The 124,307-nt window shown below is 54.9% G+C and overlaps 2 protein-coding genes across 3 annotated transcripts; one reads left to right on the forward strand and one right to left on the reverse strand.

The window, feature by feature from the left end:
* The first annotated feature begins 22,466 nt into the window (after positions 1–22,466).
* EZR (ezrin) lies at positions 22,467–68,431 on the forward strand. 2 transcript variants are annotated; one of them, XM_080663326.1, is made up of 14 exons: positions 22,467–22,682; positions 23,807–23,909; positions 45,615–45,698; positions 49,274–49,369; positions 50,225–50,499; positions 51,111–51,194; positions 52,213–52,359; positions 59,649–59,745; positions 64,202–64,365; positions 64,649–64,779; positions 65,276–65,436; positions 65,730–65,822; positions 67,111–67,362; positions 67,513–68,431. In XM_080663326.1, the coding sequence occupies exons 2-14, from the start codon at positions 23,898–23,900 to the stop codon at positions 67,675–67,677; spliced, it is 1,761 nt and encodes a 586-aa protein (XP_080519452.1). In that variant the 5' UTR covers positions 22,467–22,682; positions 23,807–23,897; the 3' UTR covers positions 67,678–68,431. The 2 variants fall into 2 exon arrangements, with proteins under 2 accessions (XP_080519452.1, XP_080519451.1); XM_080663325.1 differs by lacking the exon at positions 22,467–22,682 and adding an exon at positions 22,916–23,092 and having other exon boundaries at positions 23,828–23,909.
* A 6,141-nt stretch (positions 68,432–74,572) lies between these two features.
* SYTL3 (synaptotagmin like 3) lies at positions 74,573–121,177 on the reverse strand. The gene is made up of 11 exons (XM_080663327.1): positions 120,767–121,177; positions 118,606–118,824; positions 111,218–111,282; positions 101,727–101,778; positions 100,548–100,620; positions 96,909–96,987; positions 91,973–92,097; positions 86,555–86,689; positions 81,626–81,804; positions 76,947–77,049; positions 74,573–75,050 (listed from the first exon to the last, which is right to left on the reverse strand). The coding sequence occupies exons 1-11, from the start codon at positions 120,925–120,927 to the stop codon at positions 74,877–74,879; spliced, it is 1,365 nt and encodes a 454-aa protein (XP_080519453.1). The 5' UTR covers positions 120,928–121,177; the 3' UTR covers positions 74,573–74,876.
* Positions 121,178–124,307: the final 3,130 nt, after the last annotated feature.

Raw genomic sequence — 124,307 nt, forward strand, 5'->3', positions numbered from 1 at the left:
TTCCCACTTTCCGAAGAGAAGTCCAGCTCCCCGCGGTGGCACATACCCTGGCCCGGGCCCCTGCGCCGGCCTCGGCCGCACTGGCCTCCCGCCTGACCAGGGCCTCGGCTTGCGGTTCCTCCTGCCGGAATCTCTCTTCCCTCCCTGCAACCCGGTCAGTCTGCCTCCCTCCCTCCACATCTTGTTTATTCACTGCTTCTGCTGACAGCTTTCCTCAAGGACCCAGATCAGGGCAGATGTCCCTAAATGCACAGCACTACCACCACGGACGTCTGTCTTCTTATGAGAGGCAACATTTCTCACTTATTTATGCCATCGTTTGATACCTCTAAGCCCTCCGAAGCATGTCTGTATCCTCACTAAAATACCCTCGGCGCTCGGCACACAGTCGGGGCTCAGGGACCACTGGGTGACAGAATCAGTGAATGAACGAGGGAGGGTCAGCGCTGACCGTTAGACTTTCCAGTCTGGGAGGCAAGCTATACTGTTTGAAAATAGTAAAATATTGGTGAATATGGGCAATGTCAGCACAAATTTGAGTATTAGCGTGAAAACAAACTTTGCAAAGTTGTTCAGTAACTCTTCTTACCTGTGAAAATTAATTTCTTCCCCTCACACTTTGAATCTATTTCCTGGATATTTACTTAACAGCCTATTCACTACAAAAATCTTTCATACACAGTGAGAGAATTTTTAAGTAAGTCTGAATTTCACTTTTTAAAATTGACAAGTGACTAGATTTCATGGTTAGGCTGGGGATTTTCTAGGCCTTTCTAACGTAGTTTACATTAATTGAATGAGTGTGAAGGACTACCGGGCAAAGCTGTGCCTGCTCCATCATTTATCTACCAGGGGTTTATTGGCTTGTGCTGGGGTACAGGGTTATGAGTCTAGGGGCCTGGCCCTGGTGGGGCTGCTGACCTACGGCCGGGCACATAAATGTACACAAACATTACTGCGCAGCCAGATGAGGGTCTCCAGAGGAAGGTGCAAACGTTGTCACCTTCGCAGCAAGTGGGAAGCCCGAGGCTTGCACAATGACCCCAACTCGCCCCATTTCAACAGGTGTCACGATTGGAGAAGGAAATATACCGAATAGGACAAGACTGTCCGCCCATTTAGCAAAACAAATAACTAGATATTCGTCCGTCCTGAGCTTTTAGGAAGAGCAAGCTGATGTTGTCAGCTTCCAGGAGAAAATCACCGCTGCTCCTTGTCATCTCTTTGTCCCCGCCCCCTTCCTCGGCGGCCAGGCCTTTCCCCAGGGCTTGGTTACGGCTTCACCGAGGGTTGGTCTTTTGGCACTGAGCGCCCTAAGGGAGGGGAATTGATAGTCCCGAAATCGCCTGACTTTTCGGCGATCCTCCTTGATTTCTGGCTTTCTTGAAAATACAACATAATTAATGTCCTGTTTAGATATTTAAGAATTTGGAGTGAACGGGGAAGCCAGAATCTTAAGACACAGATTCCGTCTTTCGGTTAGGTTGGGGATACATCCCGCACCCGTCGTGGAAAAGGGTAGGAAATAAAAATGGCCGAAACCTGTTTGGCTCAGTGGATAGAGCGTCGGCCTGCGGACTGAAGGGTCCCGGGTTCGATTCCGGTCAAGGACATGTACCTTGGTTGCGGGCACATCCCCAGTGGGAGGTGTGCAGGAGGCAGCTGATGGATGTTTCTCTCTCATCGGTGTTTCTAACTCTCTATCCCTCTCCCTTCCTCTCTGTAAAAAAATCAATAAAATATATTTAAAAAAAAAAAAAAAAAGTGGAAATTTCTTAAAAAAAAAAAAATGTAACCCATTCATTGCAAGCGCTCTTTCAGCGGCAAGCATGCGCTGTCCGAGCTGCTTCTGTCCTGACCCCATTGGGTGAAATGGCTCAGGTGAGCCAGAATGCTTCTCAGGAAGTTTTTGATCTGATAGGTTTTTAATCTGTCAGGTCCAGTGAAGTTCTGAGACTGTTACCAAGTGAAGCTCCTATAAGTGCCTGCATTCACAGTCAGCAGGAAGTGAGTGTCTTTGTTATGGGATTACTGAACAAAAGACGCCCCTTCCTGAGGGCAGAGGGGGCTGTGCAGGGGCCGTGTGTTCAGGGGCCGTGTGTGCAGGAGCCGTGTGTTCAGGAGCCGTGTGTGCAGGGGCCGTGTGTTCAGGAGCCGTGTGTTCAGGGGCCGTGTGTTCAGGGGCCGTGTGTGCAGGGGCCGTGTGTTCAGGAGCCGTGTATGCAGGGGCCGTGTGAGCAGGAGCCGTGTGTGCAGGGGCCGTGTGAGCAGGAGCCGTGTGAGCAGGGGCCGTGTGAGCAGGGGCCGTGTGAGCAGGGGCCGTGTGAGCAGGGGCCGTGTGTTCAGGAGCCGTGTGTTCAGGGGCCGTGTGTTCAGGGGCCGTGTGTGCAGGGGCCGTGTGTTCAGGAGCCGTGTATGCAGGGGCCGTGTGAGCAGGAGCCGTGTGTGCAGGGGCCGTGTGAGCAGGAGCCGTGTGAGCAGGGGCCGTGTGAGCAGGGGCCGTGTGAGCAGGGGCCGTGTGAGCAGGGGCCGTGTGTTCAGGGGCCGTGTGTTCAGGAGCCGTGTATGCAGGGGCCGTGTGTTCAGGGGCCGTGTGAGCAGGGGCCGTGTGTGCAGGAGCCGTGTGTGCAGGGGCCGTGTGAGCAGGGGCCGTGTGTGCAGGAGCCGTGTGAGCAGGAGCCGTGTGTTCAGGGGCCGTGTGTGCAGGGGCCGTGTGTGCAGGGGCCGTGTGTGCAGGGGCCGTGTGAGCAGGGGCCGTGTGAGCAGGGGCCGTGTGTGCAGGGGCCGTGTGTTCAGGGGCCGTGTGTGCAGGGGCCGTGTGTGCAGGGGCCGTGTGTTCAGGGGCCGTGTGTGCAGGGGCCGTGTGTTCAGGGGCCGTGTGTGCAGGGGCCGTGTGAGCAGGGGCCGTGTGAGCAGGGGCCGTGTGAGCAGGGGCCGTGTGTTCAGGGGCCGTGTGAGCAGGGGCCGTGTGTGCAGGGGCCGTGTGTGCAGGAGCCGTGTGTTCAGGGGCCGTGTGAGCAGGAGCCGTGTGAGCAGGTGCCTTGCTCGCATGGTCACTGTTTCCTGCACCCTAGCCGTGACCGCTTAGAGTCACTTGGACGATCACAGAGAGTTGTGTGATGAGCCAAATGGTCATTCAGTCCGTCCCTCATTCAGCTGGAATTTACCGAGTGCCCTCTGCATGCCAGGGACCGTTCGGGGCTGCGGGGAAACGCCAGCGAACCCAGCGGTCCTGGCATTCACAGTCCAGCAAACAGAACAGACCCACATAAACAAGCAGCATATGCTCCAGTGTCCGCTGGCAGTAAGTGTGAGGAAGGAATTAAAGCCGAGGAAGGCGTCTGAGCTGATGAGACCCGGTGTTTAAATGGGGTGAACAAGGAGGGCTCCAGGAAGTGACCGGGAGGAAGTGAGAGTCAGGTATCAAGAAGAGGGTCTCATGCAGGGGCCAGGAGTGTGCCCAGGAGCTGATGGGTAGAAACTTTTCTTTTTTTTAAAAAAAAGGAGCAACACCTTCTCAGTTCACGTCAGATGACCTCCAACATTGCTTAGCTTCGAGTTGCTCCGTGATTACAGTTCTGAGAGGAGCTCAGTATGGATGGTCACCCTGGAAAGATTTAAAAATTCTCCTTTTCTACTAATGTATACATTCCAGCAGCTGGTAGGTATTCCTGCGGGAGGGGAGGGGATTGGGAGAAATTCAGGCCCATGAGAGGGAACAGAACTTTCTGGGTGGAACTTCCGGGAAAACTCTTTCAAAAGGGCCATCTCACCTTTTGCCCTTCGCCCTCCCCTGACAGGATTCTAGAAGCTGAGCATTTATCTTGCAATCACCTGGCAACCAGCGTGGGGGACAAAAGCCACATGCAAAGGATCCTGCTAGTAAACGGAGGCTGCAAGGGGGCTGAGGGCCCAGCTGCCTTCACACACCTGAGCCCTCCATCCACGGGCCCCTCGTGTGGGGCACAGAAGCCAAGGCAACCGCGGTGCGCTGAGCCAGGCGGCCCGGTGTCACGTTACCTCAGCCAGTGGGACGCCGATGGTCCCACTGCGACAAGGATGCTTCTTCCAGATGTGAAGATGGACTTGGTTCTTAATAGGATGTGCGGGACGGTTGTTGAAAGACGCAGCCCCTGAATCAAAAGTCATTGTTGCACTTCGCCAGGAAGGAAGCTGGTTGGAAGAGAATCTAGTTCTTGCTCTTTCATTTCCACAAAGTCCAGGGACCAGTCACCCATGTGGGGCAGGGGACCTGGGGCCTACAGCACTGGCAGGGACTCCGTTTTACTTACCGTTGAGAGGGACATGACCCAGGCCCGGCTCTCCCACTGCTGTTCAGGTAGCTAATGTGATTCCTGTGGCTGTACCTCTGCAGCACTTACAGCACTTTTGTTAGGTTAATTCTTTATTTTTATGTTTTTACTGATTCCAGAGAGAGGAAGGGAGAGGAAGAGAGGGATAGAAACGTCAATAAGAGAGAATCATTGATTGGCTGCCTCCTGCACGTCTTCTCCTGGGGATCGAGCCTGCAACCCAGGCCTGTGCCCTGACCGGGAATCGAACCATGACCTCCTGTTTCATGTGTCAACGCTCAACCGCTGAGCCACACCGGCCGGGCTGTTAGGTTTAATTCTTCAAGGTGCCTTTATACAGCTTTCCACGTGTGACATGGTTAGGGATTAAAGCCTGTTCTCACAAGTGTGAGAGATGAAAGATTTGCTGTAAATGCCAGCACTTTGAGAAAATTCTGGATAATATTCTAGAAAAGTCTTGGAAATTCTAGATAATATCTAATCAATTCTCAATGAATTGTATCTTTTTTTTTTTTAATTTTCCTTCTGCTCAGTCATTGGCTGCTCAGAAAACCCAAACTAATTGAAATCTGAGCCCCGTTGTAGATGAGGAAGCTTGTTGCTAAGAAAAAAATAATAATCATGGGCATCACCTGTGATCTTAGGCTTGGGACCAGACACGCACTTAAGTAACACACGTGGAGGACATAAGATGGCCCAAGGTGCCGTGCTAATTTAGGGTTATCTTTAGCGTCAGTGTGACAGATGCTAGGTCTGCAGTACTTTGTAAAGGACTGGCTTATGTTATCTTTCAGATACCCTAGCAATGGGAGTATTGGCAAAACAGGATTTAAAAAAAAAATGAATAATGTATTTGTCTGAGCTTTCTTCTTCCAATAAAAGCACTGCTGTGCATTCTAAACGTCCTTTCACAGAACCGATTGGATGTGATGCTTACACATCATGGTGTAGGATTTATAGGGAGGTTACAGCCATGCTCTGTGGTCCTGATGTCTCAGTGATGGGGTGCTATGCACACCCACACCCGGGCTGAGATCAGTCACAATAACCTGCAGCTGCTCCATCTTAAAGGCCTTGTGTTACTGTGGAGTCTTAGTCGTGAGTGATGGAAAACACAACTCAAACAGCCGTAGGAAAGAAAGGGGACTTCCTTAGTTCACTTTACCTGAGAGACTCCGGGGGGTGGCCACGCTGGACTCAGGAGCCCCAACAATGTCATCTGGCCCCCACCTCTCTTTCTTCACTGGGTTGTACTTTCTTCTATTTTTACTTAATTTTCAGCTGGGCCACGCTAACATCCTAAAAGGTGGAAGTCCATTTTTAAGCTCCCCAAGAGTTAAAAAAAAAATAATAATAAAATGAGACAGAATCAAGTCCCACTGGGGGAACTGAGAATCACTGTTGAAACCAGTCCCTGTGGATTAGAGATTTGCCTACTCATTGGCCATGTCCGGGTCAGATGCCTGAACTTAGAGCTGGGGTTTGAGTCGGCTCACCAGCCACGTGGACCAGTGATGGGAACAAGTATTGGCTCTGTTCCTGGGAGAAGGGGAAAGAACGTTGGGTAAAGTTAAGATATAACTGTCCTAGGCTCAAATAGCACTTTGTGGCCGCAACACCTCTCATGGAACTGTTTGGTTATTTTTCTCTATTCCTTATGAAATTGTAAATGCCTTGAATTATGCTAAAGCATGCCTTAATTTTTCGAGGAACACGATTGCTTGTTATGGCCACCTCTTCCCTCCTCCTGACTCTCTGCTTTGGACAGTGACTAGTATTCAGCTGGCGCTCACCAAGTGATTTCTGAATGGATAATAGTATGATCGTGGCAAGAACTGCTGCGATTACTGCAAGCGACAGGGAGATGAGGGCTGGCGAAAGGCTTGCTGCTTTCAGTTCATACTACTTCCTGGTTCTCTTGGAGGCAGACGGCCTATCTTCAGTGTGATCTGAAATTAACTAACGTTCGTAAGTTGCAGAGTTCCTTTATAGGCTTGTGGGCAGTTGACATCCCCCAAACATGGATCAGAATGAAATAAACCCATAGTTGCACTTAATGACAAAACAAAAATAAACAAGAACTACCACCATTAATATCAGGAAATGACATTACAGATGATTTTATTTTTTGAGGTTTTTAAAACTGTGGTTAAAAGAGGATGTCAGGTTTACCATAACCATTTTAAGAGCACAGCACGGTCGTGTTAACTGTGCGGACACTACTGTGCAACAGGTCTCTAGAACTTTCCATCTTGCAAAACTGGAAGTGTGCTCATTGCACGGCAGCCCTCCCCTCCCCCCGCTCCAGCCCAGCAACCACACTTCCTTCCACTTTCTGTTTCTCAGAGTCTGACTCGTTAGGTACCTCAGACAAGAGGAATCACTTCCACGCCCTTGCCTTTCTGTGACTGGTTTATTTCACTGCGGGTGCACTCGATGTCCTCCGGGTTTGTCCATGCTGCCGCCCTTGGCAGGATCGCCTTCTTTCTCTTCAAGGCTGAATAACGTTCCACTGCATGTGCAGGCCACATTTCCTTTATCCGCTGACGGACACTGATTTGCTTCCACGTCCTGGCGGTGGGGAATAATGCCGCGTTAACACCAGCGTGCCCGTCTCTCTTCAGATCCCGTTTCCAGCTCTCCCGGGTGGGCACGCTGAGGGGGTGCTGAAGGGTGTGGCTCAGTTTCGGAGGGAGCACTGTCTTGTTTTCCAGAACATTCAGCGTTTACATTCCCCCCAGTTGTGCCTGGCCTTCACTGTCTCCACATCCTCGCCAACACCTGTTCGGTTTTTAGTTTAGTTTTGTTTGTTTTTTTTGATGGAGTCCGTTCCTAAGGGGTGTGAGGCAGTATCTCATTATGGTTTTGATTTGTTGAAAATGTATCAAAATGGTTTTCTGAAAGGAGTTGCCACGTTCACCTAAAATATCACTGTTATGGCCGAAACCAGTTTGGCTCAGCGGATAGAGCATCGACCTGCGGACTGAAGGGTCCCGGGTTCGATTCCGGTCAAGGGCATGTACCTTGGCTGCGGGCACATCCCCAGTGGGGGGTGTGCAGGAGGCAGCTGATCGATGTTTCTCTCTCATCGATGTTTCTAGCTTTCTATCCCTCTCCCTTCCTCTCTGTAAAAATATCAATAAAATATATTTTAAAAAAATATCACTGTTATGAATGCAACAGGTGTGAGGACCTGCCAACAGTGCTGTCCTCTTCCTGGCCGCCATGCCAGCTACAGGTGAAGTTTTAGGGACTTTTTACTGTAAGTGAAATGCTCTCCAACAGGCTCTATATTTACCGTATGGTTTATTGGTGAAACGATTGGTCAGCTTTTGCTAATCATTATCTAGGCTTCTGAGCGTGGCCTTCAGCACTTTTACAAAATCCTGTTAAGACAATATAATCGCATGCCCTGTATTGCAGAGTTACACTTGCCTGAGTAAATGCAAAAGCAATAAATAAGCCAGAATGGAAACAATGCAGTAATCGCTGTAGAATTCCGATCCAGGCCATGCCAGTCCGAGCTTGCCTTCCTGCCTCTCAGGTGGCCTGCTCACTGCAGTTTGCTGTCCCCTCTCCTCACCAGGCCCCGGTCTCTCCCACATGAGAAAAAGGACGTCGGCGCTCGTATTGTCCCCAAAGGACGTGAGCTCTTTATTCTTTGACCTCAGCACACCCCGCACACGCTCCCCCCCCGCCCCGCCCCCCCGCAGTCCCTCTGGTTATCTGTGCACATCTGTTCTTGCCCGCCCGGCTCTCCTGGAAGATACACATTGACGAGCAAAGCTGCTCACTTTTTGCAGCGTCAGTGTTGATCCACACACGTTCCCTGACGCAGTGATGTCTGACTCAGCCGTGTGGGTCCGGGCTGCAATTCCATCATGAACTTCTTTCCTGAAAATCCGCAGGTGCTTTTGTGTATCTCCTTGAAACTTAAAGGCGTTGCTGGCGAGCTTCTCCGTGGAGGGCCTGCTTTGTTTGAAGTCCAAGGAGGCCACTCGGGCCAGGCAGAGCTTGTTCTTAAGAAGAGGAACCCCCCGAAGGGAAGCACGTGGCGTGGGTGCGGAGGAAACACGGGCAGCGATGCAGGTGTGATCCTGTGGCCGGCGAGCACTGGCTGCAGACATCCTCCATTTCTAATAGTGATTTTTCACTTCCTGTTGTGAACATGAACATCGCCACACAGCAAAGCTGTGGCCGTGCCTGGTACGTTTTCACGTGCTGTGGAAACGTACCTTCAAGGACTAGCAGCAGCGGGACATACATACGAACAGCTGGCACCTGAACATGTTCTTTCTGATGAGGCCGATGGGATCAGCCCCCTGGGCAGAGGAGGAAACTGTGGTCACGAAGCCGCCCAGCTCCTCCGGGTGGAATTCCGTCTTGGACGTGGAGCTCTGGTGCCGTCTCCTTCGCTGTGCCCGCACCCGGCCTCTTCCTGGAGGAGAATCTGGATGTCACCGGACCTGGAGGGTCCCAGAACTTACCATGCTCTGGTTGTGCCCTTCGTTCCACCTGAATATGTTCCATCAGAAAGACGCCTGTCTCCTCGGGCCCTTGTGTCCCTGGCCCTCTGCACATGCACACCACACACACACACACACACACACACTCACACACACACACTCACACACACACACTCTCACACACACACACTCACACACACTCACACACACACTCACACGCACTCACACACACGCACACACACGCACACAGACACACACACTCTCACACACACTCTCACACACACACGCACACTCACACACACTCACACACACTCACACACACTCACACACACACTCACACGCACACACACACTCACACACACTCACACACACACTCACACACTCAGCCTAGAGAACAAGAACAGGGTGTGGAGTCCTTGTCTGCTCCAACGTCACATGCCCTCAGAGCCGGCCAGGATTCCATGCTTTGTGGGGGCCCTGTGTGCGCGCAGGCATGCCAGAACCTCCCTCCATCAGAGCAGGGACGGGCAGCTGCCCCAGGCCACCTCAGCAATTCCCACGATGCCCGGGAACTGCAGGGGCTCAGGCCCTTGGCCACGGCTTCCCTGCCCTGGGAAAGCTCAGCTCCGGTTCTGGGCCTGCCAGCCGGTAAATATTTATTAGAGGAAGCGGTGACTGCGTGTACTCATTGAGTATCTGCTCTGTTCCACACACTGTTAATAATCATGGTTACCATTTCCTGGACACTCGCCTTTGTGGGAACTGACTCTCATTAATATCACCATGACTCCGGGCGTGGTTATGTCACAGGTGAGACAAGGCGGGTGGCCTAGGATCTTTCTCAGGTTTATACGGAGGGTGAGTGACGAACCCGGGTCTGTTTCCCTGCAGAGCCACCGGCCATAGGCAAGGAGCTGGGGCCAGATACTCTCACACCAGGTGTGAGGGGTTGAACTGTGCCCTCCCCCCCCCACAAGATACGTTGAAGTCCTGGCCCCCAGTACCTCCGAATAAGGCCTTATTTGGAAATGGGATGGTTGCACGTGTGATTAGTTAAGGTAAAATGAGGTCAGATGGAAGCGACGTGACCCCTCAATCCAACATGGCTTGTTCTTACAAGAAGGAAAGAGAGAGAAGCAGCCGTGTGCTGACGAGGCAGAGGCGAGTGATGTGGCCACAAGCCAAGGACTGCCCGAGGCTACAGGAGCTGGGAGACTGGGAAGCACCCGACCCACAGGTTTCCCAGGAAGCACAGCCCTGCGACAGCTGCCTGGGCTCAGCCCCCGGCTCCGGAACTGCGAGACGGTACATTTCTGTTGTTTTAAGCCACCAACTTTATGACACGTAGTTACCGCAGCCCTGGGAACGCATGTACCGGGCGGTGCAGTGTTTAATAGAGGCAGACAGGAAGCCTCCTGGGAATCTCTGCTCTGCCGGAAAACGGCCTGGGGGCACCTGGACAAGGAGTAAGGAAAGCTTGCAGCCTGTGCACCTAGGCCTACAGCGTGAGGAGGTGGGTGGGCGGGGGGAAGGTACGATCCCGGCCTAGGGCGGGGGCCTCTGCGTGGCCTGGGAGAGCCCGATGCCCCTCGGGGTGAAGCCTGGTGGGGAGGGAGACAGATGGGGTGATTCTGGGGCTTGGTAGCCTGCGGGGACCCGGGGCCTGCCGGGCGGCGGCCTGGGAATGCAAGCCAGGATTCTTGACGGCTCCCGAGTGAGTGGGTGCGGAGAAGGCCAGGCTGCTCCCCCAGTTTTCTCCGGGCTGAGCGAGCCTGGCAGAGGCCTGGCCCGTGTGCCTGGGGCCCCTCCCGGACGGCACCGCCCGCTGCATTCGCTTTTCAGTTTACGCTAAAAACGTTCACCAACTTACACCTGCGTGGAAAGGAAATACCACTCTGAGTTCTATAATAAAAATTTTAACTTTGTGAAGGACCCTTCAGGGTTAATGATCAGACAGGGAGTGCGGGAGGAAGAGACAAGAGTTAAGGTAAAATGTCCAAGTGGCACAGCTCAGCCTGTCCTGGACGGGGCCCAGCAGGGATCTTTAGGAGAGCCGGTGTTCACGATGGGATTCCGTGAAGATCCGTGTTGAAAAACGGGAATCCCGAGGGGAAACTTGTCCTCCTGGTTATGAAGATCTGCACAGGGCCCCGCAGTAAGGTGCAGGGGGCACGGACTGGGAGCGGGACAGACCTGCAGACAGACCCAGGTCCACGTGGCAACTTCCTGCCCCATAAAGATTCCTACAGATCACTGGGGGGATGGGCCCTGAGGGATTCGGAAACCGCCCCCCTCCTGCATTCCACGAGGGGGGAGGGGCACTCTCCAGGGGAAAACTAAAAAGTCAACGGGAGCCTGGCTGGCGTGGCCCAGTGGACAGAGCGTCGGCCTGCGGACTGAAGGGTCCCGGGTTCAGTTTCGGTCAGGGGTATACGCCCAGGCTGTGGGCTTGATCCCCAGTGTGGGGTGTGTGGGAGGCAGCCAATCAATAATTCTCATCATTGATGTTTCAATCTCTCCCTCTCTCTTCCTCTCTGATATCAATTAAAATACATTAAAATTTAATTAATTTTTAAAAAGTCAGTGGGAGCCCGGCTGGCATGGCTCAGTGATTAAGCTTTGACCTATGAACCAGGAGGACACGGTTCGGTTCCTGGCCAGGGCACATGCCCGGGTTGCACGCTTGAACCCAGTGTGGGGCATCTAAGAGACAGTCAATGATTTTCTCTCATCACTGATGTTTCTCTCTCTCTCTCCCTTCCTCTCTGAAATCATTAAAAATATATTTTAAAAATAAATAAAATATATATTTAAAAATAATTTTAAAATAAAAAGTCAATGGGAGAAAATGAAGGAGAATGATTTTCTGAAATAGGGGAAGAAAATAATTCTAAAATTGAATGTTAAGCCGAAACCGGTTTGGCTCAGTGGATAGAGCGTCGGCCTGCGGACTGAAGGGTCCCAGGTTCGATTCCAGTCAAGGGCATGTGCAGTAGGGGATGTGCAGGAGGCGGCTGATGGATGTTTCTCTCTCGATGTTTCTAACTCTCTATCGCTCTCCCTTCCTCTCTGTAAAAAATCAATAAAATAAATTAAAAAAAATAAAATTGAATGTTAAGAACACAAAACTCTAAGGGGAAAACCCCGAATAACTGAGTAGAAAGATCAAATTCAACAGCGTGGACAAAATTAGTTTAGCTAACAGAGAACATATTTGCAATGTCTAAAACTGACGGGATTAACAGCTAGGAAACTTGCAAACAGCAGAAAACCCCAACAAAAATAGGCAAAGCAAAGGAATAATTTCCAAATAAGGAAATCCGAAAGGCCAGCCAGCAGCGTGGAGACACTCCAACATGTTAGAGATCAGAGGAATGCAGATTGGACAGTAATGAAGTGCTGTGTACTTAGTGCCACCACTAAGGGCAGTGGGGTGGGGGGTGGGGTGCAGCGATGGGCACCCCCCTGCCCGCCTGGGGGTGCGGTGGGAGCCATGCTAGTTCTTCCCCGTCGATATATATGTATTTGAACTCTTCAACGAGGTGACCAGACCCCTCGGTTTGCCTGGGACAGTCTTGGTTCCGCCTCTTGTCCTTTCGTGCTCTGAATTGTCCCTGCTTGGATGACAAATTACATGCAGCCTTCCCAGGATCCAACCACTTCACTCATGGCTGTTTGTCCCACTGAGATTCTCAGGCCCACAGGGACGTGTATGCAGTATTCGTGGCATCTGTGGAGGCAACTTGAATGTCCAGCGTCAGGGGGAGGACGGTTGAGATGTGTGGATACAGACAAGAAGGACTGCAGGTGCCAGGGCAGGGATTAGATGCCCCCTCCCCCCCGCAACATGGTGAATAAGAAAGCAGTGCCGAGACGGGGAGAGAATCAGAGGGAGATGCCCAACCTTATCTTAAAAGGATGCAAATACACATAAACACAGAGGTACTCATTAAACAGGATGACGAGGAAACAGAAGTGGAAAGAAAAAGGAGTAATTACAACAAAATTCCCCCATTGCTGCATCTGGGTCGGTACCGTTTGATTTCCGTTTGCTAAGAACTCTCCACTGTGGGAGCCGCAGAGGAAAGCGCCGGTTCCTCCCGGCGCACCGACCGCACCGACGGGGTAGCAGCTTTGAGCGCTGCCCTGGGCCCAAGCGGACCAGGGAGGACGGACACGCGTCCTCCAGGAGCCATAACCACGGTCCTGCCTTAAATGAAGACTTTTACTAATGAAAAATTCCCGTTCAGCCCTCGCTGGTGTGGCTCAGTGGACAGAGCGTCGGCCTGCGGACTGAAGGGTCCCGGGTTCAATTCCCATCAAGGGCACATGCCGGGGTTGCGGGCTCATTACCCAGTTGGGGGCGTGCAGGGGCAGCCGATCCATGATTCTCTCTCATCATTGATGTTTCTCTCTCTCTCCCTCTCCCTTCCTCTCTGAAATCAATAAAAACATATTTTTTACAAAAGATGCTTTAAAATAAAATTCCCTTTCAATACGTGGGCCGAGTAAGTCTAGTCTTACTAGTAAATGTTCTGAGAGTTGCTACAGTATTTGAGAGAATGGAGTCCAGTTTGTTATTTAGGGGAAGCTTGTTTCCCCAGTAGTGTTTGAAAAGAGGGAAAAGATGTCCTTGCTGAAGACGGGTATCCCCCATGGAGAAAGAGAAAGTCGGGAGGGACCCCCCTGGAGAAAGTGAGAGAAGTCAGGAGGGACCCCCCATGGAGAAAGTAAGAGAAGTCGGGAGGGACCCCCCCCCCCAGAAAGTGAGAGAAGTGGGGAGGGACCCCCCCCTGGAGGAAGTGAGAGAAGTGGGGAGGGACCCCCATGGAGAAAGTGAGAGAAGTGGGGAGGGACCCCCCCCATGGAGAAAGTGAGAGAAGTGGGGAGGGACCCCCCCCCCAGAAAGTGAGAGAAGTGGGGAGGGACCCCCCCCTGGAGGAAGTGAGAGAAGTGGGGAGGGACCCCCATGGAGAAAGTTAGAGAAGTGGGGAGGGACCCCCCCATGGAGAAAGTGAGAGAAGTGGGGAGGGACGGGGAGGTGCTCCGAGGGGCAGGGAGGTGGGAGGGAAGAGGCCTGCCTGGATGCACAGACAGCAGGCTCCCCCTCAGATTTCTTTTTTTTTAAATTTCTTTTTATTTTTAAATATATTTTATTGATTTTTACAGAGAGGAAGGGAGAGGGATAGAGAGTTAGAAACACCGATGAGAGGGAAACATCGATCAGCTGCCTCCTGCACACTCCCTACTGGGGATGTGCCCGCAACCAAGGTACATGCCCTTGACCGGAATCGAACCTGGGACCTTTCAGCTCTATCCACTGAGCCAAACCGGTTAGGGCTCCGCCTCAGATTTCACAGGGACTGAGACATGTAGATCAGAAGCCTTACTGGTTGAGAGGACCTTGAGGTCTCGAATAGGAAGAAATCTTCATTTGTTTCAGGAGACACAGAATGAGCAGCACATGTATGGCACTGAAATGATACTGGGGGGGGGGTCATTGTAAGCTGGCATGGAACAGCCTGGGAGAGAGAGATTAGAGGCACCTGAGGCAGTTGGAAGGCATCTAATAAATAATGTTCCCCCCCCCCCCCCCCCCCCCGCAAACAACACAGGAAACCCCTAAGGGCTGAATTGCTGATAAGGCCGCATGCAGCCTAGATCTGTGGGCAAGGGGCGTCCTGGAGCTGAACCGCAGAGCTAGAGAGACCTGCCACCTCACGGGGGGGTGGGGGTACGGGGGGGGGCAGTCCTGTGCTTCCCGGGCTCCCAGATGGCCAGGCCCTAGGACGTGCGTGGTGTGAAGGGCCAGAGAGTGCTCTTTGCCAGCAGACGGGGTCCCGAGAGAAAGAGGTAGGGCTGGCTCATGTGGCCAGGTTACCCCTCCGGACGCACCAGTCAGATCACATGAGACCTTCTCCACTGAGGGGACAGAAGGGCCAACATGTGCCCCTCGACCCTCAGAGGCGAGGACATGGCCTGTCTTCCGCGCGGAAGCCGTGTCCCCCTGAGATGGGATCTTCTCAGCGGTAAATTCTGGAAGGTGGGGCCTGGCATTGGGCTAAAGGGGAGAGAACAGATGACATCAGAAATTCGGAGCTTCAGGAAATTCACAAAACCCGGTTTGTCCACGTTCCTATCTGTTTCATCCCCCCCCCCCCGCCCCCCGCCCCCCGGGCAACCCAGCACACGCCCTAACATCGAGGAGAGAGAGGATGGTAAACCCCACTCTGAGGCTTAAAATAGCTCCTGGACTGTGGGTGGGCAGTTTTGCTTTTTTTTTGCGTAAAAATAACTTCGAAGTGAAAGCAAGTCTGCGGAAACACATGCCTCGCGTCCCGTGTCCTCAGGGGGTCAGGTGCCCTTACAAGAAAGCAGCCTGGAATGTCAGCGACTGGGTCCCGCACGTACACCGTGTTCAAGATCACGCACACGGTGTTCAAGATCACGCACACGGTGTTCAAGATCACCTGCGTGGACTTGCAGGTTTCGGCGAGGAGACCTGGGAGCTACTCTGTCTTGTTGAGCGGGTGTAGAGAGGGCGAGTGAGGAGCCGGGCAGACAGTCTGAGAAGTGTCACTCTGGATAAGTCAAGGACTTACACAAAAGGGGTCCCCTCGTCCCCTCGTTTGTGGCGGACACCACCCTGAGCGACTGGCCAGGCTTGCCCCCCGTGGCAGGCCCTCTCCACCCTGACAGCCCAGAACATTAACTGCTTCATCAAGTCAGCTTTTGACAATCCAAAAAAAGAGGAAAGGAAAGATGATGGTTTTTATTTTATTATTATTTTTTAAGATATGTTTTTATTGATTTCAGAGAGGAAGGGAGAGGGAGAGAGAGAGAGACATCAATGATGAGAATCATTGATCCTCTGCTTCCTGCACGCACCCTACTGGGGATGGAGCCCGCAACCCATGTATGTGCCTGTAGCTGACATCGAACCTGGGACCCCTCAGTCCACAAGCCGATGCTCTATCCACTGAGCCAAACCATCTGGGGCAAAGATGATGGTTTTTAAATGTTTCTTGTTTATATTCTGCAACCAAACAGCTAGTTAATAAATCTGATGTTTCGGGAGATCATTTGTTTCACGTACGTGGGTTTTTTCCATATGAAACATCAAACCCTGCTCAGAGGAGACAGCGACTTTAGGAGGAGGGCTAGGCAGGGTGGAGTGCTTGCTTTCTTTTTATCTTTCTATTAAAAATCATAAAGAAAACGTGATAAAATATCACCTTCTGTTAAATCTGGATAGAGGGTACATAGTTGTCTATTGAATTATTTCCTGAAGATTTAACACATTCTATAATTTTAGAAAGATCACAAAATAACATGTTCTGTGATGGTATGGGGCAGACAGAAAGAACTCATTTTCTGAGAAAACTACCGCATGATCACGTGTCCATGCCCCGGGCTCCTGCGGGGTCACACCTGGCGGTCTCTGGCTACGTGACCCCCGTCAGCGGGGCTTGAGCCTTGATCTGATCTGAGTAATGTTCTGCTCTTCGCTGTCCGGCATCGCATCCCCCTGGGTCCTGGTGTGTGCTGCACCTCACACCCTCCCTCCTATCTGCTGTGCCTGCAAAGGCCACCCAGACCTGTGAGACCCCACCTAAGACTGGAATTCATAAGCTTGGAGAGAAACCTAGAAGATTCTACACAGATGAGTTCCCTTTTTAAAAACATTTTTCCCGTCTCTGTTTTTTTATTTTTTTAATATATTTTATTGATTTTTTACAGAGAGGAAGGGAGAGGGATAGAGAGTTAGAAACATCGATGAGAGAGAAACATCGATCAGCTGCCTCCTGCATACCCCCTACTGGGTATGTGCCCGCAACCAAGGTACATGCCCTTGACCGGAATCGAACCTGGGACCCTTGAGTCTGCAGGCCGACGCTCTATCCACTGAGCCAAACCGGTTAGGGCCCGTCTCTGGTTTTTGATGTGGTTTGCCCAGCTGGGATGTAGGTAAGTAACAAGTTCCCCAGGTTCACGTTCCAGCAGACGGCAGGGCGGTGAGCTGGGAAGAAAGGAACCCGAGGGACTGGCTGGCACTGATTAGCAGGGCTCCTTCGTTTCTTTATCAACAAATGTTCCTGGCGCATCTGTGAGGCCCCAGGCGCAGCTTCAGCTGCTGAGGATGTAGCAGTGAACTCGACAGACAGGAGCTGCCTTGCGGGGGCGGGGGGGGGAGGGGTCTCAGAAAATAAAGAGGCAAACAAGCGGGTGCCCTCCACACAGTCCAGCAGGTAACGTGGCAGGAGGGACCTGGGAGCTGGCACTGCCCGTGGGGAGGTCGGAGGCGTCTCGGAGGAGCTGGTATTTGGGCAAAGACCTGGGAGAAGAGAAAGGCCAGGCTGGCGGGAGGGCAGTGCATTCAGGTAGAGGGGCACGGGGCAGGCAGGAGCAGGGGGTGGCGGGGAGGTGACCCGGGAGGAGCAGGAGCCGAGCAGCTGGCCAAGGAAGGGGTTTAAATTCCACTCTAAAACCCATCGGCGGCGGAAGGGGCGGGGGGAGGGGAGACACAATCTGGTAGATTCTGAAATGGGCTGGTAGGTCTGTTGGACGGGGTGCAAAGGGAGAGAGGAATTCGGGCTGACTTCCAGGTTGGGGGCTAGGGAACAGGGCCAGTGGTTACTTAGCCGTCTGGAGGCCTCCTGTACCTTCCCCGTGGCCGCCTCCCCCTGCCCTCCAGTCACTGCGCTGTTTGTCAGCAGGGGCTTGGCGGGGCCACAGTTTTCGAAAAACCATGATACTTGAGACACCGAGTCGACAGTTGCTGCTTGAGAGAGAGGTCAAGATGACCTCTGGGATCTGGGATCAGATCAGATGACTTAGGAAGAGAATGTGCATAGATAAGGGCCCTGTGGTGGGGGTGGGTGAGCTGGGGTGGGGGGACCTCAAAAGAGGAAGCAGGAGACGGGGGAAGAGGAGAAAACAAACCCGATGTGTCCACGGTGGCTTAGGCGAGCGGGAGCGGTAAGATGAGGCAGAGGAGTTTGGCCTCTGGATTTGGCAAGATGGAGGTCACGGGCAATCTTGAGAAATTGGGGTGTCGGAAGGTGGACAATTAATTTATTCTCTGTGGGCTGTTTCCTCCCTAAATTGAGGGTATCAAAATAGATGGTGTGTAGGGTCCCACCCATTACCTCCTCACATCATATGGAAAACTTTCTTTTAAGCTAGAAAATTTTTTTTCTAAAATATACCCTCATAAAACGGTCAAGAATAAAACAATATAATAAAAAGAGCTGTGCTATTTGAGAAGTTATCAGTCAAACAAGTTTTGCAGTCATCAGTACCCTTTTACATAAAAATGATTATGGCTATTTAGGCAAATCATTTAAAAACCAAGGAAACAATTAGAATACCTAGTGGCCAGAATTTCTCTTAGCAGACCCAAGTTACATAAGGTGTACCATCCAAGAGCATCTAGAGCCCGGCCGGTGTGGCTCAGCGGTCACCTATGAACAGGAGGCCGCAGTTCAATTCCCGGTCAGGGCACAAGCCCGGGTTGCGGGCTCGATGCCCAATGTGGGGCGTGCAGGAGGCAGCTGATCCATGATTCTCATCACTGCTGTTTGTCCCCCTCCCTCTCCCTTCCTCTCTGAAACCAATAAAAATAAATGTTTTTAAAAAGCTCCTTCTCATTCACTGTCCTGTGCAGAGTCCAGGCAGAGTGGCCACCTGTCGGGCCCCGTGAGTCCTTCTCCCCCCCCCGCCCCCACCGCCGTGCTCCCTCACCCACACTGGGGGCTGCTCCCCCTCCGAGGTCAGAGGGAACCGTCACATCGGGCCAGGGGTTTGCACAGTGAGCTCACGGAGCTTTATAAGACCACGTGAAATGCGTAGCTCCCTTTAACGGTCATCCCGGCCACTGTCAAGCTTACCCGATGTTACATTTCAAATACAGTAGATTTCAGGCCACAGAAAGGCACAAAGGGTGCTCTGAAGGGCACCGCGGGCCACCACGCCGCCGTTTAAAACAGCTTCATGCAGCCGGGCCCTCCTGTACCCCCTGCGGCCTCATGCTCCCTGCCTCGTCACTGCCCGGAATTCTCACCAAAGGTTATCGGGTCCTGAAAAACACCCCCAATCCTTGCTTTGCCAAGGGTGCTCTATAGCGCTCCCTCTGGCCTACGTACATTCCTTTGAAGTGACTGAGTCTAGACAGAGCTTGTCACGCTATTTGTGAACTTTTCTTTACAGGTGAGATTAACCTGGCTCCGGGGAGGAGACCTGATAGGGAAGCCTGCAGCAGGGGAAGGGGCTGTTCAGTGACGGCGTGTCCTTGCCCCTGGGCCTGACGGCGCCTGGAGGGCGGCCCTGCCTCCTTCAGTGTCCCCTGCCTGAAGAACTCCCAGCGCGCCCTCCGGGCTCAGGTGTGCACACCGTTTCCCTCCTCTGGCTGAGAAACTCAAGCCCAGAAAAGGGAGCAAAGAGTCGTTCAAGGTCAGAAGTCGGAAGGAGAGCTGGAAGGGTGACCGAGACTCCTGGCTCCGGACTTCCTCGCTTCCTTCTTGGCACTGATGATAACAAACGAACAGGACCATGACGGACAAGCCCAGGGGGATAATGCCGCAAAGGAAAGGTGGAGAGAGAGGCCAGATAAATCATTTGTGCCACACCCTAAATCAGGGGCTCTCAAATTTTGGTGTAGGGTTTGCCTGAGACTTAATGACTCCCAGTTCCTAAGGGGGAGCGACTCTAAAGCACACTGAGGTTTCAGTACCGCCACCGTAGCAATTCTCCTAGATTGCTTGGAGTTGTCTTCTGTGTGTGTTGGTGGGTGGGGGTGGGAGGGGCTGTGGGGGTTGGAGTGGGAGGGTATTAGGTTTTAAAGCAGTCGTGGGCAAACTACGGCCCGCGGGCTGGATCCGGCTGTTCTATCCGGTTCTCTTGCTCTCCCCTCTGCTCCTTTACTTTGAATTTATATTAGTTCACACAAACACTCCATCCATGCTTTTGTTCCGGCCCTCCGGTCCAGTTTAAGAACCCACTGTGGCCCTCGAGTCAAAAAGTTTGCCCACCCCTGTTCTAAAGTCATGTGGAAATAAATTACCATTGGAAAATCACCTGAAATCACTCAGAAGATCTATGTATGTAAAAGGCTAATACACTAAGTGCCCGACCGTCTGACCGGTTGCTATGATGCACACTGACCACCAGGGGACAGATGCTCAATGCAGGAGCTGCTGAGCTGCAGTGACTTGGCAGCGATGGTTCTCGGATGATGCACCCTGAAACCAGAGAGGAGGGAGCCCGATTCCGGGACCCCCTTGGGGGATGTTGGAGAACCGGTTTTGGCCCGATCCCCGCAGGCCAGGCCAAGGGACCCCGCCTACCAGAGGGACCCCGCTTACTCTGCAGACGCAGGGGAGGGACCGTAGGAGATGGGCTCCAGAGCGTGTCCAGCCCAGGTTGCCCAGTCCCGCCCCACCAGTCATTTTCTAATTAATTGCCTTTCATTGTGCACGAATCCATGCACCGGGTCACTAGTGCATGGATTCGTGGGAGGGGGCTGTATAGGAATGTCAACATAACGAGTAATGCTTACGTGATGTATGCTATATGGGGAATGCATATGCAAAACAGGATTCTACACCACGCATGTCAAACTCAAAGGCTAACCCGGGCCAAATAAACAGGGTTTACGTTGATGTGGGCCACAAAAAAACAAAAGCTTCAATTTTCATAGAAACGTAGGTTTATTTCGATAGAGACATGCTGAATACATAGGGCTGAAATAAATGAGTGATCATTAACATAAAATAATAGAACATTTTAATAAAAAGTAATATTTTTTTCTTGAACATTAACTTACCAGACACTGAATAACTGCACAAATTAATACGCGTAACGCAAATAAACCTATTTTTCTGGTTCTCCGAAAGTGAAATATTTCCTGGTGCGCACACCAAACAAGTCAGTCCAAGACTAATGACGTGGCCATCGGCTGCTAAAATATTCGCTGCTCGTATTAGTGGAGAGAAATGGTGTGCCTGTGCATAAGGCACGCAAGGGACATGAATGCAACACGATTATAGTCATCAGTCATTAGCGAACGTTGTAGTTCGTTATTAATAATTATGTATAACAGGATATTGTAAAAATCAAGTTACAAAATTTTTATTAAAACGTTTCTTACGTACCGTTATATTGGCTGGGCTGCAAAAATATTCATTGTGGGCCGCATGAGGCCGGCAGGCCGCGAGTTTGACATGCATGCTCTACACTATTTTAACTGACTCGGGAAAAGTGTCCCTCTAGTCAAATGTGAGTAAGTTAAAGGCTCCCGAATAAGATCATCGCCTTTCTACACATGAAGAGGGGGGGCTTAGTCAGTAAAGAGACTTGCCCAAGGTGACCCGCTTGTGAGTGCTGGGACTAGACCTGTGATCTTTGCGTTTTTCAGCATTTCCCTGAAGGGCGAAGTTCAGAAGTAAAGGTGGGGGCCACTGGGATTCCAAACATCTAGTTTGGAAGACAATACCCTGAGATAAAAGCTTGGCGTGGTGTACTATCAGCAGAGCAGGACCCAAAATGACTAACAAGGCTCGAGGCAACGTTATCAGGTGGAGATAGTGTCCCCGGAGTAGCAAGTCCCATCTGAACCATAATTACCAAGGTTACTTAAATCTCTCGTTTCCTTCCCACAGCAGTTACCTTTACATCTTCATTTTAATAATTTTTAATAAAAAAGAAAGTCAGTCTTTCAGAGGGAACAGACTTACCCAAATAGAGGGGAAAAAAATCTCAGGAAAGGCCTCCCTCCGCACCTGGAACTCTGAAACGCCCTGGACCGGCAGTGGGAGAGGGTCCCAGGTGCCCACTGACAAGGGTGCCCCCCCCCAAGCAGTCTGCCCCTGTGACAGGCTAGGCATCGCCCGGGGGCTGTGCCATGCATGCTGCAGGCCCGACCTCGCCCAGTGCCCCAGGCCGGTGGCGGAGGCTGCGGCTAGTGCCTCTGTTCCGTGAACTGGGAGTCTGGTGCTTTGCCCAGTCACTGGTTACTCTGTCCAGGGGTAGATCTGAGTGCCTACTATCTGTGCTGGGCACGTTTCTAGGCATCTTACCCGAATTAACTCCTTTAATCCTCCTAAAAACCCCATGAAATAGGTGCCATAACTAGGCCATTTTAGTAACTGGCTGGGTTCACACTGGGAGTTAGTGGTGAGCCCAGAGAAGGAATTCAGAAGCTCTGGTCTCAACCCATAGTCGACATCACAATCACCCGAAAGGCTTGAAGACAGAGACTGCTGGGCTAGGTTTGGGGGGGATGCCTGCGCGTTTCCATTTCTGCACGTTCCCGGGGGTGCGATGCCCCTAGCCTGGGCAGCTGGCTTTAGAAGCACTTAATCTCGGCGCTACAAACCCTACTGGCCACCAAAGTACACGTGTGTGTAAAAATTTCTGAGAACTATTTGCAAAAAAAATGAAAGTAATTCCTAGCCCTAGCCGGTTTGGCTCAGTGGTCAGAGCGCCTCGGCCTGCGGACTGAGGGGTCAGGGCACCCTGCCGGGGTTGCAGGCTCAGTCCCCAGTAAGGGGCGCGCAGGAAGGCCCATCCCATCAATGATTCTCTCTCTCACCATTGATGTTTCTCCCTCCCTCCCTCTCTGAAGTCAATACAAACGCACTTTGGAAATAATACTTCCTATGCTTTCTCCCTGTGGAGGCTTTCGCTACAGCTTTGCGCTGGTCAGGCCCCACGAGATCACGGTGTGCCCTTCACCGAGCGCCGTGGGCGATGCGTCCTGGGCCGAATCCCGCAGCCGAGGCCTCCGAGCCCCCAGGCGGCCCGCCACGCGCGCGAGACACGTCGGCCAGGCCAAGGCCACCCCAGGCTCGGGGTTCCGGCCGCGGTCCGGCGCAAGGACACGGGGCGCCCGGCACCCCCACAGGTTTGTTTCGTCTCCTGATTCCGCCCTGCCCGCCGCGGCGCAGGCGGTCTACCCTCTCCCACTGCGGCCAGAAGTTGCCCCGGATCCGGCCAGTTCTCCAAGGGCAAAGGGACAGCGGCGAGGGGAAGGGTCTTCCCTGGGAGAGAGGAGGCGGGGCGGGGCGGGCGGGGGGAACGCGCCCCCACCCGGGCTCCGCGCCTGGGGGCGCCTGGGGGGAGCCGGGCGGGGCGGGCGGGGCGCCCCGGGCGCGGGCGGAGGCGCAGCCATCTTGCGCGGCGCACCTCGCAGGTCGGCGGGCGGGGCGGTTAGGGGCGCGGCCCCAGGACCCGCCCCTCCAGGGACTCTCGGCGGCGCGGGCGGCGGGCACTCAGCCGACGCACCGACGCGGAGCGCACCGTCCACAGCCGCCGGTGAGCCGGGCGGGATCCGGGCCGGCGCCGGGCGGGCGGAGGGTCGGGCCGAGCCGGGGGGTCGCGCCGCGCACTCGGCGGAGGGACGGTGGCCGGGTTCGGCGACAGGGGTGGCGGGACGGCTGGCGGAGGGGCGGACCGCGCTCCAGCCCGGGCCCGGGGTCCCCGGGGGGAGGCGGGCTCGGGTCCCGGGATCCCGGCTCGGGGTCCCGACGTGCGCGGCCGGTCGGGTCCACCCCAGCCCCCAGAGCTCGGCTCTTTTTTGGGCCCAAAGACACGGCAGGTGAAGCCGAACCTGCCGGTGTGGTCGCGCCGACTGCCCGCGACCCTCCTTTCCTCCGTCCCCTCGGGGCCCCCCGAAGTGCCCGCGGAGCCCGGGCTGCGTGGCCGCGCCTGCCGGTCCCCCGCGCTCGGCCGGGCGGGACAGTTGTGAAAAGTGTTTCTCAAGGCGGGCGGTTGCGGTTTCAGCCGTGGGGCCAACGGTTGCCTCACAAAGTGAAACTCGCCGGGCTCCGCTGGCTTCCTGGAAGCGGCGGCAAGTTCCCCGCCGGCCCCCGACCCTCCACGGCCCTGCCCCGACGCCCGCCCGCCCGGCCCGCCGTAGTCGCAGGTTGGGCGGTGACTCACCCAGCGCCGCCCGCCCGCCCGCCGGCCGGTTCTTAAGCCGCAGCGCGCGGGGCGGGCGCGGTCTCGGCGGCGGGAGAGGACGCCGAGCGCTAACGCCCGTGTCTGCAGGTCCCACCGCCGCCTCCGCCGCTGCCGCGCCGCGTTCCCGAGGAGCGAGGAGAACCCGCCAGAACCGAAAATGCCGAAACCAGTAAGTAGCCCGGCTCTGGCCGCGCCCCGGGCTCTGTCCCCCGGCGGGGCCGCCTGGCCAGGTGCTCGCAGCGCTTGGGGCTCAGGGTCCGGGGTGGGGGTGGGGGTGGGGCAGGCGCGGGGAACGGGCTCCCCTGCTCCTTGGGGGTGGCTTTGTAAACTCGAGAACGCTAAGGGCGCCTCTTCTTTTGCGACGTGTTCCCCCCCCTTCCCCCCGGGCTGCAGTCGTTTGGGGCTTTTGTATACATTAGGATCCCCTGTGACACTGCTTCTGTCTGTTGAAAAAGCGTATTTTTTTTTTTTTTTTGAAAAAGCGTATTCTAACAAACTTGTTTCCTAAAAACAAAAATTGTCGGGATCGCGGGGAGAGCCTAGTGGCTTCCGATGGCGCACACCGACTCCGGTCCCCTCAGGTGTCCGGGGCAAAACGCACCCCGGATCTGGCCCTGGCGCTTCCCGGGGCCCCTGGCAGAGGAGACCGCCGCTGCGGGGGCTGGCCCTGCACCCCAGGCCGGCGAGCCTCGCTCTGCTCCCGGGAATGTGCTGGTGCAGCAGGATTCCTGTCTGAGAGGGCTAGCAATGGACTTGAATTGCCGATGAGGGAAGGCAGCCCTGGACTTGGATAAGGAGGCTGCTCTATCCGGCTCTCTGGCCCAGCACCCCTGCCGCACCCTGTAAACGCCAGCTGATTACAGTGCTGCTGTGCCCGCACCCCTGTCCCCCGAATCCGAGGGTGTCGTCATCTCGGGTGGCTTGCTGCCCAGGCCTGGGGCTGCCCCGGCTTTCTTTTTAAGTTGTGGGGACAAGGCAGGTTCTTTGTGCTGCGCATTTCTTGGCTGTATGTATTCCACCTGCTTTTCACGCGGTGAAACTGGAGACTACAGTTTTTTAATTGGCTTTGTAAATCGCGGTGGAGAAAATATCTGGATTCATTAAAAATGGAAATAAAAGATGCATAGGGATAGGGAATGTATTTCTAGTTCTCCAAACAAGTTCTGCCGTCAGTGCTTATGTGCTTTTTCTACTGTTAAACGTTAGATTTTCTAAAAGGAGTTTTGGACGAATGAAGTTTTACTGTTAGGTTAAATAAGTTACCATGTTAATATGCTAATAGATTCAGAAGCCAATCTAGTTTTTGCCTAAGTTACATCATCAAGATGATTCATTCATGGTGCAGGAAATTCTTTTCCTACACAAAATTCTTCATTTGAAACATGCAAGGGGCACGTGACATCCAGGCTTTTCAATGCCTGTGGCATAAAACTGGCCTAACAGTCCTTATTCTGGGAACAGCCCTGCGCCTCAAAGCGACTTGCAGAGCAGAGGGCAGGAGCTTACCTACCTAGGGCAGGTGAGATGGTCTTTATTTTGCTAAAAGAAAAGCTGCAGGGTTCAGCTTGTAAGATACCCCTCAAGAAAAAAGTCAGTAAGCCAGTTTCCAGTCACTACTTTTCCTTCTCATTTCTCATAGGAATTGTAATCTATGTTTCTCTTTTTATTGTAGTAAAATATACATATCACCTTCCCCAAGGGAAACCCCGTATCTCTTAAACACTAACTCCCCATTCCTCCCTCCCTCAGCCGCTGGCTAGGGACCTCATAGGAGCAGAATCACAGTAGTTGGCCTCTGGTGTCTGACTCATTTGGCTCAGCACAAAGTCCTCCAGGTTCCTCCGTGTTGTAGCATGTCAGAATGTCCTCCCTTTTCAAGGCTCTTTCCTATGGCAGGTACATGGTAGTTTCATTTTGCTTTCAAAGTCTTTTATGATGGATCAGAAATTTAGAAAATGTTCTGACAAAGTGAGGATAGTTAAGTTGTTGAGGAATGATAGTAGCCATTGCTTGGGGTGTTAGAATCCCAATAACCAGAATCACGTTTTGAAAGACTTTATTTTACACTAGAGGCCTGGTGCATGACATTCGTGCCCTGGAGGAAGGGGGTGGCCCTCAGCCCAGTCTGCACCCTCTCCCAGTCCAGGACCCCTCGGGGGATGTCCAACTGCCGGCTTAGGCCCGCTCCCCTAAACCGGCCGTCTGACATCCCCCCAGGGGTTCTTAGCGCTGCTGCGGAGGCAGGAGAGGCTCCCTCCACCGCTGCTGTGCCACCAGCCATGAGCCCGGCTTCGGCTGAGCGGCGCTCCCCCTGGGGGAGCGCACTGACCACCAGGGGGCAGCTCCTGCGCTGAGCGTCTGCCCCCCGGTGGTCAGTGTGCGTCATAGCGACCGGTCGTTCCGCAGTTCGGTCCATTTGCATATTAGGGTTTTATTGGATAGGATAGGATAGGGTAATAGGTACAGCTGTAATTTCAAAACAGTGTTGGGAGGTCTCCTTTAGATGAGCCACTTGGGAAATTCCTACCTGCCCCCTTTTCTGTGGGGATGGTTTCTTGGAGGTTTTGTCCCATAAAACGCACGCACGCACATGCACACGCATACGCACAGAAGGCTGAGAGGAGCTAAGGGGCTTGCACACGTTTGGATGTGGTCCCTGTGAGGCTGCTGTGCACTACCTACTGTTGTTGTTGCTTTTTCGCCCTCGGTAGATGGGAAAGGGGAAGCATCCCCAACAGGTTCTATAGATGTGCTTTTCCAAAAAGCTATTGATTCTCTCCTTTCTTTGTTTTAAATTGATCTGATAGAGAGAAAGAGGGAGGGAGGAAAAGAGAGAAAACATCCGTGTGGGAGAAACATTTGGTTGCCTCTTGCACGTGCTCCAACTGGGGCATGTGCCCAGACCCTGCCACCTCCAACCACTGAGCCACACCGGCCAGCAGGTTTATTGATTCTTGATCCAGTCCAAGCTAAGAATCTTGTTAGGGCCTTCATGTGATTTGATGTGTGACAACAGGATCCAGGGGCAAACACGTATAAAGAGGGTTACATCTGAGCAGCTGGGGGCTGGGGCTTGCTTCCACCTGACCTCTTGAACTTTTGATAAAGTATTTTTGATTGATTTGTCTAAACTGAGTCAGTGGGTGACTATTCATAAAACACTATAAATGAAATAGTATCTCCTTGCTGCTTTCTCTGAACACTGCTTTTCCAGACACCTCTTGTTAAAAGGACTGCCTGTTCACTCAGGCAGCCAGGCAAGGAGCCCGCACAGGTGGCTGGGTCCGGTCTTGGCCTCCGGGAGCTTGCAGTCTGGGACCTGAGCCCAGACAGTGCATGCTGCAGCGGGGCTGGAACTCAGCGAGCTCTCCTAGGGGGAGGGACTTAGGGAAAGGGCAGCTCTGCCCCGCCCCCTCACCTGGGGCGGACTCCCTCTCACGGGAGGGGGGCGGGCGGGGGTTTGCTCCCAGGTTCCTGGCTCAGGAAGCAGTCTTTGTGCCCATGATTCAGCCAAGGGTGGCCTGTGCTGCTCCTTCCGCCCCCCACCCCCCACCTGGTGTCTTCATTGTGATGGAAAGGAGGCCCGGGGCATTGGAAAGGAAACCTTGCCGTCCAGCCTGGGAGTGAAGGGGAGGTCACCCTCAAGCTCTCAAAGCTTTTCCCGAGGGGTTTAGAGTTGAACTGCCTTTAAGTGGCTCCAGTGGGCGAGAGAGGAAAACGGAGGCCAGCCAGCAGGGCCTTCCTGGTGGCCGTACTCGGGGCTCAGCTCCAGCCGCAGTGGGGCTTTGACTGGAAGGAGGAGACCTGGTCAGATCTGCCTTCTGTGGGGTCATTGCAGCTGCGGTGTGGGGGTCAGGAGGAGGCAGGTGGCAAGAGTGGAGGAGGTAGAGGGTTGGAGGCCCCGGTGAGGTGACGGCGTGGACAGGGTGGTGGCGATGCAGGGGGAGAGAGTGGGCCATGTGGGAGGTAAAACTCGCTGGACCTGGTGATGGGTGGATGTGCAGGGGCCGAGGGCGGCGCCGGCTGCCTTCTGGGGTCTGGCTTGTGTAACTGGCCGGCCAGGTGGTGCCATTCACGGAGATAAGGAACCTGGAGAAGGACCAGGTGTGGGAGGCCAGTGGAAGGTTTGGTTGGTACAGGCTGGTAATACACTTGTGACCGTGATTGGGGAACGTCCTTGCCTTCTTTCACAATCATACCCATTCCTCCCCAAAGATGTGCACGTCCCGGACTGGAACTGCAGTGTAAGTTTAACCCACATGAGCTAGACTAGGGAGCCCAGCAGCATCTTAGGTTTCTCCCGAGTGCATGCACTCCACACGGAGTCAGGTGAGGGTGAAGCTGGTGCGAGTTCTTAGACTTTGGTGTGGCCCGTTATGTGGAGACAGAGTCCCGGGCCCGCACAGCGCTGCTGGGTGCCCCTCCACGGCCGGCAGGACTGGCACCTGTGCTTTCCAGGAGCTCCAGGTGGCTGATGCACCCAGAGTTGGGGACTGCGGGTTTCCTCAGAAAAGGCAGTGTTGTATGTTCCTTTCTCTGGGACCCAGACCGTGCATGAGGCCCTGAGATGGGGTGATCCTGGTGGTGGTGTGTGGGCAGACCCCGGGCTCACGGTGTGCAGTGGGAGCAGCGAAGCCCAGCGTGGTTGCGGGGTATCCATTCAGGCCGACGCTGTCACGGGCGTGGGCGTGGTGCCCTGGCGCTCTTAAAGTGCCAGCCTCAGCGCCGTGGGTGCCAGCATTGGTACTGGAAGTGAGGGGCTGGGCTGGGAAGAGGAGATAGCTGGGTGGGGATCAAGCTCTAGAAGACAAGGCCAGCTGAGATGGATGCCGGCCTGGAGCTCTCTGCAGGGAACCCAGGGCAGAGCTTAATCTGGCAGTGGTGGGCTCTCCGTTTGGGCCGGTTGTAAAGGGGAAGCGGGGCAGGCATTTCTGTTCCACCGCAGGGAAGAAAGCGATCCCTTCCCTCTGCTCTGTTCACCTTGGTCCTTCCACACGGACCTCTCCTCAGCTACTGTCCTAAATAATGTGATTTCTCACAACATTTTGAATGACTTTATTAATACTTACAGTTTGGGAAAGCAAACAGTATCGTTATTCTTAGTGAATTATAATTTTTTTTTTACTTAAATTTTTATTTTTTGTTAATCCTCACCCGAGGATATTTTTCTATTGATTTTTAGAGAGTGGAAGGGAGGGGGTGGGGGGAGATGTGAGAGAGACACATCAATTGGTTGCCTCCCCCACACATCCCTACCAGCCTGGGATTGAGCTTGCAACTGAGGTACATGCCGAACTTTTTAAGTCCTCACCCAAGGATATGTATTTTGATTGATGAGGGAGAGAGAGATGTGAAAGAGAAACATCAGTCAGTTGCCTCCACCCTGATGACTAGGGATTGAACCTGCAACCTGGGCATGTGCCCTGACGGGGAATCAAACCCAGAAACTTTATGGTGAACTGGGTGATGCTCCCTCCAGCGGAGCCGCACCAGCCAGGGAGGTTCTTAGGATGATGACTCAGTACTCCCACAGTGTTCAGACATTTTAATTCTACTCTGAAGCAATACAATTCACAGCCTGCTTTCAAAACCAGTGAGCTCATTTTGAGCTATCCCTTATGGATCCCCCAAGTACTCCAGTTTTTAATTTAAGCACTAATTGTGTTTACTGCTACTAATTAAATATGGGATATTTATTGGAGAGACCAGAAATTGAATTATTTTTCTTCTAACATACCAACCATGCCTGTAGACATAAAGAATAAAGATCTTATTCTAGACTTCTGTAGATAGTTTTTAAAAATCATTGTGTTATAAGGTGGCTTAGAGACTTTTGATTAAAATGAAATGGTTAATATATACTTAATGTACATATTTTTGCAAATACAAATGTGACGAGCCCTATAAAGAACAGTTTCATAATCAACCACTTCCCTGTACTTGGGCAAAGCCATTTCCCTTCTGCGAGTCAATTTTGTCATCTGTGAAATGGGAGTAAAGTTTTTAAATGAAAAGAATGTTACCTAAGATAAACTGACACAAAGCTTGTATCCATAAAATTCAGACAATTTTTCTTGAGCTGCTGTAAGCGTTGTCTATTTCTTGTGTAGCTTTTCCCTCCTGGAAATTTGTTTTACAAACTTCATTGTAACCTGTAGCTAAAACTAAGGCTTTTCCTTCCCAAGTTGCTATAAATCAGGTCAAGTTTGTCAGTAGACCTTCCAAGGAAAACAGCCATGTGAAATGTTTGGGTTATTCCCTCTAGCGCAGCAATTTTCAACCTTTTTCATTTCATAGCACACATAAGCTAATTACTAGGATTCCATGGCATACTGAAACATATATTTTTGGCCAATATGACAAAAAATAGGTATACTTTAGATTTATTCACACCAGGCGGCTATTGTTGTGTTGGCTGTTGCCATTTTTTAACTTGGCAGTCTAAGGGAAAGAGGTCAGTGCCCCTGATTAAAGAGTCAGGTGTTGATGTCTGAGAAACTCCTGCAGCTCACCGGTGTGCTGTGGCACACCTGCTGAAAATCGCTTCTCACCGTTACCTGCTTTTCATCCTCTGTATCTTCCCGTTGTCAGAATTCCCTTGTGGTTCACATGGCTTCCTTCCTTTTTATTGAAGCCCTGTCACATGTCATTTTGTGCTAGGTGCTGGGGCTGTAAAAATAAGGCAGACAGGTGTTGCCTTTAAGGGATTCTCAGTCTAAGAGGGTAGTCAGCTAGGTGAACAGAGAATGACAGGACAGGGTGATCAGTGTGGTAAAAGAGGTACACCCCTAGGAAGGGTAAATTGTGCCCCCAGAGCCAGGAGGCCTCCCAGCTGGTGAGATGCTTAGTGGGGTGCTGAGGGATGCATAGGAGCTCACCAGTGCACAAGGGCAGGGAGGCATTAAGGTAGTAGCAGTGGTCAGTTCTGCTTTTCTTTGATTATGAATCACATTTTCTTTTTTTTAACACCTTAAGGATCAATGGTATTGCTGTTTCAAAGGAAATGAAAACTGCATTAACACAATTATCTTTTTAATCTATTGTGTTTGAGAAAAACTTTAAAAGCAAAATGAAAATTCTGATCTTGGCCTAACTTTTATTGATAAACCGAGGAACAAATATCACCTGAGGGCAAACTGTAATAGCCAAATATATCAGATTTTGGTTACCTTTGGTTAAGTTTGAGGTCACTTTCCACATGCTAATTTTCTTTTCTAATTTTGTCTGAGAGATTGGTTTAAAACTGTCTAAATTTTTAATACTCTAGGAGGGGGTAGGCAAAGGCCAAGTCTGGCTGTGGCCTGGTTTTTATGGACTCCCAGATAGAAATCGTTTTTACGTTTTTAAAAGTTTTTTAAAACAGCAAGAACAATAATATGCAACAGATACCAAATATGGCCTGCACAGCCCCAAATATTTACCTGGCCCTTTACAGAAAAAATGGCCAACTTCTGCTTTAGGACAAAAATAGTAATTGTTAAGCATTTGTTGTACCTTCTATATATTTTATGGCTGAGTTAATAATTTCTGGAAGCAGATTCACTTCACTGTTTCTAATTAAAAAAAAAAAAAAAAAAATCACAGGCTCTGAGCCTGGACGTGCGTGGGGAAAGCTCTCCCAGGGCTGGACTGGAAGCCAGGCTGGCGCTCTGGCGGCCTTGTTCCTGCGGGGGAAGGGGCAGCATCCGTGTCACCCGTGCTGAGCCCCTGCACAGTGACAGGTTCGGGGCAGGTGCCAGAGGAGCAGTTTGTACCTGATGTTCGAGTTGGAAGGTGGCTGTTCCATAAATGAGTTGCCTTTCTGTCACTGACAATTAAAGTTACCGTTTGACCTACCATAGTGTATGAATTTCTGACTACAGAGGGTTTTATGTCAATCCCTGACTTGGATCACTCTATCTAAAACAGGGCCCCTCACTGTCCACCCTGTACCCGCTTCATTGGACTTCATAGAACTCATTTCTACCTGTAACAGTGTTAGATACTTGTTTCTTCGCCTTCCGTCTTTTCTGACTGCAACAGCGAGAAGTATAGTGCGTGGGCGGGGTGGGGGAGCCTTATCTGCTCCAGAACAAACTTTAAATTCTTGCTTTTTTGGCAGATGAGTAGAGGGAGGGCGGCTGACCAAGTGGGGAGACACGCTGCCTCTAGTGCAGGGGTGGGCAAACTTTTTGACTCGAAGGCCACAATGGGTTCTTAAACTGGACCGGAGGGCCGGAACAAAAGCATGGATGGAGTGTTTGTGTGAACTAATATAAATTCAAAGTAAAGGAGCGGAGGGGAGAGCAAGAGAACCGGATAGAACAGCCGGATAGAACAGCCGGATCCGGCCCGCGGGCCGTCGTTTGCCCAAGGCTGCTCTAGTGGGTGCCGTGGGCGAGCGTCTCCGCCTCCCTGGGCCCTGCTTCCTCTCCTGGGACGTTCCGAGGCTCTGATGAGGCCCATGGGGCAGGGACGAGGTGGGCAGCACGGGGACGCTCCTGGCCTGTGGCTGGCCCCCTGCTGTCACCACAGAGGGCAGAGTAAATGCAGAGCTCGACGTGTAACTACGACATTCTGACCTGATGGAACAAACTGTCCTTTCTCGGGGGGCGTTCTTTTCTCTGGCTCAGCCTGACAGGCAATAGGTTCCACCCTGCCTTTGTCCCCCTCAGGACCATCACCCACATCCCTGCGTACATTCACTCAGCAAATAGGAAACCTGCTGTGTGCCAGGTTTTTAGGTCCTGAAGGTGCTTCAGGCAGCTAAGCCAGGGTCGGGAGTGATGGTCGCTGCTGTCAGGCTCCATCCGGCTGTGCGAGAGGTGGAGGCCCTGTGTTCTTCCTCTCCCTCCTCGCTGGGTGAAGGGTGAAACCAGTGACTTCTGAGTGGGTTTTGTTTCTGGCCCGTCACTCTCAGCGCACAGGGAGCCGAGGCGCCACGTCTCCGAGAACCTGCTTCCACTGCGGTTGGTGGGAGCACGGCGCCTGCTGTATCGGCGTGGGCTCCCGCCATCGCTCAGGCACCGGGGTCAGGGAGCTCGCTCCTTCTGCGAGCGTTTGCCCCATTGCTGTGTCTAGAGATTTCTGGGAGAATGGTCCCAGCAGGATGTCCAGCCTGTCCCTTATGCCTTTTGAGAGCAAATTGATAAAAGCTTAGGACATAAATATTAGATGAGCACCACCTCTGTGAATGTCAGGTATATCAGTATAGTGTTGTTATTCAGATGTCTCATTGCCTTGGTTAAATAATTACGGATGTGGCTTCTTGTTGTTGAAGTATCTGCTTACATAACACATTGCTATTTGGGTGAGACTTTTAAGTGGGACTTAGGTGGGGAGACGGGGTGGGGAACCCTTGATGTTTATTAAGAAACTGGCCAAACAGGGCAGTTTGGAAATGCAGTGGATGACAAGGCTGCGAAGTGCATTCCAGGACCTGAGCAAATCCACTGTACAAAGGTGTTTTGGAGGCGGTGGGGGCATTGAATACTGACTAAATCTTAAATACTAAGGACTAGTTTTGAATTAGGTTGGAAATAATAATGGTATGGTGTGTGTCCATTCGGGCCACATACTGGTGTTTTTACAAGTGAAATGATATATGTGACGACCTTAGGATATGCCAGTGAAGTTTTTTTAAGGTGACAGAAAGGAGATGAATCAAGAATGCTGGGAAGTTAATGGTGTCAGGGCTGGGTGAAGAAGACATGGGGGGGGGGGGCCCTTAAACTGTTTTCTCTATTTTTGTGAATGTTTCCAATTTTCCAAAACAAAACGTTTGTTCCCTAAAAGCACATAAGGGTGAAAGGGAAAGATGCTGTCACGTTTCCAAGTCACCAAATGCTGGAGTCTGGTGGGAGGGGACGCGGGAGGGAAGGGACGGCTCCTTCCCCTGGGGCTGGCCACCCTGCCCCCACCGACCCACGGCCGTTCTCCCTGGGTCCCTGGAGTCGAACCAGGGTTTCTTGGGAGACCTTTTGTGTCCTGGTCAGTGAGGGGCTGCTTTAACTCCACCTGGGCCATCTCGCCCTCCGCACCCCTTTTACTAAAGGAGATCGAGGCGGACTGTGACAAAGTGCAAATTAAACGGGTGTGTGTGTGTGTGTGTGTGTGTGTGTGTGTGTGTGTGTGTAACAGCGTAAGTCAGATAGACAAGGTGGTTAAAAGCATGTGTTGGACCAAGTGTGCTCGTTCAAGCAGGTGTTGTGAGCTTGCTGATTGAGTGTGGGTCTTCGCCCACTGCAGGCGGGCAGCACACACAGAGCTGCTTGTTCCAAGCCAGTCCCTCTCGCTCGTGTTCCCACGATCTCTGGGAGCGGGGGGAGGGGGAGAGCTGTGACCCAGCTGGAAATAGGTCATCATCTCAATGGCCGCCTTCTCAGAGCTGAGATTCTGCAGTGGCATAATAGATGTGAGGCCTGGCCCGCCGAGTTCGTGCAGCCACTCTCGGAGATCCGCGTGCAGCCTGCGAGCGGCTGGGCCTTCCCAGGACCAGAGCTGCGCGGGTGGGCGGTGCGGGGTCTGTACCGCACACAGGTCTTGGAGCCATCAAGACTTAGTACAGTTATAATCCCATCCGGGTGTAACAGGCTTGACTGTGACACAGTATAAATTAAACAGGGGGTGTGTGTGCTAACAGTATGGCGGTTTAAAAGCATGTTTTACTGAAGTTTGCTTATTCAAGCAGATTTTGTAAGCTTGCTGATTTAGTGTGGGTCTTACTCCCCATTTTTGATAGATGGCAGAAATAAAGACTTCTTGGTCAAGTTCACATACATCTTGTCTAACCTGCTTATAGGAGAAATGTTCTTTAACACTGCAGAATATTTCTGCACATGTGATCCAACTAGGGGCAAAGATTTGTATCAGAAATGGCACGCGAGAGGAAGAAATGGCTCGAGAGTTAAGTGTGGCTTATTTTATATATCCTTCCTTAAAACAACAGGTTAGCAAAGCAGTTACCTTGTTTTGACATTTTCATTCTTTCATAGCCTCCCCCCCCCCCCCCCCCCCCCCGCCACTCACACTCACACTAGTTAGAAAGGAAAGACTCTTGGCAGACTTCTAAATTTACAGAGAAAACGGTCCATTCCAGGTGGGCAGTGGCGTTTAGTCTGTGTCTTTACTTTCCTATGTTTGATGAGCCTAGAATGAAAAACCAGTGTAGCATGTGCTAGTCTTGCTGGCCCTGTCCCGTCCTTTGTCTTTTACGGGACCCTAAGCTTGTGGATATAACTACCCTCACTTCTCAGTGAACTAAATTGGGGCTGAAGTATGTATGACAGCTAGTAACCTGCAACCAATGTTACAGAATCAAGACTTCACACTTATTAGATAAAGAGAAAGTGACCTTGAAGGCAGATTATCTGTTTCTGAAAGGGAATCGTTTCTTTTGCGGAACGTAATGTTCTTTGATTATTCCCTTTTCCGCGTGAAGGGTGTACGCCTTCTGGTTTCGTCCCCGTGTTAAAGCTACACAGGCCCTGGCTGGCGCGGCTCAGGTGGTTGGAGCGTCGTCCCGTGCGCCATAGGGTCGCAGGTGTGATTTCTGGTCAGGCCACTGATACCAGGTTTGCCAGTTTGATCCCCTAGGGCCGCGGTCGGCAAACTCATCAGTCACACAGCCAATATCAACATAGGCCAGTGGTCGGCAAACTCATCAGTCAACAGAGCCAATATTAACAGGACGACGATTGACATTTCTTTGGAGAGCCACATTTTTAAAACTTAAACTTCTTCTAACGCCACTTCTTCAAAATAGACTCGCCCAGGCCGTGGTATTTGTGGAAGAGCCACACTCAAGGGGCCAAAGAGCCGCATGTGGCTCGCGAGCCGCAGTTTGCCGACCACTGCCCTATGGGATCCCCTACGGGAAGCACCCGGTAGATGTGTCTCTCGCATGGATGTTTTTCTGTCCCTCTCCCTTCCTCTCCTAAAAAACCCCGTAACATTGCTCACGGCAGTGCCATTGCCGGTGTGGAAGGCAGTGTCGTCTTCTCATGGAGCCCTGAGCCCGGAGCAGCACACACTGTTCCCAGCACGGTTTATGGGAGCGGAGCGGAGCCTCTTTTTAATGCGACTGCTGAGAAAGTGCCTTCCAGCTCTGAGGTCGAGATTTCCCCTGGTTATACTGAGTGCAGACCGACTGGTTTGTCCGCTTTGTGTACTGTTAAGAGCCTTGGCTGACAGGAAGTGGGTCTGGGGGCAGGAAGTGGCTTACATTCAGAGGCAAAAAGAGCTGTTTAGAAAGATTTGGGATTTCATTACATGTTCTTGAAATTTATGGGCTGAATGTTGGTTGACGTGGGCACTTCCTTCTTATGCATAATATTACCTAAATTTTCACCCTGGAATTTGGAAATACAGACATTTCAAAAGTTTAAAACCATTGACTATATTGAGAGATACAACTTTAGGAATAATGTTTAAGAGCTATACAAATATAAATATTTCTGGAAGCTGATTACCGGAAGTTGAGAAAGTTGTGTAAACCTTTCCGGGCCTCAGTTTCCCCAGTGTTTAAAAGAAGGGGTTCAGGCTGGGATAACTTGACACCTCTCACCAAGCAACCCCATTTAGTCACCCTGCAAAACAGTTGCACCTTGTCACTGTTTCCCTTTTCTCCTTATCACATACTAGAGGCCTGGTGCACGAATTCGTGCACTGGTAGGGTCCCTCGGCCTGGCTGGTGATCTAGGCCTATTGGGGGGCCGGCCGGCAGGGGGAAGGGGCCGCGGGAGGTTGGCTGGCCGGCCGGAGGGAGGGACCATGGGAGGTTGGCCTGCTGGTTGAGGGGAGGGGCCGTGGGAGGTTGGTTGTGGGAGCGCACTCACCACCAGGGAGCAGCTCCTGCGTTGAGCGTCTGCCCCCCGGTGGTCAGTGCGCATCATAGTGACTGGTCGTTCCGGTCATTTGGTCGTGACGGTCGCTTAGGCTTTTATATATATAGATACACTTATAAAACATAAAAGAGGTGGGTGTAATGGGTGTCATGATGTGGTTACATTTTTATTTTAGCCTCTCTGTTCCTCAAATGTTAAACAACCCACCTGAAACAAAAGTGATTGGGAAATTCCAAGCCTGGCTTTCATGCTGATACTCTGCCCTGTTGTTATCTACTGCATATTAAGAATTGAGCTGTTAAGTTGTAAGCTTAGCTTAAGGGCGGAGGAGAGAAGCTCAGAAAAGGAGGTGGGGCTGTGTAGAGTTAATTTTCATGATTAAGTTACCCTCAAAATTCCTTAAAGTGCTGTGGAATTCTCTGCGAAATGAGGTCAGTGCTCTCTGGATAAGAGGCACCCCCACCCCCATTCCTCCAAGTTAAAGTTTACACTCACACTTCCTAAAACTAAATAAATAAGGGCTGTGCTTAAACTGCAGCAAGAAACGCAACTAAACAACTCCCTGGTGTGAGGCCAGTTGGCTCATTGGAAGTTGAACTTGCTTTTCATGAGTATTGGCACCTTCGGCAAACACTGGCCAGTGACTGCCTTTCTGCACCCCGTCGGAAGGGGCGGGAGGCCAGGACTGCACCCCGTCAGAAGGAAGGGGCGGAGGCCAGGACCGCTCCGTTCCGGAGGGATGATGACTTAGCTGGAGGCGCTAGGTTGTAGGTGCGTTCAGTTTCCTGATAGATGCTCCCTGCAGGGAAAGGCATTCCGGAACTGTCAGCACCAGTGCCCTCGCGCCCTCGCTTGGGTTTTCCTGACGGGAAGCACCGCCGTCGCGAGGCGTGGGGTTACCTGGAGCTCCGTGATGGGCACCAGGGACCGAGAGCAGCTCACCCGGCATCGCAAAGGCCTTCTCGGCAACTTTCAGTACCTCGTGTTCCCAGGACCAGCGTGACTGCCCATCCGTGACCCCCCGGCGAGTTCTAGGACTGACCGAGACGGGGCCAGCCCTTGGACCTTACTCACAGCCGTTGTCACAAGTGGACTCTTGTCATCTCTAACATTTGGTGGCTTTATTATTCCCATCGTAGGCCATAAAAAGCGAGAATATTGCCCTGGGATTACGTAATTACACGAGAACTTTATCAGAACACGAGTTCTGGATCTGCCCCGCCGTCCTGTCCCTGTCGGGTTGTTGCACTGCAGACAGTGATCCGGGACTCTTCCCGAATTGCTGACATTTTTGTTATTTTTAATTACACACCTTTTTACAAGATTGGTGGAGCCAGGTGACAGTTTTCTTTGGCATCTGCAGGTTTTCCTAAGCCTGACCAGCCAGTCTCTTCCCCTTCACTCAGTCTCTTTTGAACCTTGAAAGAGAAAAGATCAAATGATGTGATTGGATGTAATTTCAACTTAAGATTCAGAAGAGCTGGAAAGAAAGGAAGAGCAACATTATGTCGTTATCCATTTGCTTATAGACCTGCCAGAGGGCTAACTTGTCAGTGAAATATGTTTATACTGTTACTCCACCAGCTCTGAAGGTCGAGAAACCGCAGGAAGTCTGGTGTTAAGAGCTAGAGCTTAGACACGTATCTCTGGAATTTCTAACTTGGAGGCCAACCTGCTCTGGGCACATGGGGACGTGTGGCCGCTGCTGGTGGTGGGAGCGTTGGGAGAGGGACCACTGCCTCCCAGCTCTGGCCGGACGAGCCGTGCTGGTGTCTTTGCCGGTGCGGTATCGAGTTAATGTGGACTTCACTGCATTTCATGAAAAATCGTGTGTTAGGACCACATTTCCATTTTGTCTTCTCTCTGTACAATAGTTTCAGTATTTTGATAAATACCTCCCATTAGCAACATACTGGTTTTATTTGGGCCTCTCTATCCTTAAAAGAATTGTGTAGTACTGGGTGGTTTGCGGACGACCTTTCTTGGATAGGAGTTGGATGCTTCTAACCATGTGTTTGCTAGAAACTATAACAATGTAAAATATGGTCACCGGGTTTTCAGTGGCAACTACTTTCATATAATCGTGTTGTTTGTGTAAACAGTGCTACTGGGGGCAGCATTGCACATTTAATAAGACAAAGTCTCATCCTGTATAATAAAAGTGTAATATGCAAATTGAAATGGACCTAATGGTGGAATGACCGGTCGCTATGATGCACACTGACCAAAAGGGGGCAGATCCTCAATGCAGGAGCTGCCCTGTGGTGGTCAGTGCACTCACAGGGGAGCACTGCTCAGCCAGAAGCTGAGCTCACAGCTGGCAAGCCTAGTGGTGGTGGCGGGAGCCTCTCCTGCCTCCACTGCGGGCAGGAGGTAAGGAGCGAGGGGTCCCGGCCTGCGAGAGCCCCGGACTGTGAGAGGGATGTCTGACTGCTGGCTTAGGCCCGATCCCCGGCAGGTGGACATCCCCCCGAGGGATCCAGGACTGTGAGAGGGATGTCTGACTGCTGGCTTAGGCCCGATCCCCGGCAGGTGGACATCCCCCCAAGGGATCCAGGACTGTGAGAGGGTGCAGGCCGGGCTGAGGGGACCCCCCCCCGCCGCCCCACTCATTGCACAGATCTCGTGCACTGGGCCTCTAGTTCTGTATAATAGATAGAGATGAAGTTATCCTTTAAATAGCAGCTATTATTGTGACACCGAGAAAGGGTGGGTGATAGGAAAAGAGCTGAAAGCAAAACATGGGCTCTGGGGCTTCCCGACTTCGCCTTCCTTGGCTGAAGCCGCATGGCTGCATTGCCACACGGAGCGGCGGAGGCTCACAGCGGGGTGATGTTTCACAGGGTCGTTACTTGTGGAAGTGACCACTGTGGGCCTCCGCTAAGACTGACTGACTGAGTGAGAGTATTGTTCATAGAGGCTGGTTTTTATCTTTCTCAAAAGTGAGGCGTTTGGGATCCAGAGAGCACTGAGTAGGGACCCAGCATTGGATTCAGAATTTCATTAAGGAAAACGTGCCTCTGCGAGCTCAGGTGTGCACGCCATGGCTGTGAGGGACACCTGAGTGAGGTCCGTCCCGGAGGCAGCGCACATAGCGGGAAGCCTGCCCGAGGAGCCGGGCCGGTGCGTGCTCGGAGGCGGCCTCGTCCCTGAGAGCGTGTGTCTGGGCGTGGTCTCACCTGTGACCCGGGAGAGCTGGAGATTCATGGCCCATTCCAGCCCTGAGTCATGGAACTGTCCCAGCAGGCTCTGCTCTGCAGGTGACTCTGCGTCCCGTCGGGGCAGCCCTGCCTCAGGCGCTGCAGGCGGAGAGCATGGGAGGCGCTGCCGTTTTCCTAGGCCTTTCTTTCCCCAGGTGAAAGGCTAAAGCAGGTGGCGGTGATCGGGGAGAGATGGGGTTTTGGTGCTTGGCACCCGGGCACTTGGGTGTAAAGCGGAAGGCCTTGTCAGCCCCTGCTTAGGGTGTCAGGGGAGAGCGTGGTTTGCGGGGAGAACCCTGACCCAGGGCCCGGTTCTCGCCTCTGCTCCCGGCGCTGTCCCCTGTGAAGGGGGGAAGTCGCTGGGATCCGGGCGACGGACGTTACTTCTGGCTGCAGGAGAGCAGGCTGGGGTAGGACCGGGCGTCCACTGGGTTCACATGAGCTTGTCGGGCCGCGGGGCCCTCTTCCCGAGAACACGGAGTATTTTCACTTACAGCTTGGAAACAGCGAGCTTACACTGAATTTCAGTTTTTAAAAATTTACGTTCTTTCATCATCGTTTCCCCCTAATTTTTTTCTTACCAATTTGACCACAATGATGAAAGGAAGCCGATAGACAAAAGGGGCTTACCCAGACAGTGGAATACTCTTGGGCAGAAAAAAGGCCTGGAGCCCTGACATGCGAGGGCATGGATGAACCGGGAAAACATGCAAAGTGACAGCAGCAAGTCACAAAAGACCCCACCCTATTCATAGGACCTGTCCAGAGCAGGGAAGTCTGTGGAGACGGAAGTGGATTGTGGGCGCCAGGGTAGGTGGGAGGAGGAGCGGGAGGGACTGCTGATGGCCACGGGTTTCTCCCGGGGTGACGGAATGTTCTAAAATTAGGTCGTGGTGTGGTTGCGTAACTCTGCGAATATGCTAAAGAGCCACTGAATTGCTTACTTTAAACGGGCAAATATTGTGGTTGTAAGTTACATTTCAAGAAGGCTGTAATTTTAAAAGTGCGCAACAACTCGGCATGAAGGTGCAAATACAATGTTGTCTGTGTAATTTTTCAGTTAAGTGACCCAAACAGGCTCCCGCGATGCGTTCTCACTCGGTGGCTCTCCGTGGGGAGGTGTCCTCGCTGCACTCCGTGTCCTTCCCCAGCTGTGGGCGAAGGCGCAGGGCCTGCTTCCTGTCAGAGCCTTGCTGAGTGTCTGGAAGGCCTTATCCAAACATTTGAAAGCTGCTCGAAGTAGCTGAAGCGGCACCTTCGGAAGAGGCCGGAATGTGGGAAAACAGCGCTGACGTTTTCAGTGATTGTGAAGGTCAGGCTCCCCGTGTGATCTCCGTGGTCCGCGCGGCGCAGTCGGAGTAAACGCAGGTCTGATACCATAGGGATCCATCTTGTCCCACAGCCCACGGCCTGAAGTCCACACTCAGAGGTTGCCACTTGGGTGTCCCTTTATTCTCATGGTTCTCCTGGCTTTGAAGGAGCACACAGAACAGGCTCCCGCCGCTGGCACGCCGTCGGCAGGGCTGCTGGTCTGTAACGTTTGGCAGAATCGTCTGGAGCCTTCCCTCCTGTCTTGGTCTTTAGTTCTGCAAAAAGTCTGCCTGGAGAGGTCATCTTAAACCAAGTGAAAGTGTGTCAGGAGGAAGTGGGCACTTCCCAAAGGCAATATTGCCAAGTATTTATTTACCAAAATGAGGAAAAGAAGAACGGGAGATGGTTTGACAGCCAGCAGTTCAGCCTCCGCATGGGTTAGAAGTAAAGGTACTTCAGGGTCCCTCAGTGTGTTCTTTACAGGCTCTTGGAAGTGAACACGTTAAACTGGGAAGACTCATGTTTTTACATGAGGGGCTGAGTCCTCAGCGGGTCACCCCGCAGGTCTCAGAGTGTATTCTGGAAGGGCTGGTCCTCGGGGATTAGTCTACGGAAAAGGAAGTCTGGGCAGAGCACCTGGGAAACAGACTGGGGCCGTCCTGGGATTTCACAATTGGCATTAACGCAGCAAAGACACTCAAAGCCTTTCAGTTAAAGAAAGAAAAAAGAAGCGGAGCCTTAACTTCTGTGACCTCAAACGCTGCGTCCCCTCCCCCAAAGCATCACCTCTCCGGCCCTCTCTTTACCTTCAGGCATTTAGCAGAGAACTCGGCCGCTGACTTGGGTCGGAAGGCGCTCAGATAATGTTTGACTTGCAGGATGTTGAAGGTGGAAGAGCCCTTCCAGATACACTGGCTCCCAGGTTACAGACTTGATTCCACACCGCGGCCTCCGGGCAGGGCTTGGCTGGGAGGCCCAGGTCCAGCTGTCTCAGGATGGCTCAGCGGGAGGGAGGGAGCCGAGGGGACAGTGGGTTTGTTTTGTTTAGTGGGGTGAGTTGTTATTGGGTGTTTTAAAAAGGAGATTGAGGCTTAAATACTTGTAATTCTCTCTGTTAGAAAGAGAGGTCCGCTGCATCGCAGCAGGAAAGCCTGTGGCCCGGTCTCCTGCCAGGAGGGTTACAGCCCCTGCAGGGGGTGTGCCCAAGGCTGACCCTTTCTTTTGTCCGGAACCAGTCTCCTGGCCGCCTGCTGATAGTGTTCCCTCCGAGTTATTTTCTCAGGGATCCTCCCTGCATCCTGCATCCCCCGCATCCCCTTGGGAGTCCGCCCTGACTCTCAGTTCTTGCTCTGATCTTCTAGACCAGAAGTCCTCTAACTACGGCCCGCGGGCCACATGCGGCCCGCCGAGGACATTTATCCAGCCCGCCGGGTGCCGCTGCCTGTCCTGCTTAGCAGCCGACGCGTCCCGGGCCCGCAGTGCGCATGGGAATTTGTTCATAGTTTTGTTTTTTTTAAACTATAGTCCGGCCCTCCAACGGTCTGAGGGACAGTGAAGTGGCCCCCTGTTTCAAAAGTCTGAGGACCCCTGCTAGACTCTAGGCCTCACATTTCCGAGCTGGAAGGACCTCAGGCATGTAGTCCAGACCTTCTTTTGCACATAAGGGGCTGAGTCCTCAGTGGGTTGCAGCGCCAGGTCTCAAAACCAGGCCTCCCGGCTGCCCTGCTCCTGCCTGCCCATCAGTGATTTGGGCAGTCCTCAAGCCACTTGAGTGGCTTTAAAAAAAATACAGGTTCTTGGGCTGAGGCCCAGAAACTCAAGTGTTTGTAAAGCTGCTCTGGGAATTCTAACGGCTAGTCCCATTCGGTGTGTGACAGCTACTTGAGTCCATCTCTGTGGGTTAAGTCAAGTGGCTCAAGGGCAAGGGAGGTCTGACCCCAGTGACCCCCATGGTGTCAGCATCCCAGCAGGCATTTGGTTGGGGTTTGCAGAGCACATGAGCCTCACAGGATGCGAGGTGCCCACGGGCTGGGGTGGGCTGGGAGCAGCAGAATGCCGCTGTCATGGCTCATAGGTGTGCAGTGTGGTAGCTGAGCTGACCCCTCATGACAGCAAATACCATTTCTTAAAGAGTAGATTGTTAAGCAGAGGGAGGATAGAGTCTGACAATTAAGTTTTCATTATCTTCATTAACTAAGGCAAAGGAAATTTTATGTGTTGAATCCTAATATTCAATAATATGCATTATATAGTCAAGTGACCTGGAGCAAAATACCTGTGAAATTCTAGTCATTATTCATGAAACACACACACACACACACACACACACACAACAACAACAACAACACGTACACAGCATTTTGCTTAAATTTAAGAAGTTTTACTGGCCAGTTTTGTTCTGTTTTTAGGCATTTGTCTTTGCATATACTGATGTTCTAGTAAGAAGTCAGAAACTTACCTCTCCTACTGAAGTAAAAATAAAAATGCAGCTCACCTATTAAGCATTTTCCGCTGACTATGGTCAGTGTGAGAAATATACTCATTGGAGCCTCATTTTCCTTGGGGTTCGGGCATGTTCAGCATCAACTTCTCCGGACTTGTGTCTAAGATAAGTCGTTTTATTAGAAAATTCTGACAGTACATAGTTGTAGAAAGACCCAATTTTTTTTAAAATCAGTTGAGGGCTAACTTAACTCCCACATGTAAAGGTATTTGTGAATTCCCATTGTAAATAGCGGAGTAGGATGAGTCTGGTGCCTCACATGTGCTGACATTTTAGACCTCACAGTGTGACTCTGTGTCTGAGCTTCAATGGAGGAGCATTTGGAAGGAGACATGAATTATTAAATCATCTACACCATCAACCACATGGTTCTGCATGTGTATATGGGACAGGGGGTACATGAGCAAAATTAAACTTTAATTTATCACCACCCCCTCCCAACAAGACTGAATGCTGAGAGGTTTTTAGTATGTTGGCAAGCCTTCTGGGGGTAGCTTTTCAGTGACTGCTGCTGTGCACACATGCCTGCCCCCGCACCACGCCTGTGTGTGGCTGTGCCTCCTGCAGGGAACATTGCCTCTGAGGAGAGTGTGATCTAGGAGACATACCAAGACGTTAGGAATTGCAAAGTGCTTCAGGTTCCTGGACCTCTGACCTGTCGTGGGGCCACCTCCCGTGGATGCATAACCCCGCGATCCCACCTGCTCGCTGTGCAGCATTGCTACTGTGAGCGCCAGCTTCCGGCCACGTGTCGAGGTCCCCAAAACAGGTGCTAAGCATGGAAACCTCTCCCAAGGCTGTGAAAAGGAGCTGGGATGTAGATGTTTCCTTACTTTCCAAAGCCTAGTTTCTTTCAGAGCCCCCGCATAAGTGACCAAAACGTGTAGAAATGGTCCTGTTTTCTGAGTAAATGTCTTACTGGAACTTTCGATAGAAGTTTATGCTGATTTCAGCACATCATTAGGGATCCGTAAACTGGGAAATGATTTCCATCATCGTTATGCACAGGGAGCTGTTTAACATGCTCGTGACTCAGACAGCGCCTCTGTGTCCTTTGTCCCGAGAGCACTTGGAGGTGTGTGGGGTCCTTGTGGGGGTCCCGCTGACCGGCACTGTGTGTAGTCAGGCGCTGGCCATTCTGCAGGACTGGAGGTCGTCTTGCAGACACTGCTGTGCTGCCCGAAGGCCAAGAACCCCTGTGAGAAACACAGCAGGGTAACGACTAGTCAGGTGACACACACCCCCCCCTTGAGGTCAAGCGGGCTGGCCACTGGTCACCAAGAGTTTATTCTTGTATTATTGCTTGTTAATTACCTTATTTTCCATATGAACAGCAGTAAACCTACTTTTGCCCCCCACATCGATCTCTCCTTTCCTCTCCCTTCCTGCCCTGGTCTGAATTCTCGGAGCAGGCTCGCGCCCCACTGTGCCTCACTTGGCTGTTGTGGGGTCAGCAGGAGATGGGACGCGGGAAATACACTAACCGTAGTCGGGGTTTTTGTAGAAAAGGGGCGTAGACCTGAGTGTGCATGTGCCGTACTCTGGAAGGCAGGCCTGCATTCAGGTCCAGACTGCGCACGCCGAGACGCATCATTTACCTCCGTCAGCCGGGGAGTGTGTGCGTGTGTGCGCGCGTGCATATGTGTGTGCGTGTGCGTGTGTGTGTGTGGTGACGAGACTGATAATGGCCGTTGGAGAGGAACCACCTGCCCTGTTGCTGAGGAGCTCTGAGTGGAAGGCTCAGGAGAGGAGTAAGAGAAAAGAATGCTGCCCTCGCTGGTGTGGCTCAGTGGATAGAGCATCGGCCTGCGGACTGAAAGGGTCCCGGGTTTGATTCTGGTCAGGGCACATGCCTGGGTTGCGGGCTTGATCCCCAGTAGGGGGTGTACCGGAGGCAGCCAGTCAGTGATTCTCTCTCTTCATTGATGTTTCTCTCTCTCCCTCTCCCTTCCTCTCTGAACTCAATAAGAATATATTTTTTAAAGAAGAGAGAAAAGAACGCTCGTTAAGTGCGATTTGTCCCTTGTGTTTTCCAGATCAATGTCCGCGTCACCACCATGGATGCGGAGCTGGAGTTCGCCATCCAGCCGAACACGACAGGAAAGCAGCTTTTTGATCAGGTTGGTCTCTGTGAACTAAGGAGAGAGAATTCCTGTTTAGAAAAGAAACTTTGGCAACGTCTGGATCCCTTTGTTTGCTAAGCTTATTCCTTGGTGTGCTGCGTGCTTCTCTCCGTAGAGCAGCCCGTTTCCCCTCCCGCCGGGCTCACACGGAGCTCCCCAGGGGCGGCCCTGCTCACAGCTCCGAGGGCTACTTCCGGGGACATCGAAGGCTCTCCGCAGCCCAAGGACGACAGGCCTGCTGGTGCCTGCGGGGGGCAGCGCGCCGCCTCCCCTCTCCCGGCTCTGCCACACCCAGAACTCTGGCTGCCCTCTGCCCCGGCTCTCGTGGTCACCTGGCTGCTTGCCATCGGTGTGGGGCTGGGGTGCAGTGGAGGTCAGACTCCACCCACGGACGGGAGGGACCCAGCAGGCCACGGTTCCCGGGTGACCCCTCCCCAGCTCTTCGTGACTGTGAGCTCGCTCACGCTCATCCCTGAGCTGGGCCACACGGAGCCCGTCACGTTCCTGCGGGCTCCCCTCTCCTCTCGCAGCCCCAAGGTGAATGTGGGGTGTTTTCATGGGAACGCCGAGCACCTGCGATCCCTCCGGCCTGGGACAGTGCCTTAGAGAGCAAGGTCTTCCTTCTGGGCTGAGGGAGGGCTGCCCCGGGCCGAGGGTCCAGTGGGCAACAGGCCGGTGTGTATGCACGCCCTTGAGCTGTGCTTGCCTTTCTGAGGCCCCAGTGGGAGGAAAGCCATGTCCTCCATCCCAGCGCTAACCCGGGAAGTGGAGTGGGTACCGATGGGGAGACCTGTGGGTAAGATTTTAGCAAATCTAGAATCTGCAGTGACGCCCCGCTGCTGGATGGGACATCCTCTCATCGCCCGTTCCTGCGCTGGGCCCCCCCTGCAGCAGCCCCAGGGGTCTCAGGGTGACAGGCCTGCCGGTGCCTGCAGGGGTGGGGACACACCTCAGCTCTCCCGGTGCTGCCTTGCCCAGCAAGGATCAAGACAGTTACTGCGCTGGGTGGGGCTGGACTTAGGGTGAAATTCTAAAGGTTTCGCTTGAAAGGGAATCTTGAAGCCGTTCCATGGAGCTAGCTGAGCTCCAGGGTTGCAGACGGGGGAGGAGGCCCGGGTGCTGTGTTAGCTGTGCCTTCAGCCACCATGTCCCTCAGTCACTGACAGTCCTTGCCTTTAGTGAGTGCCAGGCTGACCTCAGCATTTATTTTTAAAGCAGAGCTGGAAGCTCTGTGTTAGGAAGGCAGACGAGGCGGTGAGTTAGCCCGACCCTCCTCTCTACCCCGTGAAGTCTCTGCAGTAACCGGCAGCCCCTGGCCCCAGTCCAGGGCTCTGGCTTGACGAGCGTGTCACAGGTCAGCAGCCACGCAGGAGGCAGGTCCCCTGACAAGCCGGGGCACTTGCCCACCGCTGGCGTCCCGAGGGGCGAGGACAGAGTTTTTCTGTGTGACTGTGTGCCCAATGTCCCCATCATCAGGAGTGTTTTTCAGCTGCTGCTTAAGATGGAGTGAAATAGACACATCCCTGCCTTTTCCTTTCCAAACCCCTGCCACTTACAACGCCACCCGGGCCGAGATAAAGGACTAGGCCTGCTCCTGTTCCCTCCCCAGCGGGGTCAGCCTGGGCTAGGCTGAGGACACTGGGGGATAGTGAAGTGCGTTTCTCTAGGGATGTCGGGTGTCCCCCGCAGGGCGGGCGTAGGGTGGTTATTAGGGTGGACTGCAGAAAGGAAGGTCCTCTGAGTCTACACCGAGTGGCCAGATTATTATGATCTCTGAACGCAGCCTGGCCAGGGGGAGGGGACATGGGCGGTTGGCCGGCCTGCCTGCTGGTCGAACTCCTGGTCAGGGGACAATTTGCATATCAGCCTTTTATTATATAGGATATACACTGAGTGGCCCGATTACTATGCGTTCAGAGATCACCATCATCTGGCCACTCGGTGTATTTTGTCACTTTGGGGACGCCGTCAGGATAGAAGTAGGGCTGGGAAACACGGAGAGGGGAGTTTTCCCGGAACCTGTGGGAGGTTCACGTCATAAGCCACGTGGCAGAGTCGGCCCCAGGCTTTTTCACCAAGAGCGTGAAGTCCGGGCTCTGAGTGACAGCGAGCACAGGGCACACCAGTTCAGCGTGTGCCACAGGTGTGCCTGCACCTGCCAGGGGTGCCCCTGGGGAAGGAGCGCAACGTTGCCGGGGGTTCCAGAGTCTGTGATGCTGCGGGAAGGGGCTGGCACGTCTGCCAGGCAAAGAGGACTCTGAGCTGTGGCCGTGAGCACCCGCAGGGGCTGATGGGGCGGGGGGAGGGCCAGGCCAGGGCTGCGGTGGGGGGTGAAGGGAGAGACCGGATGGAGAGAGGGTGATTGCTGGGAAGGCCGGGCAGGTCTTACATCCAAATGCGGAGGTGGACGTTGGCAGGAACAAGAAATCGGTGGCTTTGGGCATAGAAACTCTGGTCCTGAATCGACTTTCTCTGCCCTTGGCTGCCGTGAAAACAAGACATCAGGCTTCACAAGAGACTGGGGAGGCGAGCGCTGTGTGAGGGTCGGACTTCCTTTCCTCTCACCCTCCGCTCATTTTGGGGGAGTAGTGGGCGCAGATGAGCAGGGCAGTCCTGGGCGGGTAACGCACAGGCTCCTGGAGCTCCCGCAGGCCTCTGTCCCCCAGGCAGGAAGCAGGCTCGGGAAGGAGTGTTCGTGGCATTTCCGACGTGATTTAAGCGAGCGCTCCAGATCCCTGGTTCCTCATCGCTAGCGCGCGCAGTCTTTCCCCCTAAATGTGACAGAAGATGTACGTGAAGGATAGGTGAGGGCCTTTCTCTTCGGAGGCCTAACATTGTACGTCATGGGCTTCAGAACCATCAGCACAGCTCTGGGACTGGCCTTGATGGTGGTCCACACGTGCCCGCAGCTGCACTTCGATTCCGAGACCCGGATCACCAGCTGGCAGGGACCACAGGAGAGGTTTTCCTAGGAACGTGGAGAACTTCCCAGTGAAAGCCTCGCTGTGACCGAGGGGTGAAGTCTACCTCTCTGTGTCAGAATATGAACTTTCTGGGCCTGTGTGAAGCCGAGACTCCCGCCCCCTCCCTGGAAGTGTGCCACCATCTATCTGCCTTCTGTCTTTCCCCGGCTGCTGGCTCCCTGTTCCTGGACGCAGGGTCCTGGGCCAGCTGGCTGAGAGGCAGGGCAGCCAGAGGAGAGCCAAGTGCGCCTCTGCCTGACGCCGGCAACGTTCTGCTCCTTCCCCATGGGCACCCCTGGCCGGTGCAGGCACACCTGTGGCACACGCTGAACTGGTGTGCCCTGTGCTCGCTGTCACTCAGCAGTGACTCGGGAACGCATGATGGAGTTGAGGAGTAGGAGTGAGATTTTATAAGGTCTTAAGATTTTGTAAGATTTAATGTAAACCCAGAATCAGCTCCAATTGATATTAAAAATAAATGGTTCACGGCTCTGGGGTGATGTAATAGCCTGTGTTGGCTGGCTCAGTGTGACCAGGCAGCCGGCGCCTGGCTCCCTGCACCGTGACCCCGTTTCTCATGGCTGTCGCTCCCTCCCCCCTCTCTCGCAGGTGGTGAAGACCATCGGCCTCCGGGAAGTGTGGTACTTCGGCCTCCAGTATGTAGATAATAAGGGATTTCCTACCTGGTTGAAACTTGATAAAAAGGTAAATCAAAGTGAACTGTTTGTGCTGTTGACTGGGTGTTGGTCCTCCTCGTTGGCATTGAAGCTGCAGCACTTTACTCTGACTTTGTTTTGTTCCTTTTTATTTGTGTAGAAGTTTTTACAGACAAAAAGGTGGCAGGTTTCCAGTAAACGGGGATAGGGGCTGGAAATCGGATCCTGGCATTTCCCCTCACGGCTCACTCACTGAGCGTGTGATGACTAATTCTTAGTGTTTAGCTACCTTGGTGTTGTTTTCTCAGTGCGATTATTAATCTTCTAAACCATGAATCGCCCACTGTTTTGCAAGAACCTGTTACTGCTTTGTTGGAGCCTGTGACAGATTATCTCCCAACTCTAAAGACGGGATAATTCCAGTAACAATTATAAAGAACAGCAAGAAGCAAAATGTGTTTTCTGCAAACAGTTTGGAAAATGTCCCTTTTCCAAACCCTGCTCTCCTCCCGAATTCCATGGCAGCCGGGGGCGGTGGGAACGGTGGAGGAGGAGGGGCGTGAGGAATTATTAGAAGTGAGCTCCGTGGTCCAGGGCTGGGCTGGCCACGTGGCCGGACTCCAGGTTCCAGGCTCATGGAGAGGTGTTTCCAAACTGGCGTTCTCCATCGCCCCGTCCCCAGAAGAACCCAGGCTGGCGCTAAGCTTCCCGCGAAGGGAGGGTGTGTAGTGGGACTTTTTAAAATGGCCTTTTTGGGTCTTAAATGTAAAAGGTGACTTTCAGAATAAACAGTGTCTTTGAAACTGGCCTGCAGGGCCCCCTGAGCGGTGGGTGGCAGCCTGTGCTGGGGGGGCAGGGCTCTCTCTCCTGAGCGCGCTGTAAGCGTTCGGCTTCTGCTGTCCAGGTGTCGGCCCAGGAGGTCAGGAAGGAGAATCCCCTGCAGTTCAAGTTCAGGGCCAAGTTCTTCCCCGAAGACGTGTCTGAGGAGCTCATCCAGGACATCACGCAGAAGCTTTTCTTCCTCCAAGTGAAGGAGGGCATTCTGAGCGATGAGATCTACTGCCCTCCGGAGACCGCGGTGCTCCTCGGCTCCTACGCCGTGCAGGCCAAGTTTGGGGACTACAACAAAGAAATGCACAAGGCTGGGTACCTCAGCTCCGAGCGGCTGATCCCCCAGAGGTGAGCGGCCAGGCCTGGGCGGGCAGAGGTGAAGCAGCAGAAGCACAGGGACATCGTCGAGGGCCGTGCCTCGCTGGCATGTGGCGGTCGCATGCCCGGCTGTCCCAGGCACTGGCCTTGCACCGTGGCACCCTGAGGCGCGGTGATCCCCGAACAGCAGGTGCTGAGCAACAGCAGGGAGGGGACCGGTCCTCGTGGGGCTGTGGCCGGCCGTGTTATTTGAGGGTGTTACAGAGGAATCATACTTTTCATAGCCTGACTGCCTCACTCCTCCTGGTGTGTAATAGTTTGGCCCCCGTTAAGTCTGTTTTTAGTCACTGATGATCACATAAGTGACCCCTTTGGGCAAAAAAGGCTTCTTACAATAAAATGCCCTTTAAATTTTTTCCTAGCAGGACTGAGTTTGTCTCGTTCCAGAGTAAATAGTCAGATTTTAGTTCGTCCTAAGTAGACGGGCACGTTAGGAAGTAGAAACAAAGGCACTTGGTGGAGATTTTATCTGAAGAAAAAGTGAAGGTTTGCACGAGGGGGACAGAGGGACAGAGTGTCACTCACCTCTCAGCCCAGCCCTCTGGGGTGACGGTGTGGTGCCTTCTCTCTCGGCCCTCCAGAGTCATGGACCAGCACAAGCTCACCAGGGACCAGTGGGAGGACCGGATCCAGGTGTGGCACGCGGAGCACCGCGGGATGCTCAAGTGAGTGTGGGGGCTGCCTCCGGCCTGTTGTCCGCATGTGCTCCAGCGAGGGCCCGTCCCAGGGGGGTGACAGCCAGCTCCCGTGAGGTTTCCTTAACAGCGGTGCTCTGGCCTGGGTCAGGCGGCGGCAGGTTAGTTGAAGCCTTCAAGCCCTAAGCCCTCTCTCGTGTCTAAAAGACCCTTTCGTCAAGGGGGCGGGCGCTGTTCCTAAGCACCAGACTCTGTCTTCCTCTGTCACAGAGGGCTAGTTCCTGTTGTCCGTGAGGCGACTGCCTTCAGAAGTGTGAGTGCAACAGCTGGCCCAAGCCAGAAACACTTGCTGTTAAGCGTGAGAAATGGCCCGTCTCTGCTGTCCCAGAATCCTCGTCTCGGGCATGGGCCGCGTGGTCCCCGGCTCAGAAGACCATTTGTAGTTTGGGCTTCACAAACGTGTCCTTAGAGCAGGGGTCCTCAAACTACGGCCCACGGGCCACATGCGGCCCGCCGAGGACATGTATCCGGCCCGCCGGGTGCCGCTGCCTGTCCTGCTTAGCAGCCGACGCGTCCCGGGCCCGCAGTGCACATAGGAATTTGTTCATAGTTTTTTTTTTAAACTATAGTCCGGCCCTCCAAGGGTCTGAGGGACCGTGAACTGGCCCCTGTTTAAAAAGTGTGAGGACCCCTGCCTTAGAGCTTCCTGTCCGAGCCACGCTGCTTCCCTGGAGGGAAGTAACTCGAAGCCTACGCCGTGGCCGCTAGTGAGGCGAACGGTGGAGCCCCGAAGCCCCGCAGGCGAGAGAAGCGGGACCCCGGCAGTAAAACGGGAGAATCTGCCCAGAGAAGCCAGCGTGCGTCCGTCAGTTCCTTCAGGGTGTGGGGGATGCCGGCGGTCAGTGCGGGGGCCGCCGAGGCACGGCGTGGGCGGCAGCGGGCCAGCCCCTGGAGCGTGTGGCTGTTGGCCGTCCACGCGACCTGCCCGCGCCTCAGGCCGCCCAGGACATCCCCACTAACCATGGCGCGTGTCTGTCCCCCCAACTAGAGACAGTGCCATGCTGGAGTACCTGAAGATCGCCCAGGACCTGGAAATGTACGGGATCAACTATTTTGAGATAAAAAATAAGAAAGGAACAGACCTGTGGCTTGGAGTGGATGCCCTGGGACTGAATATTTATGAGAAAGATGATAAGTGAGTTGAACTTTACAATGATCTTTAGCTGGTGGGGAATGGGCCTGGAGACAGTGGAGGACCTGGGGATTATGCATGCGGGCTGTGTTTAAAGTGTTTGCGGGCAGCCGACTGGCCCGGGGGTGTGGGTCTGGAGGGCTTGCGGCTGTGGCGGTCGCCTCGGAGTGTGCGTCATTGCTCTCCGGTCTCTGCGACCTTTTTACCGGCACCTGTTGCATGTGCTTAGGGTCCAGCGGGGAGACCACGGAGGTCTGTGACCTCACCCCCACTCCCACCGAGGTGCTCCCACGCCTGGGGTGCCGGCCCACCCAGAGCCACCTCCCAGGCGGCCTGGCGGCTTGGAGGTTTGTGCTCATCCAACGGGGAGTATTGGTAGGGCTGACGGGGACCTCGGGGCTGTAAACAGTAGCCTTTATGTACACAGTCCACCAGGCCCTCTGCCCCCGGGAGGTGAGTGTGGTCTGGTGGGTGTGGAGCGGCCCGGTGAGGGTTCTTAAGGAGTCGGCTCCCCTGACTTCCTGTGCCCATCCCTGTGGTCGCGCACTGCGCACACAGGCCTTTTTCCTGCTGAGAAGCTACACAGAAAACACCATTCTGATTCAGTGAGGTGGCTCCTGAGCCGAGGACAAGTCTCAATTCTAGATTCTTCCCATCAGAAGCTTCCCGAATGCAAGCGGCCGTCAGGGCGGGGTCCCAGCAGAGCGAGGCTGCAGAGCTGAGGGTGAGGGTGCCCGGGGACTGTCCTCAGGCCTTTATGCCAAGCCACGCCCTTTGGCCTGGGTTCCTGCCTCCGAGCATGCGGGGCGGAGCGGCAGAGAGACCAGCGCGGAGCCCAGACTAGACCACTGACGCGGTGCCCCTCCTGGCCGCATGCTGTTCCTCGAAGTCCTGGCTCCCGCATGCCCACCTGGGCCTCCCTCTCCCCACCTGTTCTTAGAGGTTAATGTCCTCAGCTCCCCCACACTCCAGATCCCCCACGACCCCTCTCTGGCATTCTTGAGGGGCGTGGTGCTGCTTTTGACAAGTGATACCACAAAAGCATCTCTAATCCCAGCCTCTGCGTTCTTGCTGATTTGGGCAGGGACCCGGGCAGCCGATCCTGAACCTCCACTTGTGCCTGAATTGGGTGGAGGCGTGCTCGGGCCGCACGGGGATCCGTGCTGGAGGTTCTCGTCACACATGTGACGTGACAGGCCTTTCAGAGACTCTCGGGAGCCTCCCAGAACCTGGCAGTGGGTTATGGGCCCTGTGCGCCTCCGAGGGTGGTGAGGGCGGGGACTGGAGGTCGGTCGCGGTCAGCACGCCACGCCTGTGAGCGGAGCACGAGCGAGAACCCGGAGGCCTCGTGGATCACATGTGGGAAGCTGCCTCTGTGAACTGTCTTGAATGACCAGGTTTTGTAAGGTAGCCTCGGCCAGGGCTGTCCAAACAGGTTTTTCCAGCTGCAAGGAACAGCCATAGGCAGGAACTTGGTGAACAGCCTGTGGCTACCCCACCGCACAAATGTGCATTTTTCAAGTAAAACGAGCCGTGTGCTCCTTCAGGCCTATTCCTGCCCCCCTCCCCGCAGTGAGCAGTGACACTGGCCACCCTCTCAAAGGGGCCCTCTCCCCCAAGACAACGCGGGGGAGCACAGCCTCACGTCCTGCCTCCCCTCCTGGAAGGCATCCCCCTGCAGTTAGGAAAACAAGCAGGTCTTCGCTCAATCAATAGGCCCCGCTTCTCCTTTTAAACAGAAATGGACAACGCGGTGTCCATGGTGAGCCAGGGGCTGTGGCTCGGTCTGAAGGCAACTCCTGGCTGTGTTCACGGGGACTTGGTGCCCTTGCAGACGAGCAGTGCAGGGTCTGGTTAGGGTTAGGGTTAGGGTTAGGGTTAGCAGTACAGGATTGGGTTAGGGTTAGCAGTGCAGGGTTGGGTTAGGGTTAGTGCAGCGTCTGGTTAGGGTTAGGAGTGCAGGGTTGGGTGAGGGTTAGGGTTAGCAGTGCAGGGTTGGGTTAGGGTTAGGAGTGCAGGGTTGGGTGAGGGTTAGGGTTAGTGCAGGGTTGGGTGAGGGTTAGGGTTAGGATGCTCCGGTTGGGAAATGCCTCCTGGGTCCCTTTCTCATCGTATACATGACGTTAGGTGGGAGCACGCAGGACTGAAGCACTTGTCTTTCTCGCTGTGAACCCAAAGGTCAGGGCAGGAGCCCGCCGGGAGGGAGGGATTGGCAGACCCAGGCCCTTCCCTGAAAAGCGTTATCAGCCTGGGAACAGAGAGTTCAGATGAGCTGTTATAATTCTGCCTGGCATCCAGACCAGGAACAACACAACAGAACGAGACAAAGAACGAGAGGAACCTGATCCTGCCCCCAGTTCTTCAGTCCTCGCAGCACCTCTCCCTCCCGCAGGGCCAGTCCGTGCCGTAGTCCAGGAGGGACGTAGTCCAGGAGGGAGGGTGAGGGTGCTCTCGGGCGTGGCTCCGGCTCCCCCATTAACCCTTTCAACGAGAGGATGTGGGAAGGGACTGAGACAAGAGCCAAGGGTCCTTTCCCTTCGGTTCCTCACTCAGGGCTGTCAGCCAGACGTTCTGATTTCCATTCCGTTTCACTCACTTCCGGAAGGATGTTTCAAACCAGCTGCTTTAACGACATAATTCCCACTTTCCAGAATTGCACTCAGTTGGCAGGGTATGTTCATTCTGGCTGGGAACGGGGTGCCTCAGGTGTTGTGCTCAGGGAAAGGGAGGAGGCACCAGGCAGTTGTGCTGACCGTGCGTTTGTTTTACCAGACGTGCGGGGACCCAGGTGCCAGGCCATTCTCTCCTGGTCTCCGGAACCCCAACTTGAACCTGGAACAGGTGGTTTTCCCCGTCACTTAGTCTCTTACAGAAGTTTGCTATGGCCAGGACCCCAGTTAGACGTCCCCAAGTGGGAAATTTCGGAGTTTGCCTCAGGCTTGACAGAGAGTTTGGGCTGGTTAGGCACCTGCCCGCCCCCCAGGAGCCGGTAAGCCTGGCCCCGCCGCAGGCTGTGGGGTGGGAGGTGGGGGAGCGGCCCCTCCAGGCGCAGGGAGGCCAGGCCATGCTAGTGCGTCCTCTCTCCACTGTGAACGTGCAGGCCGTTCCAGCCCTCTTATCTGCCCCAGCCCTGCCTCTGGCCAAGCACTGGCCCTTCGGTCTGTGGGACACGGTGATCTCCAGCCCGGCCCACCGCCCAGACCGTTCTTACACTGTTAAATGAAAAATTTCAAACACTGCGAAGCAGGGAGGTTTCACAGCAAACGCCGCGTCCTGCAGCGGCTCCCGCCTGCCTTGTCCTCCCGCCGCAGTGCCCGGGCCTCTCCCAGGCACACCTCCCGCACGTGCCCCTGGCTCACTAGGCGCAGTGTGTTTGGTTTCGTTTGATGTAAAACTTAATGAAATGCACACTCCTGCGTGTCCATGTGCTGAGTTCAGACAGGTGCCTGTAAAAACCCACCTCCTGTCAAGGTGTAGAACGTGTCATCACCTTCTGGCATGTTTTGAATTAAAATTCTTTAATTCATTTTGAAGTCATTTCAGATTTTTGAAAGGTTTCAGAACCTTGTGCCCTCTCCCAGCTGCCCCGGATGTGCCCGTCCAGGTGTCACACGGGGAGCCGGCGCCCAGGGGAGACCTGGCCACCTGTGGGCATCCCCCGCCACAGCCGACTGTCCTCGAACGTCCTGCCCCAGGGTGCCCCTGGAACAGGCCTTGCATTTAGTGGGCACACCTGCCCAGCCTCCTTCCATCCGGGACAGTGGGGTCTGTCTGTCTGTCTGTCTGTCCGTTGTGACACCTTGCAAGGAGAAGCCTGGCAGGCACCCACGTCACACTTTGGAAAAGTACTGACCATTAACTTAGTAGAAAGCTCCTCAACTTGGGTCTTTTTTTCTCATGTTTGGTACTTTTAAAAATATATACATTTTTTATTTCAGAGGGAGAGGGGGAGGGGAGAGAGAAATATCAATGATGAGAAAGAATCCTTGATTGGCCCCACTGGGGATCGAGCCCACAACCCAGGCATGTGCCCTGACCGGGAATCGAACTGTGACCTCCTGGTTCATAGGTCAACGCTCAGTCACAGCCACGCCGGCAGGGTGACTTTGGCACTTTTGGCAAGGACCCCTCGGACGTGCTGTGCTGTCTGTCCTGCGTGCCCGCCGAGGCCTGCGTGGTGGCAGGTGCCTCCAGGAGGCTTTACGGGTGCTGCTCACCTGGGTCCTGGCCAAGGTGGTGCCTGCTGAGCTCCTCCACTGTACTGCCTCCCCGTCCACCGACGAGGGCATTCGGGGGATTCGCTGAAATTATAAATGCCCCGCTTCTCACCACCTTGCCTTCTAGCATCCCTTGGCGGGTCTTGCATGAAACAGTGAAGACTGGTATTTGAGAAATGTTGGTTTAAGGAAATGGTTTGTTTTACACTTTAGCTGGGATGCTAATGGAAGGAGACGATTTCTCTCCTCCATTTCTTGGTTTAGTAGTCCCTGGTGCCGTGGGCTCTAGCCCAATACTGTTGTTTGGACCCGTGGCTTTTGAGCACCTTCTTCCTTTTCACTTCACAACATTCCAGGATCGTCTTGCACTTTCCCTCCCGGCCTGGAATCAGCTTTTTCTCGGAAGAGCTCTGGTCCCTGTTATTCAAGAATATCACTTTTTTTTTTTTAATGTGTGGCCTAAGCAAGAGCAGGCTCACAATATAAATCCTTTAGAAATCTATGGGTCCTTGTCTGTTCATGTCCTGTGTGTGAACTCTTTAAAAAAAGAGAGAGAGAAAGAAATCCTTGTGGGCTTCAGTCTTTATGGTCAGGCAGGACAGGCGGTTCTTCACTCCGATTGAGTCATCACTTTCTTGTTTGGTCCTCGTCTTTTGACACTGCAGTCACGCTGATGAATGGCTGTCAATTGTTACACGAGCTTCCAGAGTATTTTTTTAAAAATATATTTTATTGATTTTTTACAGAGAGGAAGGGAGAGGGATAGAGAGTTAGAAACATCAATGAGAGAGAAACATCGATCAGCTGCCTCCTGCACACCCCCTACTGGGGATGTGCCCGCCACCAAGGTACATGCCCTTGACGGGAATCGAACCTGGGACCGTTCAGTCCGCAGGCCGATGCTCTATCCACTGAGCCACACCGGTTAGGGCCAGAGTCTTAAAGAGACCAACTTTCCAGACGCGCCAGAGAGGCCATAGTGACAGCCTTGCAGGAGAGATGCCTGTCCGGCCTTCGCTCGCGGTTGACCTCTGACCCTCAGTGGTGCCGTGTGGCTGGGAGGCGAGCAGCAGCCACCGAGCTCCTCTGTTGCAGTGATTGCTCTCGTGTTTTGGAGGAAACTTCCCGATGTCACTCGTGCGGCCTTTGCGTGTGAGGACACAGGTGGGAGTCGGGGCAGGACCCCGTGACCTCCTGAGTGCCTTCCCAGGCCCCCTGGACCTAAAACAAAACCACCTCAACAGGACCTGTCCCGTGTGTGAGGCTGGAATGCCAGCGCCCTGCGTGTTGGTTGGAGTGCTGGGGAGCACGCGGGCCGGATGTGCTTCGTGGGCTTCGGTGCCCCTGTCGGACAGGCCCCGGAAAAGCACGTGCACTGAGACGGTTTGGCACCTGAAGCCACCGCCTGGCAGTGCCCTGACCCCTCCCCCGGGTGTGTGTGACCGCTGTGTCCCAAAGCGCCAGCTGCCGGGCTTAGATGCCCTCTCGGCATTCAGACCCCTCCCCCCCCCCCGCCACACACACACACACACACGGGCATGCACTGCCTTGACCTGGCTTTGTTGCCATAGCAAGACCTACGCTGCCCACTAGTTTTTATTTAAACGTGTTGGAGGCAGAATTCCGTCCACCCCTGCTCGTTTCTTCTAGCAAGTGGGGATTGTTATGCATCTCGGAAAAGACTGGTTCTGATGGCAGTATCTGAGTGGGGGCTTAGGGTCTGTGTTACTTCCAAAAGGGTAGCCGTGGTGACGTGCTGCAGGGATAGGGTGGCATCAGGAGGTGAGGAGAGCATGTGCACTTGAAAATCATGATAAACGTCCCGGGTTGCTGTTAAAAAGCCGGTCTCGGCCGGTATGGACTGCAGTGACCACGTAGGACCGTGTGGGGCTTTCGTTAGGGGTGTGGGTTGGTGCGGTCAGAATGTGGAGGTGACCCGGGAAGGAACAGGCACCACTGAGCCAGGAGAGCAGCACCCGCACCGCGCCCCGGCTCCTCAGGACGGTGCGGCAGGTGTGAACGTGTGCCCAGCACGCGAGCACCTGAGTGTGTGAGGCAAACCCTAACCGACCTGGAGGAAGGGAGACCCCAGGACAGGACAGGCCTTCCGCGCCCCGGCAGCACCGGCTGGACCATCCAGGCGAAGTCCACGCGCAAATGGTGGGCCTGACCCATCCAAGGCCGCCTCCTGAGCGAGCAGCCCCTCGGCACAGCTCGGGGACACGTAAGGCGTGCTCTTTGCCTCCTGGTCTCCAGAGAGCTCAGTGACGATGCGGTGATTTAAATCATGGAGAAGAGAGGAGTGTGTGCACGTAAGAGACGGATGGCTGACGGGGAAGACGTGAGGAGAGGAAGTGGGCGGCCTGTGGTGCAGGTCCGGGCTGCGGGGAGAGAGGAGAGAGCCCTTCCAGGAGCCTCCGGGAAACCCTGTGTGGAGAGCTGGGGGGACCAGGAAGCCGGGCTGCTAAGTGCAGGGCTCTGGCTTTCCTCTTGTAGATCCTCTTGCCGTGGGGGGAGGAGGGGGTCGACGTGAGGAGCTGGCGAGGGACCCAGTCCTGGACCCTCCGCACCTCCCAGGGCTCCCTCCTCGCGCCGGTCTCACCTGGGCAGCAGGAAGCTGCCGTGCTGACATTTTGGAAGAGGGAACGATTGGAAGGAACACCGATCGGACCAGCCGGCTGACGTAGATCAGGTCCCGGCCCCGAGGACCTTGGTTAGGCGGTCGCCACGGGAAGGGCGGGATTAGGGTGCTGACGTGAGGGTGGGTTGCAAAAGATGGTGGTGAGAGACATTTCAAACAAGGGTGCAGGGTCGTGCGGGCTGGACATCAAAGTTGACCTCGAGGTCACGAGCCCGGGTGACTAGACGCAGCGAGATGGGTTTCCTAAGCTTGTGCCTTACAGACAGCTGCCTGCCTCCGAGGATGCGGGAGCACTCGGGAGTGAGGTGTGTTCTGTTACGCTTCCTGGGGAGCCTTGTACTTGTTAAACTTGAACGCAGAAAGCTAAGGATAGATTTGCAAATGCCTCGTAGTCAATCCGGGCACAGCTAACGTCTGACCTTTCTTAACCTCAGGTTGACCCCAAAGATTGGCTTCCCGTGGAGTGAGATCAGGAACATCTCTTTCAACGACAAGAAGTTTGTCATCAAGCCCATCGACAAGAAGGCGCCTGTAAGTCCACGTGGCGTCTGCACGGGGTTACTGGTTTGCATTCCTGCAGCCAAGCGTGTTTCCAGGATAAATCCGATTCCTCTCCTCGGTGACAAGGAGCCGGTGATGCTCACAAGTGTTGTGTGTGTAGGGGAGTTGCCGGCAGGTCACACTGAGGGTCAAGGGCCTCTTGGGGCACGGGACCGACCTTGGCAGTGGAGGTTCTTGTGGAGGCCAGGTGTCTGCCGCGCTGACTGGCACCTGAGTTGTCAGGCGTCTTCATTCCTTAGAAGAACAGAGCCATCCTGTGCCGTTGACCTCTGCCGAAAGCGAGGCCTTTCTGGGCTCGGGAAACTGCGTGTTCACGGGGAAAAGCAGCCGGGCCCCTAGGACCGCGCACCTGGGGTGCGGGGGCTCCTGGCAGCATCTCGGGTCCCCGCAGGAAAAGTCAGACCTGCACCCAGGGCACTGCTGGTCCCACAGTCCATCGGCGCCTCCCGGCCTCAGCAGCTGTGGGTCTCTTTCCGGCGGCACGGCACGGGGCCGGGGTGGTGGCGGCACGGGGCCGGGGGGCCACATGAGGCCGGGGTGGTGGCAGTGTCCCCGGGGAGCGAGCTGGAATTTGGAGGATGCTGAAAGTTAACCAAGAGCCGCAGACGGTGCATTATGAACATTCACTTTGGTTTTATTACTTACCCTCCTGACGTTCAGCCTTTCCTTGCTCAGAAAGGACACACGTGCCACTAGTGCAGTGAGGTGGTGAGGGGTTTGTTTTCTAGTCAGAAATCCGGTTCTTAAAAAAACTGCCCCTTGAAGTTCTGTTCCCTCCTTAGTCTGCTCCGCACGGTACCAGAATTACAGCCGGGAGGGACTGCGGCTCCTATAATTGTGCCCCTTGGTTACGGTGTTGGGCTTAGAGGTCGACGGGCTGTGGCCAGGCTGGACGTCCGGGCGCTGTCCGGGGCGTGGGCCTGCGGGTGACCCACGCGGACAGCTTGGCGGTACTGTCCCGCCCCCCCCCCCCCCCCAGGAGAGCCAGGGGCCTGGCCTGTGAGCGTGTTTCCTTTGTTGTTGAAGACACTGCCTGCTGCTGGCAAGCGCTCGCTGCTGCCCCACGGGCGGCGGCCAGTTCCTTAAACGTGGCATACAGTTCCACGCAGACTCAGGCCAGGCCCACAGCTCAGGTGGGCAGCAGTGCGGCGGGCGCCATGCACTCACCTTCCCGGGCGGGAGACGGCGGGCAGGGGGGCGAGAGCACCTGGCGTCTGGGCGCTGCCCGCTGCTCAGGGAGATGTTGCCAACTTTTCAGAAGCTTTTTCTTTAACGTAACGGACAGAAGCAGGAGCTCGGACTGCACTGCTTAGGGCTGGTTCCTCCTCATGAACGCCAAGCAGGCCGTTCTGCTGCAGCTGGTGAGGCAGCCGGCAGTCCTGCGTGCGCTCTCCTATCCAGTAGTTCTGGGTGAGCACCCCTTAGGGAGCCTGAGGGGAGCGCTCCTGGTTGCCCCACGTGCTGGGCACCGTGCCGGGCGGTGTGCCCCGGGTGGCAGGACGGGCCCGCCCTCGTGAAGTCTCCACTCGGGGGAGGCCGTGCTGCTGGCGGGCGCTTGCAAAGCGGCTCTGGGTCCATCGCAGGCGGGACATTGCTGTGCAGAGGAGACAGGAGCGGGCGGTGGGCCTCCAGGGGGTTGGGTCGCGAAGGCCCCGGGGGGAGGCGGCCTGGGCTCAGGCTCCCGCTGCCGTGGGGGGTGACGTGAGGAGCTGGCGAGGGACCCAGATTTCCGCGTTTGAGTTTTCCCCTAGAAGAGAGAAAAGGAAATCCCAGAGGCGGGTTGACTGGCGAGGCAGGGCTGCCTCCCCTCCCCCACCCGGGCCGCTGCTCCGCTGCTCCATGCCCAGCCCGTCCTTCCGAAGGCTGGCTGCTCCTGCCACGCGCACGCGCAGGCTGGGCCGTAACCACCCCTCTTCAGCCTGCCCAGTCCTGGGAGGCTGAGCCTGCGAGCCTCCCCGTGGCTCCTGGCAAAGGCAGGGGCTGGCCGGCAGCGGACCTGAACCGCTCTGAAACGTCTAAGAAGCGAAAAAGACGTTCGACCGGACCCTGCTCTGTGCTCACCCCCTTTCACCGTGACCTTTGCCCCCACTCCCGCCCTGAGCAGGGAGCCCTGGATGGGGCCCAGCGGGGGTGCGCCTAGGAGTTCCCCTGCTCATTCCCTGACCCTTTTCAAGGTGACCTTTGGGTTTGTTTCCTTGAACTTGGCTCGTGCCTCGAGGGTCTGTTCTCGGATGTGTGTTCTCTGCCTGAGTTTGGATGGCCGTCCCAGGTCACGTCGGTGTGTGGTTGCGCATTAGCACGCTGGCTGGAGACTTGGATTTAGACACTTTTAATAATTCGTATCAGTTTTTAGTTTTTAACTTGAAGTCAGACTGTCCTTCAAAGGCAGCGCGAGGGATTCCTCCCTGCAGAGCGTGTCCCAGCTCCACAGGGCTTGTCGCCCGGGGGCGGGGGGCCATGAGGGACGTCCCCACAATTCCTGTCTCTCGATTTTTTCAGCTGACTTTTTCTGAGGAGGATTTGGTGCTTGTCAGAGTCCTTTGCCAATACGTAGGGGACACAGCCGAGACCTCCTGGGGAGCGGGCCTGTCTGTGCAGCCAACACAAGCTTGTTTCTCTTGTGCAATGAGAGGTGGGCGGGTAATAAAACACCCGTTTGCCCCGGCTCTGCAGGCACCTCCCTGGGGAACCGACGACTTAATGACAATGTGTGAACCCCAGAGAGGGCCGCACCCAGGAAGCCGTGGGCTCGGGCTCAGCATTCTCCCCAGGTTTCTGGAGCAGAGAGGAGCCCGGAAGCTAAGTGGGTCCTTGGGCGTGCGGATGGGCCTGGAATGGGAGGCTCTGTGGTTTCGGCCATTCTCTCCCTGGGCCAGCGGTCAGAATCGCCATGCTGCGGGCCCTGCGGTTGAGAAGAGAAAAGAAGGAAAGGAGGGGAATCAGGCAGGCGTTTTAATAACTTTCAGCAAGAGTTTCTAACCCACATTGCCCTTCCTGTCACCGTGGAGCAAGGAGCTAGGACACAAGCTGTGTGTGACCCGTGTCCTGAGCTTCTGCGGTCCTCAGTCACGAAGCTCCCGGAAGCAGCGTTTCCCTTTTCTAAGAAGGCTGCTCCTCCCGTGAGCTGCTCCTCCCGTGAGCTGCTCCTGTTCCTCCTGTGAGCTGCTCCTTCCGTGAGCTGCTCCTCCCGTGAGCTGCTGCATTAGCAGGTCTCAGGGCAGCCAGCAGCCTCTGCGTGAGCGTTTGTGCACCAGCCCGCTTCCATGGTGTGGACAGCATTGTGAGTCCTTACGAACATAACTGACTTCATCCTCTCAGCAATCCCAGTTGCTGTCGCTCCCACTGCAGAGTTGAAGAGACTCGGTCATGGGGCTTGGACGTGGCGTTGCTGCCTGAACTGTCGGTCAGTCACCAGGAGGGTGCTCGGTGAGCACCAGTAAACTGGAAATACAGAGGCGACTGCCCCTGACCTGCCCTCCAGGTGCTGACTGTCCAGGTCAGGGTGGGCAGCATCCGGCCCGCGGGCCGTATCAGGCCTGAGAGATCCTTGGTCTGGCTCTGCCAAGGCAACCGCAGGCGGGACTCGAAATTCAGTAACTCTAGGAGCCGTCTTCAGAGCAACATACATTTACCTTAAGTGAATGAGGTTATAAATACCCAAAAGGTTCCCACCCCTGTTCGAGTGGGACAGAGACCAAACCGAGCCAGCGGAGTCAAGTCCCAGCAGTCCCAGGAGCGTCAGCGCAGGGAGGGGCACAAAAGGAGGGGGCCGTGAAGACGGGAGGCGGCCCCATGGTGTCCTCCCTGGGGCATGCTGCTGGCCTCGGGGCCGTGGACAGGACATTCCCAGTAGGAGGGGCTGTTTGGGGAAATGCTGGCAGGCACGAAAGGGCATGGTTAGGTGAACAAGGGGGCCAGGGTGGGTGGCTTTCGCGTGTGCCAGGCCGCGGCGTTTGACCAGTCCTCACAGGAGGCACCCGAGGCCCAGCGGTGTCCTGATCCTGTGCTGGTGGCAGTGGGAGGCGCAGGCTGGGCAGGGAGACGGGAAGCCCAGTGGGAACTTGGAGAAGACCGGCAGGACCGTGGCCGTGGCCGTGGCCGGAGAGGGCAGGCCAGGCATTGACCCGAAGGTCAGGCGCCCTGGGACTGAGGGGCACGGGGCCTGAGGCCGTGCGACCTTGCATAGAGAAGCTTTGCAGCCCGGCATCCGTGCCCGCGCCGCCCGCCCTCTGCTGGTCCTGGAGCACAGGGGTCCCGGGGCGCCCAGTCCTGATTTGGGGCGTGTCATCCATTGGGAGTCCGTGTCCTGCGTGGAAGCCTCGTCCTGGCCCCCTGCTCTCTGACCCGCAAGTCCTTTTAGAAACAGGACCGTGTGCAGGGGGTGGGAGACGGGAGCGCCCGGGTCAGCGCCTGCTCTCTCCTGTAGGACTTCGTCTTCTACGCCCCCCGCCTGCGCATCAACAAGCGGATCCTGCAGCTCTGCATGGGGAACCACGAGCTGTACATGCGCCGCAGGAAGCCCGACACCATCGAGGTGCAGCAGATGAAGGCCCAGGCCCGCGAGGAGAAGCACCAGAAGCAGCTGGAGCGGTGAGCGGGCTGCGGGGCGCGGCTGGCCAGGCAGCCTCGGTGCCGCGCTGTCCCCGCCGGGAGAGCCGGTGGGAGATCACGTAGTAATGTGGGTGGATGGGCCCTCGCTGTGGCTGGGCCGGCAGAGCTGGCGGGAGCGCCGGCACCTGGGGACGGCAGATGACCACGCAGCCGCTCCTTCGATGGCTGGGCCGTGACAGCGGCTTCGCTGGATGACTGACTTGCCGTGTCCACAGCGCACGAGTCTGCGGAGCCTGAACCTCCCTGTGCCCTCCCCCAACAGGCAGCAGCTGGAAACCGAGAAGAAGAGGCGGGAGACCGTGGAGAGAGAGAAGGAGCAGATGATGCGGGAGAAGGAGGAGCTGATGCTCAGGCTCCAGGACTACGAGCAGAAGACCAAGAAGGCCGAGAAAGGTGGGCCATGTCCCGGAGGCGCGTGTTCCCCTCGCACTTCACACGGCCCGGCAGACGGACCGCGCACACAACCAGGAGGAATACAGTTTAGCACCCGGAATAGAGACGGTGGAGGGACGGGGTCAAGTGGTGACTGGGCCTGGAAAGTAGTTGTGGGCCAGGTCCCGTCGGTGCTGCGAGCTTTGTGGGCGTTATCTTGTTAAACGCCCCCTGCCCGAGGAGGTGAGTACCGAGGGTCCGTTTTCCTGACGGAGGGGAGGCTTTAGCGGCAGAAAAGGCTGCTCAAGGTTGCAGGGTAGTGAGTGGCGCCAGGCCGGGAGGGGGCGCTCTGCAGCGGGCCGAGCATTGTGAGTGCTGCGCCCCGTAAACACGGTGGGAGGGGGCGAAAGAGGTCCCGTCACCCTGAGACTCTCCATCCGGCCCTGGGCTGGGAGTGGGGCCCGACTGCAGGTCGGTGGCGGAGCCGTGAGCAGCCCCGGTGCTGTGTCTCCTTCAGAGCTCTCGGACCAGATCCAGAGGGCCCTGCAGCTGGAGGAGGAGCGGAAGCGGGCGCAGGAGGAGGCGGAGCGCCTGGAGGCCGACCGCATGGCTGCGCTGCGTGCCAAGGAGGAGCTGGAGAGGCAGACGGTGGATCAGATAAAGAGCCAGGAGCAGCTGGTAGGAGTCCCCGGTTTCACGGTGCTGAATTATGGAGAGGCTGCCTCTGGAGACGGAGAAAGTGACACCTGCTGACCATGATTTCTGTCTGGGCTGTAAACGGATCAGCTGGACGGTGTACCGGGGCGGGTGGGGAGGGCAGTGCTGGTGGTGGGTGCGGCAGCTGCCGCCTGCTGGTCAGTCGGGGAGGGGCATGCGGGCGGCGGGCATGGCCGAGTTACCAGGGAGGCTTCGTTCACCACCGGGCTGTGTGGAAAGCGTTCCAGAACTCACTCTGACTTGGCCCCTCACAGGCCGCGGAGCTGGCAGAGTACACCGCCAAGATCGCGCTCCTGGAGGAGGCGCGCCGGCGCAAGGAGGACGAGGTGGAGGAGTGGCAGCACCGGGTGAGTGCGGGCGGGGCACGGGCGGGCCAGGCTGCCAGGTGCACGGGGACCTGGGGGACGTTTCGCGTGCTCTGCCGATACCGGTCCTTCGTAGAGAGACTCCCACGGGAACGGGCCTGGGATCAGCTGGGAACAAAGAACCACCTTATGATGCTTAGAAAAAGGCCACCGCGAGCGTTCTGCCCCCCAGGCAGCCCCCCCAGGAGCTGTCTTTAAGTCGGATTAGCTGGGTGTCCCCAGCAGCGAGCCAGTCACAGGGCCCGAAACAAGCCTCCCCCACGCTGGCACCTGCAGCCTGGCACGCACAGCCATGGGACCTGGTGTGACCAGGGCGAGGGGCCGCACCTCAGCCCCACTTCCTGTGGACAGTGGGGACGGCTGCCCGCCTGCAGGGTTGCTCTAGGACCCCGCAGAGGGCAGTGAATTGCAGCCATGATGGTGCCACTCCATCCGCCTTCACGCCCACCAGGAGCACAGGCCCCGGGCACAGTGGGTGTGGGTCAGAGTACAGACCTCAGCCAAACTGGGGCTCCGCCCCCCTCCCACCCGCCTGTTCTTTTCCCCGCGTCCCCATCTGAGGCAGCCCCTGTGAGGACGCCTGTGCCTCCCCCGCCCCACTGCACCCCAAGCTGCGTGCAGAGGCCTCAGTCCTGGGGTTTCTGGAGAAAGTGCTTATTATAAGGCGTTAAGTGAGAAAAGCTGGTTACAAACCAGCTGCAAACTAAGCTCATCTGCAGGGTCAGGGTGGTGATGGAGTGGGTGGGGTGCGGTTATGTGCCCGTGGGAAGTTGCTGGAAGGGTCAGGGTGACGGGGAGGACTCCTGAGCACCTGCTGTGGAGCGGGGAGCTTGGCGAGCAGCGGCCACAGGGAAGGGAAGAAAGCCGAGCACCAACGCGGAGTGGCTCTTTCCAGGCGGGAGGATTGTTTTTCTTTAATAAATTTTTTCCCCAAAAACATGTACAGTGAGCACATGCTAGGATCATAGACAGAAGAAAAGATACTTAGAAAAACGTCTAGCCTGGCATCCGTTTCCCTCCGTGCTGTGGGCACGTGTGGTCATTGCTCTGCGGACCCGGAGCCCGAGGCGGCGGCCAGGCTGCAGGGGACACTGCTTGGCGTAGTCACTCCTGTGGCTCAAGCTGCGTGCACCTGCCAGGAGGCGGGGGTGAGGGGGGTCCTTCCCCACAGAGGAGCGCCTCCTCCGTAAAGAAAGGTGCTTTTGGAGGAAGCGGACGGGCTGCGGTTCTGGGTGGGAAGTGCTCACGGCCTGTTGATTCGCTTTCCAAGGCCAAGGAAGCCCAGGATGACCTAGTGAAGACCAAGGAGGAGCTGCAGCTGGTGATGACAGCGCCACCGCCCCCGCCGCCCCCTGTGTACGAGCCGGTGGCCTATCACGTCCGCGAGAACCTGCAGGAGGAGGGCACGGAGGACTCGGGCTACAGCGCCGAGCTGTCCAGCGAGGGCATCCTGGGCGACCGCAACGAGGAGAAGCGGGTCACCGAGGCCGAGAAGAACCTGCGCGTGCAGCAGCAGCTGATGGTGAGGCGGGGCGGGCGGCACGCGTGCTCTCGGGCTCCCGGGCTCCCCGCTGGGGCCGGCGACCTGAGGGCCCCGAGGGAGCCTCCACCAGCACCCACTCCCCTGGGAGGGCGGCGGCGGGGGGCCTGACCCTGCCTCTTGCCGTTGCAGACGCTGTCCAGCGAGCTGTCCCAGGCCAGAGACGAGAACAAGAGGACCCACAACGACATCATCCACAATGAGAACATGCGGCAAGGCCGCGACAAGTACAAGACGCTGCGGCAGATCCGGCAGGGCAACACCAAGCAGCGCATCGACGAGTTCGAGGCCATGTGAGGCCGCGGGACTGGCAGGGCGGCCCGAGCCGGGGCCCCGCGGGCCGCATGCAGACTCTGAAACTCGTATTCGTAGTTCTCTAATCTAGACCCCCCTCGTACCAGTTCCTTTAAAGAGAGTAGCTGTTTCAGCGGGAATGTTCCGGGGCTGGGACGGTGGGGGCTCCCCTGGTTATTTTCCCATTTGTATCATAGTGCCAAACGGGCCTGATTTTTACTGCTGTTATTAATGAATCACTTCCTGTCTGTGCTGGGGGCAGGGCCGATCAAATCAAGGAAAGGGCCACTGTACGCCTGAGGGGCAGCTCCGTGCTGGCATGTGTGAGAGTCGTGTCATTAAAGCAACCCTGGTGGCTCGTCTGTGCCATACTCCTCCTGTATCTGAAATTAGCTCAGATTAATAGATTCACTTGATTTCTTGAAGGATGCATCTCTGTATTACGTTTCTGAGGCTTAGAAACTGGTCGAAAGCATCACACACGTGCACACAGTGACTCCTTCCCCTGCCCCGGCGGCCACAGCCTCGCTCCTCCCGGATAAACAGCACGGAGGACACGCGCTTAGATAAACTCCTGTTTAATAGTTAGAGGCTCCATGGTTGGGCTCTCACCTGATTAATAATGATCAGCTATAGAGTATAATATTTATATATAAGCAATAATATGGGTTTGTAACATTAGTTAAAAAGGGAAAACTTTGTTCTGTATATTTTGTTACCTTTTACAGAATAATAAAAGAAGAACGTGAAAACCATATTACATTGTGAGGGCATAATGAAGGCGGTTAACTGCTGTACTTACAGCCCGACTACACACATTTCCATTTTCTTCCGGAACTTCCCATGTGAGACACACACATGCCGTTCACTCAGGCTGCAGCTGGGGGCGCCCCGGCCTGGGGAGTGTCTGCGTTTCCACAGGAACCTGCTGGGACCTGTCCATCCTCTGCCACGTCCTGGGAAAGCCATGGCAATGCCGGCTCCCGCTGCGGGTTCTGCTGAGGAACCCGCCCCGCCCCCCGCAGACGCGAACGGCAAGGCCCATGCGGTGTCCACTTGCCTGTCTGCAGTCCTGCCAGCAGTGCCCGCCGGGGCGGGCGCCCCTCACCTGGACTGCAGAGCTGACCTCCCGACACGGGAATCTGTCCCTCCTCCCCGCCCCAGCTCTTCGGGGCTGGCTGACCTGCCTCCAGAAAGGGTTTTGCAGGAGAAGGGGAGGGATCGGATACCCACCAGCTCCTTTGCTTTCTTTGAAACACACATAACAAGGCCACCATTTTCACTGTTGGATAAGCGCTGGAGACGGGCAACAAGCATGTGTTGAAATCTGACCATTTCCCACATCTTGGCGCAGGTAACCAGCCCGGGACTCCTTTCTGTCCCTGACCACTGCTCTGTTACATGACTGCTACAGGCAGAGGGGTCACCTCCGGAGGGCCTCCCAGCTGCGCACCCTCAGTCCAGCTGGCCCGCGGGCACATGGGCAGCCCGTGCTGGCACCTGGCATCTGCAGGACGAGGGTTGTGTCTGCCCATACAGCGGGGCTGGAGAGAACTTGGTGCCACTGCAGCTGTGACAGCCGTGTCAGTGCCGCTGGCTGTCTTCCTCTGATGAGTGAAATGACAAATTAGTAACCGTGGGCCTGCAGACACCACGCTTTCCTCGGCTTTTTAAAAGGACCAAAAATGGTAATGCCGTTACATAAAAAGGAGGATGCTTTGGTGTGGCCAGCTGGTTCAGTGGCTGAGCATCGACCCAAGAACCAGGAGGTCACAGTTTGATTCCCGGTCAGGGCACATGCCTGGGTTGCAGGCTCCATCCCCAGGGTGGGGTGTACAAGAGGCAGCCGATCAATGATTCTCCTTATTGGTGTTTTTTATCCCCCCCCCCACTCTGAAGTCAATAAAAACAGAACAAGTATTTTTAAAATAAAAATAGCTAAATCCTATATAATAAAAGGTCAGAGGCCATAACCGGAACGACCGCTCGACCAGTTGCTATGAGGTGAATTGACCACCTCTCGGTCCCTCCCCTTCGGCCCGCAGGCTCTGATCACAGCATGGCAAACGGGGAACCACAGGGAACCGGGTGGGTGGCCAGAGAGAGACAGCCCTGGTCCCGGGTGCCTGATGGTGGCCAGAGCAAAGCACCCCCAGTTCCGGGTCTGGCAGTGGCGGCCGGAGCAAAGCAGCCTGGGTCCTGGGTGCCAGCAGCTGGGGGGTGGGGGGGTAGGGGGGGGAAGGAAGGCCAACTCTTACATGAATCTTGGTGCATCAGGCCTCTAGTATGTAAATAAAAAGGACCAGCAAGGATAGTATCAAGTAATTTTTCACCTTGACTCAGACCACTGGTGACTGAGAGGGCTCCCCACCCACACCCCAGTAAAACGAGTTCAGAGCAGGACGTGGGGGCGTTCTCCCAGGCACTTGAGGCCTCAAAGGCCCGAGCTGTTTTCCTTCCGGTTAGTTGAGCGAGGAGGAGGTGGGTGGGTGGGCTGGCGCCTCCAGGAGTGCTGACTACAGTCTTCACGCATCACGGTCCGTGGACAGGTGGGCGCCCCAGACCGGGCCAGGTCCGAAATAAGTTCTCGGAGGAAGGGGGTTTGCTTTGCACAGTATTTTCTTTAGAAGCAAATTGTAATTTAATAGTGAGTCCTGTGTATCTTCCTCGGCCCCTGGTTGTCCTTGGAGTGTGTGCAAGTGGTTTGGTGGCCACCGTGTGTGGGGGGCCCTGCTGGCAACCAGCGGGAGGACTGGGACACTCGAGCCCGGAGGAGGGGGTGTCCCCCACAGAATGTTAGAAGCGCCCCTGCTGGGCAACACCAAAGCATCCCCCTCTGTCCCACTCCTAACGAAATCCTTTCAAGATATTTTCCTTTACGCAAATAATCCTTTTATGATTGACGCCAGGAACAAAAGCAAGTACTGTGCCCAGCTGTGGAGGCCTAGCAGATCCTAAATCTGCTTTAAATGGTTGAAATACTTGGCTGTATTATCGCCCCGCTGTAAAGTCAGAACTAGACTCGGCACCTTCCATCTGTGGCGGGTTAGGCAACTCCAAAGCCAGTGACATGGCCTGGCTTTTCACGGGGTCCGTGTAACAGTCCCTAAGGACCAACCACGCCCTTGGGCCCAATAAACATCAACCAGACTCCCGGGTCCAAGCCTGGCCTCGCCCAGCACGCGGGCTGCACACCGAGGTCGGCCTGGTCCCAGACATCAGCCCCAGGCAGACCTGCCGGCGCGGGAAGGGGTCACGCTGTTGAGGGCGTCCACGGTGGGCACGCTTGCTTCTTCAGGACCGGGGGCCGCAGCCTGAGTGTTCCTTTGTCCGGCGGCGTGAGGCAGCTGAGAAGGAAAACGGCTGCCATCCCGCCCTCCAACACCCCCTGGCCTCTTGGTGCTTGCTTATCAGGGAGACGACTAGAGCTAAGAAGAGGGCTAAGTCGACCACAAAACAGAAGCTAATGGAAGAGAGCGGGAAGCACGGGCTTGGAGGACCTCTGGAGAGGATGTTCCGAGTTTGGAGGCATCTGCACCGGGCACTGGGGTGGTTGGGATGCTGAGGCCATGTGGTCCCTGTCGCGATCCCCCTCCTCGGCCGCCCACAGCCCACGTATGAGGCCTGCCAGCAGGGCCAGGACCGGGCGCACGCCTTATCTTGTTTCAGCCCCGTCCTCTTCGGGAGGTTAAGTTCAGAAGCACAAAGCAACTCCCAAGGCCAAACGAGAAGTGCCGGGGTGAGGACATCCTCCACGCTGTCTGGACGAGTCGCCGTCACTGTCCACAGTGGCACTGACTGGGATTTAGCGATTCTACATCATCATGGTGATGGCACCCTGGCTGGGTGGCTGGGTGGCTCGGTCCCGCGCATCTAAAAGGTCACTGTTCAGTTCCCAGTCAGGGCACGTGCTTAGGGTTTCCACTGGAACCCCGTAGGGACGGGCAGGAGGCAGCCGATCTATGTTTCTCACATGGATGTTTCTCCACCTCTCCCCTCTGCTCTCTTTCAAATCAATTGGAAAGATAGTGTTTGCTTTACTTTTGAAAACAACGGAATTGTAAACCTAACCCATAACCCTAACCCTAAACCCTAACCCTAATCCTAACCCTAAAAATCTAACCCTAACACTAACCCTAAACTCTAACCTTAAACCCTAAACTCTAGCCCTAATCCTAACCCTAAACTCTAACCCTAACCCTAAATTCTAACTCTAACTCTAAACCCTAATCCTAACCCTAAATTCTAACCCTAACCCTAAACTCTAACACTAAACCTAACCCTAACCCTAAACCCTAACCCTAACCCTAAACCAGCCGTGGGCAAACTATGGCCCGTGGGCCGGATCCGGCCCGTTCGGCTGTTCTATCCGGCCCGCGGAGCCGAAAGAGCAGAGGGTTCTCTTGCTCTCCCCTCCGCTCCTTTACTTTGAATTTATATTAGTTCACACAAACACTCCATCCATGCTTTTGTTCCGGCCCTCTGGTCCAGTTTAAGAACCCATTGTGGCCCTCGAGTCAAAAAGTTTTCCCACCCCTGCCCTAAACTCTAACCCTAACCCTAAACCCTAACCCTAACCCTAATCCTAACCCTAAACTCTAAGGTTAGGTGAGTGAAATCTGCTGAGTCCCCCATCTTACTGTTCAGAGAGGGAGATGTGAAGCTGAGGAAATATTTAGAAACACGCCTTCTTCCATGTTCCCTCTCGGTCAGTGAATGCTGACTCGCTATGATGAGGACCAACGTGGTACCAAACCTAGACTTGGCACAAATTTTGGAGATCGGTCTTTTTTTTAAATTGGTTTCAGAGAGGAAGGGAGAGGGAGAGAAATAGAAGGAGAGATAGAAACATCAATGATGAGAGAGAATCATCGATCAGCTGCCTCCTGCAGGTCCCCTACTGGGGATCGAGCCCGCAACCCAGGCATGTGTCCTGGACCGGAACCGAACCCGGGACCCTTCAGTCTGCAGGCCGACGCTCTCTCCACTGAGCCAGACCGGCGAGGGCAGAGAGCAGCGTTTTAACCCGACTTAGTCGATTCGGTGGGAAAGGTAAAACGGGAAGTTTTCCACGGCTCACCCGTTTTGGTGTTTTCTGTAGGCCCTGGGCCCACGCCGTATGGATAGTAAGTTACCAGTGAATAATGTTCCAATAGACCCACTACCTACCCATGAGTTCAGGTGCCACCTGGCCACACAGGTGCATTCCTGGCTCCCAGCACCGCCAGGCAGAGCTGACGTCACATGATGGCTGATCTGTCGCTGGAAGAGAAGCCGCCATTTGCTATCACCCCCCTGCACACAACACCCCGCTACACACACACACACACACACACACACACACACACACACGCCGGCAGCTCAGCAAAGACGTGTGACAGTCCACAGACAAGAGCAGCGCCCTGGCCGCGGGGATTGCTGAGGAGCCGGATGGACGCAGGGCGGGGAAGGGTGGCGTTTCAGCCTGGGGCCCGTGGGCTTGGGCGAAGGGGCCCAGGCCTCTGTTCCAGGGGCTTGGAGGTGGGCAGGGGGCCATGCTGGGGGTCGGCGGGGCCAGCCAAACTGGAACCGCTAAAATGCACATGGAACCGCTCACTGTCCGTCTTCAGGGCCACGGCCACCCCATCTTCCCGCCTGTCCCCACGCCCTTGACCGTCATCCTGCTGGCAGCCGCAGCTCCGGTGACGGGGCCTGGGCCTGTTCGCGGAGCCTTGCAGACCCCGAGTCTCCCGAAGAGCCCCCTCCGCCGCGTGCAGCCAGCCCTGGGAGGCGCCCCCGCTGGCGTACGAGGCTCACGGGAGGGGGGGCCTGCTGGGGCCTTCGATTCCCTTCCAAGCCTGGGTTCCAGGGAGCCCCTTCCCCAGGCGGCTCCACAGCTGGGTGCTTAGGGGAGCAGGCGGGACCGGAGGGGAGATGGGAAATGCTGGGAAACATCGGCTACCACGCAGCCTGCCTGCAGCGCGGGGCTGTGGGCACAGGAACAGAGGCAGGGGCTGGGGGCAGGGACAGGGGGCAGGGGGCAGGGGCAAGGACAGGGGTGGGGGCAGGGGACAGGGGCAGGGGCAGGGGCGCGGGAGGCGGGGGGCAGGGGCAGGGGCAGGGGCTGGGGGCTGGGGGCAGGGGCTGGGGGCAGGGGACAGGGGCAGGGGCAGGGGCGCGGGAGGCGGGGGGCAGGGGCAGGGGCAGGGGCAGGGGCTGGGGGCTGGGGGCAGGGGCAGGGGGCAGGGGCAGGGGGCAGGGACAGGGGCAGGGGGCAGGGGCAGGGGCGCGGGAGGCGGGGGGCAGGGGCAGGGGCAGGGGCAGGGGCTGGGGGCTGGGGGCAGGGGCAGGGGGCAGGGACAGGGGCAGGGGGCAGGGACAGGGGCTGGGGGCTGGGGGCAGGGAGCAGGGACAGGGACAGGGGCAGGGGCAGGGGACAGGGGCAGGGGGCAGGGGGATGGGGGGCAGGGGACAGGGGCAGGGGCAGGGGCGCGGGAGGCGGGGGGCAGGGGCAGGGGCACGGGGGGCGGGGGGCAGGGGGCAGGGACAGGGACAGGGGCAGGGGCAGGGGGCAGGGGGCAGGGACAGGGGCAGGGGGCAGGTGGATGGGGGGCAGGGGACAGGGGCAGGGGGCAGGGACAGGGGCAGGGGGCAGGGAGCAGGGACAGGGGCAGGGGGCAGGGGGCAGGGACAGGGGCAGGGGGCAGGGGCAGGGGCAGGGGCAGGGACAGGGGCAGGAGGCGGGGGGCAGGGGCAGGGGCAGGGACAGGGGCAGGGGGCGGGGGGCAGGGGCAGGGGGCAGACCCAGGCTGGCACTGGGTGACACTGAGGTTAGGGCTACTCGGGCCCTGAAGGAGCCTGAGCAGGTGAAAGCCCCTCGGCCGAGCCCACAGGAGGGGAGCGGACATGGAGCGGTTCTCCCTAGAAAGCCGCTGTTTATTGTACAGAGCCCCCTCAGTGTGTTGATCTGAGAGAAAGAGGAGAACTGCTCTCCGCTTACTCTGCATTCATGGGCTGAGACGGGCATGTGCGCTGCCTGGGAGCGAGCCTGCCGCCTCGCGCACTGGGGCGCTGCCCACCCCGAGCTCCGCGGCCAGGGCGGAAGCCGCCGCCTAGAAGCCTGGCCCGCCCACAGTCCCTGGGCCCGAGGTTTTGGGGCGCTTTCTCTTCTTGGACCCCTCGGAAAAGCGCTCCCGGTGGGAGGGCCCCAGTCCCCCCAGACATCACTTGGCCCGCAGCGGGTGCCAGCGGAAGGACTGCGTGGCGCTGTCTCCGAAGTCCCACGTGGCCAGAGGAACGGTCACCTCTCCCAGGAACACCCTCCGGGCGAGCGTGCCCACGTGCCACACGGACACCTGCAGCCGCCGGGTCACCAGCTGGGCGAGCTCCACCTGGTACTGCGGACGGAACAGAGGTCAGCGGGGCCTCCCTGCAGTCGGGAGTGGATGTCCAGGAAGAGGCGGGGAGAGGGCCCCTCCGCCCCTCCGCCTCCCCCTGCCCGCCCCCCCAGCACGCTGCTTAGGAAACCCTGCCTCTCAACTTCTAGAGCCCCAACTGTCATGGGCACTTTCCTCAAAACGGGCGGCAGGCCGCTCCTACACCCCGGATCTGGCACCCGGCCCAGGATGTGCGAACCCCCAGCGAGCTAAACAAATGGTAGCTGGAAAGACTGATTTCCGCAAAACTCTCCATGATCGGCTTCTCCTGGGAAGACTGTGTCCGGATGCTCCGAATTTACACTAGATCAGGGACACTGATTCTTTTCACCGTCTCCGGGAAGTTTTCCGGGACCACCAGAGTATTCACAATATGCTGGGTAAAACCAGTGAGATTCCGCGTGCATTTGAAACAAGTTAAACTTTAAAAATCAAATTGTACAATTAAATATGTATCTAAAATGTAGTCCATCCTCAATTTGATCTCATTTCATAAAAATGTAAAATACGCATCCACCTCTCTCTAGCAGAAAACACCTTAAGGAAACGGAGAAGCCGTTTTAGGTGTCCACTTGGAACGTGTGAGGAGACGGATCTTTGCAAAGTCCTTGTAGCAGGTCCCTGAGCAAAGGTACCGAAGGCCGGTCTCCTGGGGCTGATACTCGCGTGGTCCCCACAGCAGCATCTCAGGCCCCGCCCACACCTGCTGAGTCACGGCCTGCTTTTCTTCGTAGTCCCCTGGGGATGCCTACGCACATCAGTTTTGAGGACAGCTAGTCCACCGTGGGTTCAGTAAGCCTCAGTTTCCCCGTTGGCAGATGGGGAGTCTAACCCTCAGCTCAGGGGGTAGATGAAGCTCGCGGCCACAGAAGGGGCACAGAAGGCAGCAGCAGGAATATTTAACAAATGGGCCGAAACCGGTTTGGCTCAGTGGATAGAGCGTGGACTGAAGGGTCCCGGGTTCGATTCCGGTCAAGGGCATGTACCTTGGTTGCGGGCACATCCCCAGTGGGAGGTGTGCAGGAGGCAGCTGATCGATGTTTCTCTCTCATCGATGTTTCTAGCTCTCTATCCCTTTCCCTTCCTCTCTGTAAAATATCAATAAAATATATTTTTAAAAAAAATTTAACAAATGGGACTTGGTGCCAGCCGCCGGGTGGCCCCAGCTGGGAGTCCATAAATGCCCTTCTCACCGGGAAGCCAAGCCAAGCCCTCCCCTTTCCAGTCTTGGCACACGGGGTCCCGGGCCTTCTCAGCCTCCATGGATACATTTCCGTGAGTCTGGACTGTCCTTCCCGTTTGGGGCCTCCCACACTTAACCTGCGCACCCCACACATCATCCCCTCTCCCTCCTCAACCCCAGTGTGCGGAGTCTCCCCGCATCCCTGCCCTAAACCACAAATCGTGTTTAGCACCAGGGAAGGTGAAAACCCAAACACCTCCTCTATCCGTTTTGTTTCTTAAAAGAAGGAGAACCCGGGTTCGCAATAAAGGGGCACTTTTGCGGAGGGTAACCCTGCCGTGGAGGGTGCAGGTGCCCTGCCTGCGAGTGCCTCTCTGAGAGTTACAGACACTCGCCAGGACAACCTGGTTGTGGAAGCTGAGAGGCAGCCAGGTTCTTTTCCACGGTTTTCTCGGGGATCGTTCATGGACAGTCGCACGGACTCTGCCCTTTCCCCACGCGCAGGCTGAAGGGTGATGGGGCGGCCGTGCCCCTGACCGCCAGCCCCGCGGGGTGCAGCAGCGTCTGCAGTCCTGTTTGACTGACTCAGGCTTCGGAGGAGCCTTCGTGGACTCTGGCCCCGGGCCCGCCCGCCGCGGGGAGACTCAGCAGGTGAATGTTTGCCCGGGGAGTACCTTCAAGGTCTCCTGGAAGGTTGGGTCCACCGTGTTCCTCTGGACTCCCGTCTTGCGTTTGCCCTGGGCCGACCTGTCAGGCAGCAGATAGGTCTTCACGTACCTGGAGGAGACAGGGCGGGTGAGGCTCAGGGTGAGGAGGGAGCGGGAATCTTTGCCCTGCCTGCTGCTGAGTTGGGCGTTGATAGGAAGGGCTCAGGGGCCGCCACGGACAGTGAACGATGCCATGCTGGGGACACAGCTTTTGTTTACAGTCTGCGGCCAGCACCCCTGGAATGTGTCTGGGTGGGTGATGCTGCCTGCTTTCCCCAGGCCGCACCCCTGGAGTTGATGCTGCCCACCTGCCAGGATCGGGGGGGCGGAGGGGCTCCAAGGGGGGCAAATTCTTGGATCTCTGGATGCAGAGGCCACGAGCCAGTCTGTCCTCCCCACCTGTCACTCCATCCAACCCCCCACCCCACAGAAAAGCGGACATGGGCAGTGCGTGCTCTTCCCTTGCGGGGCCTCCAGCCTGTCCTGTTGACGTGCGGACCAGCCCTCTGCGGACTCTGGGGCTGCAGCTTAGCTGGCGGGGCAGCGGGGCAGCGGGGCAGTGTGACAGGCCACCTCCACCAGCACTCTGCCCGCCCCTGAAACCCTGTCCTAGGTTGGTCCCTCTACCCAGGTCCTGAGACTTTCCTCCCTGGCTCTCTGGCAGCTTTGTCCATGGCAATGACCCCCCCTTGACCAGGCGCACCTATTCCCATAGGCTAGGACAGGGGTGGGCAAACTTTTTGACTCGAGGGCCACAATGGGTTCTTAAACTGGACCGGAGAGCCGGAACAAAAGCATGGATGGAGTGTTTGTGTGAACTAATATAAATTCAAAGTAAAGGAGCGGAGGGGAGAGCAAGAGAACCCTCCGCTCTTTCGGCTCCGCGGGCCGGATAGAACAGCCGAACGGGCCGGATCCGGCCTGTGGGCCGTAGTTTGCCCACGGCTGGGCTAGGAACAGGCTCAACTCCCCCAAAGCAAAGAGCAGTTGCCCTCCCTTGATCTGGGTCCCCCCTGGAACTCCAGGCTCAGCCTCTTCTTCCCTGTCAATCAAAGTTCTTGGGAAAGGACTCCAGGTCGCAGGCACCGATCCTCACTGTTCACTTTTAACTTGTTGATTATCAGATCCCACACGCATAAGTGAGGATGTATGAAATACACCTGCATAGCTTAAAGGACTAAAATAAAATCACAGCCATGTATCTGATTGTTTTATGATGTTAAGTCCTGTTTCCTCACTGTTCTTCGGACAGGTTGTTCTATTACTGAGACTGAAGGATTGACATCTCCAAGGATTATTGTGGAACTGTCCATTTCTCCCTTCAACTCTGTCAGTTTTTTGCTTCATATGTCTTGATGGGCTGTTAATAGTTGCATAGACATTTATATTTTTTTGTATCTTCTTGCTGTATTACACCTTTTATTAGTATACTAGAGGCCTGGTGCATGAATTCGTGTGCCAGTGGGGTCCCTCAGCCTGGCCTGCGGGATCAGGCCGAAACCAGCTCTCTGATATCCCCCCGAGGGGTCCCGGATTGCGAGAGGGTGCAGGCCAGGCCGAAGGACCCCACTGGTGCACGATCAGGACTGGGGAGGGATGCAGGAGGTTGGCCAGCTGGGGAAAGACCACGGGAGGGCTCCGGGACATGTCCAGCCCGTCTCGCTCAGTCCCAATCAGCCGGACCCCAGCAGCAAGCTAACCTACCAGTCGGAGCATCTGCCCCTGGTGGTCAGTGCACATCATAGCGAGTAGTTGAGAGGCCTTAGCATGTCATTAGCATATTATGCTTTGATTGGTTGAACAGACAACTGGATGGCCAGACATATAACATATTAGGCTTTTATTATATAGGATAATGTCTTTTATCCTTTGTAAACGTGTTGATTTAACTTTGATACTAATATAGCCACCCTTGCTCTCTTTTGGTTACTATCTGCATGGAATATCTTCTATTTGTTGGCTCTACAGTGAGTCTCTTATAGATGACATATAGTTGGATCCTATGTTTTTACCCATTCTGCTGATTTCTGTCTTTTGATTGGAGACTTTGATTCATGTACATGTACAGTAATTACTAATAAGGAGGTAGTTATTATATACTAGAGGCCCAGTGCATGGATTTGTGCACCAGTGAGGTCTCTCGGCCTGGCCTGTGGGGATCGGGCTGAAATCAGCTCTCCAACATCCCCCAACGGGCCCCGGATTGCGAGAGGGCCATTCTCGGGTGACACATCCCAGAATCAGGCTCCCTCCTCTCTGGTTCTGGGTGCACACCTGAGAACCGCAGCTGCCAAATCATCACAGCTCAGCAGCTCCTGTGTTGAGCATCTGCCCCCTGCCTGGTGGTCAGTGTGCATCATAGCTACTGGTCAGAGTCTTCCCTCTGGTGGTCCTTGTGCGTCATAGCTACCGGTTGGATGGTCGAACAGTCAGATGGTCGCTTAAGCTTTTATATATATAGATTAGCACTTTGAATACATTGGCCTGCTGGCTTGTCAAGTTTCTGATGAGAAATCTGCTGAAGATCTTGAGGATTTGCTTCTCTCTTGCTGCTTTCAAGATTCTCTCTGTCTTTCAAAAGTTTGTTAATACTATGTCTCAGTTGTGGGTCACTTTGAGTTCATCTTACTTGGAGTTCAGTGGGCTTCTTTGGTGTTTATATTCATGTATTTCATCAAATTTGGGAAGTTTTCAGCTACTTCTTCAAATATTCTCTCTGCCCCTTGCTCTCTCTCTTCTTATGAGACTCCCTCATGCTGATGTTGGTCCACTTGATGGTGGCCCTCAGGTCCCTTAGATTCTGTTTGCTTTTCTTCGATCTTTTTTCTTTGTTTTCCTCAAACCCAATAATTTCTGTTGGCCTTTCTTCAAGTTTACTGCTCCCTTCTTCCATCTGCTCATATCTGCCTTCAAATCTCACCAGTGAATTTTTCATGTCAGTAATTGGAGTTTTCAGCGGCAGAATTTCTTTTTGGTTTCTATTTAGGTTCTCTCTCTCTTTATTGATATTTCTACTTTGTTCACCCATCATTTTCTTCACTTCCTCCACATCTTCTTCTACTTCTTTGAGCATCTTTAAGATCATGTTGCAAAGTCTTTGTTTAGTAAGCCTGTCATCAGATCTTTTTTAGGGACAGTTTCTGTTAATTTATTACTTCCCTTTGAAGGAGCCATACTTTCCTGTTACTTTATATGTCTTGCTATTTTTGTTGAATACTGGACATTTGTATCTAATAATGCGTTAACTCTGGAAATCAGATTCTCCCCCTTCCCACGGTTTTCTGTCTTTTGTTACTACTTCATTGAGCCTGTGCCAAAGATAAGCCTGAGATGTAAGCTCAGGTTTTTTCCTGAGCCTGTACCTTTTCCTGAGCATGCATGTTTATTTTCTAATTTTTCTTGCTATGCGGTTACTTTTGAATGTCCTCATCTGTAGTGTCCGGCTTCCAAGAGGGAAAAAAATAAAGAATGGAAAAGGGAGACAAATGAGGGGCACTGGCCCTTACAAACCCCGGAAGTTACAGCAGCCAGAGGGGGAGCTAGTGCAACGCTGGGAGGAGATGGAGCAACCATGGCCGTGTGCCTCTTTGCCTGCGCCTCTGTGATCAGAAGTAGCAATCAGCAACCAGAGGACAGATCCCTCATCTCGGGAGGAAAGGGTCCTTTTCGCCCTCCCTGGCTCCTGAAAGCTGAGTGCAAGCTGCTCCGGGAACACGTGTGCAGCTGCCCGCCCAGGCCTGGAGGTGGAGGGTGGGTAGCTGCTACTGTGCTGAGAGCCGGAATGGACGGATGCTAACGCCACTTGACCCCGGGAGCCTTCTGCTGCAAGTCGCCAGCCTTCAAAGACTGCAGTTACAACAGCTGCATCAGACAGATTCTGCCAGGCAGTTATTGTCCGTGTGGGCAGAGGGGTTCCTGATGCTTCCGATGACAGGACGTTCACAGAAGGGAAGCCCTGAGTGGCTGACGCTGTATAAATAGTTGCTTGTCTTTGTTACTCATCAAGGAAATGCATGTTAAAATAACGTGACACCATTTCACAGCTATCAGTTGGAGAGAACTGTAATCTGTTTATAGATTGTGTGAGACAGGATTTTAATTTTATTTTTCAAATTTTCAGCACCATTTATGCATTGACTTCTAATAGCCCCTTGATGGTGTAACTTCCCGTAGATGCTCAGGTCTGAGTCTGGACTTTTGATTCTGCTCTGCCAACCTGCTTACCTAGCCTCGCACCAACAACGCACTGTCGGAGTTACTGGAACTTCATAATGGCTCTTGGCGTATGTCTTTTTACTTTTTGTTCTTTTTCTCACGACTGTGTTGGTTAATATGGACTTTCCCTATCAACTTCAGGATTAATATGCCTGTCATCTTACGTCAAAAAGCAGACCAACGCCGAAACCGGTTTGGCTCGGTGGATAGAGCGTCAGCCTGCGGACTGAAGGGTCCCGGGTTCGATTCCGGTCGGGGGCATGTGCCTTGGTTGCGGGCACGTCTCCAGTGGGAGGTGTGCAGGAGGCAGCTGATCGATGTTTCTCTCTCATTGATGTTTCTAACTCTCTATCCCTCTCCCTTCCTCTCTGTAAAAAAATCAATAAAATATATTTAAAAAAAAAAAAAAAAAAGCAGACCAAGGAACTCACGGGTTGCACTTCTTCTTCCTCTCCTCTCCGTAAGCAAGGTTCTTGCAGGCCTGAATGCATATTTCCAAAGAACGGGTTTCGAAGCAATAGCGGATGGCAAATTCTATTTCTCCAGTGACAGCAGCGTTGTCAAAATTGCCAACCTCCGTGCACGTGCTGTTAATGCTAATTAAACTTCCCTGAAATAAAAATGAGAGATAAAGTAAATTACTTCACAGTTCATCAATTCTTTCGCAGTTCTGATTTCAAGATACCAGATAAATCGAAATTCACACGGAGCACACATCCTGACTCACATGAAGTTAATAGCTAGAGTTTAGTTCTTTGCCAACGTAAGTCACCACAGATTCTGTTCTAAGGAGAGGGGAACCCTCAGAAGCTCCTGTCCTGCCCAGATCTGGGCTTTGCCTAGCAACAAAGGTTACAGAATCTTATCCTTTAACACAAATCATGGGGGATACAGCAGACTATCTCCTGTGTGATTCTGCAAAGATAAGTCTCAGAGGACAGATAAGTCCGTGGCAGGAGGAGCCGAGGGAAAGGCAGAAGAGTGTGGGGTTCAGTGCCGGGGGTCGGGGTGAGGGGGGACAGGGCAGAGATCTGGGTGTACGTGCAGGTTCTGCCCCTCATTAGCCGTGTCAAAGTCCGAATGGAAAAGTTAATACTGGTCTCCCAGGGTTGTGGTGGGGATGAGTGGAAGGTAATAAAGTATGGAAGGTATGCAGTCAAAGACAACCATACACCATGTTGACATTCTTTTGGGTACCTCCATGGAAACCAAAACCCCCTCCTACGTTAGGGCCCTGGAAGCTGAGATGGTGTCGGTAAGCTGCGTGAATGGATGCCTGGTAAGCTGCGTGGAATGGATGCCTGCGCCTAAAAGACAAAGCAAACTGCCTCAGCATTTGCTTAAATACTTGCCACCCTTGGCCTGAAACCACTCTAGGGCTGACTCTGAGACAGGAAACTCCAATCGCTTTCTCCTTCAAATCCCCAGGTCATTCCTCCACACTGTGCACCGCCCTGGAAAGAAACTAAGCAGAAAGCCTGGCTTTCTCTCTCTCGCTAGAGAGAGATAAAAACCAAACCAGCTCCTCAGAGGGCCCGAGCCTGAGCTAACGAATGCCAAGAACACCACCAACTCCACCACACCCAGCCCCTGGCTCTGAAAAAGGCGACCTGCCTGCCAGCACCCACACCGCCGTTCCGATGGAAAACAACTAAAAATTTCCAGGCTCTGCAAGGCACGCGTGGAGAGGGGCGGACAGATCAGGCTAATGGGTGGGGAAGCTTGGCCCAGCTGTGAGCGGCTTCGGAGATGCCCAGGGGCGGGGGTGAGGAGGGGAGGGGGGGCGAGGAGGGGCGGGGGGCGAGGTGGGGTGGACAGAGGTGCTGAGAACTTCTGATGATGAAACTGGCATCATCGCACGCGCCACTCAGGCTGCCAGACTGAATCGTATCAACCGACACTTCTGCCAGGAACAAATGGAACTCGGGACAAACAACAGACACTGTTTTAAGGCATCGCAGAGCCACCACGTCGGCCAGAGCGCGGTGCGGTGAGCCTGACACGCCATCCCTCCCCTTTGCGACGACGTTTGTCCGTGCCAACGCAGGGCAGGGCTGCAAGGAGAGGGCGCCCTCCCCTTTCTCTGAAGGTCACAGCTTATCTCCTGTGACTGCAAGCCAGGCCCAGCGCCCTTGACTGTGACAAAAGCCGAGGCGCCGGCAGAAACCACAGCTACCCTGGAAACCTCCGTGCTGGTCACCAAGAGCAGCCGAGGGCATGACCGCAGTGGCTCAGACGGCGGCCGGGGAGCCAGCGAGCAGTCTGTCAGCTGGGCCAGGAGGTGGGCTCCGGAAAGCCACTCGGTTTCACAGGCCCAGCAACCCCGTGGGGGAGCACCAACAGCCTGGCTCCGACTCACACGGCCCCTGGGGGTCGACTCAGAGTCCTGCAGGTCCCCTCGGAGAACCCGTTTGTGCGTGATAACACCATCCCTGGAGGAGATGCTGTGAGAGGACTGGGCGGAGGCGCACCTAGCTCAGTAGTTAGCACACAGTAGGCTTTCAGTAAATGGCAGCTCTGATGAGGATGAATTCAACCTTCCCACAGATGTTTACGGCGTGCCATTTGAGGGTCGGGCACTGCTCTGGCGCTTGGCAGGTACAACAGACAGTCAACACCAGGCGAGCCAGCTGCAGGCCGTAGAGGGTGATAAGAGTGTGTATGGGGAGCAGGAGAGGACAGGGGAGAGCGGGGGGCTGACCTCCCTGAGAGGTGACCTTGGAGCAAAGACTTGGAGGAAGGGAGTGAAGGAGCTTGGTGCCTGGGGAGGGGACAGCCCCAGCAACGCCCCAGAGCAGGCGTGAGTCTGACTCGGTCCCGGGCCAGTGAGAGGCCCGTGTAGTTGAGTGGCGTGAACAGAGGGGAAGGGGTAGGGGTGGGGGATTAGCTCATGTGGGGCCCGGGACCATTTGGGGTGGGTCTCTGCCGGTGTGGGGGTTTCTGGGCATAGAGAGCCGTGGCTCCGGCCCGGGGAGGAGCTCAGGGTCCGGTCTGTGGGGCCTGGGCAGGTCGGGGAAAGCTGCGCCTCGGGCTCTCAGGGAAGGTTCAGCCTCGGGATCCGGCTTAACAGGCCCAGGTTGGCCGGGTTCCCGGGTCCCTCGTCGCCTGGGCCAGAGGCAAGCCCGGGGGTCTTAGAAAAGCCTTCATCAGAGGCCACCCCTGTGGTCTCCCTGTTTCCATCCACACAGGCTTCAACCCCAGGAGAGAACGTTCTAGAATCTAGAGCAGCCTTGGGCAAACTACGGCCCGCAGGCCGGATCCGGCTGTTCTATCCGGTTCTCTTGCTCTCCCCTCCGCTCCTTTACTTTGAATTCATATTAGTTCACACAAACACTCCACCCATGCTTTTGTTTCGGCCCTCCGGTCCAGTTTAAGAACCCATTGTGGCCCTCGAGTCAAAAAGTTTGCCCACCCCTATTCTAGAGCAACCCTTGCCTCCCTGGCCCTCGGGGACATGTTTCCTCAGGACCGTGATCTTTCTGAATTAGTCTCAGGTGCACGCCTGGCCCTGAGGCTCTGAGCGCCCCCCAACACAAGCTGCTGAAATGCCCCGGCAGGGCCACCCCAGCGCACAGCCTGGGGGCATCCAAGACGCAGAGGGCCAGGCCCCGCAGCCGAATGCGGCCCCCGCCTGCCCGGCTGCCCTCAGCAGGAGCGGGGAGGGACCCGCCAGAGGACTGTGCGAACCGCATCTGCGTTTGAGAGCATCGTGGCTCCTGACCAGCGTGGATGCACGGACGCGGTTGGGAACTGGATGCAGACACGGGCCTTCTCCCCAGGCAAGGGCGCAAGGTGCAGCACCCTGGGTCCCGTTCCAGGAGCTGGAATGTGAACCAAGAGCTTGGTTTCCAGAAGCTGAGTTCTTAGCCACAATGCCACGCCACGAAATCTGCTTTCATTGCATTCGCCGAGCAATCCGGTGAAGTAAAAGGAGCAACTCTGAGCCCAGCTGGGGGGGCAGCTCAGCCGCTGAGCATCCATCTGGGACCAGGAGGCCGCTGTTTTGGGTGCAGGTCAGGCAGAGGCTCGAGCCCCAGCAGGGGGCGCGCAGGAGGCAGCCGGTGGATGGTATCTCTCTCATCAGTGTTTCTCTCTCTCTATCCCTCTCCCTCCCTCTCCCTCTAAAAAATCAATAAAAACGTATTTCTTTAAAAAAGAACAACTTTGATACTCACTTCCTTGATGAGGACTCTGAAGTTTAAAAGTTTTCATGATTATTTCAGATCAGTTAGTGCAGTGGTCGGCAAACTCATTCGTCAACAGAGCCAAATATCAACAGGACAACGATTGAAGTTTCTTTGGAGAGCCACATTTTTTAAACTTAAACTTCTTCTAACACCAATTCTTCAAAATAGACTCGCCCAGGCCGTGGTATTTTGTGGAAGAGCCACCCTCAAGGGGCCAAAGAGCCGCATGTGGCTCGCGAGCTGCGGTTTGCCAACCACGGAGTTAGTTAACTAAAAGGCTTCGACTGTAATTGAGGCCTCAGGACCCCTCATCCAAGGATCTGTTACAGTATACCACAATTTTAGGCATGAAGTGAGCATTTGCTTAATGCTTTTAAGTAAGAAAATGAGTATATAAAAGGCGTGCCTATAAACAGACACTACGTTTAAAGCAACCCTGAGAAAGGAGAGAAAGTTGGAGGAATAATCTGACTTCAAGACTTCCAACAAAGGCGCAATAATCCGGGCAGCGTGGCACTGGCGTGAGGATGGGCAGCGATCAGTGAGCAGAACGGAGCAGTGGTCGCCAACCCGTGGGCCGAAAGCTTGGGGGCTGCTGGACAGAGAAGCCAGAGAAAGACCCACACTTTTCCCAACGGAGCCACCAAAGTCAACGGAGAAATGAGAGGTGTGGGTTTCTGGTTTTTTTAAATAAATGGTGCCGGAATAACTGAGTGTCCGTAAGGGAGAAATGAACCTCCATCTCTGCCTTACACCATCCACAACAATGAGTGAGCTGGATCAAGACCTATACATAAAAGCTCAACTTTTATAACGCTTCTAGAAGAAAACGTAGGAGAATATGTTACAATGTGTGAGTAGCCAAGACAGAGAAACAGCCATAAAAGAAAAATCTGATAAACTTGGTCGAAATGAAAAACTTCTCATCCGAAGACAGCATTATGTGTTACTAAGTCCTCTCTGTCTATATGAACATGTTCACGCTGAGGCGATGTAAGAAAGAAACGCCATCGGCGAGAGGGAGGCTCCCCCCAGCTCCCTAGCTAAGTCAACGGGACCCCCAGGCGCTCTCTCTGCTCCAGTTCATTCCACAAACAGCACTCGCTCCCACCCCGGCCGACCAAGCCAGTCCCACCCCCCCGCCCCTGTGTCAAGGCTATCGGACAGACTCACCCGCCTCGAGCCTCCTGAGAATGAAATGCTGGGCGCTGGGTGGGCTGAGAGACCTTCTTGCTTTGAAACAGGGTTAGTGGAGCATTTGGGACTCTCCTGGCTGAGAGGCATCAGGATATCGGGTGCGCTGACCTTCTGGAAAAGGGAACACAGGATTAAGCACGGAGTCTGCACCCCAGTTCACTTTAAAAAATATATATATTATTGATTTTTTACAGAGAGGAAGGGAGAGGGATAGATAGTTAGAAACATCGATCAGCTGCCTCCTGCACACCCCCCACTGGGGATTTGCCCACAACCAATGTACATGTCCTTGACCAGAATCGAACCTGGGACCCTTCAGTCCGCAGGCCGACGCTCTATCCACTGAGCCACACCAGTTAGGGCCCCAGTTCACTTTTGTGCACATGTGGCGACTTCCGTGAGTACAGCCTGCATCTATGACCGATGGCAGTAATGTGCACACCCCATCAGGCGCACTTCTGGTTGGGCAAATGCCTACACACACACACACACACACACACACACACACACACGCCTGCGCGGCCCTGAGCCGACATCACCCACCAAGCCTTGGGTAGCCACGACCAGTATGGGTGGGTTACTAGGGATTAGTGAAGTCTTAAAGAAATGGCCTTGATAATGACCCTGGCACTTAATCACACAAAATGTAATATTCACTGGACAGGCAGAGTTTTAGCTCAGAAAAAAAGGGAAAAATCCAAATACATCTCTAAATCTTACACGACGACTCTTTATGAAAAGTGGGTACTTTTATAATGTATACAGCTGGGCTCTCCAATATGGTAGCCTTTAGCTGTGTGGCTATTTAAATCCAGGTTCTAATTAATTGATATCAAACAAAATTATTAAATTCAGCTCCTTGGCTGTCCCAGACACATTCCACATGCTTAGCAGCCACGTGAGGCCGCGGCTGGGACGGTCCACTGGACGGTGCGAGGACAGAACAATGAACACAGTGGGCAGATGGGGAAACTCTTCTGGCGGAAGATGCAAAGGTTTCTGAATCGAGACTTCTTTTAGAAGTAGGACTTGAAAATAGCACAGTCACACCACAGTCATAATTTTCAGGAATGAAAAGCTAAGTGAGAATTTGGAGAACAAATAAAGAAAGAGATTACCTCCAAATTACTGATTTTGCCCTCAACTCGATTGCATCGGGCCTGTGTTAAGCAGCACCATGTCCAACCCACCACCCTAAGTGCCGGGGGCAGAGAGAGGAGGAGCGAGAAGGAGAAGGAGGAGAAGATGCAGAGGCTGTTCTCCGCGGTCTCCCTCCCCAGCAGGAAGTAGACACACAGTTGAAATGGAAAGAGGAGAGGGAGGGCTGATGCCAGAGGGGCTGGCCTGGGCGTCAGTGGGACTATGCGCGGGTGTGCAAGGCTGGCTTCTAGGTTAGGGCCCTGGGAAACTGGTAGTGAAGCATCAGTGCACATATTCATATTTGAAATTTTTGGAAAGTGATCCTGTTCTGAAGCTCCACCCATTTTGATGGACTAAGGAATGCACTGTGGCCTGTGGTGTCACCTGCTCCCCAGCACATTCTGAAGGACGTGGATGCGTTTGTCAGGTCAGCACCTTATCGAAGGGAACACGGCCCAGAGAGCAGCTTGTCCGCTCCCCCGCCCCCCACAGTGACTTTTTAACGTATTTCCACAGCTACCTCGTTTGGGGCAGATCACGGAGACAATGACCGCCTGCCTGCGTGAGGCCCGCCCTGCGCAGAGGCAAGGCTAATGGTCTATGTGCTGAGGGACCAGTAAGCACTAGGCCTGCTTGACAGAGCGATGGACCCGCGCAGTGTGCGTGCTTGGGATGTTTGCTGATCGCAGATCAGAGAAGGGAGAGCCGCCCTCTGCCGCCGCCGGGACTGCATCTAGGGTTGCCCCCTTTTTTTTTTTTTTTAGGAATAGTTTATTTTATTTTATTTTTTAGAGAGAAAGAGGAACAGAGAGGAAGAGAGCAAGAGAAACATCGATATAAGAGCAAAACATATATCGGCTGCCTCCTGCACACTCCCTGCCGGGGATCAAGCTCACAACCTGGGCATGTGCCCTTGCCTGGAAATGGCACCGGCAACCTCCTGGTGAACGGGAGGACGCCCAACCCACGGAGCCACACGGGCCAGGGCTGAGGGTTGCCTTTCAACATAAACACTCACTCGGGTACCAGAAAAGGCCCAGGCTGGGCTCGCCCAGGAATATCTGCTCTGAGCCAAGCTACGTCCCCGCTGAAAAGTAGACCACCTCTCCGGGGCCATCAGCGAGGTCACTGGTCCTTCAGTCTGGGGGCCAGGTGCTTTGATGGCTGAAACCCAGCGCCGCCGCCTCCCTTCTCTGGCTGGTCAGCCTTCCAGGTGCCGCCGGCAGGTGGGGCCCCGGGGGTGGGGGTGGGGTTCTTTAGGTTTCAGGTGTCCATGAGAAACGTCACAGAGCACCAGGCGCACAGAGCGAAATAAAGTCTTCTCTCCACCGCTGTCCACGGCCCCGCTCCTCAGACATAGCCCCTCCTTACAGAGTTTTTTTGTTCCTTCCTGGTTAATGGGTGTCTCCTTTTATGGTCAACCTAGGTCACCCACACATTAGCAGGATGGACAGTCAGATGCCCCGGGATGCACAGGAGCCTCACAGGAGAGGTGCGAGTTCACGTCCTGAAGCAGCTGGTCCCGCTCACGGGGGGGGGGGGGGGGGGGGGGGGTCTCTGCAGGGACATTTCAGAGCATGTCGCTCCTCTAAGTGACCCGGAGGGCGCCCTGCCCTGTTTTCTCAGTCATCCTCCCGGAGTCAACGTGGCCCTAAGAAAAGTGGCTACTGTGTCTGCGCCTCGCCGTGGTCGCCTGCACCGTGGGCGACGACAGCCCTCACCCAGACAGAGGGCACGGCGCTGTGTGGCGACGAAATGGGGGCGTAACTTTGGTGAGCTCCCCGGCCAGGGCGTGTGGAACGGCCGTCTGACCAGTGTCCTGTGTAAAGTTGTACCCTTTAGAGTTTAACCCAGTAATTATTCAGCGTTTGTAGGTCATGCCATGCGTGGCACGCACTTTGTAAACACTGGCTAAGGTGCTCTTTAACACATCCGGGCCCTCAGCCTGGCCGGTTTGGCTCAATAGTTGGAGCATCGGCTCTCGGACTGCAGGGTCGAGGCTTTGATTCCCAGTCAAGGGCATGTACCTCGGTTGTGGTTCTGTCCCCGGCCCTGGTGGGGGTGCTTTCAGGAGGTAACCAATCGAGTCTCTCTCACATCAATGTTTCTTTCTCTCCCTCTCCTCCCTTCCTTCCATTCTCTCTAAAAAAAAAAAAAAAAAAGCCCTAACCAGTTTGGCTCAGTGGATAGAGCGTCGGCCTGTGGACTGAAGGGTCCCAGGTTTGATTCCAGTCAAGGGCATGTACCTTGGTTGCGGGCACATCCCCAGTGGGGGGTGTGCAGGAGGCGGCTGATCGATGTTTCTCTCTCATCGATGTTTCTAACTCTCTATCCCTCTCCCTTCCTCTCTGTAGAAAATCAATAAAATAATTCCCCAAAAAAGCTAAAAAAACCCACAAACAAACAACAAAAACAGCACACCCATGGGAAAAGTATCCCCGGGTGAAGATTCAATAAACAAACAGAAAACCAGCCACCCCCTCACTCAGGTGAGGTGGGGACAAAGACGCCTGCAAAAAGTTGTGAGCAGGTCCAGCCAGAGGGTGGCAGCGACCTGGACACTCACTCGCGGGACGGCGTCCGCACAGCGGGAGCTCAGAGCCGTGCCCTCCTCTGCCTCCTCCCTCCACCCGGGACGCCCCCCTCCCATCTGACAACCTTAGGATTGCCCGCAGGCTTGTTCCAGGGGCACAGGCAGCAGGGAGGATGCCACGAGTGCCAGGCTGTACCAGCATCCCAAAGCCAAAGCTACCCGCGTGGATGCCTGGGCTGCCGTGCCGCCGCAGTGACGCCAGAACTGGAAACAGGCAGGCCCACCAGGAGCTGTGCCTCCCCCAGCAGTGCTGTGGCCCCTGCGGCCGCTCTACCCGGCCGGCCCTTCCCACCACGTTACTCCCCCGGCGTCTCTTGGCCCCGGTCCTCTTTAGTGGGTCAGCAAGAGTCCGCCCGGGGCTATTTTAAGGATTGAAAATTGGAACACACCTGTAAGGGCTATGCCCCTGCCCTTGACCCTGAGTTCGCATCAGAGAGGCTGCGCCCACCCAGGCGAGGAAGAGAGTTATCTGGGCTTCCAGAATCACCTTCTGAGCCCTTTCCTTCCGTGGAGGCCCATTTGTGCCCCGGATGCAGGTGGGGTGTATGCGGGAGACGTTAGGGGATGGGAATGCAGGATGTGCGAAGCTGTCTGCTCCTGGCTCCGCCTCGGTGAGCTGTGAAGCTGGGCAGGTTGGAGAAACTCGGGGAACCCCAGGCACTTGGAACGAGGCTGAGCCCTTCCCTGTTCTGAACTGTTTTCCAAACTGACCTTGATTTTGACCTTCATTTGGCCCGGCCTCCAAGGAGAGGCACCTAGGACTAGGTTTGCAGACTGCCCAACGCTTTGTTATAAAAGAAACGGAAATAAATAAATAAATAAATAAATAAATAAACAAACAAACAAACCTGGACCTCTTAAGGTAATATCTATTTTGTCTATACTGAATAATAATAAGACAAGTGAAGAAAGAGGCGAGACTTAGTAGAAAAATGTGGAGGGAGCAGAATGAAGGAGAATGTTGGAGTTCATGCTAAGGAATTTTAACTTTTTAGCAATAAGAAGTTGGGAGTCAGCCCTGACTGGTTTGGCTCAGTGGATAGAGCGTCGGCCTGCGGACTGAAGGGTCCCAGGTTCGATTCCGGTCAAGGGCATGTACCTTGGTTGCGGGCACATCCCCAGTGGGAGGTGTGCAGGAGGCAGCTGATCGATGTTTCTCTCTCATCGATGTTTCTAGCTCTCTATCTCTCTCCCTTCCTCTCTGTAAAATATCAACAAAATATATTTAAAAAAAAAAAAGAAGTTGGGAGTCATCCGATTTAAATTTTGACTAGAATTTTTAAACTAAGACTGTACAAGTAGAAAATACTCACCTCTCAGAGTCATGTAGAACTGATTTCTACTTCCAAATCTTAAACTTGTTAGTGATCGGAATAAGTATGTTTCTTCTTCTTCTGTGTTTATAAGATGTAACTATCATAGAATTAGCTGGTCTGATTTACCCTACCTCATTTCTGCATCATGGATGAAAAGTTTAAAGGTACAACTTATATTTTAACTTATAAACCTTACCATATAGATAATGTACTCTAATATGCACAAGTTGAATAAATGTGCTCATTAATTTAAAAAAATAAAATAAAAAATAAAAAAATAACAAATAAATAAAAGAAACGGAACCCCTAGAGGAAGGCGGGTCCGGCTGCCCGCGCCCGGCGTACCCTGCTGGTGGCGCTGATGGCAGTGTCGCTCTGGCTCCGCCTCTCCGTCCGGCTGGCGCCCAGCCTGGGGCCGGTGCTGAGGAGCTGCTTGTCTGAGGTCATGTCGTTCTGGGACTTGGAGAGTTCTAGAAAACAAGACACGGGAGGTGACAGGCAGGCACGCAGACCTGAGGAGCCCCCCTGGGGGACTCTCTCAGCCACACGGGAGGGGAGGGGCCCGGGTGCCAGGAAAGCGGGTTAATGGAGGGGCCAAGGGTGGCGTGTGCCCAGCACCCAGCTCCGGGGCCCGGGGGTAGGGGGAGCTCAGACAAACGGGGATCTCCAGACACGGCGTGCTGGCTCGGGTCAGAGGAGCGGGAGCCTTGAGAGGTGACCCCGTGACACCCCTCTGTGGGCCGAGGGCCACCGTCAGGGCGTCAGGGCGGGAGTTACAGGAAGATCTTCTGACGCAGGTGGCTCTGCCTCCGGGCCACACGCCAGGCTGTCCAAACGCGAAGACGGGAGCCCCAGCCAACAGCCGGTGTTTTAGGGGGCCCTCCCCAAGATTTTATTTATTTACTTACTTACTTACTTATTTATTTCAGAGAGAGGAAGGGAGAAGAGAGAGAGACATCAATGAGAGAGGATCATTGATCGGCTGCCTCCTGCACGCCCCCTACTGGGGATCAAGCCCGCAACCCAGGCACAAGCCCCCGACTGGAATCGAACCTGTGACCCCCCAGTCCGCAGGCCAAGGCTCCATCCACTGAGCCAAACCAGCTAGGGCCTCCCCAAGATTTTATAACCAACTGCAAGTGAGTTTGACTTTTGGAAGAGAGGCGTCCTTGTAACTATTTCAATAAGCAAAACCGGAAAAGATGGCTTCACATGTTGGTTTGCAAGGTAACCGTGGTCTGTCTGGGAGAAGGGTGAGTCACAGCTGTGAGAGGAGCCCCCTCCGAACCCCTGCTCCTCCCCGGATCCCTGCGGCTCTCAAAGGACAACCTGGAAGCTGTCTTTAGAGCAGCGGCCCACTATGGCTGGTGTCACTTCAGACTTCCATGTGGCCACATTTAAAAAAGGAGAAGGTGCCCTAGGCCAGCCGTGGGCAAACTACGGCCCGCGGGCCAGATCCGGCTGTTCTATCCGGTTCTCTTGCTCTCCCCTCCACTCCTTTACTTTGAATTTATATTAGTTCACACAAACACTCCATCCATGCTTTTGTTCCGGCCCTCCGGTCCAGTTTAAGAACCCATTGTGGCCCTCGAGTCAAAAAGTGCGCCCACCCCTGCCCTAGCCGGTTTGGCCCAGTGGATATGGACTGAAGGGGCCAGGGTTCCGGTCAAGTGCACATGCCGGGGTTGGGGGTTGCGGGCTCGATCCCCAGTGGGGAGTGTGCAGGAGGCCCAATGCGGGGTGTGCAGGAGGCAGCCGATCAATGATTCTCTAGAATCTTGGATGTTTCTCTCTCTCTCTCCCTCTCCCTTCCTCCCTGAAATCAATAAAAATATATTTTAAAAATATAAAAAAGGAAAAGGTAAAATAATTTTAATACTATACTATATCCACACATTGCTCAAATATATAATTGATATTAAACTTACTAATGAAATTTTAAACTTCGTTTTGAATGCTAAGTTTCCAGAATCCGGTGTGTTTTTACTCTTAATTCAGGCCCCACATTTCACGAGCCACCTGTGGCCGTGGCTGCAGCTACTGGACTGGACAGCACAGCCCACGCCCCCTCTGGTCCCTGAGGGGCGCCGTGAGCATCCTTATTCTTGGCTATTTATCAGGGGTCCCGCACGCACTGCCTGAGGCAGGTCTCTTTTCTCTAGAGCAGCGATGTCTCATGACACACGTAAACTAATTACTAAAATTCTGTGGCACACCAAAAAACACACATTTTTGGCCGATCTGACAAAAAAGCTGTAATTCTGATTCAGTCCCACTGGATGGCTATAGTTGTGTTGCTGGTGTCATTGCTTTTTATTTGACAATCTAAGGGAGAAGAGGTCGGTGCCCCTGCCTTTGGGGTGAGTGCTGAACGCAAGGCTCACCCCAAAGACAGTGAGATTTCCATCTTGGTTGCGGCACACGGGTGGAAAACTGCTGGGCTAGCGGACACCCCACGTGCCCCCAGCCCGGCGCCCACCTGCCCACCTGCCCACCTGCCCACCAGGTGTTTGGGGCCTGTTCACTCTGAGAGCAGCGCCATCCACACGGCTCTCAAGTCTGCCATCCGGGCTTGGGGGCAGCTGGAAAGGTCCCGGCACCCACAGGTCCTCAAAGTTAGTGGCACATGAGACCCAGCCTGGACTCACAGGGTGTGAGAGGCCCGGGAGAGGTCCCCGAGCCTTGCGTTCAGCACTCACCCCAAAGCCCGTTCCTTCCTCTGGTCTATTTATGTTCACAGATGGGGAAGGGGGGGCGGGGTCTGTGGGATGGGGGGCCCTTCTGAAGCCAGTCAGGTTCTCATGAGGCTTCTGATGGGCGTGCAAAGGAGAGGAACAGGAGCCCAGGTGGTCCTGAGCCTATGTCCCCCTCCCCCTCCGAGGAGCTGGCTGAGGTCCCTGTCCCCCTCCCCCTCCGAGGAGCTGGCTGAGGTCCCTGTCCCCCTCCCCCTCCCCCTCCGAGGAGCTGGCTGAGGTCCCTGTCCCTCTCCCCCTCCCCCTCCGAGGAGCTGGCTGAGGTCCCTGTCCCTCTCCCCCTCCGAGGAGCTGGCTGAGGTCCCTGTCCCTCTCCCCCTCCCCCTCCGAGGAGCTGGCTGAGGTCCCTGTCCCCCTCCCCCTCCGAGGAGCTGGCTGAGGTCCCTGTCCCCCTCCCCCTCCAAGGAGCTGGCTGAGGTCCCTGTCCCCCTCCCCCTCCGAGGAGCTGGCTGAGGTCCCTGTCCCCCTCCCCCTCTGAGGAGCTGGCTGAGGTCCCCGGAAGGGCAGTGACCATAGAGAGGGCAGAGTGACTCATTTCTTCCTGCGGGTGGGGCGGGCGTCACTGGCGCCAGCAGCCACCAGAGGCCGTCATGCTGGAGCAGCTTCTGCAACTTTAGGCCACGGTCCCCTCGGCCACCACCCCACCCCCACCACCCAGGATCAAGCCCTGAACCCAGGCATGTGCCCCTGACTGGAATCGAACCAGATCCCTAGGCACCTCTGTAGGAAGCAGGCAGCCAAGAGGATCGAGAAAGGTGCAGGCAACGTAGCCCAAAGCCAGAGAAACAGGAAAGCCGCCAGGTGCTCCCTGCCTCCCCCCCCAGACCCCCCGCTCCCCCCCCACCCCACCCCTGGGCCGGCCCGTGGGCCCAGCAGGAGAACGGGAAGGGGCTTGGGGGACGGGCATCCCCAGGGGCTCAGGAAGCTGAGTGTTGTGTCCCCGCCTCAGGGGGAGGGGGAGGGGTCCTGTGAGCAGCAGCGCCTGGACAGGGGGAGGGGGCGCGGGTTGGGGGATTCAGTCCATGTCCCGGGGCAGAGACCGGAGCTGCTGGAGTCCCCCCAGGGGTTGTCCTATAACGATGACCTGGCCACCATGGGCACTAAACTGGCAAATCTCAAACGTGTGACACACGATCGGGCAGGCTGTGGGGCGTGAGCACGCCCAAGGCGCCCGCATGTGGGTCCCCGTGGAGGGCCAGCGTGGCTGGACAAGATGAACTGTGATCCTGCCTCTCTGCTGGTTGGGCTGAGGGACTGCAGGGTCCGAGTCAACGCTGAGGGGAGTCCAGAGTGGCAGTGCGGGGAGGGGTCACATAAGCCACAGGATTTGGGGAGAGGCTGTGCATCTAAGAAGACTGCAGAGCCCAACCAGTGTGGCTCAGTGGTTGAGCATCAACCTGTGAACCAGGAGGTCACAGTCCGATTCCTGGTCAGGACACATGCCCAGGTTTGGGGCTCAATCCCCAATAGAGGGTGTGTGTGCAGGAGGCAGCCGATCAATGATTCTCTTCCATCATCGGTGTTTCTATCTCTCTCTCCCTCTCCCTTTCTCTCTCTGAAATCAATAAAAATAAAAAATAAAATAAAATCAAGGAAGCAGAGAAGTCCGCTGCGTCAGTGTCAGGGGGAGAGGAGCCGCTGCTGGCGCCCCAGAGCCTGGCTGATGGACGGGGGTGTTTTGAAACCTCCAAGCTCTATTAGCAAAAGGCCATGAAATTGGGCTGCTCCCCCTTCTGAGCGGAGGGGACAGACTGTCACATGACAGTCACTTCTGTGCTGATCTGAAAGCGGCTTTTACGTGATCGTCTTTGGGCTACAGCTCAGAAGGGCTCGTGGGAAATACAGAGGAATGATTAAAATAAAACGATAAGCTTGTCTCGGGCCAGGTACCTCACGGAGACCAGCACAGGCCGCTGCAGAGAGAGGGGCGGGGGGAGGGGGGGCAGGCAGCAGTGAGAGAAGGGACTCGGAGACCCCAGCCCCAGGAGCCCCTCCAGACGCCTGGCCCGCTCCGGGCAGCTCGGGAGGCCGAGACCCGGCCTGCTCTTGGATTTATTTTAAGATAAACAGGAAGAAATAGCTGAGCAGAAAAAACACTGAAAGAACAAAACCTCTAAGCAGCAGGCTGGGTTCCTTGCAGGGAGCATGATTACTGCTGACTGAAGAACATCCGTTTACTGAGGAGAAGAGGAGACCAGCCAGCCCCCCGGCACAGGCAGGTCGGGGCTCCGCCCGCCTGAGAGGCCCTTCTGGGTGACTGGACCCTCTCGCCCTTTTCCTGCGGGTCCTTGGCAGGGGCTGGGCTGAGGACCAGCTAGCTGTGAACTCCCGGCCCCCGGGGTGCTGCTGGGGCAGGTCTGCACAGGATGGGAGAAGGGGAGCCTCTGGCAAACCGGAGGGTCCCCTTCCCCAGGGACCCAGAGGCCTGCTCTGGGGGTGCAGGGTGCAGGCCCAGGAGCCCGGGCTTTCCTCTGGGGCTTGGCGGCGCGGGTAGTGCTGGGAGAACACGGGAAGGGACATCCACTTACTTTTCATGTGGGTAGTAACAGACAGAAACAAGTTTTCCACCGACTTATTAAATCCTCTACACTGACCAAGTTCCTGCAACTGAAACAGAGACAGAGGAGAGAGAGGCAGTTATGTTTGAAGACCTGTGCGGGCCCCAGCAGCCTCCCGGCTGCCAACCCCCAAACCCCGGGAGGTGTGTGCTGTGGGTGCTCGGTGGGTGTGGGTGCTCGGTGGGTGTGGGTGCTCGGTGGGTGTGGGTGCTCAGTGCGTGCGGGAGTGGGTGGCTGGTGCATGCAGGTGTGGGTGCTCAGTGGGTGTGGGTGCTCAGTGGGTGGCTGGTGCATGCAGGTGTGGGTGCTCAGTGGGTGTGGGTGCTCAGTGTGTGCGGGAGTGGGTGGCTGGTGCATGCAGGTGTGGGTGCTCAGTGGGTGTGGGTGCTCAGTGGGTGTGGGTGCTCAGTGGGTGTGGGTGCTCAGTGTGTGCGGGAGTGGGTGGCTGGTGCATGCAGGTGTGGGTGCTCAGTGGGTGTGGGTGCTCAGTGGGTGTGGGTGCTCAGTGGGTGTGGGTGCTCAGTGTGTGCGGGAGTGGGTGGCTGGTGCATGCAGGTGTGGGTGCTCAGTGGGTGTGGGTGCTCAGTGGGTGTGGGTGCTCAGTGTGTGCGGGAATGGGTGGCTGGTGCATGCAGGTGTGGGTGCTCAGTGGGTGTGGGTGCTCAGTGGGTGTGGGTGCTCAGTGGGTGCGGGAGTGGGTGGCTGGTGCATGCAGGTGTGGGTGCTCAGTGGGTGTGGGTGCTCAGTGGGTGTGGGTGCTCGGTGGGTGTGGGTGCTCGGTGGGTGTGGGTGCTCAGTGGGTGGCTGGTGCATGCAGGTGTGGGTGCTCAGTGGGTGTGGGTGCTCGGTGGGTGTGGGTGCTCAGTGGGTGTGGGTGCTCGGTGGGTGTGGGTGCTCAGTGGGTGTGGGTGCTCGGTGGGTGTGGGTGCTCGGTGGGTGTGTGTGCTCAGTGGGTGTGTGTGCTCAGTGGGTGTGGGTGCTCAGTGCGTGCGGGAGTGGGTGGCTGGTGCATGCAGGTGTGGGTGCTCAGTGGGTGTGGGTGCTCAGTGGGTGTGTGTGCTCAGTGTGTGCGGGAGTGGGTGGCTGGTGCATGCAGGTGTGGGTGCTCAGTGGGTGTGGGTGTTCAGTGGGTGTGGGTGCTCAGTGGGTGTGGGTGTTCAGTGGGTGTGGGTGCTCAGTGCGTGTGGGAGTGGGTGGCTGATGCATGCAGGTGTCGGTGCTCAGTGGGTGTGGGTACTCAGTGGGTGTGTGTGCTCAGTGTGTGCGGGAGTGGGTGGCTGGTGCATGCAGGTGTGGGTGCTCAGTGGGTGTGGGTGTTCAGTGGGTGTGGGTGCTCAGTGGGTGTGGGTGTTCAGTGGGTGTGGGTGCTCAGTGCGTGTGGGAGTGGGTGGCTGATGCATGCAGGTGTGGGTGCTCAGTGGGTGTGGGTACTCAGTGGGTGTGTGTGCTCAGTGTGTGCGGGAGTGGGTGGCTGGTGCATGCAGGTGTGTGTGTTCGGTCATGCGGGAGTAAGTGCATAAATGTCTGGAGTGGAGAGGGCCCTGTCCTCCTGAGGGACAGGTATCCTCTTTACTCAGCTTCTCTCTGAGCTTTGACACCACAGTAAAGGAAGGAGCTTTACCGAGGGGCTGTTGACAAGGTAACAATGACCTCTACGAAACAATGCCTGACATCTCATGGGCTTAAAGATTGTACCCAAGTAACCTGCTCCTTTAACCTCATCCCCGCTCCACACAGAGGGGATGCCAACCCGGCAGAACGCATGTGTCACAGGGGTTGGCAGTGGAGCAGGCACAAGGTGACCAGCCTGAAGCCAAGGGTTAGTTCTGCCTCCAAAAACTAAAGAGGGAAGAAAAAGGAAGAGAAAACAACAGAAAAGAGATCACTTCCCTCTGCAAGTCTCATTCATCTATCTGTCCATGCATTCATCCATCTGTCCATCCATCCATCCATCCATCCATCAATCCATCCATCCATCCATCTATCCATGCATCCATCCAACCATGCATCCATTCATCCATCTGTCCACCTATGCATCCATACATCCATGCATCTGTTCAGGCATCCATCTATCTATCCATTCATGCATATATCCGTCCATCTATGCATCCATCCATCCATTTGTCCATCCATTAGTCCAGAGGTCCTCAAACTTTTTAAACAGGGGGCCAGTTCACTGTCCCTCAGACCGTTGGAGGGCCGGACTACAGTTTTTTTAAAAAAACTATGAACAAATTCCTGTGTGCACTGTGGGCCCGGGACGAGTTAGCTGCTAAGCAGGACAGGCAGCGGCACCCGGTGGGCCGGATAAATGTCCTCGGCGGGCCGCATGTGGCCCGTGGGCCATAGTTTGAGGATGCCTGCATTAGTCCATCCATCCATCCATCCATCCATGCATACATACATCCATGCACCCATCTATCTATCCATCCATTCATGCATCCATCCATCCGTCCATGCATCCATCCATCCATTCATGCATCCATTCATCCGTCCATACATCCATGCATCCATCTATCCATCTACTCATCCATCCATCCATGCATGCATCCATCCGTCCATGCATCCATGCATCTGTCCATACACCCATTCTTCCATCCATCCACCCATCCACCCAGTAAATATGTCCTGAGCACAGGGCTGTTCAAAGAGCTTTGGAGAATTTAAAATCTCAAGGCGAAAGTAGAGCAGGATTTTGAAGGTCATTCCAGCATCTCAGTTTGAAATAAAAGAAAGAAGGTGTATATTTTCTCTCCCCCTTCTATATACATAGAAGGATGTGCGTATCCGTCCATATATAGATATAGTTACTCCCTTGCATTCACAGGATAATAATAATGAAAATAATTAAGACCATACATCTCCATGGCACGTTAGTTTCCAAGTATGAGCATAGGCATGATTTTGTTCATTTCTCACACCAGTCATGGAGGCAAGTCAGATGAGTATCATTATTTCCACCTTTCAGGGGGGGACCCAGGGAGCTCCGCCAAAATCACAGGGTTAATTTCTTTGGACAGAAAGGTCCCTGGTCTACGTTAGCACCTGCAAACAATCAGAAGACACACACACACACACACCACACACACACACACACACACACACACACACATTTCTAGAGGCACCCACTCTCGCATTCCTGTGACTCAACCTGCATCTCCCCTTAGATCCCGGAGACCCTCAGACACACTGAGCCTCTGAAGACCCCACATCCACTGGACAGGGCACAGTGAGGGGAGAGAGGCCACGAAAAGACAAAAGGAAAGAGATGGGGACAGGAATGCAGGTGAGGGTGTGGGGTGCAGGCGAGGACGTGGGGTGCAGGAGAGGGCGTGGGGTAAAGGTGAGGGCGTGGGGTAGAAACAGATGAGTCAGTTGTTAATACAGATGTTCCAGGGTCCCCAAAGCTTGGTGGTGGCACAGACACTGGGCAGAGCCAAGCACGCCCTGACCCTCAGTTGGCCCTCCATTATTGGTCTCATTCATGACCACTCCAGCCACAGCTGCCTCCCTCTGCCCTGGGGTTCTCTACCCAACCTCCCAGCCCCCCTCTCTCCCTCTGTGTCCCCCACCCTCCTCCTTGGGGAGCCCACAGAGCAGACACATTACCCGGCCAGGGCTGCCGCTGCACCAGCTTTCACTGAGCGGAGGGGGTGTGGGAGGAACCACGGAAATGTTGCTGCTGAGAAAAATACAGGAATAAGAATGGGTTATCAATGATGCAAGAATTAGTCTTACAAGCACACAAAGTTCATCCTCCTCCTATAACTGAAGTTCTCTATCTTTGGGGTTTTTTCGTGCGTTTTTTTAACTTCCTCACTTTTCGCAGGCCCCCACTTGGATGTGCTGCTGGGCGCAGGGCATTATGTTGGGGATCTGAATGTGGGAACAGCAGGTGCAGACCAGCGTAGGGTGGCCCTACCGACTGGCATGTTCCCTCTGGAAACCACACGGGTAGAAGCACCAGAAATGTCATGGATGTAAAAATCCACCACGAGAAGAATCAGAAGCTTGTGCGACAAGCATTGGGGGAGAACGGGGCAGTGAAAAGTGAAAAAGACCTGAGATCGCAAAATCTCATCATGGCCACAACAGAGCTGCTGGTGGGAGCTGCCAGCAACCTCGGTGGGTGCCGGGGAGCCCGGCGTGCGCACTGCCAGCATCCAAACTGCCGCTGTTCAGAATTTTGTGTAAAGAAGTTAACATCTGCCTGGCTGGTGTGGCTCAATGGTTGAGCATCGACCTATGAACCAGGAGGTCACAGTTTGATTCCCGGTCAGGGCACATGCCTGGGCTGCAGCCTCGATCCCCAGTAGGGGGCGTGCAAGAGGCAGCCGATCAATAATTTTCTTTCAACATTGATGTTTCTATCTCTTCCTTTCCCTGCCTCTCTGAAATCAATATATATATGTTCACCCTGTTCAGGCCATTATTCACGTCCACCGATGTTTATTCCAAGATATTGGAGACATGAATGATTCATAAAAGTAAAGACTCGGTTTAGAATTTCATTGAACGTGCCATCAAAAATAATACTTTGTTTCCTTAGGACACTTCAGGAGAATTTAAGAAACGGAACAGCACATTTAGGGAGAAAACACCACGCTAGCATCTAGAAGGCTTTGCATAAGGATCTGGAAATATCTCTGAATTTTTTCCAGGTACTTTATCATTAAATAAAAAAAGTTACATTCCAAAGCTGTGACCTCTGAAAGGCCAGAGACCTCAGCTCCCTCAGCTCCTTAGCGGGTCTGTGTTCCAGGGCAGCCGTCTGTCTGCACAACTCACCTCAGTCTCTGATAAGATTGCAGGAGCTTAGCTCCGGCCGTCTCGCATCTGCCTGGGAGAGACGCCAGCAAAGGTCAGTGTTAGTCAGCGTGTAACTCAGATGACGCAAATATAAGAAGGAATACCAGTAAAGTGGCCATTTTTCTAATGTCACGTCTTACATGAAAATGTAAAATTTGGGGGGACAGCAATGCTCTAAAATTAGATTGTAGTGATGGCTGCATAACTATAAATTTACTTTACAATCATTAGATTATGCACTTCAAAGAGGTGAAATTGATGCTATATAACCTATATTACAGTAAAGCTATTGTTACACACACACACACACACACATGCACACACACACATACACACACATGCACACATGCACACAAAGAGACCATAATTGCTGGGAATGGCTGCTTTTATTAAAAGTTGATATTGGATTTGATTTTCTAAATCTGGAGAATTTGAAAAATAGTTCAGGCTTCCAAGCTTCTATTTGTTCTTTGGAAATATTTTATAATTGAATGGCTATATTCCCTTTAAATGTTCCTTGTTATGGAGCTTAAATTAATCTTTTAAAAAATGTAATCTCCTTATTTCTAGCTATAGAGGCTAATAATTTCCTAAACAAGACAGCATCTAACACAGAGCTCTTTTTGTTTCAAGGAAAGGGGATTTATGATGTATTAAGACCCCAAAATAGAGCTCCATGTGGTCAGAGTTCTGTGAACACAGTGTTTCCTGGCCCAGGGCGTGGCGGGGGGGTTGGAGGTGGAGGCGCGGGCTGGAAGGCAGCATCCCTGCTCAGGGCACAGCCCCGAGGGTCCACGCTGCCCGACACCAGCCAGAGTCACCGGCCTGCCGTCCAGGAGTCCGTCTAGCTCCCGTCTTGAGCGTTTGGGAGGTTTGACTCCAAAGAATGGCACGTATTCAAATCCTCTCCGTGAGACAGGAGGAAGGGCAGGTGGTGAGAGAAGCAGGATGGGCAGGGAGGCCTTTGGGAGGGGGGCAGACAGCGTCTGACATTCAGTCAGCTGCCCCCTGACCCCTAGCCGACCCTGAACTGTGCAGCCCTGGTCAGGGTCCTCCACTGGGTGGGCCTCGGGGAGGCACAGGCCCTGCCAGCATCTCAGATGCGGAGCCACCTGCCCGCGCACATTTTCCGGGGGTTCGTGGTGCTCGCCAGACCCTAAAAGAAGTCTGCGCGCCCTCCTCCACGGAGACACGCTCCCTAGATAGAAACGAGCTAGCAAAACCAGCTTGCAGTGGCGAGGCCACGTCCGCGGGAGCCACCGAAGAGAAAAGGTCCCGGCCAGGAGCGAAAACACAGCCGTCCCAGCTGCGTCACGGCGACGGTGACAGCAGAGAGAAAATGGACAAGAGGGAGAAAAAACAGCAGCGTGGCTCTCCAGCCTGGCCCGGCAAAGCCCGGAACCCCAGGCACGGTGCGCGTGGAGCCCTCCCGCGGTCGGGCTGTCACCTGCACGGCGGCTGCGCTGCCTCATCCTCTGGACCAGGGGTCCTCGAACTTTTTAAACAGGGGGCCAGTTCCCTGTCCCTCAGACCGTGGGAGGGCCGGACTATAGTTTTAAAAACAAACTATGAACAAATTCCTATGCGCACTGAGGGCCCGGGACGCGTCGGCTGCTAAGCAGGACAGGCAGCGGCACCCGGCGGGCCGGATCCATGTCCTCGGCGGGCCGCCTGTGGCCCGCGGGCCGCAGTTTGAGGACGCCTGCTCTGGACCCTGGATTGTTTGTTGCAACAGCGTCCCAGGGGCACAGCCTCCAGTTACAGCCCATCCCCCCAGATGCGATGCTATCACTCTACCCCCTAAAGCCCCTCAGTGGCTCCCTGTTGCCTCCTCCTAAAGTCCAAGCTCTGCACAGCATTCCTGGGCCTCCGCACCCGCCCGGCCTCGCCTCTCCGCCAGCTTCCCCACACCCTGCAGGCCTTGTCTTTCTGCTCCAGAAACAGAATCGCTTCTTATGGCCCTACTTGCCCTGGGCCTTGCCTATTCACGCCTACCTACCCCCACGTCATCTCGTGCTAATTGCCCTGCGTTTCTACTGCAGGCCCATATCGCAGCTTCTCCGGCTGCCACATTGCTAATTACCCAACCTGAGGGCAACACTGGCTTGGAGACAGCTCTCTGCTGCCCCCTGCTGGCTAGTGCAACCTTGGCCTATGAGTTGGGAGCACCCTTTTCTTTTTTCTTTTTAATCTTTTTTTTATATTAAAAATATTTTCATTGATTTTCGGAGAGGAAGAGAGAGGGAAAGAGAGATAGAAACATCAATGATGAGAGAGAATCACTGATCGGCTGCCTCCTGCACGCCCCCTACGAGAAATCGAGCCCACAACCTAGGCATGTACCATTGACCAGTATCGAACCCCAGACCCTTCAATTCGCAGGCCGACGCTCTAACCACTGAGAAACCCGGCTAGGATGGTGCACCCTTTCTATAAAGGTCAACTAGTAAACATTTTAGGTTCCCTGTCATGTAGGGTCTCTGTCCCAAGTACTTAACTGCCCCGTGACAGCAGTCATAGACAATATTAAAGAGTGGTGTGTCTGGGATCTGATAAAACTGGACATTGAAACTGAGTTTCATATACTTGTTATGCCACAAATATTCTTTTGACTTTTTGACCATTTAAAAATGTGAGACCCATTTTTAGCTCACAGGACATACACCAGGCGGAGGGCCCGGTGGGGCTGACGGGTCCTGGTTTGCCATGTCCCTGCTACTCCAGGTGTGGGCCGGGGGTCTCCCCAGCACCAGGGGGCGCTCCTCGGCAATGCAGAGCCCCAGGCCCCGCCTGCAGAATCAGAACCTGGCGCTGAATTTCAGAAGCCTGCCCAGTAGCTCTGTCCGATTTGCCATTTATTTTCAGTTTCTCTCTCTTCTATTCCTCAGTTGTTTCTTACACACCGTTTCCTTAAGAAGCACTAAATGTTTACTTTTTGTTAGCTTTAGAAGAAATCACCTCCTCGAGGTCCCCCTAGAGGCGGCTGCTGGAAGAAGGGTCCCCTCTCCCCCCAGTCCTGCTCTGGCTTCCGGGGTAGTGCCCAACTACACGCGACAGTCCCGAGGGGTGTCCCCACACCAGCTTGAGTACCCTCCGAAGTGCTAGAACCAGGTGAATAAAACCGGGGCGGCAGGGGGGACAATTACAGCTTCAGGACAATGACGTTTTGAATCAATCTTTGGCTCACATATGCAAAATGGAAAATCTCAAAAATTTTGACCTAAAACCCAGTAAAGAATCATGGTATCCTATCATAAATGGTTTCAGACTGGGATTCCAGAGCCTTTTAGGTATATTTTAGTCCTCAGAGAAGTTTCAAGCTTAGATAGACTGGGCCAAACACTACCCAGGACGAAAGGAGATGACAGCACAGCCAAACGCCGCAGCCGATGCCTTCGCACAGCACAAACCAGTGAGAGACGCACAGTCCTGCTGGCAGGAAGTCTCCCACCTGCGCCTGCTGCCACCTGCTCCGCGCAAGAGAGACAAGTAAGTCCCCTCTACTCTATCGGCAGCGATTCCGGATGCTTCCTGTGAATAAGAATCTCTGGCCCTGACCGGTTTGGCTCAGTGGATAGAGCGTCGGCCTGCGGACTGAAGGGTCCCGGGTTCGATTCCGGTCAAGGGCATGTACCTTGGTTGAGGGCACATCCCCAGTGGGGCGCGTGCAGGAGGCAGCTGTTTGATGTTTCTCTCTCATCGATGTTTCTAGCTCTCTATCCCTCTCCCTTCCTCTCTGTAAAAAAAAAAATCAATAAAATATATTTAAAAAAAAGAATCTCTGAGGGCTGGGTGTGACTCCCCCCCAGAGGTACTCGAGATTGACGGTAACTGGCCCGGGTTTGTGGACAATAGGACATAAACTGCTATTCAGCATCCTCTGATTTTCTCTAGAAATGGAACGTGTGTTTTAAGAGTTCTCCCTCCTAAAGATGCTGGGTACCCATCCTTCATCAGATATCTGATTTGCTAATTTGTCTTCCATTCCCTGGGTTGCCTCTTTACTCTGCTGATCGAGTCCTTTGAGGCACAAAAGTTTTCCATTTCGATGAAGGCCCAGTTCTCTATGTGCCTTCGGTGTCATGGCTGGAAAAAAACATAGTTTCCAAAGTCAGTGTCATCTTTCTCCCTATGTTTTCTTCTAAGAGTTTTATCATTTTAGGTCTGGTGCATTTTTTAGTTAATTTTTGTAGATGGTGGTAGGTAAGGGTCCGATTCCATTACGCAGTCTTTCCACCATCGTTTATTGAAAAGACTGCCCTTCCCCCGTGAGTGACGTTGGCACCCTTGCCGAAAATCCTTTGCTTGTGTAGGACGAGTTTTCCTGGGCTCTATTCTACTGCTTTCTAGAGATGTCTTTTTGCCAGCGCCACACTGCGTGTCTTACAGCTCTGCAATGAGCTTCGAAATCAAGAAGTGTGAGTCCGCCAGCTCTGTTGTTCCTTTTTTAAAAAAAATATTTTCATTGATTTCAGAGAGGAATGGAGAGAGGGAAAGATAGAAACATCAATGATGAGAGAGAATCACTGATGGGCTGCCTCCTGCACGCCCCCTACTGGGGATCAAAGCCTGCACCCCAGGCACGTGCCCTGACTGGGAATCGAACCGTGATCTCCTGGTTCATAGGTCGACGCTCAACCGCTGAGCCACGCCGGTGGGGCAATATTGTCATCTTTCTGCTTTTAAGCTCCAATATGAAGCGATAAAAACGTCCTGGCTGTAAAATGTACGCATTTACAGCACGGAGCCAGGAGAGGGCGCTACCTCTATATGCTTAGCAAGTACCAAGGGATGAGAACGAAGGTCTCGGTTCAGGTTCCTGGGTTCCAGTGATGGAGAAAATGACCATCGTAACTGCATTAACTCTGCCGCTTTCCCAGTGGCTCTCAGACTTGAAGTGGGTGAGAACAATTACTTGGTAACTTGGGAAACACACACTCTTGGGCCCCACCTGGTCCCACCGAGTCAGGAACTTTGAAGTGAAAATAGTTCAGAGCTGATCCCGGAGCCAGGGTCCCAGAAGCCCCAGGAAACACCTTCTGTGCACAGATTGCCAGGTGCCCGGCGGGCGGGGGGGGGGGGGGACGCGGGAGGGGACAATGCCAGGGTGCAGGCCAGCGCCTACATTCCCACCTTCTTCACGCACCATGGAGAAACCAGACGACAGCAGGTAAGGAACTGTTTAAAGACAACACTAAATATCGAACTATAAAATCTTAGAGGGAAAAACAGCCTACAATCAGAACAGAAATGAAGGAAAAGAGAATATCTGAAAGGCCTATGTACCATCTCCCTGCAAAATAAGGAACTGGGGCCCAGTTTTCCTGTTTCTGAATCTTTTTAATGGTTGGAGAGTTAGCATAACAAGCTGCCACAATTCATACCGATTCTTCTTCTTTGGACTATTACTATCCCTTGCCTACTTTCAAGGACATTTTTGGAGCAATTATTGTAAATGGCACATGACCTATTTTAATAGATCATTAAGACAGAGGTAAGTAAAAGCATACCGACATGATGGTGGAATTACTCCAACTGAACTTCAAATGCAGCTCTAGGTTTCTGGACGCCAAAAAAGAAAGGAACTCCAACTTTTCGGTTTTAGGTGCCTTCCAGGTGCTAATTCTGACAATGGAAACTACCACACAGAACATCACCTGTTGTCTCCAAACAGCCTATCCTTACTTTTCCACTCACGTACTCTCTGCTCACAGCTCCTACCCTCCCAGAACCGAAAACCTGGTTAGGACAGAGCACGGAGAGCTGCAGGCGGCGCGGGCAGCGTGAGCGTGGCATCCACGTAACGGGATCCCCCGGAGCTCAGGGCTCAGCTGTACCGATGAGTGGCCCTGGGTTATAAGCCAGCGGGAAAGGGGCTCACACATAACAAATGCTACTGGGAAGACTGGTGATCGGGAGGAAAAAAGTAGATCGGGCCCCTGATGCCTGGTGAAGACTTACATGTGAATGAACTCCTAAAAATTAGGAGGTAAGCGTGGCTATTGTATCTATGACGGGATAACGAAGAAGTCGCTAAGCATAAAAGCAAAGAAAGAAATTCTACAGGAAAAGGTAGAATTGAGCACAAACAAGAAAAAAAACGTCCGCATGTCAACAAACAAAGGTGTACGGGGCAACGTACACGACTGGAAAGGGCTAAGAGACTCAGCATCTGAAGAACATGTACCGAGAATCCAAGCAGAGGAAACGGTGCGTCGCAATAATTAGATGATTCCAGCTGAAACGACAGGGGAGCGTTTGGGGCTGTATTGAGTGCTTTCCCTGCATTGACGGAGTTGTTCGTTTTGAAGGGTAATTCCTGCTGGGAGAGGGGTGCACGTGTTCCGAGGTGGCGTTCCTCACACTTTCTTTCCTTCTGTTTCCAGAACTCTCCAGGGATGTGCCGAAGACCTCTCTCCAGGGGTGCTCACTGCACTTTATTATTACTTTCGTAATATTATAAAATCCCCAAAACGTAACAGCAAAACTGGAAATTCCCTAGCTATCCAAGAATAATGATGATGATATTATGTGAAGAAATATCAGAATATGTCTGTGTATATAATTTGATCCCAATTATATGGATATATTAGTTTGACTCATATAAAATTTCCTATATTCATCATTTTTACCTAAAAATGTACATCCAGCCGAAACCGGTTTGGCTCAGTGGATAGAGCGTCAGCCTGTGGACTGAAGGGTCCCAGGTTCGATTCCGGTCAAGGGCATGTACCTTGGTTGCGGGCACATCCCCAGTAGGGGGTGTGCAGGAGGCGGCTGATCGATGTTTCTCTCTCATCGATGTTTCTGACTCTCTATCCCTCTCCCTTCCTCTCTGTAAAAAATCAATAAAATATATTTTTTAAAAAAATGTACATACATACTCACAGATGCATATATTCACCAACGAACAGAAAGGCCATCTACCAAAATGTCAACGATAATTCTCCGGGTGAAGTCGCTGTATTTTTAATGTTACTTGTTACGCTTTTCTTCATTTTTCAATTTCTAAAATGAATCCATGTCACTTTTACATTCAGAATGAAATCACAGATGTAATTTGAAATCGTGTTTCCAGGGACAGGACTGAAGAGGGTGGCTCGCACGCCCTGCCAGGGCAGGACCGGGGCCCAGAGGAGAACTTGGCAAAGCATCAAAGCCTGTCAACCAGTCATTCTTCTGAGAAGCCGCCGAGGGACACAGACAGGGATGCCGACACCCATCACAGAGTCATCTGTAAGATGGAAGTCCGAACGCGGCCGCTCACTGACCAGAGGGCCCGGCTGAACACGTGGGAGCGCATCCCTCGAGGTGTTGTATGCAGCCGTCAACGTATGTTGGGAGAAGGGTTAGTAGCACAGGGACACGCTTAGGCTAAATTAAATTAGAAGGCAAGATGGGAACCTGCCGACAGTCACACGTGGTGATTCTTGCCTCCCGCCCTGCACAGAGCTGACCTGTGTAACCTGGAGATGGGGCAGAAATGACAGGGGGTGAGCTCTGAAGCCAAGCCATGTCGATAGAGGCAGACAAAGCAGGAGAGAGGTTACCAGGGGCTTTGGGGGAGGGGTGGGGGGCAGGAGTTACTGCTTAACGGGCACAAGAGTGTCAGTGTGGGAGGATGGGACGTTCTGGAGATGGATGGCGGTGATGGTTGCACAACAGAGTGATTGTACTTACTGTCGCCGAACCGTACACCTGCCCATGGTTAACATGGTCAGCGTAATGTTCCATGTGCTCTACCACAATAAACGTCATTGCTAAGGTACCGTGCGCGGTGCTCTGTCTTCATCTCTCTGGGACCCCCAGCTGGAAGCCAGGGCCTGGCCGAGGGGGTTCGCAACCCGGTGGAGGGGTCCAGGTGGGAGGAGCCCGGCAGCACTGACAGGCGGGTGTGTGCCTGAGCCCCAAGGAAGCCGCCCCTGCAGCCCAGGCCGCCTTCCGCTGAGACAGACCGCATGAAATAATAATGCCATCTGAGCCACCACGTGCTTCCGGCAACAGACAAGAACGCACAGAAGGAAGCCCGGGTTCGAGGGGCCGCCACCCTTCGTCGTGTAAACCATCACCTTGCTTCTGCGGCTGCTTAGGATGCGGGGCTGAGAGGGCCACGCCCACACCTTCACAGCAACAGCACGAGACGCTGTGCGATGCCAGCTTCCCCGCCCCCCCCCCCCCACGCCACTGAGCTGCATGCGGGTTCTGCTGGGGGGGTCGGGCGGGGGGGGGGGTGGCGAGAGCCTCAGTCCAAAGCTCCCGGCCTCCGCCCAGAAACAGGCCTGCAGCACATCTGGGGTGGCGCGTTCCTGGACGGGGAGCAGTTAAAGGCCAAGTGCTGAGCGGGCTGCTTGGGGCCAGGGAGGACGGCAGCGGAAAGGGCGGGGAACCCCTGGGCTGGCGGGACTCGGACACGTGCCGGGCCGGCTCCTCGGATCCCATTAGAGGTGTACATCCCCCCTATTTCTAACTCCTCGGCAGAAACATCGTGTGGTCTTGATAAGAAGAGTCAGGAATGGAATCAGGGGAGAGTGCCAAGCAGACCGAACCAGCCGTGAGCAGAGCCTTTTATCCGAGCGGCCTTCGCCTGACAATGCACCGTGGTGGATGCTACATAGCTTATTTCTCTACCTCAAACCATCACTTTTCCAGGAAAAAAAAAAACAAGTGTTTTCGGCAACCCCGCTCCACTGGGTCAGTGCCGGCTCAGCTGTGACCGCGCAGGGCGCGCCGCCCACCGCTCAGCGCTGCGCACGGCTGATGCCCGGGCCCGCGGCCCACCCTGCAGGCTCTTACCTGCCCGCTGCCACCCTCCGGCCGGCACCTCCGTGACCAAGGCACTGCCCATCCCCACCACGGGTTTGGGTCCCGGCTGCTGATCACACCTCACCTCGACTTTGTGACTCTTTCATGAGCCTCGCCCGGTCTATGAGACAGACTGAGTACTCCCTCCCACCCCCGTGGTCGTGGCCCGTGGCTTCATAACCATCGGCGTCTGCTCGCTTCTACCCCCACCCACGCGCATGCTCTTCGGTTGTTCACGCGTCGTGTCGATCGAGGTTTTGTGCCCCGAGCGAGGTTTTGTGCGCGGGCTACAAGGGGCGAACGGGACTTCAGAGCACAGGTTCTGCGTGTGGAGGGGGAGAAAGTGCACAAATATGGACCCGATCGAAGGCGCTTCCAGCGATTCTGGGGGACACGCGTGGAGGAGGGAGACCTGGCTCCCAGGAGCTGGGTGTCAGGGGGACTCCGGGGACGTGGGGTAGAGAGGCCAACACCGCGATCCGAGGGGGGCACATGGGGCGGGGCGTGGGGGGGCAGAGGCAGGAAACGGCGAACAGGAGCACCAGGAGGACGGGGCGATGATGTCCCCTCGCCCTGTGAAGTTGTTTCTATTCAAAAGCTTTAAACCAACTATTTTAAAGCGAGGAATTTATCGTTTTTAATTGAGTGAAGATTTTGAGAGCATTTACCTTCGGTTGGAAATTTCTTGGCCCGTTCCTCAAAGAACCATTCTCCGGTTTTGATCCTCACGTTTCTGAAACGCAAGCAGAAAGGCGCGTCGGCTGGGGAAGTGGGCCCCTCCCAGGGAGGGGGGACATCACGCAGTATCAGTCTTGCCAAGGACCTCGGGGTTCAAACGGCCCCTACCTCTGCAGCTCTCCCAGTTGGCCGCAGGGTGGGGAGTCTCTGCTTGGGCGTGTTTGACCTTCTATGTAATATGTACATGTAACACGTACACCTCCACCTATGCATGGGCCCAACACACGGTAAGCACTTCCTGTTTTCTGAATAAATGTACAAGGGGGAACAAAACTGCCATCAAAATAATCAATTTGATGGAGTATACGGATGTTGTATTATAAAGCTGCACGCCTGAAATTTACATAATGTATTGACCAACGTTGCCCCCAAATAATTAATTTTTAAAAATCAAAGAGCCCTGCCCTAACTGGTTTGGCTCAGTGGATAGAGCGTCGGCCTGCGGACTGAAGGGTCCCAGGTTCGATTCCGGTCAAGGGCATGTACCTAGGTTGCGAGCACATCCCCAGTGGGGGGCGTGCAGGAGGCAGCTGATCGATGTCTCTCTCTCATCAACGTTTCTAACTCTCTATCCCTCTCTCTTCCTCTCTGTAAAAAATCAATAAAATATATTAAAAAAAAAAAAATCAAAGAGCCCTGGCCAGTACTGTTGGGTGGTTAGAACACTGGCCTGCATACTGAAGGGTCACAGGTTTGATTCCTGGTCAAGGGCACGTGCCTGGGTTGCAGGCTCCATCCCTGGTCCCCCGTTGGGGCGCAGGTGAGAGGCAACCAACCTATGTGTCTCTCTCACATCGATATTTCTCTCTCCCCCCATCTCCTTCCCTCCCTTCCACTCTCTCTCAAAATCAATGGGAAAAATATCCTTGGGTGAGGAAGGAAGGAAGGAAGGAAGGAAGGAAGGAAGGAAGGAAGGAAGGAAGGAAGGAGGGAGGGAGGGAGGGAGGGAGGAAGGAGGGAAGGAAGGAAGGAAGGAAGGAAGGAAGGAAGGAAGGAAGGAAGGAAGAAAGGAAGGGAGGGAGGGAGAAAGGAAGGAAGGAAGGAAGGAAGGTAGGAAGGAAGGAAGGAAGGAAGGAGGAAAGGAAGGAAGGAAATAAGGGAGGGAGGGAGGGAGGAGGGAAGGAGGGAAGGAAGGAAGGAAGGAAGGAAGGAAGGGAGGGAGGGGTTAAAGGAGGGAGGAAGGGAAAAGGAGAGAAAAAGAGAGGAGAGGGGAGGAGAGGGGAAAGGAGGGGAGGGAAGGAGAGGAGAGGGAATGAATCCCGTTTATGGCGGGAAGCAACAGCATGAGGATACGCTACGAAAAGCATTCAATGCAGCCTCTTTGCTGGGAGGCAGATCACCCAGAGGTCACTCACCTCGTTTAGGGTGAACCTGAGTTACCACACATTTACCAGAGCCAACAGAGAAGGTCCTGGAGGCCCTGCGGTCTGGGACGTGGGATCACTGTGCTTCGATGGCGACTTGGGGCCTGGGCCTGGCGGACCACCTGCGCCCCGGGGAGCGGCTCCTGGGCCAGCTGGCCTGCTGGTGCTCCCTGGGCCGCATGCAGAACCGCACGGGAGCCGCTGATGGCTGACGGCCTGGAACTCACGCCCCAGGTGTGTTGTACTCGGACAGTTTCCAAATTTCTGGAGAAACCGCTTCCAACCTCAAAGAGCCCCCCCCGGAAGGGCAGAACTGCTCACACCCTTTGAGGCTGTAGGGAGGCCAACGCACAGAAGCCGTAAGCTGCTCACACCCGTAGAACGGCGTGCCGCACACGCGCCCATCCCTCGCTCGCGGACGGAACACGAGAGCTCGACGCGCGGCCGCTCTCTCGCGCCCTGAACGCGGTTCTCCTGCGATCCTTCAGGCGCTCTGAACACGAGTGGGTGTTCGAGGGTGAGGCTTGTAAGTGCTGTTTCATGGCCTGAGACAGGGGTGAGCAGCCCTCGCGCCTCCGCCCTCGTGGGGCTCCACGGGGAAGCCCGAGTCGCAGGAACCGAAGGAGGGTTTCCTCTCTCATCCCCGATGGCTGACCAGAATGTGTCTACGTCGTCCTCAAACTTTTTAAACAGGGGGCAGTTCCCTGTCCCTCAGACCGTGGGAGGGCCGGACTGTAGTTAAAAAAAAAAAACTATCAACAAATTCCTATGCGCACTGCGGGCCCGGGACGAGTCGGCTGCTAAGCAGGACAGGCAGCGGCCCCCGGCGGGCCGGATACATGTCCTCGGCGGGCCGCATGTGGCCCGCGGGCCGTAGTTTGAGGACGCCTGGTCTACGAAGCTTCTCGGAACAGCTTCTGAGCGCAGCAACGGGCTAACGCCGTTACATCCCTCGAACAGAACCATGACTTGCTTCCTTAAAACTTCTCAAATCACTCAGTAAGTACACAGGTTTAGGTAAGAACTAGGGGGGGGAGGGGGCAGCAGACAGAGGGCCAGGAGGCCTGAGTTCTTTCGGGGTCTGTCCTTTCCTCTAACTGCATTCGGGTCACTGTAATTATGACCAGTGAGCGCCGGTGCGCAGACGCCCCCAGTCATCTCCTGGGGGGCCCCTCCACGGGGAGCTCTGCTGTGGCTGTCGCTGCATAAGCACCAGCGGAGTAGCTGCTGGAAAGTGCTCTGCAAATTCCAGCACAAGGATGCTCACCAGCACGATGAACGGACAACCCCGAGCTGGTCTGACCTCGGCCCTGTCAGCAGGCAGGGAGCCGCACAGGCCTGCTGGAGCGCGTGCACGTGGCACCCAGGTTTGTCACAGCTGAAGGAGGCGACGCTGTCCCTGCTCCTGCTCCTGCTCCAGAAACGTCAGCGTGATGTCCCTGGAGTGGCCCCGCTCACCGCTCAGCGGCTAAAGCACACATTCCCGTGTGGCCTGCTCCCCCCAGTGCCCTGATGGCAAAGCAGCCTCCAGCCCAGGCTCGTCAGACCAGCGAGCTGCGAAACTCCCGGAAGGAGTTCACCGTGAACCTGAGACCCACCCACTGCTTCGCCCGCCTATCCAGCTGCTGCGAGGCCCAGCTAACACGGGCCCGCGTGCGTTCCGCGAAAATCGTCCTACTTCTTGAGTCTATGCTGGTTTTTACTTACAAACATCAGGAGGTTCCTGCACCCGCCCGGGCGATCTGATTTCAAGGCTCTCACAGGAAAACAGACTGATGGTGGCGATTAAATCCTAGGTAACCGGGAGGAGCGAGAACGTGGAGATGGAGATAAGGAAACGGCTTTATGGCTGCCACCACCACTTCGTGCAAAGCATTGATAACGCTCCTCCGCTTGACCTCGAGAGGAGACAGAGCCCCCGGGTCCTGCTGGGTGCGGGAGTCACAGCCCCCAGCATGACGGAGGCCCGTGGCCAGGGCCAGGAAAGACGTGTGGGTTGGGCAGTGAATGAACATCCCCCCGTGGGCAGGAGCACCTGGGACTCTGAGGGACCAGGTGGGACCAGCACTGGGGGAGCCGGAGACAGTGCCCTGAGGTCTGCCGTGCATCCTGCCCTCGGACCTGCTGGCCGTCCACACACCCGACCCCAAGGGAAGTGAGGAGAGCCGGCCGGGTGTGAGGCCGCAGGAGGGGTGGGCGCTGTGGCCAATCGGAGAACCCACGCACCGTTTCCACATTGAGATGCTGAGTATTGGGCATTGCACGGGCCAACGAAACCAGGCCTGGGGCTGTGGCAGCCTGCTGGCCATGGGGGTGTGGTGCCCTTTTATCCCCCATAACTAATTTCCACCACCCCTTGGCTGAACTGCCTGTCACATTCTCTCTCTCTTTCTTTCTTTCTTTTTTTTTTTTTTTTTTAAATATATTTTATTGATATTTCACAGAGAGGAAGGGAGAGGGATAGAGAGCTAGAAACATCGATGAGAGAGAAACATCGATCAGCTGCCTCCTGCACACCCCCTACTGGGGATGTGCCCACAACCAAGGTACATGCCCTTGACCGGAATCGAACCTGGGACCTTTCAGTCCGCAGGCCGACGCTCTATCCACTGAGCCAAACCGGTTTCGGCGTCTCTCTCTTTTTTAATGATTTTATTGATTTTAGAGAGGAAGAGAGAAGGAAAGATGGAAACATCAATGATAAGAGAGAATCATTGAGTGGCTGCCTCCTGCGCACCCCCTACTGAGGATCGAGCCCGCAACCTGGGCATGTGCCCTGACTGGGACTCGAACCATGACCTCCTGGTTCATAGGTCGATGCTCAACCACTGAGCATGCCGGCCGGCTGTCTGTCATCTCTACCGCCACCAGCCTCATTGCCTCACGTCTGGTTTCACTACAAGGACTTGCACGTGGCCTGTTACCTTATCTCCCCGTCCCAGTCCGCCTGGCCCCACAGCCCACTTCTCCTGGTTTTCCTCCGGCAAAGCCCTTAAGTCTCCGAGCCCAACTCTCTGAGCGGCTCTGAAGACTCTGCCCTCATGGGGGAGCTCCCGGCAGACAGGAGAGGGCGGAGGCAAGGGGGGATGGGACGCGGGAGACCGGGTTCTAGTCTTTCTGACCTCATGGCCTTGGGCCAACTCTCTGGTGTCTCCAAGCCTCTGTGTCCTCGCCTGGAAGACAGGATACCAGCAGTGGCTGCCCCAGAAGACCGCCTCAAGGTTTAAGCAAGACACTCGGCGCCAAGGAGTGCTTCGCCCGCCCTCGCAGTGGTGGGCAGTCCTGGCCAAGCCCCGGCTGTTTCCTCTCCCTCCCATGCCCGCCCCTGTCTCTCCTCCCGGCCTCTCCCAGCAGCGCTGCAACCAGGGATGCCCTGCGGTCACCTGAGGACACCTGTCCTCGCTGCTCCTGGACTCCCCCGGCCCAGGCCAGCACTCATCTGCACTGGCGGCAGCACCTGCGAGTTGGGGGTGCTGCTGCTGCTTTTTAACTGCTACCCAGAGCTTCTCCTGTCTTGGTTTTAAAACGCGGTGTCCCTCGTCCTGTGCCCACAGCACAGACCCACTGGTTCTCGGGGAGCAGGTCTCAGGCCGAGGAAGAAGCAGGCAGAGGAACGGATGGGGCTCCCACCCCCCTCCAGGCCCCAGTCCAGTTACGAATGTAAACGTTCTAAAGGTTTACCAGGCCTTCTCTTTGTGTGGCCAGGCCCTGGCCGGTGTGGCTCAGTGGTTAGAGTGCCATCCCATGCACCAAAGGGCTGTGGGTTTGATTCCCAGTCAGGGCACATACCCGGGTTGCAGGTTGTGGCAACTGATCGATGTTTCTCTCTCACATCGATGCGTCTCTTTCTCTCCCTTCCTCTCTCTCTAGAATTACTGAAAAGCACAGCCTCAGGTGAGGATTAAAAAAAAAAAAAAGAGGACAGCAGCCCCGAGTGGACCGACCGGAGCGAGAACAGAGGGTTTTGAAGGGAGTAGCGGAGAGAAAGGGGGGGGCACGGGTGTTAGAATCGGTTAGCTCTCCGGTCCAGAACCTGTGTGGGCTCACACAGGGCAATGCAGTTATCTTAGGTATTCTGGAAAACATCTTTATTTCAGAAGAAGGAAGCTGGGGTTATAGAAATCACACTGGGGGTCTTAGAGGGCAGCGTTTCAGCACCCAGGGCCCGACGCCGGGGCAGAGATCTCCACACGGCCAGTGCCTGGGAGGCCGCCTCAGCCCCGCCCCCCTCACTCCCCCCCACCCCCGTTTTGACTTTTTGCTTCTAGTTCACTATTAGGAGAAAATTGCTGAAGAACGTAATGCCTTCCCACTCAATGTTTATCACTAGACCCCAAATATATATGGTTGATTAAAACAGAGGAAGAGCGTTCGATCTTTCGAGACCTTTTTGGAATTAATTGTCACCTACCCCCCACCCCCACCCCGAGAGCCCAGACCTGCATGAGGGAGCACAGGTGTGGCCTGCGGCTCACAGGGATTCTGCCTTTTCCTCTCGAGCCGAGGAACGCCCGAAGGGCTGGGCTCCCACAAACCCAGGAAACCTGGGACGCGTGGAGGCGGGCCTGGTAGGGGGCGGTGCTGGAGATGGAAGGTAGGCCAGGCCGCTTGGACCACAGACATCGGGTGGGACGGCTGCACTTTGCTCTGGGTGAGCGACTGAAATGCATCAGGCCTTGCGAAGGGACTGGACATTTAGGGAGATTCATGCCAGGGCGCCCAATAAACAGCCCTCCTGAGTTAGGGGAGCGGGAATCTGGCTGCCACATTCACACTGAGCGAGCGGGCTGGCGACTGTCGGGCACTCATGCTCGGCAGCGATGCCTCCAGCCCTGGGTTCACAGCAGACAAACACGCTCCCTTCCCACAAGGCCCGTGCCGGCCCGGTGCACGCTGTCCCCCAACCACCAGAAACACACTCCCTTGGGGGTGCAAGGACCCACGACCAACCCATTCTTGCTTTGAACAGTGGGAGCCCAAGCCCAATATGTTGTTTACCATTTTCAAAATGGATAGTTCAGAAATACCAATTCCATGATTAAAACAATGTTTAAAGCCTCACAACACCAAAAAGTTAAAATAAATTAGATTCAGTCTATCCCTAAAAAAAAGCATGCCCATTTCTTTTTTTTTTTTTTAATCCTCACTGGAAGATTTGTTTTTTGTGTTGTTTTTTTTTAATTTTTTTTAAAATATATTTTATTGATTTTTTACAGAGAGGAAAGAAAGAGGATAGATAGCTAGAAACATCAATGAGAGAGATACATCGATCAGCTGCCTCCTGCACACCCCCCACTGGGGATGTGCCCGCAACCAAGCTACATGCCCTTGACCGGAATCGAACCCGGGACCCTTCAGTCCGCAGGCCGACGCTCTATCCACTGAGCCAAACCGGTTCCGGCTGTGTTTTTTTGTTTTTGTTTTTAAAATATATTTTATTGATTTTTTTTACAGAGAGGAAGGGAGAGGGATAGAGAGCTAGAAACATCGATGAGAGAGAAACATCGATCAGCTGCCTCCTGCACACCTCCCACTGAGGATGTGCCCACAACCAAGGTACGTGCCCTTGACCGAAATGGAACCTGGGACCCCTCAGTCCACAGGCTGACGCTCTATCCACTGAGCCAAACCAGTTAGGGCGGGAAGATATGTTTTTAGTGATGAGAGAGAGAGAAGAGAGAAAGAAACATGGATGGGTTGCCTCCTTAGGAGCCCCAACTGGGGATCAAATCTGCAGCCTCAGCGTGTGCCCTGACAGGGATTCGAACCACAGCTGTTCAGGGCACGGAACAGCGCTCCAATGAACCGAGCCACCCGCCAGGGCAATACAATTGATTCTGAATTACAGTGACCTCCAGTCTCAGAAGTTCGCTCCGTGGCAGGCCCTCTGCAAACATTTGCCCACTGAACTTGAGGCTTGTCTCGGCCACCGCCCAGGACTCCCGCCTCCTCACCTGCCCTCGTAGCACACGGTGCACCTCCAGAGGCGGGTCCTGCTCAGGAACACGCGGCACCCGGAGCACACGCAGTGGCTGCAGCCCTGGCACACGGCGCCCCGGTTCAGCAGCAGCCCCAGCGCGCGCCGGCAGTGGGCACACGCCTTCTCCTGGGGGCCCTGGCCCGCGCTCTTCCCGCCTTTCCACCGCAGATGCTGCAGATGCGCCTTCAGTTTCCTGCAGCCCAGAGAGTTCGATCAGATCCCACAGAGCAGGCGGCAGAGGCCAGACACCCTCCCCGCGCCAGGGCCCCGACAGTGCCCCCACGGCAAGGGACAGGGGCTTGTCCCCCACGCCCTGGGCCCCTCCATGGCCCGTCGCGAGGCACAGAGGGTTTCTCCGCTGTGGAACAGGCACGGGAAAACCTTACCCCAGGGCTGCTGGGAGGGTTAAGGGCAAAGCATAAGCAAGGGGCCTGGCACAGAGGAGTTAGCTGCTCAGTGTCTGGGTTCATCCCTTCGTGCCCAAAGGGCATTAAAGTGATAGGCAAGGACAGGGAGAGAAGAGGAAAAGTAAAACACAGAATATGACATCCAGTCTAACGTGCAAGGCACGGCAGCCCTGTAACGTCCCCATGCATGCCTGCTACTGTCCTTAGTACCAGTGAAATGGCTTACCTCAGGGGTGGGCAAACTTTTTGACTCGAGGGCCACAATGGGTTCTTAAACTGGACCGGAGGGCCAGAACAAAAGCATGGATGGAGTGTTTGTGTGAACTAATATAAATTCAAAGTAAAGGAGCGGAGGGGAGAGCAAGAGAACCGGATAGAACAGCCGGATCCGGCCTGCGGGCCGTAGTTTGCCCACGGCTGGAGCCTTAACTGATGCTCTGCTCTGACACTGTTCGTTTCTGGCGGCCAAGCCCCCCAGGCAGCAGCCCTGGGGCAAAGGGCTGTCTCTGGGACCCCAACGACAGGCCCTTCCCCAGGACACTCTTTCTGAAATATCTCTGTGACCTGCTTTTAGAAGAGAGAAGCCAGTTCCAGGAACAAGCTTACATCCCCCTTCCAGGCTCTCCCGGGAATCGGTATCCCCAGGAACACACCTTCCTTGCCCCGTGTCCACGTTCTTCGCCGATACCCAAAGCGATGCTCTAAATCAGCGGTCGCCAACGGGTGGTCCGTGAGGTCCGAAAGGTTGGCAACCGCTGCTCTAAATCACGGAGAGATCTTCCGCCATCAAAGAACACCCCACCCCCTGTGCTCAGCCTGCTACCGCTCTTACTGGAAGGAAGTGTGAGTCCGTTTGAGAGTCTGGGGATAGCAGGGGAGGACGGACAAAGAACCTGCTCCTTCCAGGTGACCGGGAAGTCTCCCTCATCCCTCCGCACGCGGTGCCCGCAGGTTCGCTCTGGGCTGTGTTTTCCTTGGCAGACCCTGAGGGCCAGCCCCGCCCGCAGCCCAGCCCGCAGCCTGGCCCGGCCCTGCTCGCCTAGGCCTCACGCCCACAGCCGTGGACTCGCACAGCCTCGGCGTCCAGGGAACCTCCCGACCCACTGGAAGGTGGGGCTTGCCAGCTGACATGGACGCGGCTCTGAAACGCCCCCGCTCTGCTTCATTAACTGCGAATTGTGCCAAGACAGACGAGGAAAGGATAGACGCTCCCCATGGGCAAACCGGCCGGGAACAGGCCGGGCCGGTTCCTGTTTCACATCCTCCTCCTTTCCCCACAGCCGGCTCAGAGGCCAAAGTGAGAAGAGAAAAAAAAAGAAAAGAAAAAGAAAAAAAATAAAAGAAAAGAAGACAGGAATGGGTTCCAGTAAATTTGCTGTTTCTGAGCTGCTTCCTTTCTTTGCGCCTTCAGGTGCCGCGAATAATAATTTAGGAAAACCTTTAACCAGAGGGCTTGCCCCGATGGGTGCTGGAGCCTGTCAGCTTCCCTGGAGTTTTTCCTGCGAAGTCGGCAGATGTGTCCCCCAAGGCTATTCTAAGTGAATAACAAAAGCAGCCGCCCCAGTCCCTTACCAGAAAGGTGATCCCGCCCGCCGCCCGCCGCCCGCCTCGGGGCGCTTGTCAGACCAGAGCATGCGGGCAAGGAGGAGCCATATGCCAAGTTCCCGGGGGCAGCTCCCAGCAGGAAAAGCCACACCCCCAGCGGACCCCCCATCCAGGGACGCCTACCGGACCCTCTCCTCCTCCATGCTCTGCACCGCGCGGTCCCGATGCAGCACCCGGAGGATGGCCTCCCGCTCCAGCTCCTGCAGGGAGTTCAGACTGACTTCTTGGGCCATTTCGCTGTCGCTTCTCGGGCCAGGGTGACGTCTCACTGCTCGGCCCCGCATCCAGCAGCCCCACGTTCTGGAGGGCGCTCCCGCTCCCGTTCCCTGGCGCCCGCGCCGCCCGTGGCTCTGCTTCTCCCTCTTTAACTGTCGCACTCCTCGGCGGGACGGAGAGCCTCGGCCCCTGGGCGCGATCCCCGGTCCTGTCGCAGCCTCTGGCGACCGTCCGAGACCAGCGCGTATCTTTCTCTGAGGTCTGGCCAGCGGGCTCTAAGCGGGCACGGGTCCAGCACACAGATAACTTCTGCGAAGCAGATGCAATCTCCCATCGGAGGGGTTTAAAATAGCAGCAGGGAGACTGGCCGTGACTCAGAGGCCAACTCCCCTTCAGACATCTGCCGGTGGCCGGGAAGGACGGCGGGAAGCCAGCCGGCTCAGCGCCTGGGAAGAGAATAAAAGCGGGTCAGGGCGCCGGCCTGCAGCCCTGCAGCCGCTTCGCCTCCGGACGGCGCCTTCCACAAGGGGAAGCCCTTTGCGTCTCCTGCCCTGGTGATATCGGGAGATTTTAAATTTTACTAAATTGGCTTTGTGTTTCTAAAGGCCTCCAACTCCCAAACTTGACTTTTTCTGGTCTGACTTCGGCCTCTTCAGCGATTCGAGGTGCGAAGGTCTGGGTTTAATACCATCCTCCTAATGGAAAACACATTAGCAGAGCAATGTCCTTGGTGCCAGCTATTATTTTAATAATGAACTTCAGAACTCAAAAAAAGTAACCAGTTAGGGAGGTCTGGAGAGTCGTCACCACGGCCTCAACCCATCAGTTATGTGTGGGCCTCGGTGGTTTCACCAGCTGCCCGGGATGGGGTCCTGTTTCTGCGAATGCGAAAGGCACTGTTCCTACTTTTGTTTGTTCCGAATCGGTGACCTTGGGCACCATCACCTTCAGGCTGTTCCTCCCCGCAACCAAGAAGAAGGCTGTGCGTTGCTAAGACACTGGACAGAAGCATAGAGATGAAATGCAGAAAGCGTAGCCCATGGAGTCGATGTACTTCCTACAGTGCCATTCTGTTATCAAATCTGCATGAAGTCCTCAGTGCTGACACTTCTTCGAATGCTTGAGAAGCTAATCTCCCTCTGTCGGCCTCCTACAGAAACCCACACTATAGTCCCTTAGGACCCATAGCGGATGGGGGGGGGTGGTGCGGGGTGCCCGGTGTGAGCGGTGGGCGAGCCCAAGGGATCATTCTCTTTAAGCAGTGCCTCCTAACCTTTGTTTCTTCACATCTTTATATTTAAAGATGGATAACCCTCCATATTTAAACGCATAAAATAAAATACATTGAGTGGCAAAGAAAATCTACAATTAAGCGACACCTACACCCCAGCACCACTCTGAAGGAGACTCTCCCCAGCCACGGAGAGATGCATTTACCCCAAACCGGCCCATCGCCGCGGAGATCTGGGCGTCAATCTGGCTCAAACACAAATCCAGCATCACCTGGGTCCAGCCAGCCCTTCGTCCCAACAGCTGGGACAAAGCAAGGAGGCCGCAGGAGTGTTCCCAGCTGCCTTTCTCTTTCCCCCCAGCAAGGCCCACACAGGGAGCCACGCCTTTGTCTGGGATTGACAGCGATGCGGGCAGCAGGGGTGGGGTGGGGGGCCCCCCTAAACTCAGCATGTCCTCCAGTCCCTGCATTTCCGTTGTCCGTGTGCAGTCCTGCCGGGCCCAGTGGAACAGGGGCATGCACGGTGGAACAGGGACAAGCACGGTGCGGCCACGGGGTTTAGTCCATCCGTCCAACAGCCCGATTTTATCAGCCTGCTCTCCGCCAAGCACGTGGCAGTGAAGCTCCAAAATAAGTAATACCCAGTCTCCGCATTCAGGAAGTTCACGTTCCACAGCCTGTGAACCAGGAGGTCACGCTCCCATTCCCGGTCAGGGCACATGCCTGGGTGGTGGGCTCGATCCCCAGGGTGGCAGGCAGCCGGTCAATGATTCCCTCTCGTCGTTTCTCTCTCCCTCTCCCTTCCTCTCTAAAATCAGTAAAAATATATATATTTTTAAAAAGCTCACATTGCAGCCAGAAAACAAGTGACAGCACGTGCGGTGAGTATAAAAGCCACGAGTCTCCACAGAGAGGGGGTGCTCACAGAGGCACGGTGCTCTGCACAGGACGGTGGAGATGCGGGGGGTCAGGGGCCTTCCGGGGAGGCACGTGCGGGGCCACTTGGCCAGGGGAACCAGATACCCAATCACGTGCTTGCTTGCTTTCCTCCACCGAAGAGCAAGGCTTGCCGCTGGCTTTTAGACCTGACAAAGCTGGGGGCGAGGTGGGGGTGGGTGGAGGGAGTACAAGAAATGAGACTGGGGGGAGAAAGGATGGGGAAGGGAACGTTCTACCTGCAGGCTGTAGCCCCCCCACCCCCCACCTCCCACCCCCGATTTCTCCCACCTACCTGCCAGCTCTGAGCAGCTGGCCGTGAAATCAAAGGAAAGAAAGACTCCCACCTGGCCGGGAGGGAGGGCATCGACCTGATGGGTGGAAATGTGGCACATTGCAGGGGGAGAGGGGGGAGGGGGGTGCCGTGTGAACGTGTGAACAGGAGCGTCATCGCTGCCGGCTTGCAGGGGAAATGACAGCACGTTCTCAGAGCCCCGAAGCCACAGCCTCAGCGCAGGCTACTGGGGGCTTGGCCACAGCCATTTCCTTGAGCAGCCGCACCGCTGAGAACGCAGCCTGGAGCCGGGGAGGCTGGGGGCCAAGGTGACCTTGAAGGGCCACGGAAAACGCCGTGTCTTTCTGGCGTGTGTACATTCCTTACGGAGGCCGTGGCAGCCACCAAGGCGGCGGCGCCCAAGGAAGGAAGGAGGTGCGTGGAGAGCAGCTTTCTGTCCCTGTGGTGCCCACCCCCCTGGTGCCCACCCCCCTGGTGCCCACCCCCCTGGGCTCAGACGTGCACATGGGACAGATTCATTTTCGCAAAGGCGAGACGACCTGCGTGTGCGTCAGTCACAAAGTCTGACCCGGAATGGACATGTGCGCTGATGAATTCCTCTTCTCTGCTGTCACTTAATCAGGGGGGGTATTCTCTGCTGTTACTTAATCAGAGGGGGGTATTCTCTGCTGTCACTTAATCAGAGGGGGGTATTCTCTGCTGTTACTTAATCAGAGGGGGTATTCTCTGCTGTTACTTAATCAGAGGGGGGTATTATCTGCTGTTAATCAGAGGGGGGTATTCTCTGCTGTCACTTAATCAGAGGGGGGTATTCTCTGCTGTTACTTAATCAGAGGGGGTATTCTCTGCTGTTACTTAATCAGAGGGGGGTATTCTCTGCTGTTAATCAGAGGGGGGTATTCTCTGCTGTTACTTAATCAGAGGGGGGTATTCTCTGCTGTCACTTAATCAGAGGGGGGTATTCTCTGCTGTTACTTAATCAGAGG

Source organism: Plecotus auritus (genome assembly GCF_963455305.1).
Source record: "Plecotus auritus genome assembly, chromosome: 4".
Lineage (NCBI taxonomy): Eukaryota > Metazoa > Chordata > Mammalia > Chiroptera > Vespertilionidae > Plecotus > Plecotus auritus.

What these genes read in the sequence shown, in the direction of transcription:
- EZR (XM_080663326.1), top strand. An exon ending in CACCAGAAGCAGCTGGAGCG is followed by an intron (nt 64,366 to 64,648) that starts GTGAGCGGGCTG and finishes CTCCCCCAACAG; the next exon opens with GCAGCAGCTGGAAACCGAGA. An exon ending in TGGAGGAGTGGCAGCACCGG is followed by an intron (nt 65,823 to 67,110) that starts GTGAGTGCGGGC and finishes TCGCTTTCCAAG; the next exon opens with GCCAAGGAAGCCCAGGATGA.
- SYTL3 (XM_080663327.1), bottom strand. Translation starts at nt 120,927, where the DNA reads ATGCGGGGCCGAGCAGTGAGACGTCACCCTGGCCCGAGAAGCGACAGC. An exon ending in CCATCAGCGCCACCAGCAGG is followed by an intron (nt 86,690 to 91,972) that starts GTACGCCGGGCG and finishes TCCCTTTTCCAG; the next exon opens with AAGGTCAGCGCACCCGATAT. An exon ending in CCTTCCAGGAGACCTTGAAG is followed by an intron (nt 75,051 to 76,946) that starts GTACTCCCCGGG and finishes TTCCGTCCGCAG; the next exon opens with TACCAGGTGGAGCTCGCCCA.